Source organism: Peromyscus maniculatus, chromosome 4 (assembly GCF_049852395.1).
Source record: "Peromyscus maniculatus bairdii isolate BWxNUB_F1_BW_parent chromosome 4, HU_Pman_BW_mat_3.1, whole genome shotgun sequence".
Classification (NCBI taxonomy): Eukaryota; Metazoa; Chordata; class Mammalia; order Rodentia; family Cricetidae; genus Peromyscus; species Peromyscus maniculatus.
In genome coordinates, this window is record NC_134855.1 from 29,740,587 (window position 1) to 29,884,765 (window position 144,179).

A 144,179-nucleotide genomic window follows, 5' to 3' on the forward strand; every position below is an offset into this window, starting at 1 on the left:
CTTTCTATACTGTCTGAATTGCTTCCGAGGCCAGGAAGCAAGTCCTCTCTATGTCCCTGTTGGACTGTTCATGTTTTGAGCTTTATTTCATGGCTGTCTCAGACAAAAGAAACTTGTAGGTACATTCATGTGATGCTTTTACATTTTAATGACTGAGGAGCAGGCTTAAACAGTACCTCAGGTTGCCATACTTGTGTTACACCCCTATTTGGCAAGATACATTTGCTAAATAAATGATGACTTCACATATATTCCATTCTTTGTGTCTCATGTTTATGGTTTTACTCTATTGGCAAACATCTCAATAAACCAAAAGAAAAAAATCTTTTTTTTTTCTGATAAACACCCTAGATAATTACACAATCAAGTCTTTTCTTAATGATCCAGATCTCGATCTGTTTTTTTCCACCAGTAAGCTCCTTTCTAAAAATCCTGAAAAAATAGTATGTTAAATATAAATAAAATATTGTGCTAAATAAAATGCATGCTAGTACTCAGGGGGATGCTGGGCTCAGTCAAAAGAATGTGCATCCCAAAGGATGCCCACAGCACAACAGGTTGCCAGGAAACAGCTGCCATTTCAACACACAGATTTTTTATAGAGCTTTGAAAGCAAACTCTTTAAAAAAAGAGAGAGAGAAGGTTACTGCATGGTTTTTGTACAGCTTCCAAGGATGAGCAGATGATCATTGGCCAAATAGAGTATGCCATCAAAACTCATTTGATGAGCTAATCAGGAAACACTGGGTTAGCATAGTTTAATATATAAGCAACAATTCCCTTCTTTGAATGGTAAAGGTTCAACATTATTGTGACAATATTCAATATTGCCTCAGCCACCTCTGTAAAACTTCTCTTTTTATTATTAAATTCATTAGGTTTTGCACAGGGGAGACAATTGTCTTTATTAATAATCAAAATCAAAGTGTGACATTGGTTCCAGAAAATGAGAGCCAAAGGTCACTTTTTTCCCCTCCAAGTATTTGCCTTGCAGACTGATTGTTCTGTGGCATCCATCCTTTAAAATATTTAGGTAAGTAAAAGAGTAGGACACTATCAAAACAATCAGAAGACTCAGAATGAGTTTACTGCTGAAAGACCCACTATTTCACCATTAGCTCTAAACTGTAATCCTGCTAGGAGCTGCCACCCCACTATAATCATCAATTAGAAGTTTAGGGTCATCTTTTGTAATTGACCCAGCATTTTAAAACAAGCCTAATCATATAGTTTACAAAAGTCTCCACTATTATGACAGTAGCAAAGGAGACAAGGAACACATATAATGTGACCCAGCAGGTTGAGTTTATAAATGTCCTCCCAGATCACTGCAGTTGTTATACACTGAACAGTGAGTAAAGCTCATTCCTCACCATGTTCTGATACCCTACAACACTGGATCAGGTCTTTTCTTTAAAGAAAACTACTGTGTGTGTGTGTGTGTGTGTGTGTGTGTGTGTGTGTGTGTGTGTGTGTGTTTCAAGTTCGTGGCTCAATTCATCAAAAAAAAATGATGGCTTCTAAAACGGGGTCAACACTGAACTAAGAGCAGAGAGAGGCAGTGAGGAAGGATGTTGCTCTCATTGAGAGGAGCATTGGGGGCCTCGTGGCTCAGTTATTGACTCTGTGCATAAGGGTTAAGGAGCAAAAGTGCATCCCCTTTTATGCAGAAAATCTTATCTAGCTTCCTTATTACCGATAGTTGACCTACTTTCATTATAAACCTTTGACTTAGAATACATGCATTATAGACACTTAATATCTGACAACTTATAATTTATGTATTTTAAAATGTCTCTTTACAAATTGATATTATAATTATTTTAACATTTGAAGATGTTCACAATGATATGCAATAATTCTTAAAGTTTCTATTATTCATTATCCTTTTGTAAGTTTTTACCAAGACTATGAAAACATCAATAAATCCATACCTAACAATTCTAAGGCTTGCATGTTTTATAAATTAAGTACATTAAATACTAGTGCAATGTAGTAATTATAACATACTGTTTTAAGTTTTTTCCTTTGAGTATAGTAAATTCAACAATTCTTGAACAGATAATCCATTGATCATATTTCTTAAGTGAAAGAGATTCTACACCGCAGGGGACCGATAGGAGCCCTGAGGTCAGGACCAGGAAGTAGACAGAACTCTAAAACAGAGCTTTAACTGTGGTTTGCTTAGTCAGTTCTGGGAGGAGTCTGTTCAGGGTCAGCAAGACCCAGGTATCATAGCATCAGAATGTAGGAAATAAGAATGGCTAATACAGGTGTTCACTCATCTTGGCTTTGCAGAGTTGAGTCCCTTCCTTTTGACAATGAAGGAAGGCTTCATTGTCAAATGTGTGGTCATATTGTGTTCCCCAAAATATTGTGCACCCTAATAAACTTATCTGGGGTCAGAGAACAGAACAGCCACTAGATACAGAGGCCAGAAAACAGTGGCACACACACCTTTAATCCTAGCATTCTGAAGGCAGAGATCCATCCAGATCTCAGATGATCTCTGAAAATGTCTCTCAGAAGTCCCCCACTGCTTACACATGATTGGGAAATGGAGGATCCTAATGAATCAGTTCAGTTTCAGGGACTTTATGAAGCCTATGACTTGTATACTTTCTGAGCTCCAGGAGCTTCCCTGTAGGATGGAATGTGCTCTTCCTACACCTGTAAAACATCCCGGTGTTTTACCTCCCTTTCAACATCCTGTGTTCCAGTTTTCCTTCAAGATGGATAGTTCTGTTCTGGAGGAAATTGCTACTCAACACTAAGCCCCCACTGTTGGCAGGATTTGAGGCTCTTGGCCACTCTCATAAACTGTCCATTCTTTCTCAATACAAAATATCTAATTATCTATAAATCATAAGGTTGCATCTAGTTTCTTTTCAAGGCTTCTCTAAGGCTCTCCACTCACTTTAACATCTTTTTCAGTCCATTATCACACCATCAGCCATCTGCTAAACATTTCTCCATGGATTCCTATTCAATTTGACCTATGTCACTTCAATATCGTCTCATCCTAATGTGATTTTTCTCTTCTGTCTTCACTTTCTATTCATGTTAGTAGCATCTTCTGGCTTAAGGTGCTATCATATTCTCTGCACCTTGGAGTCTTCATTTACAGTAGTCTGTAATGGGCAAACCTTGCCTGTTCTGTCTCAGTAAGCACTTTTCATGTCCATTTCTCCTTTCTAGTACTCACACTCATCACTCTTATTTAAACTGTTGCTTGCTCTTATAGGTCTCTAATTTGTTTCCATATCTTCAATGTCTCTCTTCTCAGTAGCAGCCTTGATAGACCATTCCAAGTGCCTGGCAGGCACACATCTTCACCATTTGCAATTTGCCTCGTCTAGGTGCCTTCAATGACACACTTTCTTTGAGCTTCTCTTGCCCCAGCAAACAAACAAACAAACAAAAACAATAGATCAACTCTCACTGTGAGACAATCAACCTCAACTTTCAGATGAGTGGTATTGGGAATATTAGCAGGGGAAATGATAAATCTGGCAATTGTACTCCACTATGATGTCTTGTTGAGTAATTCATATACTTTTTGCTTCCTGTTTCCTCCTAGGCCTGTTTGGAATGACTGATGTAAACAGTGTCAACAGCCAGCTCTTGGGTTCTCATTCTGAAGTCAGAGAGGGACAGAATTAGCCTCCACACCCTATTCACTAGTATTTCAATAGTCCATGTTATTGCTAAATGGATAAAGAGACAATTCATTTTAGTGACAGTCTATCAAGTCTGAAAAGGAACCATGAACTAAAGAAATAAATTCATCCACCTTCAGGATTTGGGGTCTTGCCAACAGAACCCATATGAATAGCATCCCTCTCTTAGTTGCACCTAGAAAACAGAGAAGCAATGATCTGAGGCGGCAGCAGGAAAAATGACAAGTTCTGAGCAGCCTGGAGGTCCTCTCTGACACTTCTAGAGCCTTCTCTCCCTTTCACTTCAGTCATTTCCTGTTGTAACTACAGCTCTTTTGTTAAAAGAAAAAATCATTTGCTTGATGGGCAGATAGTTGGGAAGAAGAAGTATTAGTCTCCATGGCTCAGAGGGTGGGAGACGAAGAAACTCTGTCATGGGTACCCATCTTTTAGTTTCTGAGGTAGCAGAAGAAAGACCACTGAACAGGGACCCCTTAAGTGCCAAATTCATATTTCTTGTTTTTTATTAATTAATTTATTAATGTGTATGAGTTTTTAAACTATAAGTATATATTTATCCCAAGCTCACAGAGTCCATAAACATTAAAAGAGGCCATCAGATCTCCTGGACATGGACTTATGATGGTTGTGGCCACCCAAGTAAATTTTGGGAATTAACCTCATGTCCTCTAGAAGAGCAACCAATTCCCTTAACCACTGAGCCATCTCTCACCCCCATAGTCTTTGTTGATCCAGCCTCTACAATGCCCTCAGTCAAGCACGTGTTACTCTTGGTGACAAGTGTCTCCTCTACTTATCTATTTCCCCCCAAGAATTTCAACCCCAGTTATGGCCCCCTCTAAACCGACTCCTCCTCTGGTATCCTCCTTCTATCTACTCTTTTGAAAGAGGGATTAAATCTCTTGCCCCTCTGACTCACACTGCATTTACAGAGAATCTGATCAGAGCTAGAGGTGCTGTTACAGTGGAGATTCAAACATGAGTCCCACATGTACAGAAACACAGTTGTTCATCCCCTCACTTATGGAAATCTGGAATTCCAACAAGCACCAAAATAAAAGGCACTTGGTACTGTAAGCTCATTTAAGAAGGGAGTGTGACTGAGCTCAAAAAGAAAAGCCCAGAACGTGGCAGGGAACCTTCCTCAGTGCTCACACTCCTGACTGTTGCTAAAGCCCTTCAGACATCCCAGAGCCATCCAGAAGCTGGGTTTTGTTTGTTTGTTTGTTTGTTTGTTTGTTTTTGTTTTTAAATTATTATTTTCTTTTATTGACAATAGAATTTTTTTTTTTTTTTGGTTTTTTCAAGACAGGGTTTCTCTGTGTAGCTTTGTGCCTTTCCTGGAACTCGCTTTGGAGACCAGGCTGGCCTCGAACTCACAGAGATCCACCTGCCTCTGCCTCCCGAGTGCTGGGATTAAAGGCGTGTGCCACCACCGGCCGGCGACAATAGATATTTTTAATACAGTATATGTTGATTACGGTTTCCCCTCCCCTAACTCCTCCCAGATCTTCCTGACTTTGCCACCCACTCAAACCCACACCCTTTCTTTCTCTCTCTCACTAGAATGCAAACAGGCATCTAAACATTACTATTACTATTACTAACAACAACAAGTAGATAAAATCAAAACAAACAAACCAGAATAAGACAAAACAAACACAGAAAAAAGAGCCAAAGTAAAAGCTCAAGAAATATATATAGATGCAGAGACACGTGCATTTTGACACACAGAAATCCCACAAAAACAGAAACCATAATATATAAGCAAAGGACCTATGGGGTGGAGGGAGCCTTGACAAAGTGTTGGGAGATAAAGAACCTCCCAAAAGGCCAGTGAGTTTGTTTTGTTTTGTGTTGGTCATCTACTATGTGTATTGGTCCTGCTGTGTTTAGAAGGCCGTGTTTCCTTGGGGTATTCCATCCCCTCTGGCTCTTACAATCGTTCTACCCCTCTTCCTCTTTGGCAGGGTTTCTTGAGCCTCAAGGGAAGGGATTTGACAGAGATATCCCATTTAGGACTGAGTGTTCCATGGTCTGTCACTCTCTGCATATTATCCCACTGTGGGTCTCTGTATTCGGTCCTATCTACTAAAGGAGGGAGTGAAGCCCTGTCCTTAATCTCTGCATAATGTGCTCACTGATGGGTGTGAACTTTTCCCATTCCTCTAATTCTCTGATCCCCTTTTAGACACTTTGCAGTTCAGTGCAGAGACTCTAGTATCCACATCTTTGATCTTTTTTTGGGGGGAGCTGGGGTATATCTTTTCCTAGGACCCATTTTTATCAGGATTTTCATCAAATATTTCCTCAAATAATAGTCTAAATTTTATGTTATGATGAAATTTCATGAGAATACCTTTCGAAATAAAGAAAAGCAAGATAATACAACATCCCATAAAGCAGTCAAGTGATCTCCAAGCTATTGACAATTGGTTAGACATTTGTAGATGAAGGAGACAGAAACACATCACCTATATATAAGTCTGCAGATATGCCTATGGAGGTATATGCATTCATGCTTTATGTGATGGTGAAAACACATGCTTTGGAGTCATGTGACTGATTTCAGACACAACTCTGCCAATTGCTAGTTTGGGATCCTTGGGAAAATTAGTTTTAAAACAGGCTATGCATGATAACTAGATATTTTTAAGAGATGAGACAATTTGAATTGACATGACACTAATAACACCTGCCTCCTATGATAACCGTGAAGATGAAATGAAGGGCTTATGGTGGAAGGTGCCTCGAGAACATGTGAGGGCCCTCATTCACCTACCAGAATCAGGGTTGAACAATCATCCTATCTCAGCAGAGAAGGCATTTGTCAAGGCCTTGTCTAAGGACAAGGAGTGACAATAGAGTTATCACTGAGAACCCCAACATGGGACAGAGAAATCCCATGCCTGTCACATTGTCACAGTTCTCAGAACCTCGGCGTCCCCACAGGTAGAAGCTGGCAGGAACTAGAGAATGAGTAATTTCCTTCATGGTAGAACTTCCAGGGCCCAAAGAAAGCCCTTTCCTCCAAATTAGTCTCTCTGAGTTCTTGACGAAGCACACATCCCTTTATCATAAATTAAGGTTAATCTCACAGTTATCTGGTCAAAATTTCTACCAAGGAAGAGAGACATTTAAAGCAGGGTGTTCTTGCCAAGAGGTTCATCACCCGTTTCTCTGAACAAGAAAGCTGCTCCTCACTCTCTATTACAACAGTTCTTTTACACCTACTGAAACTCCTAATTGTATCTACTTTCTATACACACAGCCAAGTCCTCACATTAATTAAAACTACTTCACATTTGTTATTACAAAGAGCCTTCTAGCAACTCTGCTGAGGCCAACCAAGAAATGCAATATTTTCCTAAGCATTTAAGTGTCACTTATGAAAGGTAGACGTTGGGGTCCTGTGTGAATGAAGTCACAAAGTACCCTAGCAATGTATTTCTGTGAAGACTTTCTCAGTCATCTGTCCATATAGTCAGTGGCTGCATTTCTAAAACAAATCTCCCGTGGCCTCAATGTGACCATTCATCTTTACTAGGCAGATTCAATCAAAAGAACCCAACATAAGGAAAATATAGAGAGGTATTTGGCCCCGTAAAATGGCAGCGCTGATTGAAAAGTTAGGCAAACTCGGCGTTGTGAGAACATGCTCTGACCTTCACGACAGTTACTGGCAGTTCCTGAGCCAATGCAGCATGCTTTCGAAACTCATCACTTGACAGAATTTAAAGGGCCTGCAGCCAGAACCTGACACCCTCTGTGGTACATGCTGAGTTCAGCTCTTCATTACACCTGTGTGTATTGATTTTGATCTTTCCATATTTTGAACGTCATCTTGATTTGGATGCATGGGCCTGGCTGGAATTGATCAGGACTGATGAGAAGCAAACTTATTAAGAAGGGAGAATTTATTTCCATTGCCTCCCTCTGCCTTTCTTCACCAGGGTGCCTCTCACTGAGGCTCTCCAATGCCTATGTGATGTTCAGGCTTCTGGGAACACAACATCCTCGCTGGAATATCTTTCTGTTTCAGACCCACGAAGCTCACCTGTGAGGTGTGGCCAGCCCTTGCTCATTGACAACTTACTACTTTGTCCTTCAGCATCAGCTCTGATGGGTGAGAGGGTCCTTACTACTTAATCTCTCTCTCTCTCTCTCTCTCTCTCTCTCTCTCTCTCTCTCTCTCTCTCTCTCCTCCCTCCCTCCCTCCCTCCCTCCCTCCTCTCTCTCTCTCTCTCTCTCTCTCTCTCTCTCTCTCTCTCTCTCTCTCTCTCTCTCTCTCTCTCACACACACACACACACACATACACACACATACACACACGTTCTCTCTTCACCTTTCTGTTCTTTCTGTTATTGGATCGATTCAATATAATTTCTGTGGACTTATATTTCCTCGACTCTGTTCCCACAATAGCATGTTTAGATCATCTACGCTACCTCTAGGAAGAGTTCTTTATTTTATCTTATTGTTTATTTATTGCTAGGTTTACATCTACCTCTTCCCATTACATTCTGAGATTTCCAAAGGCTGGAAATTTATTGTATTTGTCTCATGTTTCTACCATGTAACATAGAATCTGGCACTTAATAATCTCACATGAATATTTGTTGAGCAAACAAATAGTTGTAATGATATAAATTAAAATCCTCTCTGTTTTCTCAAAATATTTAGTCTTTGGGAGGTTCAAGACAGCATCAATCCACACCAAAGGATGATTTTGCATGGTTCTCTTCCTGATTACAATCTGAGGACAACAGCTTGCTCAGAGTCAGAGCAATTTTAGCCCACATACTTTGTCAGCATCCACTGGCAATAAAACCCACAGCCCTGGACCAAGTTTGTTGCAAGGCTGTTTCAGCATCTTAAGCGATTCCTTATCACAGCCCTTCTTCCTGCCAGAGGGACTTGTTTCACAATGTTCCCATCCATAGATGTGGTAAGTTCCTGTAAATAAACAAGGCATCCTTACACAAGAAAAATTGGATGTATTTTATGATAAGATGTATTTATTTGCTGAGTGGCTTGTGTTTTGAGAGAATGATGGCAACTGATGATTCCAAAATCTCATAATCCAAGGGAAAATATTTGAGGTTTATTAGGCTTTTCTTCCTGTCAAACCTCAAGACATGAGAAGCTGTCTACACTACTCTATAGTCCAGGTCATGAACAAAGACATTCCACCGACTGAAGGTACACTTCAGAAACAAATTGGAATGATCCACAAGAAATGAGATGTTCTCATCACCCATCCATATTTGATTACCTCCAGAAGAAGAAAGAAACAAGAAACAAAATGAGAAACCCCCATCCCTTGTTTTCAAACTTGTTTTGCGTTATTTTCAAATTTGACAGGAAAAGAATGATGCAAAGTACCTATGGTGGGACTTCACTACATACTATTTCCTCTTTCTCCAGGAAATCCTGCTAAGTAGCTAGTTTTGCTTGTATTTGTGATCCCAAGCATGAGGGCTAAGCTTTCATGGGAAGCTGTAAAGATGCTGTTATGCCAAAAGAAATGGGTCATGTAGATCATCTTTGAATCCTTTGCTTTGGCAAACATATCTATAATTCCCTGATGATTCCAGAAACAAATACATGCTGAAATATTCAATATTTGGAATTGTGGTAAGAAAGACACAATATACTTCCAGCAAGGTGTCAGGGAGAAACAAAATTGTCTGGACCTACCAGTATACCCCAGTTTATCTCAAGCATACTTGTATCTCCTGTTTCTCTTATTTTTCTCATTCCAGATGTTTTTCTGTAACTAATTACTTTATGTGCTGATTCAGTTAGCTTTCTCATCAAATTGCATATGTTTAAAATCTTTGGCCTGAGATATTTTGCTTGACTTCCCCCATCTTATTTTCCATTTTTTTTAAAATTCATTCCTCCAGCAATACCCTCATTCTTCAGTCTTCAAATTTATCCAGAAACATGGCCTTGATTATCTTAGATAACTCCAATCATTTCTCAAGCATGGCATCTTCTCTATTGCCTTCAATAAGAATGATGGCAGCATGGGTGGTCTCATGAAATTTCAACTCCTGGATTATGTGTAGAATTCTATGCATGTTCAATGGAACTCCCTGAGTCCCAGTTTTCTAATTGGGCTAATCTATTCATTTTGCTGCTCCCAGAAAAAGCAAAAATGCACAACTGGTACAATGTAGCAAAGATACAGTTTTGTCTGCTTTGTGGAAGCCTCCTCCCAAACTTCTCCAGTCACAGTGCTCACACATCCCACACACCTCTCTTTCCTCATCTATCATGCCAGAATACTTTGTTTTTTCTCAGAGGATTCTGAAAGTGGCATCTATGCTACTTGGGACTGCTGTTGCCTTCTAAAGGCTACACAGATGCCCAAAGCTGGAGAAAACCCTTGTCTACAGCAAGGCTGCCAATTGCCAAAGCCCAAACCATAAGAGCAACAAAAAGATGCTTTCCTCTACAAGGGCATCACTACCAGTGTCACCACGCATACTGCTATGGGAGTACAGCTGGCCTTCCCGCTCCTGCTCTTGCAAGGATCACCAATTTCCACTGCAAATTTGACAGTTTGCTCTCAGCGCCCTGTGAAGATTATAGAGAAGCATGCATCTGTGTCATGTTCTGGATAGTTTGGTCTGAAAACCTGACAAGGGAGTGATGGACAGATACACAGACATCCACACAGAAAGGCTGGGATCTGGTGGTCTGTGCCCACTCTGATGGAGGGCACCTACTGCAGCAGCCACCCGAAAGCTCAGCACATAGATTAGGTGGATGGTATACAGCTAAACTGGGGTGCAGGTTTACTGTACACAGATGAACAGGGAAGCAGGGTTAGCTAATCTTGATAGGAGGGCTCTGCAGGGCAGCAGTCTCAAGGTGTAGTCATCCTGGAGAAAGAGGGTGCTTAGACTTTCAACAATCACATTTGGACAATAAGAAGGCTTTGCCACTGCCGTGGGTTCAAGGCTTTGGAGTCCTTGGCATGGCTGTGTTCATATCAACAATACACGTTCACCCAGTGCTTCATCCACCCCTTACACATTCCCTCAGGGCTTCCTCTGCTCCCCACATACCCTAGACTTAGCAACACTGCATGGAAACTGGCCCAGGGACCACCAAATATATTTCTGTACATACAACACAGCAGTATTTTTACTTTTCCCTTAAAATCTTTTAATTACACTTGCATGTACTCAGATAAAGAAACTCCCATCACCTACTGTTTGCTCATTCTATGAATGAATGAAACACGTATCGTGGTCAGTCCTACCTTGCCACGGACTGGCCCAATCGGGGGGTACCAGGACCATAGGAGAACCAGGGCTTGGGTAGTCAGGAAGGCAAGGATTTGGTGAATGACAGACAGACAACACACTCAGAAGTGGTTTGAATCTGTTGTAATTTTACTTTTGCAAATCAGTAGTTTATATACAGAAAAGAAAACTATCAAGTCATACAAGGAGCAACAAGAGCTTGGCAATAATTCAATTATATCATCTTTAAAAAAAAAATTGGCACTAGACATATCCCTTCACCCACAAGAACTTTATGACCCAGAGAGAAGTCTGTGTTTTTTAAACTTAGTACAGTCCCTAGACTTGTGAAGGCTTCTTTGTGGTTGAAGCTGTGTCCTTCATCTTACCTAGTTTATTATGCACTTTTACTTTTCTGGTTCTCATGACCCACTTAGCCAATTTGGATGCTGCAGACCCTCTCTAAGTCTTTCTTTAGTTTTTTTTTTTTTTTATCACATATCCCTTTTAATATAAAACCTTTTTACCTGTTGAAATATGGACTATTGTACTTTTACGCTAGTAAGGGGAAGGGGTTCTGCTGTAGACCTTAAGTGTCCCATGCCGAACTTCCTCAACAGAGGGGCCCACCATCTGCCTCCTATGAGATAACGTTTTCTGCCATAAATCACTTTAGTTGGGATTTCTAAAGGATTCCTAATGGATATGAGTGTTCATTCCCTAGAAGTGCCTGAACCTTTATACTTTTTTTTTTATCCAGCAGCTTGTGGTCTTAAAAAATAGCTCATTCTGCTATATTTAATTAAGATCCATGTCCAGCTTCCCCTTTCCTCCATAGTTCACAACCCAAGCATTTATTAATTTTGGCTGTACTTCATAGATTAATTAAAACATTATAAAAAAAAACAGTTATACAAAACCCATAGCCCAGGGAGCTCATGATCTGTGAAGTACATCTTCTCTGAGAAGGAAACATAACGCAGACACTCTGCCAGGGACCTCCAGGGAGCTTAGTCCCATGGGACACGTATCTCCTGTCCACTATTATAGACATAATTGTTCATGTCACATGGACAACACTGGAGTTGGTGTGGCACTACCTCAGGCTCCTACTATGACTCCAGCTATATATAAATTAGCAGTAGTAATAACTATCTTGTAGCATTGTTTTGAAGAGTGTATTGGTTAGTTTTTTGTTCCTTTGAGAAAATGCTATGATCAAGGTAACTTATTTTAAAAAAATATTTTACTTATAGTTCTAGAGGGTTGGGATCTATAATGACAGGGACAGCATGATAGCAAGTGGTAAGCATGCTAGCTGGAGCAGGAAGCTGAGAGCTCACATCTTGAACAGCAAGTCTGGAGCAGAAAGAGCAAACCAGAAGTAGGTGAGAATTTTTAAATTCAAAGTTCACCCTTAGTGACATACTTCCTCCAGCAAGGGCTGTACCACCCAAACTTTCCCAAACAGTGACATTAACTTAAGGACCAAGTATTCAAATGTTCAAGACTATGGATGAACACTCCTCATTCAAACAGCCACAAGGACTAAGTGTGTAATGTGTGCAAGTCATTTGAAAAGGCATCCAGGGAAGAAGGTCAGTATCTTAGGAGCAGATGCAGGAGCTGTATGGCTGGTGTATGAGAGCTTTCCCATCACATTTCCAGTGAACAAAGAACTCCAGGATTCATGAGTGATGCCTAAGAGCAAGCCTGGAAAGGAGGGTTAACAGAGAGAGGAAGCAGCAGGGCTGAGCAACTATGCTTGGAAGCCATGTCTAGAACAACGGGCTTCCTTACCTGAATCAGACTCAGCCATGAAAATGAGGCCAAAGCTATCTCCCTAACAGTTCTCCTCGACACAGCAAAGCATGGAGTGGGCTGGTACACATTTCAGGAGAAAGACAGGGATAAATGGTCAGCTAAGGTTATATTTTCTATCCCTTAGAAAGGTAGCCATTTTAAATAGGAATTATAAATAATATTTACTGATCTCCATAAAAATCACACCAGCCCTTAATTTCTACTAAGATTGATTCTAGCCCCACCTCCTACCTCCCATAGAATCCAAACTGCAGCTGTTGAAGCCCCTTACATAAAGCTGTGTTGTGGGACATTTGTACACTGTGTGAAGATGTGCCGTGGTGATTGGTTTCATAAAAAGCTGAACAACCAATAGCTTGGTAGGAGAGGTTAGGCGGGACTTCCAGGCAGAAAAAGGAACTTGGGGATGAATCTAGGTGCATGGAACATGCCAGCAAGACATTGAGGAAGTCGGACATACATACAGAATGAAGGAGAGATAACAAGCCACATGGCAGAATGTAGGTTAATATAAATGGGTCCGCTTAAGTTATAAGAGCTAGCTGGGAACAAGCCTAAGCTAAAGGCTGAGCTTCATAATTAATAAGAAGTCTCCATGTCATTATTTAGGGACTGGCAGTCTAAAGAAAGTCCAACAAGAAAGGCAGACTACAAATCTGCATAGTCTTTTCATATAATCTAGATGCATCCCCCTGCATAATCTTCCATAGATGAATTATGGTACTTACTACATGTAAATGCTGTGTAAATAGTCGCTGTACTTTACTATTTAAGAAATAACCACATGCCAGCTAGGGAGTCAGCATGGGACTGATCTAGGCCCTCTGCATCTGGGTGACAGTTATGTAGCGTGGTCCTTTGCGGCGCCCTAGCAGTGGGACCAGGACCTTTCCCTGATGCATGAGCTGGCTCTTTGGAACTTATTCCCTATGGTGGGATGCCTTGTTCAGCCATGATGCAGGGGGAGGACGTTGGTCTTATCTCAACTTGATATGTCATGCTTTGTGGATTCCCAAGGGAGATCTTACACCATCTGAATGGAGAGGGAGGAGGAGTGGATGGGGGGAGGGGGTAAAAGGGAGGTGGGAGTAGAGAAGAGGAGGAGAGGAGGGAGAGGAAAGTGTGGTTGGTATATAAAATAAAGGGGAAAAAACAAATAAAAAGAAATAACCACAAAGAAAAGCTTACACATTAAGACTAGCTACATATTTTTCTAATATTTATAATCTGTTGTTGCTTGAACTTGACCATACTCAAGTTGCAGAGTCAGCCATTCAGTGGCTGTTCTGTTCTCTGACCCCAGATAAGTTTATTCGGGTACACAATATTTTGGGGGACACAATATCACCACAATTATGAGGTCAGGAATTCGAGAGAGAGATGGTGTATAGGGAGTGGAGGCATGGTCAGAGTTCCCACGGCATCTGTTTTCAGGAGGTATTTTATTTTCATTTCTTATAAAATGTCATTTGTTGTGTGAGGTGAAGTGTTTAGGGGAAATGGCCTCATGTATGTAATATTTGACTTGGAACATGTCAAGAATAAAGTGGAATGTGGTAGGGATACAAAGAGATGCAAAGATATGTGATAAAGCAGCTGTGAAATGCACAAGGGAAAAATCTAAGTGAAATACATGTGTCAACACAGTAAAAACCATTCCTGTTTTGCTAGATGCCTTTAATTACTATGCATAATAAAATCTGTGGTAAATATTGTTTACCAAAAGTATACTATTTCATATATGATGTCTTTACCAACAGGTCAGCAGCATTTTGAGAAAAAGTGATGATTTTTTCTTTAATTTGATTTACCTACTGTGAATTTGGGATATATTGATCAATACTGTCCCTTGCCTATTACAAGCATAACACACACACACACACACACACACACACACACACACACACACACACACTTAACATCAAATGGATAATGAGTGCTTTGCAAATTACATAGATATTTTTCCATATTAATTCACATAGGTCTACACAATTCTCCAAAGGTACAAGCCATTATGAATTACCTAATTTATCTTACTATATTATATTGACACCAATCCAAGCTATCTCCAGTTCATGGTTGCCAAAATCATTTATCATTTTATGATAAATTTCTTATATAAGTGTTCTCAAATCTGGTAAGTAAGTTAGCTAGAAATAGACTTGCTGGTCAGAGGGCCATATAGATTTACATTTTGATTAGTTCTACCAGTTAATTTTCTCAAAAGGCTGTTGGGTTCCTGATATCTAGGTCGATTCAGCCACAGGGGTGGTCAGGATCTGTTTTAGATGAAACAAGAGAGAGGAACTGAGAGAACCCAGTATAAATGATGTAATGAGGCCACACAGTGTGTTAATGCCAGAGTAGGGAAAGGAATTCAGACTGTTAATTTTCCATATTTACTGCTTCCTTTTTTAAATATAGTATGGCAACACTGTGTAACTAACAGTAACCATTTTCTTTTTCTTCTTACTGAAAAATAGATTCTTCTCTCATACAATACATCCCCAAAACAATTTCCTCTCCCTCCACTCTTCCTTGTCACCTCCAATTTTCCCTCTCTCCCAGATCCTTCTCCCCCTCCTTTTTCCCTTCAGAAAAGAGCAAGTCTCCAAGAGATGACAGCCAAACAGGAAAAAACAAGATACAACAAATCAAGGCAAAAGTCCTCCTACTGAGGCTGGATGAGGCAAACCAATAGGAGGAAATGAGTCCCAAGAACAGGAAAAAGAGTCAGAGATGCATCCACCCCCACTGTTAGGCATCCCACAAAAACGCCAAGCTAACAGCCAAAGTGTTTATTAAGAGGACTTGGTGCAGACCTGTGCAGGCCATGTGCTTGCTGTTCCGGTCTCTGTGAGCCTGTGTGAGCCCTGCTTAGTTGATTCAGAGGGCCTTGTTCTCCTGGTGTCTTCCAACCTCTCTGACTCCTACAGTCTTTACTCCTCTTCCATAAGGTTCCTCTATCTCCAAGGGGAAGGGCCCAATGGGGACCTCCAATTTAGACTCTTTCTCTCCATGTATAATGTCTAACCTGGGTCTCTGCATCTGTTTCCATCTGCTGCCAGAGGAAGCTTCTCTGATAACAACTGGACAAGGTACCATCTATGAGTATAGCAAAATATCATTAGGAATCATTTCATTGATTTTTTTTTAGACCAGTCATGTTTGGTTCTACCCTATGTCTCTGAGCTATCCACTCTCCAGTTCCTAGCTATTCATTCTCCAGTGTCAGGTATGGGCTCCCTCTTGTGCAGTGTGCCTCAAGTTAAATAAGACATTGGTTGGTCTCCCGAAAGTTCTGCACCACCATTGCAACAGCACATCTTACAGGCAGGACAGATTGTAGATGGAGTGTTCTGTGGCTGACTTGGTGTCCAGGTTTCTCTTTCCAAAGCCTGCTGAGTACCTTCTCTTGCCAACAAGACTACAACACAGGGGTGAAGCTCTAAGACCACACCAGCTCAACCTCTCTACATTCAGTGAGATGGGTAGATTTATCCTTGGTTATGGGGCCCCACTATCAGTTTTCAGAGAGGGACCCTCTGTTTTAGCATCAGCCTGGGTTGTTTAGGGATTTTCATGGGACCTCCTCAGCCAACAATTCAACAGAATGTAACCCAGTCCACCACTGGAAGCCTTTCCTGGCTACAAAAGATGGCCAGTTCAGACTCTGTAGCCATTACTAATAGTAAACATTTTCACCTCGTCAAAATGGAAATTAACTCTTTGAATCAAGTTTTTGTTGTTGTTGTTGTTTGGTTGGTTGGTTGTTTTTTTATTTGTTTGTTTTTTTGCTTGCCTCAACTTCATTTCTCTTTCGACAAAAACACCTCGACAAAAGCGACTTAAAAAAAGATGAGTTTCTTTTAACCCAAAGTTCAAGGTGCAGTCTACAATAGAGGAGGGGCAGTCCAGATCGCAGGATATGGAAGCACCTGTATCTCATTTACATTTAATCTAGGATCCCGTCCATGAAATGCTGCACCCACATTCAGGATGGATCTACCTACCTCAATTAACTCAATTAAGAAAATCTCTCACAGATATGCCCACAGTCTAACCTAATCCAGACAAGCCCTCATTGAGAATCCCTTCCCAGAGAATTGTAACTAACACTTGTGTGCAGATTCGGCTCCCTGACCTGTTTCAGATTTATGGGTCCAATATTGGATGATATGATCAAGGGTGAGGTATAAACTGTGAGGAGCACCTTAATGTTCCACCAAGTGGAAAATGGTAGAGCTTTGGCATACCCTTCCCTCAAATTGTTTCCAGAAAACATGGGGTCATGATACCTGTTGAAATTTGGGCATCAATTTGCACCATCCTTCTAGCATAGAGTTCCTAGGTCCACATTGCAAACATTGTTTCTCCTTTTCCTAACATATACTTTTCCTATTCCAAGAACACGAGTCTATGTTTTGAAACACACGCTTTAGTCAAGGATCTAGATAAACAATAAAACACTAAGAATAATTTTCACTGCCAGGGAGGCCAGGCTCTAGCAGCACAGGGTTCAAAGGGAAATCCACAGAGTTGGCATGTACTAGACTTTTTTTATCTGAAGGAGTTAAGGAAAAAGACACTCACACACTCTCTTGATTGTTTCCTTCAGACCTTTTCTTTATTCTTCTTTTGCATTCTCTATTCTTTATTTTCCTGGTGATTTTCTCCTCTCATTCTTGATGCTTTCCTTCTATCTCTATCTTTATTATTGATGTTTCCCTTCTAGTTCCTTCTAACTCTCCCATCCTTGGTGTTTCCCTTCTAACTCTCTCGTTCCTGATGTTTTCCTTCTAACTCATTTTAACTCTCTCATTCTTGATGTTTTCCTTCTAACTCTCATTCTTGATGTTTCCCTTCTAGCCCATTTTTACTGTCTATTTATTCTTTTTCTTATAGCTTATATACCCCAGCAAAATCTTTCAGGCTATACAAAAATTGCAATGTGGTTACACTCTGTTTTTCAAGTAAATGATTGCAATGAATACAAAACAAATAATAGAAAACAGCATGCTTTCCATATCCCTTATGTGATTAAACATTTTACATATTACAGGTGAAAAATAAATTATCCCAAGAACTCATATATCATACCCAAGCAACTTGTTATAGATTAACTGTGTAGGCAAGCAAGATATTTTTCTCAGTCAAGTCTTCTACTGGCAGGCTGTTGCTGGAGAATTTCTCTCCAGCTCCCACCACCAAGTCCCGCCAGTCTCAGAGCCCACTTATAAAATAAACACATGGACTCTTACATTATTTAAACTACTTGGCCATTAGCTCAGGCCTATCATTGTCTAGCTCTTACTCTTATATTTAGCCCATTATTATTAATCTTTACTTTGCGACATGGCTCGTGGCTTACCAGTACTTTACATCTTCCTTGTCCTGGTGGCAGCTCCAGGCGGTCCCTCTTTCCTTCCTTCTTCCTCAATTTTCCTCTTTCCTTGTCCCATTTATACTTCCTGCCTGGTCACTGGCCAATCAGTGCTTTATGTATATAGAGCGATATCCATAGCAGCAGGCTGTAGTTTTGCATTTACAAAGAAAGGACCAATTACTTTATTACTTATCTTGGAAGGTACTCATAAGGAATCTTAAAGGGATCACAAACTTAAACTTTTATATATGAAAAAGAATCAGTTAGCTCTACTTTAAATCTTTGGGGTGCATACCCATTCATCAATAGTTTCTTATGTCAGGAAGTTGAGGGTAAAAATGGGCACAAGGAATTAATCATCACCTTTGATCACCAACCAAACCTAGCAAGGAAAGTACGTCAGCTAGCAGCAATTGGGCTACTGTGTATTTTTTACCTTAACCTAATGAATCTGTAACTCAGCTATGTGTCCTTTTGAACTTGAGGTTGTTTTCTGGTGTTTTTCATCTCAAAGCTATTATCAAAACATCTGATCTAACCTGAAGTTATTTTAAGGCTTTGCTTCAGCTAATGATGTACACCAAAACCTGTGACTGCACATTCTGCATTAAGAGAATTAGAGGCAGCCTGAATCCTGGGGATTCAATTGTTTTCCTTAATCATTAACATAAACTGTGATCTGTGCAGCTCCTTACGTGATACTCATAGGCCCTAGCTATGTGACATTTCCTCATGTTTATTTATTTTTATTCATCAAAACTCTGTATAAACTAACATTATCATTATCTCTGTTGGGTCCTGAACCCTGTTCCTTGGGTAGCTGTTGCCTTGCTTGCTGACCTTGATCAGATGTCCTCCCTATGATAATTCCCTGCCAATCTCATTCCTCCTAAACAGCTTACCAGAGGTTCCTTGTTTGCGTATCCTGCATAGTGGTGTAATGCTAGAATGTAAAACATCTGTAGATTACTTTTGCCCTCCCAGGTTCTTCCACTGTGCTATAAGCCTGTATTTAAGGCCTCTTCCCTCCTTCAATAAAGGGCATTCTACTGAGACAAATGACCTGCTGTCTTGTCTCTGTTTTAATCTTCAGCCCCTCGCTCAGACATGGTGAACAGGTAGTAGCACTGGCGCTACAATTATCAATTAGACAGTACATCTTAGGAAGGAATTAACTTCATAATAATCCACAAGTAAAAATGCCAAGTAGAATGGGATGTTTACTTGAGATAAACACACTTCATTACCGGCAGTGGGGATCTCTCCACACCCATTCACACCATGCCAGATACCAGAGGAAGATGGCAGGGGCAAACATGTAATGGCACAGCAAAAGCAAAAGACTCTCTGGGGTCTGGGGTCTCAGGGCCTTGCCTATCTGAGATTCACCCATCAGGGATTTTCCTCCTGGTGGGCTGGCACCCTAAAGTCAATGGCCACCTGCTGCTCCTCTGACAGGGCCACTGTCAAATAATCAATCTCTTAAAGATAAGTGAAGAGAAAAGAATGGAAATCTGGAAACATTGTCCAGTATGTCTTTGCTGGCTTCTGAGACATGAGGAATTAATGTCACACTACCTTACATTATTTACTTCAAAGGTACATTTGCTCAGAGGATGGAAGCAGCTATCTCCAAGCTCTTGGTTGTCAGTGTAGAGTTGCAGGAGCAGTCACAGCTTTCCGTGGGTCCCAAGTCAAGCTCTCTGCACAGAAGCAGTGGTGTCATAGCCATGGGAAACAACTCATCAATGATCTCCTTTTCTCTTCTACTTTGTTAGTTGAGCCTGTTCTTTGACATTTTCACACGCAGATGAAACACATTCTACTTACACTTGTCTCCTACCCGTATCAAGCACCCAACAGCAGACAAATCCCTTTCCGGAATTCATGCCTTTCTGTTTGGTTTTGTGACCCACTGACTCCTTTTGTTGAATCATGAAACAAAGATGACGACTGTACTGTGTTAACTCAGTGTGTTTGCACGTCTGTCTTTATTATATTTATTATCATTTATTCAGCTACATCTCCCGTGTAAAATGACATAGGAACAGATGACCCGAAGCTGTCTCTAGCTTAGGAAAGTTTCTGGGAAGATTCTGGAATAGACCGTGCAGATCAGCTGTTCTAAGTCTTAGGAGATGTTCGTTTTTGAAGAGGGGGATGTTCCTCATGCACTTTTAAGTATAATAACAATGTATCAGCCTATCAAAGGAATCAAGAGGAACATTTCTGATGTTCATAGACATTAGCTGTGGAGAAGTGCCCTCTCAGTGTGTGCTTCGTTTACTGTAGCCTAGTGGGTCCCAGCTGAATGAACTTGTGCCCCCCCCCACGAAGACACCTGGGAATGGCTACAGGCATTGGGAGTCATCATAACTGAGAAACCAGTACTCAGAGGACAGAAATGCTGCTAAATGTCCTACAAAGGACACTCACACACCATCAATGTCAGTGTCAACAGTACAAAGATTGAGAATCCTTGACCTGGTCCAGGAATACTGGTACATAACCAAAATATTTAGTGATTATGCTTTATCTTATCAGCTTGGGTAGAACATGGTGGTTCACACCTAGAAGCCCAGCATTCAGGAAGCAAGCAGGAGGGTGAAAACAAGTTGAAGGCCATCCATTGCATATCTAAAGATTATCTCAAGAAAAATCTTATCACCATCTCCACTCCATCTCATTTCTCTCCTATCTCAATCCCCCTGAGATTAAAATGTAGAGGACAGATTATTTGGTTACCAAATGAATTGATGATGATGTAATGATAAATATGACCAATATTGTTCATTTATTAAATATAGCAGCTTGAATGTTGAAGTACAGTGACTAACACTCACATAAAATTCACATTAGATCACAAACTATTTGAGTAGGCTATGTGACTATTTTACTTTGCAACTTGATATAGTTTGACTTTAGATTATTTCAGTATATCTCCCTGACCTCCACCCCCACCACAAATGTATCAAGGAAAACACTGAAGCTGATGGTAAAGTGAGGATCTGTTTCTTTGTATGCTCATATAAAACTCAACCATTTCTATTAATATGAAGAAGGACTCTATCAAAAAGAAGTTTTCTTTGGCTTTCAGTGGTTTAAGTCAGCCAGCTTAGGTAAAGTGGAGGCAAACTTGGGGTGTTCTTTGGCTTAAGTAGCCATTTACATTGAAAAAATCAGACTCACTTAAGCAGTTACATATATGACAATAGACAGTTTCTCGTGCATGCCAAAAAGCATTCCTCTCTATCAGTGCTTGTCAGTCCCTGGGTTGTGACCCCCATGGAGGTCACATATCAGATATCTTGCATATCAGGTATTTACATTATGATTTATGACAGTAGCAAAATTACAGTCATGAAGTTGCAATGAAATAATTTTATGGTTGGGAGTCACAACATGAGGAACTGTATTAAAGGGTTGTAGCATTAGGAAAGTTGAGAACCACTGCTCTGTATAAATATAATAAATCTATATAATCAAAGTCCTGAAGGCTTTATCTTTGACATACTAAAGGGAAGCAGAAAATTGCCTGGGTTTGAGCTCAGTGGCTGTACTATAAACATTCTGACTTGGATGGCACTGGTTGAGAACACATCTCTTCTTCCTCCTTACATTCCAGCCACTCCCACCTCTGTCCAGAACCAGATACATACTTTTTGATACGCCATCCTAAGCAAATAAATGGAGTTCCTTGTTCAAAATTGTGAAGGATTTGGAGATGCATGTTCAATACATAGAGTGTTGAACAGAGTGCAGCTGGCATGTTACCCAGCATTGGTGCCAGCTTACCCCAGTCTGTTTCCATGGCATCACGTGCCCAACAGTACAGTAGAGTCATGCTGGTTAACTCCATATGACTGTAGGTTACCTACCTATGGCTCTGACATCGTAGCTCTATGGGCATTTGTGTCAGAGACACTCAGGAATTGTGTGATATATTACTTCACACGTCTTCGTATCCTCACAACAATTGCACAATGACATTCTTCTCTAGTTTAGTCATCCACCAAAAAAAGGGGGAAGATTATTCTTGTGATTTCCAAATTCAGTGACTCAAATTTTGTCCTTTCTTATCCGTCACTGATGAAGGCGGCTTTCACTTATTAAATTCTAGTTAGATGGCCACAAGGAACTCTCTCACATTTTTTCTTAAAAACAGGATTCTTTTTATGTTTTTCTTAAATATTTGAAGCAGTCATTTATCTGACCCGGCTGACAACACAGCCATCTCTAAGTCAGGACTATATCCTCAATGTTTGTACCTGGAACACAAGAGTCATGAGTCCCCACAACAATCACTGACCACAAGAACTGGGGCATGCCCACAGAGGAGGAACTGAACATTGTGCTTGCCACAGGTCCCATAGAGACACAGAGGCATCCCTCCCTGATCTGGCAAATCCACAGTGGTCAGAGTATTACACACAGCTGTTCTCTATAACTGTGAATTTTATAGCAGTGGATTCAACAATCCATTAATTTTTAAAAGCAATTTCTAAAAATTACTTCTAAATCTTTTAAAAACATTTTAAAGATTTGTGTGTGTGTGTGTGTGTGTGTGTGTGTGTGTGTGTGTGTGTGTGTGTGCAGGAGCCTACAGAAGCCAGCAAAGGTCTGGAATCTCTTGGAACTGGAGTTATAAGCAGTGTAAAGCCACCATGTGTGTAGATGCTGGGAACAGAATGCTAGTTCTCTGCAAGAACAGGAAGAGTTCTTAACAGCTGAGCCATCTCTCCAGCCCCTACTTCTACTTCTTGTGCATGAGAGTGCTGTGTATACCCACATGTGTACACAGATGTATGCAGATGTATCGAAGCCAGAAGAGGGTGTGCCCTCCTTTAGACTTTCATACTCATTTGAAGCAAAGTCTTTTCTAAATTAAGAGCCCCCATTTTCTGGCTAAACTGGCAGTTAGTAAGCCTCAGTAATGTTCCTATCTCTGCCCCAAATCTCTGTGGTTATAAGTGCTTGCAGAAACTCCTGTGGCTCATTAGATGGGTTCTAGGATCTGAACTGGGATCCCCACAGCTACGCAGCAAGTGCTCAAGATAGCTCTGAGCCAAGTAGCCAACCCGAATTATTTTTGTACTGAATATGTGCACGCCTTTGTTCTTGTCATAATTTCTTGAACAAGAATTTCAACAGCTATTTACATGGAATTTATATTGAATTCTATGTTATAAGTAATCTAGAGAAGATAGAGTGTATGGTTAACATGTTTTGGCCATATGTAAATGTCACACCCTTTCATGTAAGAAATTGGAACATCAGGGGACTTCAGCAACGCCCGAGGGATCCTGGAAATCAGTCTCCAAGGATATCCAGGGACAATCGCATGTGCTAAAGTCAGACTCATCTGGGGGGAAGGTGATAAACGCTACTGTCAGCCTGGAGGGAATCTTGAGAATAATTAGGGCTGTGACGTGGATTTGACAGATTGCACATTAGCAGTTTCAGTCAGATCCTGGAAGCCACAATGTCAGAGGTACAGCTGCTTGAGATGGATGCCACTCATCCCCGCAGTGCGCAACACCACAAGCTTCCTTGTGTGCTATCGCGGAGAACTCTCTTCAGGTGTCTACAAGTTCATAAGCAGTCTGCTCATGTTCACACATCTGGTGTGAAAACAATGGAGCAGTATTTTCAGAAAGTCTGAAACATCTCTGGCATTGGAAACATGTTTTCAAATGGGAAGAATAATGTTTATAATCCAAACTTTTGTTTCACAGTATTAGAAAGTGTGAAAATCACGGCTAAATTGTGAAAGAAATGAATTTTCTCCACCTATAACAAATCATCACGGCAGTTGATCTCTGAAGTGATTCCCTTTGCCCTCACCTTGTTTGGGCAAACTTGTGTCTCTCTCCCTCTGTAACAATGGGCAATTATTATTACTAGAACAGAGAGTAGGGAGGCAGAGGCTCCTTGGTAGCCTTGCTTCCTGCCTCTTCTACACAGATGTGTACCCCCTGTCCATGCATTGCTTACTGGTTTTCTTCACCCCAAATGGATTGCAACACTCTTCTGAAAAGTATAAAATTGAGTTGCCCACAAAATTTGGTCACCGGATTAGTATCATGCATACTAGTGTTTTGTGTCTGTAATAAATACAAGAGAATAATTCAAAAAGAGGAAAGACTTACTTTGACTCACAATTCTAGAGGCTTTAGTCCATGGCTGCCTAGCTCCATTGTTTCTGGGCCTGTGGTGAGGCAGGGCTTCCCTTCAGGGAGCATTCAGAAAAGCAAAATGACTCATTTCACGGAGCCAGGAATCAGAGAAAGAGAGAAAAGGAACGAGAGACAGACAAAGAGAAAGAGAGAAGGGAAGAAAGAGAAAGGGAGAGGGGGAAGAGAGAGAGAAATGGAGAGAGGAAGAGAGGAGGGTGAGAGGGAGGGAGAGAGTGAACACATGGCAAGGAAAGAGAATAAGACATCTTCAAAGGCACACTCCCACTGACTCACGTCCCCTGTCATCGCCTTCTAACATTTCCATTGCTTTGGAACAAATTATGAATCCATCTGTGGGTCCTCTGATTAAACCAGAATCCTCAGGATCCAATCCCTTCCCCGAAGCCCTTCAGCAGATAGCAAGATCCTAATACTTGAACTTGAAGAGGATAGTTCATATTCAAGAAATAAATATGGCAAATGCCTGGCTTCCCTGCTACTTTAAAAATGAACAATTTTATCAAAGCCAGTCTTCCTCTTAATAAAACACACACAGTATCTTCAGGAACCAGCATTATCTCCATCTTCATAAAGCCCTGGAGTTAGGGCTTAGGAGCCATCCCTGTGGGTCAGAGCATTTGATGTGTGTGCATGAGGACCTGATTTCAGCACCTACATAAAATTCTAGGCACGTCTCACATATGCTTGTAACCCTGGCAATATTGGGATTGTTGCCAGGAGGATCCTCAGAGTTCGATGGCCAGTCTAGTGAAACCAACAATGCCAGGTTCAGTGAGAGACTCTGTCTCAGGGGAATAAGGCAGAAAGTGATAGCTCAGGACACTTGGCCTCCTCCTCTGACCTCCCCATGCGTGCACATGGGCATGCACATGTTCACACACACACACACACACACACACACACACACACACACACACACACACACACACACACAAATACTGTGTACACAGAACACACACAAAGCAATGACATTAAGAAATATATGAACAGGAGTGGTTCCTGAAACATGTGTCAATTACTTCCTCATGTTAATATATGGACCCCAAGCTCCCAGTACCCTTACTCTGTCATGTGATTCATCAGTTCTGACCTTCAACTTATTTGGGCCTTTTGGCCAGTGCATGTTTGCCCTTGCCCATGAACAAAAGCTGCCTTGGCTCCCCCAGACTAGGAAGACTGGCAGGGGACAGGTAGGAGGAAAAACATTGCCCTAACTGACTCCTAAAGAAACAATGACCCCAAGGCCCTGTGGTCTGAACTAGGGTGTAATCTAGACCAGCCAGACTCTAGAGCTTTCTTGACATTAGGATGACAAAAACTGACTCTTGCTTAAAGCTAATGGATTTTGCATTCTTTGTCAAAACCAGGGGTGAGGCGATGCAGAAACTAACACTGTTTCTGCAGGTCCAAATGAGGTCAAAGGGCACTGTGTAAAGCCTCCATGCTTATCCCCAGACCAGGATGAAGCTCCTTCTATTTGGAGATGAGAACAGAGAACTATGGGCAACATCACCTGAGTTCACAAGGATAAAGGTGACTCCCCACCTCCTAGGATGACAAAGTCATCTCTTCAACAGGACCGCATATCTCTCACTCCTTTGAAAGATTTTGGAATCAGTAGTCAGCTACTGTTCTCCCAGTTTACTCAGTAACAGATATTCTTCACTTAGTTTAGTTTAAGGCTGAGATCACAGTCTAAACGTACTCAAGGTGGATTAGCAAGATTTTGGATTCAGAATACATCCATCACACTTGTATGCCTTTGACCCAAATGTCAGAGTAATTTTAACTGTACTCTTATTTACAGAAATGAAACAATAAAAACGAACATTAGGCCGGCATGTTTTTACATCACATTTAGGGAGTGTGCAAAGACGCTCACCCCAAAGCATGCTTTCTCTGATGAGTGAGTGAAGTTGGAGCTCCAGCCAACAGCTTAGGATTTACAAACAAAGGGTAATGTTGCAAACTAAACAAAAAGCTAATGAAGGTAGAAGTAGTATAGATAATTTTAAATATTAAATTAAGTATCTAAAAATGGATTGTGCCTTAGAAACAAATAACCATTTTTCATTTACTTCCTGTACAGTAAGCAAAACGGATTTAAAAATAAAAATCAATGTTTCATTACCTGAGAGCCTTGCTGAGGGTTGAGAATATTTTTCTGCTGTTGACATTTCATTAAGATTATTTAACAACTAAGCAATTCATTTGCCTCCATGGTGCTAAAATTGATATATTTTTCAAAACAGAGTCCAGAGTTTTCAGAGAAAACCCATAGATTTTTGAGCCAGTGTCAATATCGATCACTGAAAGGTGGGGAATAACATGGGCCAATAAGTATGTTGAGTCAAGAGGTTAAGAAATATATTAAGCCATAAATAATACCTTGCTTTAATAAAGTAAAAATGGCAAAGACACAACACAAATATCTTTTTATAACGAGTATTTAAAATTTGCAATTTTCAACTAATTGCACATTGATAGTGAGTGTATTTTTATCATTTTATGTCTTCAAAAGCATGGATATTTTATTGTTATCTATTTTTATATGGAGAGAATATGGGTTTCTTCTCCTCCTCCTCCTCTTCCTGCTCCTCCTCCTTCTTCACCATCATCGTTATCATCTATTTTTATATGAGTTCAAACTTTCAGAAAAGCCTGCAAAAAGAGTCCTTTACTTTAGAATTTTCTTGCATCTCATATCCAGATTTTCTGCTCTTCTTCCTCCTTTATGTGTATGTGCCTCTGTCTCTTCCTGCCCCTCCCTTCTTCGCTTTCTGCTCCTTCCTTTTTCTCCTTGCCTTTCAGAAGCATGTTTCTCCTGCATCAAACCCAGCATTGCTTCTTGTCTGAAAGCACTTCAGCGGGTGAGCAGAGCCTGTGGTTAAAGGACGGGTAGCTGCAGAAGTTGGGTGGCAAAATGTGCCTCTTCATTGGTTCATTTCCTCAGTATGCCTTCTGCTCGCTGAGATCCTAAATCCAGCTACCTCTTCTGTTTGTTTCCTGTTCCCTTCTCTACACCATTTCCCCCAAAACAAATTCAGCTCCTGTAAGTCCTCGCTCCTCTCTTAGGATCTTTCTCTGAGATGGCTCCATGTCGTCTGAGAATACATTTAGTCTCCAACATTCTCAGTGCTATATTGATCTATTGTGCAATTTTCAAATATGGAGTTTAGTTTCTTTCAATGGTGATGAATTCAAAACCATCACTGCACTAATCAAGCTTCCCTCTGATCTCTCCGGGGTAGTCTTTTCAAACGGTATTTGTGTTTTGTGGTATTTCGTGACAAGAACATGTAAGTGCAGGAAACGGCTGCTGGATGTGTACTTTGTATTTTCTCCCCAGAATTAATTTGAATTTTAAAACTTTGCTGTCTTGTGACTACAGGGCATGTTGACTGCGAGAGTGATGTTTGATTTTGTTTCTGTCTGCTCTTGATTCCATGTTGCTTTTGAAGGAAATATTTCAACACTCTGTGTTCACAGTGTGGCTGTTGCCTGCCCTATTGGTAATGAAGGATCAATGACTCCTAACTTTCCAGCATACTTATGCTTTACTATGTGCTGGGAATGTTTTTCCAAATACAAGCAGAAGAAGCTGAGTTCTGGGTAGAGAGCTGTTGAGCCCTAAGCACACTGACAGGCAAAAGGATGTTGCAGCTATACTAATGAGAAATGACAATAGCATCAGTTGCTTTCAGTAATTAGGTAAAAACCAATTCATTGTACTTAATAATCAAATATTTCATTGTATCAAATTAATCTATAGAGTCAAAATAATACCAGTCAAAATCTCAAGAGTATCTTCCTTTCTTTCCTTTTTTCTTTTAAAGAAAATGTTAAGCTTACTCTAAAATTCTCCTGGAAATACACAGAACATAGAATAACCAGAACTATTTAGAAAATAAAGAATAAAGCCAAGGGAATTCATTCTGTCTGACTCTAGTCCTTAATAAAGAGTTCAGCAATGGATTATCAAATAACAGTTAACACAAAGCTAATTGGAAATGGATAAAGCATCCAGACACAGACTTACACAAAAACAAAAAGCTACCATAGTAACTCAGAAGGAAAAGATATATTTTTAGGAGTACATGGTAATTGTATAGTCACATGCAAAAAAAGAAAGTTCAAATAATCTCAATCTTTCCAACTTTGAATCATTAAAAACAAGCCCCAAATATTTCACACACAGAAATGTAAGGCCACGGGCTAGCAAGATGGAGCTGCTGGTAACCACTTTTGCCACCATGTCCGATAATCTGCGATGGACCTCGGAGACCCACATGAGGGGAGGAGAGGATCCACCCTGCACTATATCCTCTGACTTCTAAAGGTATGATGAATACAGAAGAAAGTCATTAGAGTGTGATTCAAAATATAAGACCTAAAATGACCCAAAAAAGAAAATCTTTGTGTCCTTGGATTAGGCTATGGCTTTGTAGCTACAACACTAAGCATAAATCACAAAAGAAAATACTGCTAAATTGTAGTTCCTAAAATTAGCCACTTCTGCTGCTTAATAGACACGACTACACTTTCAAAAACAAGCTATAGATTAGGAATAAAAATTTCCAAAACACAGGCTATATTAAAGGCTTTTACCTACATTGTATATGTATTCAGAAAGCTCCTAAAACTCATCAGTGAGAGGTGAGGTGGGGTGTCACATCTGTATTCCTAGCACTTGATTGGAAGGAGCAGATGAGTTGAGTTCCAGGTTAACAAGGGCTGCAACATGAAATGAGACCCTGTCACAAAAACCAATGAATGTAACAGAAAATGACCAGGAATTTAAATGTACATTTCACCGAGGAAAATATACTAATTATAAGTGACTGCACAAGAGGACGTGGGAAAAAACACCAACAACGTTTGTTACTAGGGAAACACAAATTCCCACCTGAGAGATAATGTCTCACAGCTACTAGAATGGCTAGGGTGAAAACAAGAGTATCACTGTTGTTGAGGATGCAGAGTTACTGGAACTATCATGTGCCATGGAGAGAAATTTAAGATGTACAGTCATTGTAAAATTGGGCAGCACTTCTTGTGTATAGTCAAACTTGTACTCACTATCTTGCTTATGGTAGTCCTTTGGAGGTGGGATCAATCACCCTTTCAAGATTGGTTCAGATGCCAAAGTGAATGATGTCCTATAGGCACCCAGAGGAGCCAAAGAGTTGATGACTCATAATAATGGGACAGCAGGAAGGAGAGCAATCATCCAGCCAATCTACAATGTCTTGAGCGAAGGCTCACTGTCTTGTCTGTTACTTTGGGTGGCTATAGTGTTAGAGCACAGTTAATATTATGGCATGATTTGAAGTGCAGTGGCATAAAGGAAAGAAGCACATGAGCCTTCTTATCGCTCACTCACACGTAGAAAAAAGATAGCAGGAGATAGGGTGGAGCTCATAAGATGGCTGAATATATACTTCATTCTATATACCTTATGCCTCAGAAGTCCCACTTCAGCATATTTACTTACCCAAAAGAAATGAACATATCCACAAAACCCCACACCAAATGTTTATAATAAAAAAATTGAAATAACCCAATGCTTACCATCAATGTGGTACCTGTTCTCAGTGGAAATGCTACTTAGTAAGAAAAAAGAACTATTCATATTTACTCACATGGTCAAGGCCCTAATGACTTTCAAAAGCACTCTGCAAGCTGGTACAAGACACAAATATATATAATTAGAAATCAAATAGTGTCTTCCCTGGGCTTGAGGAGCTGGGAGGAAGAATGGTTTCAATGGTACACATGAGAACTTCTAAACTTGAGATATTGGTGGAGAAAGTAATTACATGGCTCTATATATTTCTCAAAATTCAACAAATAATTCTTTTGAAAAATGCAATTTTCAATATAAGAACAACCCAGTCTTAAACTGGTAAATAATATACTTATGTAGAGACAGCAATGATGGTGCCATTTTTAATTTGGAAGTGAATAAATTGAAGCTAAAAACACCCAAGAGATCATCTCAAAGCTGTTCAGGCTATGGTGGAAGAATCAGGACTTCTATCCAGGTCACCAAGACTTCACCAAACTCTTCCACAACACTACACCATCGCCTAACACAAGCGCTTTTAAAAGTGTCATTCACCAACAACGTGATACAAGAGAATTCAACCTTGTACTGCATTCCAAGAGGTCATAAGTAGTCTGCTAAGATTAATACAGTAAATCAGATGTTCAGCTTAACATTAAAAATAAAGTATGCCTGAACAATGAAGAACTCCCAAGAACAGACTACATGCTGATAATGCCATAATGTTCAGGTAAAAGCAGTAAGACAGAGAATATGGGAGCAAAGTGGTGATTAAGAGGATTAAAGATGGGTGTGCGGTTGCAATAGCTGGTCTCTAAGTGCCCAGCATGGCTTCTGCTCTACAGAGAAGTGAAAGACACGTTTGGATCTGATCACATGAGGTGCATACCAACAGTTTTCTGAGCATCATGAAAAAAAAAGATGCAAAGAAGAAAAGAAAAGAAGCTGAAGTTACACATAAAAATGTGAACGGTCTATAGCTAAAGAGTGATTCCACGTGTGTTATTCACAAATCCTTAGCATAGTGCAGTTCTGCATAAATCTTCATAAATCTAAAAAAATGAAAACCAACTTTCTCAACCAACAACAGGAAATAATTTGTAAAAATTATGATAGACATTAAGAAAAATCTACAGATAGTGTCAACCGATTAAAATTAAGCTATTTTAATTAATTGGAGACAAAATATAATTCCTTTTCTTTCTATCTATGAATTTTAATTTAACACTGTCGTGTTAGCATGGTAGGATTAAGTGACTTAAACCTGCGTTTTTGTATGATTGTAAAGTATTTTAATTTTAAAGCCTGGAGGATAAGGAAATGCAGCTAATTACTATGTGTACTCAAATACAGTAAACATCTATTGGGCTGAGACTCAATTAGAGCCCCTGAACTTAAGGGCAGAATTAGGCTAGATCATTTGAAAATAACAGCACTCTCCTTTGTAATTATAAGATCAATGACTGACAAGATAATTAGTATATCTTGTAATCAAGGTACCAGCTTTTACAGACCTAATTAGAGGATATTCTATTGCTTGGAATACATGCCAAAGGTATGTAAACTAATTTTGCATACTTAGAGATGCTAGCAGAATCTTAAGAAACTTATATGTAAGAGCAATCTTTCTTAACAAATGGGAAGAGACAAAGAATAAATCAATACTACTCAGAACTGTATTCTGATTCTGACTTCAGAGCACAGTTAGGCAGAGTGGCTTTCCTTTCAGAAAATTATCACTTTGAATAGCTACAAACCAACAATATGTCTTCTCCTCCTTCAGTCTAAGTAGAAGGTGCATATTGGCGATAAAATCAAGCATTTCTACCAAGCAAAAAGTTAATCTGTCACCAACCAAAACTTCTGTGCAGCTTGGTCTGAGAATCATGTAGACTTGGATTAAAGTTGTCAATGGGACTTGTAGACCTTTAAGAGCTTTTGTAGGGGTATGTGTTACATTTCTGTTTTTTGTGTTCTTTTTCTTTCTTGGTGTCACTGGGCCTTCCATTGAACTCAGTGGGCCTTTCATAGCACTCAGGAAAGTTCTATCATCTTAAAACCATGCCATCTTGATGGAGCTTGGGTTGCCTTACTTACTTAGGAACTGGGACAAGTATATAAAATAGGTGTTAATTTGTTCTCTATTTGACAATTAAGGAAAATGAACTGAGGATTACACATATTAAGGCATCTATCCAATGTAAAGATGGTGTGCAAAAATTAAGAGTAAAATAACCTAAAAAGTGTCAGCATCTTCATTACAAAATATCATTTTTCCCCACATAAAGCTCACTGGTAATACAGAATTTAAGTGTCCCCCTGAATACACCGTTTCCTGGATCGAGAGTCTCATTCCAGATCGTGGACCCACGGCTCTGTACCTTCTTTATCATCAGCCAGCAGTTAGAGATGAAGTAAGTCATGGGGTACGAGTCTTCCATTATTAACACCATTTAAGATACACAGGCCCAGGCTTTTAACTCCATCAAAGACTGCTGAGTCTGGCCCTTAGGCACTAGGATGCTATCCCGAGCTGTCATTAAATTATATGGCCATGCTAAGCTGTGTTAGAAGTCTAATAAATGTGAAGCTCCCTGTAAAGAAGAGGAGAAGGGTGAGGAAGATGGAGGAAAATGGAGTCAAGAAGGAAGGACAAAGGGAGGAAACGAGGCAGGGGAAAAAAGCAAAACCAATGACAGTTAAGTTTAATCAACTTCTTGTGTTTGTGTTTGTTTCCTCTAGTAACAACTTTGACTGGGTAATTGAGGAAGCACAGTAATTCTTTATGATTCTAACTAGGATACCTCAGGAGGAAACAGAAAATACTAGGGAAGAAATGCCTCCGTGAACAGTGACCTATGCCCTGTTCCAGCCCACTGAAGCTACAACTCGGTGAGTAGGCAGAAGACGGCATGCATGCATGCCAGCGCTATTATAGATTCTCTTTTAGTTTCTTCATTTGTACAAATAATGCAAATTACATCCCACAAGTCATCTCTATACCGATGCCTACAATTAGCACCTTCTGAAGATTTTCCAAGTATTGAGGAGAATGTTCACAGGTCTTCCCATCATGCATCCATCATATGTTTCCATTCATCTCCTTTACTTCTCATTGCTTTGCCGCAGGTAGTCCTCATGGAGTCTGTGCTGGGTCCATGATATTTAGTGAGCATGAAAGCATGCAGTACTGAAAACAGATAAAAGAAGAGGAAGAGAGGCATACTGGTCCATATTTCTCCACATACATGCCAGTCCCACTTTAAACACTGCTTGGATAGAACTCAGCACAGAGCGTGGAGTTTGGGAGGTAGCTTTCCAGATCTTATGAAGCAGGCAGAGATGACACTCAGGCTCACATCCCCTGCAATACTTCTAGCAGCCAGCTCTTTGTTTCTGACGGAGAGCTGACTCTTTCAACACCTCTACCTCACCCACCCTCAAGCATCAGATTTGGACAAATCTGCCTCTAAGCCTCCAAGACAAAAGAAATAATTGTTCTCTCTTCAGTAAAAAGCTGAGACAGGGGTTATTTTTTAATCCAAGACTGATCGCTTCAAATTCCCTTAAAAAAAAAAACAACTCTCCTCTCCTCTACCAGTATGTGCATAGTTTTGACCTATGACAGAAATGAGACAATTGCACTGTAGTTTAATATCAGAACATGTCAATTTTGGATTTAATTCTTTAAAAAAAATAAGACTAGTAAGATGCAACAATTGGATACAGGTAAGGCTGTGTTGAGAGAGCCTGAAGTGAGAGTGAATGAGAATGCAAATGAGAGTGAAGTGGTCATAAAACAAAAGCAAAAATCATGAAACTGGGAAAGGAACTGATAGAGTTGGCAGATTGATAGACCCAGAGGTGGGAGGGGACAAAGAACGACTATGGGGGATAGAATAGCCAGAATATGTTATACACATGCAGGAAATGCTCAAAGGGCACAATCAACTAAAGTATTATGTGGACTGTACTTCCTGTGTGTGTTTTGTTTTTGTTTGTTTTGTTGTTGTTGTTGTCAACTTGGCACAAACTAGAGACACCAGGGAAGAGGGAACCTCAATTAAGGAATTGTTTTCATAAACTTGGTCTGCGGGCACATCTGTGGAGCATTTTCTTGATTAATGCCTGATGTGGAAGGGGCTAGCTCACTGTGGGAAGTGTTGTGCTAGAGCTGGTAGTCCTGGGTTGTATGAGAAATCAAGCTGAGAAAGCCATGGAGAGCAAGCCAGTAAGCAGCATTCCTCTGTGGTACCTGCCTCTGCTCCTGCTTGAGTTCCTGCCCCAACTTCCCTCAATGATGGACACTCTAATCATGATGTGAATGTCAAATAAACCCTCTCTTCCCCATTTTACTCTTGGTGATGGTGATCATGACAGCAACAGACAGCAAACTAAAACAGGCTTTAAAAACAATGGAACAATTGATTTCTAGAATAAATAACTTGTACCTAGGAAATTATACTAAATCTCTTGAGCCAACTTCAGAGCCCAGAGTTCCAGAACAGGGTTTACAATTCAAAAATTACTTAGCTGAAGACTGTTTCATGCATGAGGATAGGCAAGTAAACATACATAGTAGTAGAGTAAATATCTATAGCTATTCTGAATAAACTATGATCAACAACCACAGTCTATGAAAATTCTCCTTGTTATTCTTTCTGAATAGGAATATTGTCTCACTGACACCAGTTCTCCAATGATCTAATTTAGTATTATCAACAATTAATCATCATGGTCACTGTAACACACATATAGTCACTCCCAAAAGAGGGACAAGCTACTGCAGACAACCCTCTGCCTAGAAATTTGAAAACCTAGATGCAATGGAACAGTTCCTTGAAAGACACAATCTGCTAAAACTCACTAAAGAAAAAATAACTATATCAAAGGCCTATTATCTTTTAAAGAAATAAAATTGTAATTACTAACAATGCAAAATAAAGGCACCAGACCAAGATAGGCTTTCAGATAAATTCTACCCAGTATCCAAGACAGAAAGTGTATGAGTTCTCATCACTGCCTTTCAAAAGAAGCAGAAGGAAGATGTGCTGACTTAGCATGTGAATACAGCATTTTCTTAGTTAGCAGCCAAACCAGATAAAGACATTAGAAAAAAAGGAAACATTCATCAATACCTCTCAGCAACATAGCAGAGTAAACTGAGCTCCACAACACATAAAAAGAATTACATACCACATTGGCTGCTGTGTCTTAGTATAGGTGTCCTAATCTGCTGTGATAAAGACCATTGCCAAAGGTAATTCAGAGAGGAAAGGGTTTTATTTCAGCTTACAGTTTACAGTCTATCATGAAAGGAAGTCAGGATAGGAATTCGAGGCAGGAACTGTAGCAGAGACCAAACAAACAAAACACTGCTTACTGGTTTGCTCCCCATTGCTTATTCAGCCTGCTTTCCTATACAACTCAGCCCCCTGAGGCACCACCTGCAGCAGGGCTGGAACCTACATGAAACATCAATCAAGAAAAGTCCACACAGACTTGTCTATCGGCAATCTTATGGAGACATTTTCTCAATTGGAGTTACTTTACTCACACAACTCTACTTTGTGTCAAGCTCACAAAAATCTAACCAGGACAACACATCTGTGATTTTGATTTAGCATTAAAAGACAATTAATGGAATTCATCATGTTAATAAGCTAAAGAAGAAAACCACATGATAATAACTGTAAATAATGGAACACCACTAATGAAATCCAATAGCCATTCATATTCAAAGCTCCTTGTGAACTAGGAACAATAGGAATTTCCTCGACTAGATCAAGACTGTATCCAAAAGCCCTACAGCTGATGTTCCAACTACTGGTGAGAAATAGCAAGCCTTCCCACAGACTTTCTCTTACCATTTCTTCTTAACACATATTGGAAGTTCTTGTTTATGAAATATGATTAAAAAAATGCAAGTGTATATGTTTGAAAGAAGTAAATAAATCTATTTCCAAATATGACACATTTAGAAAATATATAAAAAACTATTTAAAAAAATCATTTGGGGGCAATAACTATAATTCTTTTTATTAAACTAAATCATAATATTCTATAAACACATTTGTATATCAGCTTTTCAGTGTCTACTAAACGTTTTCACCATTCTTTATTTATCCTTGTAGGTTCAAGTTTTAGGGTTTTAGGATCCTTTACCCTGAAGATCTTCTTCAGCATGCCTTTTGTGCCAGTCTGTTGACTAAAAGTCTCTCAACATTTGCTTCTCTGAAAACATGCCTGAGTGTTTGAATGACTATTTCAGCTATTCACAGAATCACCAGAACTGTATTTTATCCTTTCTAATAAGAGACCAAATACATGGGAATCATTTGTTTCCCTATGGGTAATGTGCTATAACTTCCTAGTTGCTGCCAATATTTTTCCTTGTGTGTTGAATTTCACAAACTGATAGCCATGGTGTGTGGGTATGTGTGGAAGGCCAGCTCCCACTTTTTCCCAGGGTACTCTTGAGGAGAGAGGGATAAGAAATATTTAGATAGAAAGATATATTTAGATAGAAAGATCGTGTAGAGAAGACAGACAGAAACACAGGATAGCTTCAGGAGGACCTGGGAACTGGCACATTCTGTCTCTTCAAAAGGGCATTTTATAGGAATGGCAAGGCGCAGGGCAAAAGACCTCCCCCTAGCACAACCAAGTGTAGACCCTTCCAATACCATGAATACCTGGTAATCATGCATGTGGTCAAGCTATCTGCTAATGTAGCCCTGCTGGGTAAAGCAAGCTCAGATATCACTAGGAAACCTCTGTGGGCCCCCATAGGTGTGTGTGTATGTGTATGTATGTGTGTAAATGTGTGAGGAGTATGTGTGTGTGTGTGTGTAATTTATGTGTGTGTATTGTGAATATATATAAGTATATGTGTGAGTGTAGAGTATGTGTGTACAGAGTGTGTGTGTGTTGTGTGTATGCATAGTATTTGTTATTTGTGTATGTGAGTTTGAGTATATGAGGATTATGTGTATGTATGGAGTATGTGTATGTGAATGTGTGAGGATTATGTTTGTGTGTGTCTGTAGTGTATGTCTGTATTGTGAATATATATGAGAGCGTGTGTGTGTGTGTGTGTGTGTGTGTGTGTGTGTAGAATGTGTATATGTGAAACATGTATGTATGTATGTAGTATGTGTGTGTAGTGTGTGGGGTGTGTGTGTGTGTGTGTGGAATGTGTTTCAGGGGAAGTGTGTGTATGTGTGTATGTGAATGTGAGCGTGTGAGGACTATATTTGTGTGTGTGTGTGTGTGTGTGTGTGTGTGTGTGTGTGTAGTATGTATGTGTGTGTGTTTGGAGTATGTATATTCCTACTGTTTATCCCACTTATCTTTCAATGAATTTCTGAGATTGGGGTTAAGATTTTTATTCAGTTTACACCACTATTTATTGAAATGTCTTTATATGATTTTCTTTTCCACTTTTCCAAACTCCAATTGCTTGATATTGTCACACCAATCCCTAATGTATATGGATTTTTTTCTTACTGTAACTCAGTTTGAATCACCCTGTCTTCTTTCTTCAAGTGACTGGTATGCTCCTAGCCAAGCTATTCTGTTGTTTAATCAACTTAACTGAATTTACTGAATTTGGATTTCAAATGCTTTTCAGATTCTGAATAATCATTTGGTTCTTAGAGTTTTTACTAGTTTTGAAGTTTTCATCCCCAGGTCTTTTTTTTTTTTTTTTTTTACCTATTCTTCTATGAATGTTTAATATAACAATAATAGTTTCTTTGAAGTTTTTATTTGCTAGGTTTTCCTTGTAATTGTGAATGAATGTCTCAAATTAACATAGATTCCTTATAATTCTGGACCCCAGCTGTCCAAAATGAGTTTTCTTACATTAAAATCAGTGAAACAAAACTAATGACTTGACTAATCACAACTACATTTCTTCTAGAAGAAGGATGTATATCAATAGGAAAAGGTTCTAGAAGAGAACCCATGTCTTTTATTTTTCTGGCGCCTGGTTCCTTGGTTTAAGGGGCTATCCCAGCTTCCTAAGATCCATAGCATCGCCTCATCCATCTCCCATTCTGACACTCACTCATCCACATGCCTCTTCAAAGTCTTTTCAAAGTCAATTTGGGGATGAGTCATCATGTTACTCACATTAAGTTACCCATCAGTAGTTTGACACCCTCCTTTGTGATTGCCACCAATGGGCACATTACTTGCTCATCATTTGAGCTAGACTGAGCATCAGATTGAGTGATGTTTCAACTAGCTTCTGTTCATACTTGGGTTCAATTCTCCCAGGTTCCTGATATTGCATCATTATAAGAAAGCAAGAGCTGGAAAGATGGTTCAGTGATTAACATGGGTTTTTCTTCCAGAAGACCTGGGTAGTAGTTCTGACACAAACATGATGTTACAGACAGCTCACAACCATCTACAACCCCGATTGTAGGGAATGTACCCTCTCTTCTGGCCTCTGAGGACACCATGCATGCATGTGGTACATAAACATATATGCAGGAAAAACACTCACACATATAAATAAAAATAGATAAATCTTAAAGTATAGTTACATGAATTCTCTTTTTTTCATCTTCTCCTCTACTGCCACCTTCTCAATGGAAATTTCCAAGGAGAGTAACAGTGGAATTGCTAACCAAGAGAATTTTCTTCCTACTTACAGTTCATGCATGTTACAACCACCCATATCACTCATACTTTGAAGACATGGCTGATTGCTACTTTTTCCTAGAGCATCCCTACTTATTTTATAATTGCCTATTTGCTCACATAATGACAATAAGACACCTGCCCTCTAGGACTAACACTACAGAGGTTATAATTGGTAAAGAATTTAAGTCAACAAGATTTTACTGTGTTTTTATGATATCTAATTGGTATATAATAAAATATAACTTCCCCCCTTTTATTAGACAAAGACTACTCTCATACAATAGAAACTGAATATAGTTCCTTTCAGCACATCCCTTCCCATTCAGATCCACTCCCTGTTTGTCTCTCCTTAGAAAAGAACAGGCTTCTAAGAGATAACAACAAAACATAACAAAACGAAATAAGATAAAGCAAAAACCATCATATTAAAGTTGTAGAAGGCAAACCATTAGAAAAATAAAAGAGTCCCAAGAGAAGTCATAAGAATCAGAGACCCACTGGTTCACACATTCAGGAGTCCCATAAAGTACTAAGCTGAAAGCTGTAGTATATATGCAGAGGACCTGGTGCAGACCCATGTAGGTGCCATGATTGCTGGTTTAGTCTCTGTGAGTTCATATGAGCCTTGCTCACTTGTTTTAGAGGGCCTTGTTCTGGTATCCACCATCCCCTCTGTCTCCCCCCAACTCCTTCTGCTTCCTCTTCTGAGGATTTCCCTGAGCTTTGAGGGGAAGAAATTGATGGAGATGTCTCATTTAGATCTGTGTGTTCCAAGGTCTCTCTCTCTCTCTCTCTCTCTCTCTCTCTCTCTCTCTCTCTCTCTCTCTCTCTCTCTCTCTCTGTGTGTGTGTGTGTGTGTGTGTGTGTGTGTGTGTGTGTGTGTGTGTGTAATGTCTGGCTGTGGATCTCTGTATTTATTCCCATCTGCTGCAGAAAGAAGCTTCTCCGATGATGGCTGGATAAGTCAACAATCTATGAGTATAAGTATAGCAGAATATCATTAAGAGTCATTTTGTTGTGCCCTTTTTTATTTAGAGCAGTAGTATTTGGTTTTATTGTAGGTCTTTGGGCTATTTAGTTTTTGGTTCTTAGTCAACCAAGCAGTGTCTGGTATTGGTTCCGTTTCATGGAGTGGGTCTTAAGTCAAATCAAACATTGATTGGTTTCTCCCACAAGATTTATGCCACCATTATTCTAGCATATTTTGCAAGCTACATATTTTGATCTACAAGGACAGACTGTAGATTAATTGTTTTGTGGTTGGGTTGATGTTCATGTTTCTCTTTTGGTAGCCTGCAGAGTACCTTTCTGTGTCAAAGACACTAGAACCATAGTTCTCAACCTGTGGGTCATGACCCCTTAGGGGAGTCATACAACCCTTTCACAGGGGTCATCTAAGACTATTGGAAAACACAGGTAGTATATTATGTATTATATTATGATTCATAACAGTAGCAAAATTACAGTTATGAAATAGCAATGAAAAAAATTTTATGCTTGGTGGTCACCACAACATAAGGAACTATATTAAAGGGTCCCAACATTAGGAAGGTTGAGAACCACTGCTCTAGAAAATGGGGGTGACAACTCTAGTTAGTCAACAGCTCAGACTCTCCAAGTTCAATGAGTTGTGTTTGTATCAGCAATGGGGCCATGATGTCAGTTTGTGGAGTGCAACCTGTTGTCTTGGCAATAACCTGGGTTGTTTGGGAATTTCCCTGGGACCCTTTCTGCCAACAATTCAATTGGATGAAACCCCACCCCAGTACTGAAAGCTTCATTTGGTGACAAGAGATGGTCAATTGAGGTTCTACCTCCCTCATTATTTGCAGACTTCATTAGAATCACCTTCATATATTATAGGCAGTGTACTACGTTTCCATTCCATGTCTCAAATGTCCTTCAATCCTAGGTGTCTCTCTTCTCCCACAATTCCCTCCATCATTTCCCCTCCCCATTCTCCCTGATCATTTTGTCCTCATCTCTACCCACCTTCCCTCTCTAGTCCACCCATAACATCTATTCCATGCCCCACTCCCATGTGTTTCCCTTAGTCCCTTCCTTTATGCCTAACCTCCTTGAGTCTACATAGGATATCATTTATTTCATGGCTGATAGCCACATATAAGTGAATACATACCATGTTTATCTTTCTGGGTCTGGGTTACCTCATTCAGGATGACTTTTTTTCTAGTTCTATCTATTTACCTGCAAATTTCATGATATAATTTTTTAAGAGCTCAGTAATACTCAATTGTGTGAATTTACAACATTTTATTATCCATTCTTCTGTTGAGGAGCATCTGGGCTGTTTCAAATATCTGGTTATTATGAATAGAGCAGCAATGGACATGGTTGAGCAAATGTCCCTATGGTAGGATGAAATGTCTTTTGAGTATATGCCTAAGAATGGTACAGCTCCATCTTGAGGCAGATTGATTCTCATCTTTTTTAAGAACCGCCATACTTATTTCCATAGTGGCTATACAAGTTTGCACTCCCACCAACAGTGAAGGAGTGTTTCCCTTGTTCCACATCCTCAACAGCATGAGCTGTCCCTTCTGTTTTTGATCTTAACCTTTTTGACAGGTATAAGATGAACTCTCAAAGTAGTTTTGATTTGCATTTTCTTGATGGCTATGGTTGTTAAACATTCCTTTAAGTGTTTCTCAGCTATTTGAGATTCTTCTAGTGAAAATTCTCTATTTAGATCTGTACCTCACTTTTTTGGGTTATTTGGTTTTTCAATATCAAATTTCTTGAGTTCTTCACATACTTTGGATATTAGTCTTCTGTTGGATGTTTTTCCCCTGTTGGATGTTTTTTATGTTTTCATATGAAGTTTGTGAAAATATTTTCCCATTCTGTAAGCTGCTGCTTTGTCTGACTGATGGTGCCCTTTGTATTACAGAAGCATTTCAGTTTCATGAGGTCCCATTTATTAATTATTCATCGTAATGCTTGAGCTAACAGCTAAATGCCTGTTCTGATCAGGAATTCTTCTCCTGTACCAATGAGTTCAAGACTACTCCATCTTTCTCTTCTATTAGGTTGAGTGTCTCTAAACCTAATGTAGAGGGCCTTGATATATGTGAACATGAGTTGTGAGTGGGTTGATAGGTAAGGATCTAGATCTGTTTGCATTCTTCTGCATGAAGCCATCAAATTTGACCAGCACCATTTGTTGAAAATGATGTCTTTTTTCCCAGTGTCTTTCTAGCTTCTTTATTAAATATCAGGTGTCCATAGTTGTGTGAGTTTGTTTCTGGATCTTCAATTCAATTCCATTGGTCAATGTGTCTATTTTTATGCCAATATCATGTTGTTTTCATTACTATAGCTTTGTAATATTGCTTGAGATCAGGAATGGTCAGACCTCCTAAGGTTCTTTTATTGTTCAGTATTGTTTTAACTATCTTGGATTTTTTTTATGTGTGTGTTTTCATATGAAGTTGAAAAATGTCCTTTCAAGATCTGTGAAGAACTATGTTGGAATTGTGATGGGGATTACATTGAATCTGTAGATTGCTTTTGGTAGTATGGCCATTTTTACTATGTTATTCCTACTGATCCATTAGCATGGGAGATATTTCCATCTTCCAATATATTATTCCATTTTTTCCACAGTCTTGAAGTTTTTATCATACAAGCCTTTCACTTGCTTGGTTAGAGTTACCCCAAGATATTTTATATTATTTGAGACTATTGTGAAAGGTGTTGTTTCCCTGATTTCTTTCTCAGTCTATTTGTCATTTGTATATAAGAGGGCTACTGGTTTATGTCTTTGTTAGGTCTTTGTGTGGTTTTTGGTACCAGGGTAACTGTGGCCTCTTAGAAGGAACTGGGCAATGTTCCTTCCATTTCTATTTTGTGGAGTAATTTGAAGAGTATTGGTATTAACTATTCTTTGAAAGTCTGCTAGAATTCCTCACTAAAACCATCTGGCCCTGTGCTTTTTTGTTTGTTTGTTTAGAGACTTTTAATGACTACTTCTATTTCACTAGGGGTTCTAGATCTGTTTCAATTCATTATCTGATCTTGATTTAACTTTGGTAAGTGATACTTAACAAAAAATAACCCATTTCTGTTAGATTTTCCAATTTGATGAATACAGGTTTTTTTTTTTTTTTTTTTTTTTTGGTTTTTCGAGACAAGGTTTCTCTGTGTAGCTTTGCGCCTTTCCTGGAACTCGCTTTGGAGACCAGGCTGGCCTCGAACTCACTAGGTTTTTAAAGAATGTCATTATGATTCTGTGGAGTTCCCTAGTGTGTTTTGTTATGTCCTCCTTTTCATTTCTGATTTTGTTAATTTTAATCTTCTCTCTCTGCCTTTTAGTTAATTTGGTAAGTGTTCATCAGTCATATTTATTTCCTCCCTGAGTTTGATTATTTCTTGCCATCTACTTCTTTGGGGATGTTATTCCTTCTTTCTCTTCTAGAAATTTCAGATATGGTGTTGGGTTGCTAGTATGAGATCTCTCCATTTATGTTTAATGCAGGCACTTAGTGCTCTGAACATGCCTTTTAACACCACTTTCATTGTGTCCCATAAGTTTGAGTATGCTGTGTCTTCAGTTCTAGGAATTCTTTAATTTCTCCTTTATTTCTGTCTTAATTCATTTTTTTCTGTAGAGATTTGTTGAGTTTCCGCGAGTTTGTAAGCTTTCTGTTGTTGTTGATATTCAGCTTTAATCTGTGGTGGTCAGATAGAATGTAGGGCATTATTTCAATTAGCTTGTATCTGTTGAGATTTGCTTTGTGTCCAAGTATGTGGTCAACTTTGGAGAAAGTTCCATCAGGTGCAGAGAAGAAGGTATAGTCTTTTTTTGTTTGGGTGAAATGTTCTGTAAATACCTCTTAGCTACATTTGTTTTATAACATATGTAAGCTCTAGTATTTCTCTGTTTAGTTTTTGTCTGGATGACCTGTCTGTCCACTGGTGAGAGTAGAACACTGAAGTCTCCCACTATCAAAGTGTGAGGGTCAGTGGGATTTAAGCTGAAGTAATGTTTCTTTTAGAAACATGGGTGCCCTTATGTTTAGGACATTGTTGTTAAGAATTGATATGCCACCTTGGTGAATTTTTCCTTTGATAGAGTATGTAGTGACTTTCCCTATCTCTTCTGATTGGTTTTGGTTTGAAGTCTATTTTGTTAGATATTAAAATGGTTACACAAGCTTATTTCTTAGACAGAAGTTTGTACCAGGGTATTGCTGGGATAGGCCTGGCTATCGGGCCCTGCCTGACTATCAAACAGTCCTGGAAGGGAGCAGTGAGGACTAAGAAATAACAGATAGGAAAAATAGAGATGTAGAAAAAGACAGAGGCAAAGAATAACATCAGGAGGGCTCTGGATCAATGCCATAGTCGCCCTGAGTTTATTCTTCATGGGCTTTTTATACACTAGCAAAAGGAGAGGCAAAAGACCTCCCTGCTGTGGGGTATCTTTCTGTATGCTGTGAATATATGCTGTTCCTATTGGTTAGTAAATAAAGCTGTTTTGGCCTATAGCAAGAAAGCTTACAGCCAGGTGGGAAATCCAAGTAGAGATACAGGAAGAAGGGCAGAATAAGGAGACACCAGCCACTGCCCAAGGAGCAGCATGATGCCAGTAGACTGATAAAGCTATGACCACATGGCAACCTATAGATTAATAGAAATGGGTTACGTTATAAGAGCTAGCTAGCTCTAAGCCTTCCATAGGCCAAACAGTTGATAATTAATTAAGCCTCTGAGTAATGATTTTATAAGAAGCTACAGGACCGAGCCGGGCGGTGGTGGCACACGCCTTTAATCCCAGCACTCGGGAGGCAGAGCCAGGCGGATCTCTGTGAGTTCGAGGCCAGCCTGGGCTACCAAGTGAGTTCCAGGAAAGGCGCAAAGCTACACAGAGAAACCCTGTCTCGAAAAACCAAAAAAAAAAAAAAAAAAAAAAAAAAAAAAGAAGCTACAGGACCTTGGGGCCTGGTGGGACCAGAGAAACATGGGACAGTGGGGCCAAATAGGATCAGAGAAACTTGTGGCTACACTTCCCCCTCTCAAAGACACAATGGTTCAATGTAAAAAAACAGTGAAAACACCTCCTTAATTCTCAAAACATCTAGTAGCCACACCTTACAGCAAAACATCCTGTAATTAGGCCTTAAAGCATAAGACACCTGCTTTTGGCCAAACATCTTATTATACAGCCTTACAGAGCAAAACAAGCTTGGACTCCTTGACCTTGAGTCAAGATGGAATAAGGCCATACTATGGAGTCTCTCTGGGCCCCCACATCTGACCATGTGTTTGTTTGGAGGAATTTGGACTTTGGTACTTCGGGTTAGGAAAGCAGTGGAATGCTTTAAGAACTGCTTAATGGACCATCCTAGTAGGAACATGGAAGACAGTGGTGCAGAGTATGATTTGAGGAACTGTCTGGGGCTGGATCAAAAGGTTTCAGAGGAGAAGAATTTTAGTGTGTTGTCTAGAGATTGTTCTTGTGATGTTTTGTTGAGTAAAGTGGCTGCCTTTTGTCCTTGTCCAAAGAGTCTGCCTGAGGCTAACGTGACAAGTTTTGGATTAATTCCATTGGCAGAAGAAATCTCAAAACAGCCTCGTATGGACTCTGTGGTGTGGTTATTAGTGGTAACGCTAATGAAAATTTATAAGGAAAGGAGAAAGCTGAGCAGGGTAAACTGCAAAATGTAAATTTTGAGGAGAAAAAGAGCAACAGGAAGTAGAACTGAGCTAAATCCTATGTTCAAGGAGATAAACAGATTAAAAAATGGAACATAGTGGGTGGTACCTCAGGGCAAGATCCCACAAGCTAAGTTTCCATCTTGTGAAAAGGAAGTAAAGAAAAGCTTAGAGCTGGGTATGGTGGGGCACACATTTAATCCCAGCACTCAGAAGGCAGAGGCTGGCAGCTATCTCAGTTTGAGACCAGCCTGGTCCACAGAGGAAGTTTCAGGACAGCCAAGCTTAGGCAGTAAAGGAAAGAAGCTAGCAAAGATGTAACTGAATGAAGGACCTGTGTTCCAGCTTCAGTCATGTGGTTCTGGCTTTAAAGATAAAGATAGAAGAAACAGGTTATGGAATTTTCCCTGTGCCTAAAGAATGCCACCAAGGCCAGGCATGTGTCAGGGGTGTCCCTAAATGGAGGCCTAGAGAGGCAATTTTGTGAAGATATGCCTTGGAGAACTCAAGATGTTAGAGATAGGGTTGTGGGATACCTGCCGAGGAGAGCTGCTAATAGGTAGTGGAACCAGTCCAAGAAAAAGAAGTGTGTTGGAGTCAACAAAGCTGAACAGAACTAGAGATCTGAAGAATGCTTTGACATCAGACATGGAGATGAAGAGTTGTAGTTTGCCCAGCTTGTTTTCAATCTTACTTTTGTTAAGTATTTTCTCATTATGCTCCCTTTTCTGTGTTTTAGAATGGTGATATATCTCCTATGTCATTATATGTTGGAAGAATGTGATCTGCTTTTTGATTTCATGAATGAGGCCACAAAGAAAGCACAAGAGAGCCCTTCAAAGTGAACATCCAGAAAAAAAAATAGGAACCTCAGTCCTTTAGTGACAATGAATTAAATTCCACCAATGTAAATTTAGAAGCATTTTCCCCCTTCATCCTCCAAAAAACAATGCAGCTCCATACTAACTCCTTGACTTTGTGGAACCTCCAAGCAGAATCTTGGCTTTGTCAAAACTGACTTATGACATGAAAAGGTTTGAGCTAATAAATTCATGTTGCTTTAATTTGTTAGCTACACTGTGACTTGTTAAAAAGAAAGGACAAATTAATAAATCCAACAAATAAAGATGAACATCACATCCAAGAATAACAGTGCTTTGGTAATAATTGTCTGCCTTAGTGTCTGAATGCATACTGTCCTAGTCAGCATTAACCATCAATTTGACCCAGCCTAGAGTTACTCAGATAAAAGATACTCATTTGAATAATTGTATTTGTCAGGTTGGTTTGTGAGCATGTCTGTGAGGGATTGTCTTATTTGTTAATTGATGTAGGAGACTAGTCTATCTGGGTGGTACTATTCCTTAGACAGGTAGTCCTGGCCTATGTAAGAAAGCTATCACAGCATGAGCTGAATGAGCCAGAGAGTAAGTCAGCAAGCAGCATTCCTCCATGGTTTCTGGTTCAAGTTCTTGATTGAGTTCCTGCCCAGGCTTCCCTCAGTAATGGACTGTGACCTAGAGGTACAAGCTAAATAAACTCTATTCCCTCCTAACTTGCTCTTGGTCAGAGTGTTTTATCACAGCAACAGAAAGGAAATTAGAATATATGTGGCAATAAAAACTTCACATTAAAAAATACTAATATCACGCCGGGCGTGGTGGCGCACGCCTTTAATCCCAGCACTCGGGAGGCAGAGGCAGGCGGATCTCTGTGAGTTCGAGGCCAGCCTGGGCTACCAAGTGAGCTCCAGGAAAGGCGCAAAGCTACACAGAGAAACCCTGTCTCGGAAAAACCAAAAAAAAAAAAAAAAAAAAAAAATACTAATATCTCTCTTTTATTACTCAAGAGTTACCAGATAGAATAATCCAAAAGTGTGAAGATTGTGTGCTGCCATAAATCTCCACTGTCTTCCTTAGTTCTGTGTGTACATTTAAATTTACAATCAAATGTAAACATATCAATAAACTAGAAAGGCCCTGGTTATTTAAAGGATATTCAGTCAGAGTAGTAAGTATTGCCTTTTATTAGCTGAAGATGCAAAGAGAAGGCATTTATTGCTACATGGTGAGTTATTAGACATTTATGCACTGTTAGCTGTGTGGTTTTTTCCTAAGAGATTAAAACTCTGGTTCTATGGAACAAAGTTGGCCATCATATAGCACACAAATATTTCTACAAATGTGGCAATATCATAAAGTCAGCATCTGCCATTATTTGTGTAAAACAACTGCTGGGTTGGGCTGAGTTGTGTTAGAAGAGGATACTTATTGAAAACTCCAATCATTTTCTGATAGGTTGAACAACATTTTTTTCCCTAATGTTACGCTGCAGCACATTAGCAGTGGTCTGTAATAATTATGCTTTGCAATTATTTAATTGTATTAAAAATAATATCTGTTTTCTAAACTGTAAATATCTCTTTCTAAGTGTTTACCTAGCACTAGTCTTAACCCCAGAACAGATAACCTGGTGGTACAGGTCTAAGAACAGACATTTTAGAATCTGGCAGATATAGCTACTAATCCCAATTCTGCCATTCATTAGCTCAGTACATTACATCTGGGTTTTGGTTTCCTTGTCTGTCTAGGAGGCATATTTCCTTGCTTTGGTACTGTGAGGATGAATTTTTTTTTTTTTTTGCAGGGCATGGTAAAGGTTACTTAACAGCTAATGTCAGCCTCAATGCATAGAGCCTATTTTTCCTAATACTTATTCTGAAATGCAGATCTCTCCAACTAAGTACACATTTCACTAAACATTTTAATATAATTACTGAAATTATGACATCAATTCATAAATTATTCTGAGCATTATTCTGTTAAAGTCAGCATTAACTCTTTATGTTATGTATGACTTAAGAACATCCTCTAAGGAATCTTTAAGAATAACCTAATGTGGACCTGGAAAAGGTGTCTTCAACTCAACCCTCTACCTGTCAATGGGATACTTTTCACTTTTATGAAGGGTTTTATTAGCTGAGGCCACAAGGACACATTATATTAAATAGCTATTCTATGTTACAGTTGCCATACACTCTTTCTGCCAAATTTTATTGAGAATGATGGCTGTGACAACAATCTGGTGGTATTCTGGATCCAGGCTCTCTGGCCAACATCCATTTTACACGAAAACCAACTTATCACACTCCAATTTATGAGTCTCCACCAGAGTCTGTTATATTTCATAAATTCAGAGAAAACTCTATTATTTATTCTAAATGTGACAGCCTAGGTTTAGAGGTGGGCAGGCACCACACAAGTAATCCACTGATTAGTGCAAGCACGCATATCAGAAGCCAGCAAACTCCAATTTGCATCACATGCCAGCTGCATAACAACTTATCAGAGAAACCCAGATAGGAGGGCAAAGAATATCCCTTCCTTAATTATGAGTATGTGTATGCAGGTGCAAACCTGTATTAGTATGACTAAGCATTGGAGGATAATAAATTAATGCTATTAAGATTTGTTACATATTCCTAATATGCATACCAATGCCTCTTAGTGGTAATATGTGAGATTTGAGCTTCAGGTCTGCTTATGAAGTCCAGTGAAAAATGGGAATGAGGTCTGGTCAGGGATATCAGTAGATGGACCTTTCCTAAAATGCTTTGTAGTATGACATGCATATTCTGTGGTAATGTAAGATAATCTTGATTTGGGGTTTTGAAAAAAATATCTATTTTGAATATATACATCAAAGATTTTTTAATAACCCAAGAAAGGAAAAATTAATACAAAGGGAAGAGGAAATTGATTATGGAAACTTTCTTTTTAAATTTGAATGGCATCCTGTAGTCCATGGACTATCCACAACAAAACATATTTGATTTGTTTACTTATATTATCATATTATTATCCACTTCTAGGTAGAGTTCTGTTTGAGAGGACAGATATTTTCTTAAGAGAGATGCACTAGGCAACTAATGTGATGGGATATTTTGCCTACTTTCTAAGACTTTGACAAAGCATAAGTGCACAATCCCTTTGACTTAGACTGAAACCTAATGAAGCATGTCTTGACTTGGGTGTAGGATACAGTGTTTCACTCATCCATTCAAGCACCCATTCACTCAGATGACAAGCATGCATTGATTGTTCATCTGGCATGATGGTTTTGATATAACATGATAAATAACAGCTACCATAGTGAATCCTTGTAATAATAAGACTATTACAAGGATTCACTATGGTAGCTCATAGATGATATGCACTTGCTTCTGTTCCTTTCAGATTTTGTTGGCAGAGTCCTTTCCAATGCCTGTTGGTTAGCAGCCTTGTAGTGCATGCTCAAGAGTAAAGGATCTAGCTCTCTGAATGAGCCCTGAGAAACCCAGTGATACCACCTAGCAGTGTGAGGGCCTGAGCTCCTTATATATAAGTCCCCAACTGGGAATCAGAAGTCAAGTAGGACCAGGTAGTCTTCTTTCTTTCTTCATGGAATAATAGAGGCACTGTTTTTCTTTCCAGATATTCCAGAAAACTTTTTATATGACAAGAAAATCTGCCTGCCAGATGGCCTCCTAATGCAGGGCCAACCATTTAAAGGACTATATTTCATCACTTGGTATCCTCCCTTACACTACTTCTCCCTTCTTCAACCTTTCCTGGGGTCTCATCTCCCAAATAAGTGCTGATGGGATCTTCACCAATATGTCAAAGCACAGAAATAGAATAGAAAATTCCAAGGACTCTCTTCTCTCTAGATGTTATGATTCTGTAATTATTGCAAATAATACCAAGAATGATTTACTTTGTTTCTTCCAAAATTTTGTAAAGACTAAAAATATTTTAATGTTATGAAATAAGGAATAACTTTCTCTTTCAAGAAAAAAGAAATGGGTCTTGAATGGGGGCAATGGCTCACTGAGTAAGAATGTATGCTACCAAACCTGACAAGCTTGATTTTCAGGACACATATTATGAGGAGAGAACCAATCCTTGCTAGCTGTCCTCTGACCTCCAAATGTGCACACATACATAAATAAATATATGATGTTTTTAAATTGGTACCTCTTTTGTACTCTCAAATTGAAAGAAGTTTTATTAGGGAATTTCTAAGTCAACCAACAACAAAGAAAATGCTTCTATTGTTCCATTTGCACAGCTCATATTTGTACACTGAATTTAAAGGGGGGCAAAATTATCCTTTATTTTTCCAGAAGTATAATGCCAGGCTAAGGATATAAGTTAAGTAAGTAGCTTATATCCATATTTTATCTAGTTTGCATAAAATCCCCAGAAGGCAGAATTATTTTAAAGTTTACGAAACTAAGAAATGCAACAGTAATAAGCTACCAGTTAATAAGAGTTATTACTAATACCACACACAGTTAGTAAGAGCCAGCAAAAGGAAAATGCTATCATTAAGAAGCAAAGCCATGCTCCACTTTTTAATTTTAATCTTTCCTTCTCTTCTTTCATGTACAAAAATGTACAACTTACAAACCATTTCTTGAGGCCAAGATTCACAAATTTAATAGCTTTTGTTGTTTTGTTTACTGAGTGGATGAAATGCCTACTAGCACAGAGTCACTCATTTAAAGATTATACATCATTGTCAAGGGTAAAAATTCTTTAACTAATAACATTACAATATGCACAATAAATTACCTCCTAAACACATTTCAATAAGTTCAATGGTTCTCCATAGAGTTATCATACAGAAGTGTCAGTAAGACTTATCAGCTGTTAGCTAAATTAACTAAAAGATGGAGAGAGAATATCAAAACTAATAAAATTAGAGATGAAAAGAGGGATATCACAACAGCCAGAGAGGAAATGTAAAGAATTATAAGGTCATACTTTAAAAATTTATACCCCAGGAAACTGGAAAGTTTAAAATAAATAGATAAATATCTTGATATACACAACCTACCAAAGTTAAATCAAGATCAGATAAGTAATTTATTTTTTTTCAAAATTTTAAAGTTTTTAATTAATTAATTAATTATTTGCAGTCAGGTCACAGTTTCCTCTCCCTCCTCCTTTCCTCCAAGTCCTTCTAACTCCCCACCACACACCGCCCATTCTCATAATTTCTATGTCACCTTTATCCCAGCATATCTTGCAGGCAAGGCAAATTGTAGGCAAAAGATTATGTGGCTGGGTTTGGGGTCCCAATCCCTCATCTGGAAGTCTTGCCTGGTTACAGGAGATCATTGGTTCAGACTCCATATCCCAGATTTCTAGGAGTCTTAGCTAGGATCACCCTCATAGATTCCTTGGCATTTCCATTGCTCTAGGTTTCTAGTTCATCCCAGCGATTCCCTGATTCCAGTTGTCTTCCCAGTACTTTCTCCCTCTATCCTCCGCCAACCTGATCTCTCCTGCTCCCATGTTCATCCAGACCCCTTTTCATATCCACCTGTGATGACTATTCCATTTCCCCTTCATAGTGAGATTCATGTATCCTCCCTTGAGCCTTCTTTTTACTTAGCTTCTGTGGGTCTGTGTATTGTAGTATGGTTATCCTTTACTTTATGGCTAATATTCAGTTATAAGTGAGTATACACCACATTTGTCTTTCTGGGTCTGGGTTACCTAACTCAGGATGATATTTTCTAATTTTATTCATTTGCTGGCAAATTTCATTATGTCATTGCTTTTAACAACTGAGTAATACTCCATTGTGTAAATGGACCTCATTTTCTTTATTCATTCTTTGGTTGATGGGCATCTAGGTTGTTTCTAGTTTCTGGCTATTATAAATAATGTTGCCATGAACACAGCTGAGCAGATGTCCTTGTGGTACGGTATGGTGTTCTTCGGGTATATGCCCAGGATTGATTGAGGTAAGTTGATTCCATATTCTCTGAGAAACCATCATATTGACTTCCAAAGTGGCTGTACAAGTTTGCACTCCCACCAGCAATGGAGGAGTGTTCCCCTTGCTCCACATCCTCACCAGCATGAGCTGTCACTGTGTTTTTGATGATCAGATAAATAATTTAAACACAATAATAATAACGATAATAATAATAATGATAAATAATAATAATCCCTAGTGAAATAGAAATAATTATTAAGTCTCCATACTAAAAAATGTTCAGGGCCAGGTGAATTCAGCACAGAATTCTACCAGATTTTCAAGAAAAATTAACACTAATACTCCTCAAAATTATTCAAAAACTTGAAACTGAAGGAACATGGGCTAATTCTTTTTATAGGGCCAAAATTACTCTGATACCTAAGCAACACAAAGGCCAAACAAAGAAAGAAAATGACAGACCAATTTCCCTTATAAACATAGATGCAAAAATTCTCAGTTAAATACTTGCAAACTGAACCTGTAGATGCATCAAAAAAGATTATCTGCCATGGTCAAGTAAGCTTCATCCCAAAAATGCAGGGATGGTTCAACATATATAAATTGGTAAATGTAATTCACCATATAAACAGACTGAAGGACAAAAACCACATGATAATCTCATTCAATGTAGAAAAGGAATTTGACAAAAATCCAACAACACTTTATGATAGTCCTGGGGAGACTGGAGATACAAGAGATATACCTCCACATAAGAAAATAAGTTTACAGGAAGCCCACAGCCAACATCAACCTAAGTGATGAGAAATTCAAAGCATTTCCAAAAAAGTCAGGAACAAGACAAGGATGTCCACTCTTTCCATATCTATTCAATATAGTACTTGAAGTCTTAGCTAGAGCAATAAGACAATTGAAGGAGATCAAGGGGATACAAATTGGAAAGGAAGAAGTCAAAGTATCTTCATTTGCAGAAGATATCATAGTATACATAAAAGACCCTTAAAACTTCTACAGTGATAAACACTTTTGGAAAAGTAGCTGGATACAAAATTAACTCACAAAATCAGTATTCTTCTTATAGGCAAATAACAAACAGACTGAGAAAGAAAACAGGGAAACAGCACCATTAATAATAGTCTCAAAATTTATCTTGGGGTAACTCTAGTCAAGCAAGAGGAAGACTAGAATGATAAAAATAAATTTAATTGAAGAAAGAAACTGAAGAAGATATCAAGATCTCCAAAGCTGATGGATCTGTAGGATTAATGTGGTTAAAATGGCCAACTACCAAAAGCAATCTGTATATTCAATACAGTCCCCACCAAATTCCAATACAATTCTTCATAGAAATGGGAAGGACAGCCTTCAACTTCATATGGAAGCACAAAACCCCCAGGATGGCTCAAACAATCCTGAATAGTAGAAAACTTGCTAGAGGTATCACTGCCCCTGATTTCAAGTTGTGCTACAAAGCTATAGTAATAAAAGGCTCATGGTATTGGCACAAAAACAGACACAGGAACAATGGGATGAAATTGAAGTCCCAGACATAAGCCCACATGTCTATTGAGACCTGAGTTTTGACAAAGAAGCCAAAGTTACACACTCGAAAAAAATACATCATCTTTAATAAGTAGTGTTTATCAAACTGGATAGCTGCATGGAGAAGCATGATAATAGATCCAAACTTATCACCCTGCACAAAACTCAAATCCAAATGGATCAAGGACCTCAGTGTAAGGCCTGAGACCCTGAATTTGATAGAAGAGAAAATGGGGAATAGGCTTGAACTCACTGGCACAAGAAAGGACTTTCTGGAGAGAACATGCTTAGCATAGGCACTAAGTTAAACAATTAATAAATGGGACCTCATGAAGACACCATAATTTGTGTGAAGCAGCAGCCTACAGAAGGGGAAAGATCTTTACAAATTGCATATCTGATTTAGGGTTCATATCTCTATACAAAAAACTAAAAACAAAAAACAAAAACAAAAAACCCAACACCAGTAAAACAAATAACCCAATTAAAAATTGGGTACAGAACTAAAGAGAGTGTTTTTGAAAAATTAAACACAAATGACTGATTAACACTTAAAAATAAGTTCAACCTCCTTTTCTACCATGGAAATGCAAATCAAAACTACTTTGATATTTCATCAGAATGGCCAAGATTAATAAAACAAATAACAGCTCATGTTGGTGAGGAAGTTGGGAAAGGAGAACTCTTCTCTGTTCCTGGTGGGAGTGTAAACTTATAAAGCCACCGTGGAAGTCAGTGTGGCAGTTCCTCTGGAAGCTGAGAATTGATCCACCTCATGGTCCAGCTATACCACTCTTGGGTATATACCCAAAGGTCTCTACATCTCTACATCTTACTATAGATACACTTGTTCATTCATGTTTATTGCTACTCTACTCATAACCACCAGAAATTGGAAACAACCTAGTTATCCATATATGGATGAATGGATAATGAAATGTGGTACATTTACATAATGGAATATTATTCAGCTATTAAAAAAATGAAATTCACATGTAAATGTATGGAGGTAGAAAAGAAATCATCCTGATTGAGGTAATCCAGACCCTAAAAGACAATGGTATGTATTTGTTTATATGATGATATCAGCTTTTAAGTCTTTGATAGGTATCTTTTAATACATGTAACCACAGAGGTTAGGTATAGAGTAAAAGACTAGTGGGGAGGAAAGGATCACCTGAGGGAGAAAATTGTATCTACAGTTATGGAGAAACAGAGGGCAGACTGGAACAGCAGGATTGTATGGGAAGGAGAGGGAAAAGAATGGTAAGGGAAGGGATATGGGGAGGGATGAGTAACACTAAGGGCCATTTGTGGGGTCATATGGAAACTTACTACACTGGAAGCTTCTTAAAATACATATATATATATGAAAGACATCTAGATGGAGTCACCAAACTTAGGGGAGACAATTCCCCAACTAGACATCTCCTATCCCCAAGTAAAACTTCCATTGCCAGGAATGGCTTGTATCTCAGTGAGTTGTTGGCCAAAGTGACCTTACAGAAACTCCCCAAAAAACTCAGGTTACTGCTAACACTACTGGTTTCTCCCTATAAACTGCTGGGAACTAGCTTTGGGTTTTCAAAAATCTCTTGCCATCCCCAGTGAGCTCTATGCCTCCTGCTTGGAGAGTAGTCTAGATGTGAGTCCCAAGCTCTTCTCTGCCCTCATGTTTTTAGCTCCTCCATTGTGAATTCTAACCCTGTGAAACCCAATTAAAATACTTTCTTTTATAAGTTGTCTTGGTCATGGTGCTTTATCACAGCATTAGAAAAGTGAATAATATACACACAGTGAATATTAGACAAGATTGACACTTGCTCAATTACCTACAACAATTCTACCCCATTGTAAGGGTACTGTCACCATGCTGGGTGTGAACCTAGAGGAATAATTTTAATAACAATAAAAATATGTGCACGAAATAGCAGTGACTCTTCCAAAGCTCTCAAATCTCAGGACGTACACCTTCTCGGGTCATTCATATAAGTCTTGAGTACAGTGTGCAAGGTGTTCAACAGTGTTTCAGCTGACATGTCATATTATCTTTGAATTTGAAAGTTAATCCTAAACAGAACAAGAAGCAATAAATAGGCTCATGTTCTAAAGAGAAGCCACTAGGTACACCCTGAGAAATAGTAAAGGTTCTTGCTTCTAAACACAGAAGAGTCCATTATGTAAAAAGCAGACGAGAAAGTGGAGAAAAGTCTGAGACTTAGAAGCACCGGGTCTTAGGCACTCTGGGACCTTTCCTCTATCTATGTAGTAGGGTTGAGAAGGCTCAATCTTTTCAAATAAAGAAAGGAAGATTCTGGAAACAACTTATAATCACTAAAAGTGGAGTAGAGTACACTTCTCTTTTGTCTGAGTAATGCAAGTGGCACCCATAGAAATCTCTGGGATGGGTACCTGAAGAATGGTTCCTGCTTATGCCTTTTGAGTTCTGAAGAAGAGAGATTGGTGGAAGCAGTTGTAAAAGGGTGGAGAGGTGACCTGAAAGCAACCTCCAATTATTTGGTAGATCCAGGCCAAAAGACTGCCATGTAGATCCTAAGCCAGCTACTTTCGTAATGAACTACATACCCTGTGGTCTAAATAAAGTAAATTTGGCTTCTTCCGGTTCTAGATGACAGAACTGTAGGGCTGCTTTCCTTCAGGAGTTCCTAGTGAGAAATCTGTCTTTACTTGAAACATATGGAGGAGCTTGCTTATGTCCCTTGGGCTTGCAGCCCTTCCTCCATCTTCAGTGTTGTTATCTACCTCCCAACCCCTTACCCCTCCACCCTTCACACACACACACACACACACACACACACACACACACACACACACACACACACGCACGCGCGCGCACGCACCCACACTCTCTGCTTCCATCCCAAAATCTCTCTCACTCTTTCTGGCTACCTGCCTTTTATAGGAACTCTTTATAGGAACTCTTTTGATTACAGTAAGTCCATTTGAATTACCCACGATTACTTTCCCATATCAAGATTCTTAATGTGACCACTTCCAAAGAGCCCCATTTGCCAGGTAAAAACTAATGCACAGGTTTTGAGTGTTGGGATATGGATGATATTGTAAGTGAAAGGAAGCTTGTTAGTCATGAGGAATCACATGGCAAGAATCCTAGATGTTCTTCTAATAAGAGAGGGACACTGGGAGTGTTAGGAAGAGCATGCCCAAGTCGTGACTCTAAGACAGCTCATCAATGTGTTTCATGAAGGAGCCCCTGAGGACCACTACCCTATAGAAAACCAGATGTTGCAGTCCAACAGCCCAAGCTACTTGATCTACCTCTATTAGCCTTTCTCCTCCCTGAGCCCCTGGAGAGTGAAGGATTGAAAGAAAAAGGAGAGACACAGCAAAACAAATGCTGACCTCTCAGGTAGCACAGATCTACGCCAGTACAGAAAGAGGAGCATTGAGTTCAATGTGAGAGCGAAATCTTGAGTTAGACAGCACCTACCCTCCAATACCAGTCTTCATGAATAACACATGAGCGTTCTCATATGATTCTGCCTGCAGGGCAGTCATGCTGGGGGAGAAGGAGATTCAATGCAGCATGGTGCAAGGGTGAGGCTACAGAGCAAGGCATCCTCTCCCATGTGCACATCACAGGTTTGAGTGTATTCAACAAAGTGCAATGATTTGATGTGTGTTTATGGCAGATCCCCAGTCATCACCTTTGATACAGTATTTTTCCATCTCTGATATCTGATGAGCTCGGAGCAACTCCACCATTCCTGTGCTCAGCAGCAGCACAGCTCATACCCAATTCTTAGGCACTCCTAATTATTCAGACCTGCCTAATTCTCTAAACGTATTAACTGGCATGGGCTGGCATCTTCTATGTTGTTCAGGGGTTGCTACACTCCCTTCTAAATTATTTCAGCTTGGCGTTACAGAGATAATCTGTCACTAATGCAAAGTTGTGTATTTACAATATTAGAATCTCTGTCTTGTTATTTTTTTCATTACTACTGTATTTTCTGAGTCTCCTTCATTACCATGTGTATTGTTTCATTATTTACATTTTGAATGCTATTATCTCTCAGGCTGTCAGCAGAAGCATTCTGCGATAATGACTCTGTGGGAAGAGAATTATCTAAATATGGATCTTCCTGCTCATGCTCAAATAAATTACTGTCTAACTCTTCAGATGCTGCTCTGGATCCTCATTAAGGCCCTCATAGCTTAGCGGAATAGCAGATATCAACCGCCTTTGTCTAAGGGTCGGAAGGTGCAGAAACAAGACTGGAGATAGAGAAATCTGAACAAGACAGGAAGGAAAGAACATATCCATGTTTGTGACAGGAAACATAAAAACAATTTGCGAAATGCATATTTAATAGCAATAGCCTTGAAAACAAGTACCTGCTAGAGAGTCGGAATGAATATGAAGTATTTTGGGGTCTTGGTGTTATTTTATTTGCTGTTTTTGGTTGTGTTTACAGATTGCCTGTCCAAAAGCAGGCACCAGGCAGGAGATTTTGCACCATGTCCTGGCTTTAAATATCAGTTAGTTACTCCTATATCCATGCCCTTCTTCATATTTCTACCCTTACATCTGTCTTCTACATTAAGCTTCACATTCAAATTCTTAATTGCAATTTTTATATTTGCCCTTAGCATCTCAAACTTAACATGGCTAGTACAGAACTCTTTCTTCTCAAATAGCTTTGTTTCCTCTGTTGGCATCCATGCTGTTTCAGGGTACGCTTGCTCATGCTCAATATACTCCGTAGCTCAAGCAAAACACAGCCAATTCTGAAACACTTCTCTAACCCTTGTTCACCACATCTAATCATCATTCAACCTAGGGTTTTGTCCCCAAACTCCATCTGAAATCTGACACCTTCCCATCTTCTTGTGACCACACTGACACAGGAAGTTCTTATGCCTCGGTTGAGAACCAGCTTCCTCACCAAGAAACCAGCTCCTGCCCTTGCCCATTCTCCTCCAGCAACCAAAGAGAACACTGTCAGATGTTTCCTGCTGTGACATTCCTCCCTAAAGCCTCAATGGCTTCTCTGCTACTGGAACTGAATCCACATTCCTCACCGTGATTTGGCCTTAACTGCTGTTGGGTTGCACCTTTCACTCTCTCCAGCCACAATGACATTCTAGATCATTCCTGCCATCTATTTCTTACACATGTTCACCCTTCCATCTAGATTTTTCTAATTCTAGACTAACTTGTGAATGGATGGCTGTGTTTTCTTATTCAGGCTTAATTCATCCTCTTAATAGAGGTTTTCTCAGATTCCTACCTATTTTTTCTCTCATCCCCAGTCCATCCACTTCTTTACTGATAGCTTAACTCATCTTATTAGACATTAAACAACAGAAGGCCAGGAATCATGTCTTCCTCATTCCTCACTGTATCTATAGGATACAAAGCAGCCACTCAATAAATATTCACAAATGAATAAATAATTGAAATCCAAATCACTCATGACCTGATGTCAGGGACCCACATTGCCTGTCTCTTTGTTATGCTAAATAGCCTCATTTCTAGATGTCTGCCTACTTGTTTTGAAGGAATCACCTCCCTCAAGACTTTATGCCTATAATATATGCTCAGTGCTTTTGCAAACCCAGGTCTGCCTAGCATCTTTATCCCTGTGAGCCCTTCGACATTCTTCTAGAAGGTCAACAGCTGAGTGTGGGGAGCACACACCTCCTTCTCTCTCCCACTGTGCTTTTACAGCACTTTCCAGAGAGCATCTGTCTTTGACAAAAGCATCCCTTCTGAGGCTTTCTGTACACATTCTCCAGTCACAGGCAGGTTGGACTTCACTGTCCCCAGGTCCATCAGGGCAATGTGACTGAAAGAGAAAAGGTTTCCAGTCCCAGGTCCTGGGGTCAATCTGTTTTGAAATTCTGTAATTCTCCATTCTGGCGATTTAGCATAGAATTCGGTTATAGAACTTTTGTTTATTTCTTAGGAAAGTTAGGTAAAGTGAAAACAGTAGGCAGAATTTGGAAGAAACAAACAAATAAAACCCCAAGCCCCAAAGAAGTAATTTCTTAAGGTCCTGGTTAACATTCTTGGCTGTCGTAATAAAACAAAACAAGGCAAACAACAAGAAAAGGCAGGTGTTCCTTTATCTCCTAAGGTTGTGTCCATGCTGCCTACATAAATCTGTCTGCATTTCCACTGTTTAAAGAAATATGGAAACTGTAAATAATCAATGCTGCTTTCTACAGCACTGCCGAAACCCCAGAGAAAGGACATAATGAATATGTATTGAACTACACCTTTGGGAAAATATAATCCTGAATTATAAAATATGAAAGGTGAATCAGAAGATCATTCGATAATATCTAGAGAAGAGCTAGCTAATATTAGTATCGGAATTTCACAGAGCAGTCATGTAAAACCTATGACCATTCTATAGGAACAGATGAAATTAATAATTTACAAATCTATATTCTATTAAAGAATTGTATTATTTAGACAAATATATAAAATCAAGAGATATAATTAATCTTGAGCTTTTTTACCTGTATAACTTATCTTTTTTTGCAGTAAAACTATTATAGCCAAGAGTTTATAGTTTAGTCATTCCTGTGGGCCAGACACACATGTGCTACTCAGAGCCTTCCTTGAAGTGGGTAACAGTGAGTGTCTACTATTGCCTTGAAGGAACATGAGTAGAGGAATGTTCAGTCACTGTCCACTGCTCTCAGGGATTAGCACTAGGTGTGAAACTTCCTCCAATTACTAAGCCTTGCCATCCATACCCTGGTGGTAACCAGGCACCCATTACTGAGGCTTCCTACACTCTTTGTACTATGTGAATTGTGTTACAGATGTTGTATCATTTAATTTCTCCAAAGATCTTGCAGTGGAAAAACTACGATTCTAATCCTCAATAAAGTTGATGGTGGTGGTGCTATGTCATGAAATATTTCTCTCATGCTGCGCACAACTAGCTGCACTTTTTCTAACCTTCATTTTTCAGGTAGAAACAGCCCTACCCACCTGAGTCACGTTACTATTTCCCTCTGCTGTTCCACACAAGGAACCGGAACTGCTGTGTAAATGGAATTTCTACTTTTCAATGTCTAATATGACCTCTACTTGTGGATCTAGAGAAGTTTGAACTCTTTAAAATTAACTCGACAGATGTATGCTTCAAGTGTTGCCTTTCCACCCTCCCTTCAGTATAGACAAGTCTCCTCCTGTGTCTCCTCCCAGGCAGGATGGATCAGCCTAGCCCTAGCATGGTTAGCACAGTAGCAAAATCTGTGAGAGGTGCAGATCAGAAAATGAGTCATTTCTCCAGCTAAATTAACTAAACCACATCACAAAACACTAACAAAAGCCTTTTACAAGCCACTCAGTGAATCCTTTTCAATGCGTATTATGTTCTTTTATTAGTTCACAAGCAGCAAATGTAATGCAGGCATGAACCTTATTAGAATAGTAGTGAAATATCTGAAGTCAGCAGATGAAAACTTGAGGTCCTAGTAAGCTGTGGTAATGTAGTAACTTAGCAACCATCTCCATTGAAGGCAAAACGTACTGCGGAGGCAAACTACTAACACAGATTTGGGAATTATTGATTGCAGTGAGATAAGAGTTCACATAGCTTATGCTTAGACAGACTCCATTCCCAACACTTACCATAGCCACAGTAGGAGATACTATTATGATTCCCATTTAACAGATTAGGAAACAAAGGTCAAATACGTTGGTAAGAGTTATGAAGCCAGAAACATCAAAGCCATTTTTTGAGCCAAGTGGTCAGACTTAGTATCTTCTGTCTGCTGTTTTGTGTCCTCTCAGTGACGAGAGCTCTAACTCATTACCAGCTGACCACACAGAGCCATGTACAGGTTCTGAATTCAACAGGGAAGTAGTTTCTCACCTTAGCAACCTTGGCCCCACCTATCTTCTCTCCAACCTCAGCTAACTCCATAGTCACTCTGTAAGGCGTGGCTTATGCATAACTTGTGAAACCTTCTGTCATGCCAGCCATCTTTGCCCAGCCAAGTGGCATTTCTAGTGGCACAGCCAGATGACATTCCTGTGATGGATAGTGTGTGAGCCACTGTGTGTGGTTGGGAAAGAGGATCAAGTAAGAAACCCGAGACAGAAGTGAGGAGAATGCCCGGACCCAGATCTACTGGGTACTGGCAAAGCTAAAACACATCTAAATACTTCTGGGTTCTGCATTCATGACTACTAAGTGATGTTTATATTATTTACCTGGGTTGCAAGCCCATAGGGTTGAACTGCAGCGAGATAAACATTCATTCATTATTTATTAGCACTGTCAACAGTGCGTGGTTCTTCCTAGTTTCCAGACCCATTCCATCCCAGCACATGAAAAATCATATTGCCAAGATAATCTAAGACACCGCTCACCCCCACCTATTCTGGTAAGGGAGAAAAGCAGCCATATGGAAGTCTTTAGATAATAGATAACTCTCCACCTTTGGCTCTTCTTGGCGGGCTTGTGAAATATTTATTACATTTCTTTCCAAAGACTTAAAAGTATCTCTCTCCTGCAGAGAGTATTGTTCTGTGACCCAGAGCAGACCCCACCCCTGCCTCCATCAACTGCACTTCCACCTCCTGCCCCTCGCCTGACCCTGTCTTTCAATGCTGCCTTCAGGTTAACATCTTCTGACAAATTCCTGTTGCCTTTCATTTACGCTGTTACACTCCATATGGCTCTTCCGACTTTGATGTGGCCCAGAACACAGTACAAATCACAGAATCCAAGCACCGTGATGTAATAACTCACCAAAGAATCTCTGTAGTACTGTACCCAAGGCAGAGCTCAGCACACGTTTAAAGCAATGAAGGCCATGTATCTACACAGAAACAGAGACCGCCATCTGCATAGCACTGCTGCATCACCTCTGCTGACCCGGGTTGGGAGTGGGGTGGGTGTGGGGCGTAGGATGCGCAACCAGCAGATATGCCAGGGCTGGTAGCTAGTGGGTCTGCGCTGAGACTCAAATTTGAGATTCAGTGATAAATTGGTCCAAAGCATGTTTCAGACCAAACAGAAGACAATTATAGTAACAATAATCCCATAACTGAAAGCAAGCAGAAACAGAAAATGTTTTTAATATATTTTTTTTTTACCCATCCTCATCCCATGTGCCAAGTAAGGCAGCTTCAAAGGAAACTCCCCATCTTGATTGAAGCTAAGCAGTTAAAAAGAAGAGGATAGAGTAAAAGCCACTCAGCTCCCTGTGTGTTGGATGTTGGTGACTAGGAATAGAACAGATAGCTCAGTTAAATGTCAAAACTTCTCCCACTGTTTACTAACTTGATTTCACATAAAGTGAAAAAGAAAAGAGAAAATGAAGGGAAGGAGGCTGGGAACGAGAGGGAGGTGGGAGGGAGAGGAGAGGGAGAAAGGGAGAGACCAGGCTTCAGGCTGTCCAGAAAATTTGTTCAGTTCAGTGAGCAACTGAACTCTGAATATCCTCAAGCAAGAGTCTCAGCCTTTATAATGGAACTTGTTCATCAGTCAAGCAAGGCTAATTAGGACCATGCACCCTCTCTACCTGAAAAGGAATAGTTCATGTTAATTACCTTGGACGCTTGAACACCCAGTGTTCCACGTACAAAAAGGTGAAAGGGTATTCTGTGATTGTTAGCAATTATCTGTGAAATTATTTAGGTTGTCAGGAGCAACAAAGCAGATCTGTCCTTGGGAGACCTCCCACACCATCACACTGTGCACATGGCTCTTGTTTTTAAAGGTATGTGCTTTCGCATGCTCCCTCTCCATCTCTCTCTCTCTGTCTCCTTCTCCATCTCCATCTCCCTCTCCGTCTCCCTTCCCTCTCTCTTTCTCCTGTATTTTGTTCTCATTTGGGAGACTGCCTCTATCTTTCTCACTGCACTGTATCCTCATTTCTAACCAAGAGACAAGTTATAGTACATCTGATGACCCTATACCCGCATTCTCCCTAGTCAGCCCCGATGCTGATCAGGTGACTCATATCTCTTCCTTCTCTCTTTACACACTAAAACCATATTTTCTGTTCACACCATAGTGGCAAATGCTAATGCCTGGATTCTCTGATTTTCTTCATTATTCTGACCCATCAGATAAATATGGATGCATTTTCACAGCTGCAGCCAGTGATTCTGGAGAACTGAAAAGAACATTTGAGGAGTGACTTTCAAATAATGTCTTAGATCGTCTTATATCTTAATCATTGCAGACAAGAAACTGACAAGAGACTGAAAGCTGGCATTGTGAGCTGTTCATCTCACTTGTTGCCCTCTATCAGTGGTTCTCAGCTTCCTAATGCTGTGACCCTACAGTTCCTCATGTTATGGTGACCCCCAGCCATAAAATTATTTCGTTGCTACTTCATAACTGTAATTTTGCTATTGTTATGAATTGTAATGTAAATGCCTGATATGCAGGATATCTGATACGTGACCCCCCCAAAGGGGTCACAATCCACAGGCTGAGAACCACTGCCTCTGCTGACTAGTTTTATGTGAACTTGACACAAACTACAGTCTTTTGGGAAAAGGGAACCTCAACTGAGAAAATGTCCTTACCAGAAGGGTCCATGGGTAAGCCTGTGGTGCGTTTCCCTGTTTAGTTACTAGTGGAGGGGTGCCCAGCCCATTGTGGGTGGTGCTAACCCTGGGCCTAGGGTCCTAGATGTGTAAGAAAACAAGCTACAGCAGACCAGTCAGTAGCAGTCCTCTGGTATCTGCCTCAGTTCCTGCTTCCAGGTTCCTGTCTTGACTTCTCTCATTGACAATCTATGACCTGGAAATATAAGATGAAATAAACTCATTCCTCTCCGAGTTGCCTTTGGTCACAGCAATTGAAACCATAAGACCACCTTTGATAGTATCGCTTCATTTTCCTTCACCAGTTTTTAATGAGTAGTTGTACCATGACTTGAACCCATCCCTTCTTCTCCAACAATTGGCATTCCCAACATCTACTTTCTGATTAAGATGAGACTATGATTTTAAATAAATGCCCTGCAAATTTATTAGCTTAATCTTGGAACTGTAACAGGTCATCTGGGCTCTGATTCATAATGTGTCAGGAACATACAGGACAAGTCAAGAAGGAGAGGGGGAAAGAGGAAACTACAAAAAGAAAAAAACACACACACACAATTCAGAAAAACTTTTGTAGAGACTCGTAAGATATTATTAACTAAAGATGCTTAAAGATATTTGGTGCTGGGCCAACTGGACCTATTGATGTAGAAAGTGACATTAAGAAAATCTGCAAATGACTTAAGCTTTGCCTCTCAAGACAACGTCCTTTGAAAATGGCACCAATATATATCTGTTAGGTTTGTTCCATTATATAAATAAAAGTCAATTTACCTAAGAGTTTGTATCTCATTGCAGCTTTGAGGGAAGGAAATAAAGCACAGGAAGAAAATAGCATGTTGGAAGGTGCCATCAATGGAAGAATATTTAATAAACACAGAGAAAACTAAAACCGACCTGCCCATAAAGAAGTGTGTGAGTGGTATACAGACACAACACAATGCTGGTCACTACCCCAGCTTCATGTTAGTGTTTAAATTATGAAACTCACTCTAAAAGTCAAATGGAACCATGAAAGACAGAATAGCTTAGCCAACTTTTAAATAATAAATTTAAAATACAGGAATAAATTTGGAATACTTAACCCTTCCTGACCTGAAGACTTATTGCAAGGCTACAGCAAATAAGCCAGTGTTGTATTAAAGAGATAACTGATTAGTAAGATCAGAAGGCATGTTTGAACAACTAATTACCAATGCTGTGCAAGGGAAGTTCAATAACAAATAAAAGATAATACTTTCAACAATCTCTGCTGGGAACACTAATCCCATGTGTGAAAATGATAATGAACTTCAATCACCTTGCCAAAGATATAAGAATAAACTCAAGTGGACCATAGAGTTCAAGGTAAGTCTTAAAGGTAAAAATCTTCTAGAAGACATAAGATAAAGTTTTAATGACTTTATGTTAGACAAAGTCTTCTTCCACAACCCAAGCAGGTACTATCTCTGGTGATGAAAATCCTACCATTTATATCTTTACATTATTTTTGTGTTATTGTTGGTATTTTTATATTTTCATTAAAAATTATAATATGCATTTCAATTTTTATTTCTTATGTAATTCCTTTCTACGTTTTCTAATTATAAACTTTTGAAACTAAATATATTTATATTTATTATTTGACAGTTTCATGCATGTATGCAACTATGGTAGCTTGAATAGGGATGGCCCCCATAGACTCATGTGTTTGAATGCTTGGCCTGTAGAGAGTGGCATTCTTAGGAGGTGTGGCCTTGTTGGAGTAGGTATAGCCTTAATGGAGGAAGTGTGTTATGTGAAGGCAGGCTTTGAGGTCTCTTATATGCTCAGCCACACCCAGTGAGACAGTTCACTTCCTGTTAAGAGCTCTCAGCTCCTTCTCCAGCACTATGTCTGCCCGCATGCCACCCTCCATGATGATAATGGACTAGACTTCTGAACTGTAAGCTAGCCTCAGTTAAATGTTTTCCTTTATAAGAGTTGCTGTGGGGGAGACAGGCCCGGTGGCAGAGACAAGCAGACGCAGGTAGGCCTGCGGCGGCGGCCCGCAGAGGTAGACGGGCCCAGCAGCAGCCCGCTGAGGTAGACGGGCCCAGCGGCGGCAGCCGACAGGGATATTCAGACCCAGCGGCAGCCGGCAGAGACATTCAGGCCCAGCGGCGGCCCACAGAGGTAGACAGGCCCGGCGGCAGAGACAAGCAGACGCAGGTAGGCCTGCGGCGGCGGCCCACGGAGGTAGACGGGCCCAGCGGCGGCAGCCGACAGAGATATTCAGGCCCGGCGGCAGCCGGCAGAGACATTCAGGCCCAGCGGTGGTCCACAGAGGTAGACAGGCCCGGCGGCGAAGACAAGCAGACGCAGGTAGGCCTGTGGCGGAGGCCTGTGGAGGAAGACGGGCCCAGCGGCAGCCCGCTGAGGTAGATGTGCAGCGGCCGACAGGGACATACAGGCCCGGCGGCGGACCGCAGAGGTAAACAGGCCCAGGGACGGAGACAAGCAGACACAGCTTGGAACAGGGACGCCCCTAACCCCAACATCTGGGGAAGAAGCTATCTCCGTGGGTCAGAACCAGAACGAATCTGAACACTCCGTCTGAGGACAACCCAGGGCCCAGCTGCTGATCCGGTGAAACCCAACAACTTGGAGGTGTTGGTGAGACTACCCTGCTCAGCTGAAACCCATCTGGGAGAGGATTCAAATGCCTACAGTTTAAAGTCTGAAGAAACAAGATCAGCTGAGGAGTTGACAAATGAACAAAAGGTGACCTGAGAACACAGAAGAAGGCGCTACCCAGACACCAAACCAGATCACCAGAATCATAAGTATATAATTCACCGATCGAAATCAGCTGCCCCTGAAGAAATAGCCCAAAAGCACCAATTTAACCAAGAACCCCTACTAAACCAAGACTAAAAATTAGAACAAGAGAGGCACTCTCAGACACAGACACCACCTGCACCTCACAGAGAAAGAGATGAGTAGGCGCCAGTGCAAAAATACAGGCAACAACATAAAGACCTATATGGCAACATCAGAACCTAGTGATTCTACACCTGCAAGACCTAAACGTACCATGACAGAAGAAACAGAAGAAATCAACCCTAAAAATGACATTAAGAAGATGATAGAAGCCCTTAAAGAAGAAATAAAACATTCCCTCAATGAGGAAATAAAAACTTTCCTTAAAGAGGAATTGAAAAACTACCTTAAAGAGGAAATAAAAACTTTCCTTAAAGAGGAAATAAAAAACTCCCTTAAAGAGGAAATAAAAACTTCCCTTAAAGAGGAAATGAAAAACTCCATTAAAGAGGAAATAAAAAACTCCCTTAAAGAAATGGAAGAAAAAACGAACAAAAAATGGGAAGAAATCAAATCAAGCCAAGAAAAAGCAATTAAACAGATGAAAGAAACATTCCAAGATCTGAAAAATGAATTTGAGACAATAAAAAAAACACATGCTGAGGGAATGCTGGAAATAGAAATCCTGACAAAACGAACAGGAACTACAGAAACAAGCATAACCAACCGATTGCAAGAGATGGAACAGAGAATCTCTGACACTGAAGACACGATAGAGAAAATAGATTCGTCAGTCAAAGAAAACAATAAAGACAAAAATGTCCTAACACAAAACGTCCAGGAAATTTGGGACACCATGAAAAGACCAAACCTAAGAATAATAGGGATAGAAGAAGGAGAAGAATACCAACTCAAAGGCACAGAAAATATATTCAACAAAATCATAGAAGAAAACTTTCCTAACCTAAAGAAAGAAATACCTATGAAGATACAAGAAGCTTACAGAACACCGAATAGGCTGGATCCAAAAAAAAAGTCCCCTCGCCACATAATAATCAAAACACTAAACACACAGAATAAAGAAAAAATATTAAGAGCTGCAAAGGAAAAGGACCAAGTAACATATAAAGGCAAACCCATCAGAATAACACCAGACTACTCAATAGAGACTATGAAAGATAGAAGATCATGGACAAACCTCATGCAGACACTAAGAGACCATGGATGCCAACCCAGACTATTATACCCAGCAAAACTCTTAATCACCATAGGCGGAGTAAACAAAATATTCCAGGATAAAACCAGATTTAATCAATACCTGTCCACAAACCCAGCCCTACAGAAAGCACTAGAAGGGAAAATTCAACCCAAAGAAGCTAAACACATCCATGAAAAATCAAGCAATAGATAAACCTACACCAACATACACCACAGAAGGACAACACAACACAACCAAAAAAATAACAGGAATTAACAATCACTGGTCATTAATATCCATCAATATCAATGGTTTCAACTCACCTATAAAAAGACACAGGCTAACAGAATGGATTAGAAAACAGGACCCATCCATATGCTGCATACAAGAAACACACCTTAACTCCAAAGACAGACACTACCTCCGAGTAAAGGGCTGGGAAAAGGTTTTCCAAGCAAATGGACCTAAGAAACAAGCTGGTGTAGCTATCCTAATATCTAATAAAATAGACTTCAAACTAAAATCAATCAAAAGAGACCAGGATGGACATTACATATTCATCACAGGAAAAATCCACCAAGATGAAGTCTCGATTCTAAACATTTATGCTCCAAATACAAAAGCACCCACATTCATAAAAGAAACACTACTAAAGTTTAAAACGCACATCAAACCCCACACATTAGTAGTGGGAGATTTTAACACACCACTCTCACCAAAAGATAGATCTACCAGACTGAAACTTAACAAAGAAATAAAGGACCTAACAGATGTTATGACTCAAATGGACCTAATAGATATCTACAGAATATTCCATCCTAACACAAAAGAATATACCTTCTTCTCAGCACCCCATGGAACCTTCTCAAAAATTGACCACATGCTTGGACACAAAACAAATCTCAACAGATACAAAAAAATTGGAATAACCTCCTGTATTTTATCAGACCACCATGCCTTAAAGTTAGAACTCAATAACAACAAAAATTATAGAAAACCCACAAACTCATGGAAACTGAATAATACCCACCTGAAACATCAATGGGTCAAGGAAGAAATAAAGACAGAAATTAAAGAGTTCCTAGAATTCAATGAAAATGAAAGTACAACATACCCGAACTTATGGGACACTATGAAAGCAGTGCTAAGAGGAAAATTCATAGCTCTAAATGCACACATAAAGAAGATGGAGCAATCCCATACCAATGAATTAACAGCACAACTGAAAGCTCTAGAACAAAAAGAAACAAACTCACCCAGGAGAAATAGACGCCAGGAAATAATCAAATTGAGGGCTGAAATCAACGAAATAGAAAACAAGAGAACAATACAAAAAATCAATGAAACAAAGAGTTGGTTCTTTGAAAAAATCAACAAGATAGACAAACCACTAGCCAAATTAACCAAAAGGCAAAGAGAGAACACCCAAATTCACAAAATCAGAAATGAAAAGGGAGACATAACAACAGACAATGAGGAAATCCAGAGAATCATCAGATCATACTTCAAAAACCTGTACTCCACAAAAATGGAAAACCAGGAAGAAATGGACAATTTTCTGGATAAATACCAAATACCAAAATTAAATCAAGACCAGATAAACCATTTAAATAGACCAATAACCCCTAAAGAAATAGAAACAGTCATCAAAAGTCTCCCAACTAAAAAAAGCCCAGGACCAGATGGTTTCAGTGCAGAATTCTACCTGACTTTCAAAGAAGAACTAATACCAATCCTCTTCAAAGTGTTCCACACAATAGAAACAGAAGGAACACTACCAAACTCTTTTTATGAGGCTACAATTACCCTGATACCCAAACCACACAAAGATGCAACAAAGAAAGAGAACTACAGACCAATCTCCCTCATGAACATTGATGCAAAAATACTCAACAAAATATTGGCAAACCGAATCCAAGAATACATCAAAACAATCATCCATCACGACCAAGTAGGATTCATCCCAGGGATGCAAGGATGGTTCAACATACGGAAATCAGTCAATGTAATACACCATATAAACAAACTGAAAGAAAAAAACCACATGATCATCTCCCTAGATGCTGAAAAAGCCTTTGACAAAATCCAACACCCCTTCAAGAATAGGAATACAAGGAACATTTCTAAACATAATAAAAGCAATTTATAGCAAGCCAACAGCAAACATCAAATTAAATGGAGAGAAACTCAAAGCGATACCACTAAATTCAGGAACAAGACAAGGCTGTCCACTCTCCCCATATTTATTCAATATAGTACTAGAAGTTCTAGCTAGAGCAATAAGACAACAAAAGGAGATCAAAGGGATACAAATTGGCAAGGAAGAAGTCAAACTTTCACTATTTGCAGATGATATGATAGTATACATAAGTGACCCCAAAAACTCTACCAGGGAACTTCTACAGCTGATAAACTCCTTCAGTAAAGTGGCAGGATACAAGATCAACTCAAAAAAATCAGTAGCCCTCCTATACACAAATGATAAAAGGGCTGAGAAAGAAGTCAGAGAAACATCACCCTTTACAATAGCCACAAATAATATAAAATACCTTGGGATAACACTAACTAAACAAGTGAAAGACCTTTTTGATAAGAACTTTAAATCTCTAAAGAAAGAAATTGAAGAAGATATCAGAAAATGGAAGGATCTCCCATGCTCATGGATAGGTAGGATTAACATAGTAAAAATGGCAATCTTACCAAAAGCAATCTACAGATTCAATGCAATCCCCATCAAAATCCCAACACAATTCTTCACAGACTTGGAAAGAAAAATACTCAACTTCATATGGAAAAACAAAAGACCCAGGATAGCTAAAAGAATCCTATACGATAAAGCAACCCTTGGAGGCATCACCATCCCGGACCTCAAACTCTACTATAGAGCTATAGTAATAAAAACAGCTTGGTACTGGTATAAAAACCGACATACGGACCAATGGAATCGAATTGAAGACCCTGACATTAATCCATGCACATATGAACACCTGGTTTTTGACAAAGGAGCCAAAACTATACAATGGAACAAAGAAAGTATCTTCAACAAATGGTGCTGGCATAACTGGATGTCAATATGTAAAAGATTACAAATAGATCCATATCTGTCACCATGCACAAAACTCAAGTCCAAGTGGATCAAAGACCTAAACATAAATCCAGTTACACTAAACTTAATAGAAAAGAAGATAGGAAGCACTCTTGAATGCATTGGCACTGGAGACCATTTCCTAAATAAAACACCGACAGCACAGACCCTGAGCACAACCATTAATAAATGGGACCTCTCAAAACTGAGAAGCTTTTGCAGGGCAAAAGACACAGTCAATAAGACAAAAAGACAGCCAACAGAGTGGGAAAAGATCTTCACCAACCCCACATCTGACAGAGGATTGATCTCCACAATATATAAAGAACTCAAGAAACTAGACATCAAAGCACTGAACAGTCCAATTAAAAAATGGGCTAAAGAGCTAAACAGAGAATTCACAAAACAAGAACTACAAATGGCTGAAAGACATTTAAAGAAATGCTCAACATCCTTAATCATCAGAGAAATGCAAATCAAAACGACTCTGAGATACCACCTTACACCTGTTAGAATGGCTAAGATCAAAAACACCAATGACAACCAATGTTGGAGAGGATGTGGAGCAAAGGGAACACTCCTCCACTGTTGGTGGGAATGTAAACTTGTACAACCACTATGGAAATCAGTATGGCGGTTTCTCAGAAAATTAGGAATCAAACTACCTCAAGACCCAGCCATCCCACTCTTGGGCATATACCCAAAGAATGCTGATACATACCATAAAGATACATGCTCAGCTATGTTCATAGCAGCACTATTTGTAATAGCCAGAACCTGGAAACAACCTAGATGCCCATCAATGGAAGAATGGATGAAAAAAATGTGGTACATATACACAATGGAGTACTACTCAGCAGAGAAAAACAATGAAAGCATGAAATTTGCAGGCAAATGGATGGAACTAGAAAAAATCATCCTGAGTGAGGTAACCCAAACCCAGAAAGACAGTTATGGTATGTACTCACTCATTGGTGGATTCTAGATATAAAATGAACAATCAGACCACAACCCATAGAACCATAGAGGCTATATATATAGCATGGAGGTCCCTAGGACGACTGTGGCATATAATAAATTTCAGTTTTACTCAATTATTGAAAAAAAATAGCCAAATGAATGGAAACACATGAACTATTAACCAAAGACTGAGGGGCTCCCAGCTGGATCAGGCCCTCTGAATAGGTGAGACAGTTGATTGGCTTGATCAGTTTGGGAGGCATCTAGGCAGTGGGACCAAGTCCTGTGCTCATTCCATGAGTTGGCTGTTTGAAACCAGGAACTTATGCAGGGACACTTGGCTCAGTCTGGGAGGAAGGGACTGGACCTCCCTGGACTGAGTCTACCAAGTCGATCACAGTCCTCGGGGGAGGACTTGTCCTGGAGGAGGTGGGAATGGAGGGTGGGCTGGGGGTAAGGGGAGGGCGTGGGAGGGGGGAGAATAGGGAAACCCATGGCTGATATGTAGAACTGAATGGTATTGTAAAATAAAAAATATATATCACAAAAAAAAAAAGAACTAAAAAAAAAAAAAAAAGAACTAAAAAAAAAAAAAGAGTTGCTGTGGTCATGATGTCTCCACAGAAACTGAAACCCCAAGCAAGACAGCAATGCATTTTGATCATATTAGCTTCCCATTTCCCTCTTCCACTCTTTCTGGTTCTATTCTATACCCCCACCAACCTCACATCCATTTATTTATGTATTTATTTATGTATTTATGTATTTATTTATTTATTTATTTGTGTTTGTTTATTATCTTTAGAGATGAAGTCTCAACAATATAGAACGATTTAAATACTGACATATAATTTTTATTCTGAAATTTCCTGTTCTCTTTCTTTTGTATTGATACTTCTCTCATTTATTATCTTACTGTGTGGAGGCTGGAGAGATGGTTCAGTGGTTAAGAGCTCTGGTTGTTCTTCCAGAGGACCTGGGTTCAATTCCCTGCACCCACATGGCACCTTATAACTGTCTGTAACTCTAGTCCCAAGGAATCCTACAACCTCTTCTGGCCTCTACAGTCACCATACACACAAGGTGTACAGATACACATGTAGGCCGAACACCCATACACATAAAATAAACATAAAGAAAAACATCTAACTTTATGACTCACGCAGCTACACCACATCCCTCTGTCCCTGCTGCTCCTCTCCCCTAGGGTGCACTTGTTAAGCTGAGGCTAAGGGGTGTTCTCTCTTATAAGGGGCTCATATCTTATGAGATATGACTGTCTTAGGTAGCTTTATTGCATTTATTCTTCTCTCTCTTTTCTCACTCTACCTTTAGCTGACTCTGCTTCCCTCCTTTCTTCTTTATCACCCGCTCATCACCTTTACTTTTCCCTCTCCTACTTCCCCTATTTCTAATACTAATTGCTAGTCTCACACTGCTTTTATTTCTTTCCCTTGGTAATGAATATCTTACTATACACCATAATGTCCTTGTTCCTTTATCCACAAAAAGTTCCTTAGTTGAAGGAGTGATTGTGTTTAATTGGCTGTTGCTGTATCATCATGCTGGTCTTGTTCATCAGTTGTAGTCGATTCTGCAGTTAGTACTCCACACTCCCAGAGGTTCAGGAGATTTTACCTAGTGCCATAGATACAGAGGCTATTTAGGTATAATCCTGGTGCAGTGGGGAAAAACTATACACAACCCTATTACAGTCTAGCCCCATTTGAACATTGCAAATACCTCAACCAAGTAATAATGGGTATTACAAAATCCAATCAGCAACCTAATCTAATATATGCAAATTCTAATGTAGAAATGAATAAACAAACACCCCTGAAAAGTCTAGGAAATAGAAATCTTCTAAGAATGATCAATTCTGGGCAGGAAGGTGCTCAGCAAGTAAAGACACTTGCCATCATGCCTGGTGGCATGAATTTTTACCCACATGGTGGAAGGAGAGAACCAATCCTGAAAGTTCTCCTCTGACCCACACAACACACAAACCATGAGATACACACACGAAAATACTTGTTCATTTCTTTTAAGAATTTTTTATTCCACAATGATAAATTCCAGTAAGAATAAAGCCACAAAATTCCAAAGAATTCAAAAGAAAAAGAATTTCCAACAAATTCTGAGTGGATTGAAATAAAGAACTGAATAAAATCAGAATGTCAATACAGGGTATAAAAAAATTCAATAAAGAAATGAGAATATTTTAAAAACAAAACTAAAATTTTGGAGATGGAAATCTCGATAAGTTAAAGGGAAAAAATCAGTGGAAACCTTCATCAATAGAAGAAATGAAGTAGAAGACTGAGCATCAGAGATTGGAGGCACATGGATGAATTGTAACACTAATTTGACAAAACTAAAGTTAAAATGATAAATAAGAAGTTACTAACAGAACTTGTAATGTCCAGGGGACATTTTCAAAAGATGAAACTTACAAATTATGGGCATAGGAAAGGGAGAATAAGTACAATCTAAATGCATAGAAAATACATTCAGTAAAATGAGACAAACCATTCCCCAAATCTAGGAGAAGTGGCCAAAAATTTAGAATGCCCAACTTCAAGAACAGAACAGAGCCATATATCATAAAATAATTAAAATGCTGTCTATACTCAGCACACAGAACAAAGGATATCTGAAGTTGTAAGGGAGAAGCACCAAGTGAACATACTGTCAAACCCATCAAAATCACAGCACATTTCCTAAATGTGCTCGAACAGAAACCCTAAAAGCCAGGAGGACATTGCTGGTCTTTGAGTGACATGTCCCCCATAGGCTCAGGTATTTGGATACCTGATCCCCATTGGGTGGTGCTCTTTGGAGAGGTTTAGAGGTGCAGCCTTGCTGGAAGAAGAACATGATTCCAGATGGATTTGGAGTATTTAAAGCCTATGCCACTTCCTGTTTGCTCTCCCTGCTCCCTGCTTGCATTTGAAGATGTGAACACTCAGTTTCTAACTGCAGCTGTCATGTCTGAGGCTTGCTGGCATGCCTCCCCTTCATGATGGACTCTTTACCCTCTGTGACAGCAAACCCCATTTTTCTATAAATTCCCTTTATCATAGTGTTTTGTTATAGCAACAAAATAGTAACTAATACAAAAACTGGTACCAGAGAGTGGGCTATTTTTATGGAGAACTTAACAAGTTGGTTTGGGGAGGAATGTGGAAGACTTTGGAACTTTTATACTAGAAGAACAGTAATGCTATAAGCAGAGCTTAAAGAGCCAATCTCATAGGAGGCTGTAAGACAAGTAGTATTTGAAGCAATGTGGACTGTGGAAGCCAGGTTCAAGAAGTCTCAGTAGGAACAATAGGAGCAAATGGATTAGAGGCCATTCTTGTGCCATTTTTGTCAAAGAATCTGGATACCTTCTACCCTTGTTCTTCACCTCTGCCTAAATTAAAGGGTAATGGACTAATTTCTCTGGTGTAAGAAAGTTCCACAACATAATGTTGAATCTGTGGCATGGTTGTCACTGATAACACTTATGCAGGTCCACAACAAAAAGGAGCAAGTGAGGCAGACAGAAATACAAAATGTCCAGTTTGGATAGTTTCCTTTCTGTTGCTGTGATAAAACACTTTGGCCAAAGCCACTTAGGGGAAGAAAGGATTGATTTGGCTTCTACTTCCAAGTCAGAGTCCATCACTGAGAAAGAAGTAAGGGCGAAAATTCAAGCAGAAACCATGGAGAAATGTTGCTTACTGCTCTCTTTATTGCTTTTTCAAACTGGTGTTCATCAAGCTTCATTATATAACTCAAGACAAGCTTCCCAGAGAATGGTACCATTTACAGTGCCCCGTGTCCTCCAATATCAGTTAGCAATCAAGATAATATCTCAGATATGCTCACAGACCAACATGATAAGACAATTATTCAGTTAAGACTCATTTTCTCTCTCAGATTATTCTAAGCTGTATCAAGTTGAAAGTTAATGGTAACTTGAAATATACACATACTGAAAGTAAAATTCAGACTATCTGGGAAAGGAAGAAGAGAAGGAAGGAGGGAGGGGGTTAATTAGCTGGGAATAGGGGATAAATGCAGTAAAAGCACATGACATATTTGAATAGAAATATTTTTGTGAAACTCATCACCTTGTTCAATGAATATATACAAATAAAATAGTTGTATAATTTTCTAATTTAAACATTTACATTTTATTGTATGTCAATTTAGATAACAACATTTGAAACATGAAAGAAGAAGAAGAAAATTGTTTGACAAAAGTTTTATTGTGGACAGTTTCACAGAACAGGAAGCTACATCAAATACAATACAAATATAATTGTATCCTCTACTAAAGATTTAGGAGGTAGAAATGAGAAAGTATATTTAAAACATTTATTGACATTGGGTAGCTAGGACTTGGAATTTATTTGGAGGGCTGATGTTATGAAAAGATAGTAAAGAAGGACTCCATGTTACTGCTCTGGTTGCTATCACAGCAAGGCATCAAGTCGTTTCCTAAGCAGAACAGCTGTATGAATTTTACTCTCGATATATTATTCAAAATAGAAACAGATGAAATGCAAATATGTAGCTGTGTGATGAGTCTGGAATCTGAAATGTGAAATAGAACTTTGAATTCTCAGCAAGGAGATGATGATTGACATAGATAGTAATTGGTTAGATCACCAAAAAATGTTAAACTAAGACCCAAAAGCTAAGACCTATACTCCAAGAAAATAGATCAAGAGTTATTAGAAATTTATTATGAAAGTCCAACTCCCCTAAAGATCTTTTTGAGAATTGTGATCCATCAGAGTCAGAGAATCCACCATTGTCCAAAACATCATCGTCAATAAGAGCGCAGGTGAGATGACAGCCATTTTACCCCAGCAACAGTTGGGTCCATGGTGGACCCTCAGGCATGCTGACCACTCAGTAAGGCACTATCTTATCTGCATACAGAGGAGCGCTGCAGTGAAGGCCTCTCCAGATTTGATACCAATTATGGCAGCTACACTCACATTGTTAAGGAGAAATTGGCAGAATTCCACATGACATTTTTTGGGCCCCTAAATTTAAAATGAAAAGATCCTTTCAGCCATGACACTGTTAATTTTAAGCCTGTCCACACTTGGCATCATATTTTAATTTTACATTTAAGAAACACATTTGGAGTTATTAATAACAATTTTGACGTGTTCCAACATAATGACTTGAGTTTGTTGTTCATGTTTCTTGAAATAGAAAAAAAAAGTAAATCAGGCGACAGACACATAAAAATACTGTTATGTTGTATAAGAGGTATTTTCATGGGTCATTTTGTTAATATAGAGCAGGCAAGCTACAATTATAGTCAAATATAAAGCTAAATATGAAATCATAAAAACTGCAAATAAATTATTAACAATCCATTATGTGTTGACTACCAAAACATACCTCCATTATATCTCATACATTTTACCACTTGGAGAATCCTAATCAGATTCCATTAACTCTTATTTTAGATATTTCTAACAAGCTTGGTAACTGCTGTACTTCCCAAGAGCAAATTAGAAGTAATAAGTTTGATGCAGCCAGGATCTCACTTTGAGACAAGCATATTAATGCAGCAGCCTGTGGGAGAAGCTGAAGAGGAACAGGACAAAAAGAGGAAAAAAGCTCCAAACAGCAGAATATCAAACTCCACGTGGAGACTGATCTTTGGCCATTTAATATAGAATAGCTAATTTGCTATATTTCATTAGTTTTTAGTGAATAACAACCACAAAAGTTATAAAAAAAAAAGGGTGCCTACTATACAATGCAAACATTATTTTAATAAGATTTCAATAAAGGTGAAATTGTTTAATAGATTCTGAAAAGGCTGTTTGCACTGTTTGTAAATTTTGCTTATATGAGGTCATTTTAGTAATGACACTGTCTCTTGACATAAAACATTATTCATCAGAAATAAGGAATATCTTTAAAAACTATTCATTGCTTCAGATATGTAGTGTTTATTAAATAGCATTCAGCTTATTTATTTGTGTTATTTATTTAGGCCTACTTAATTTCTGCCTAATTTCACAATTATTTGCATAGAACTGTCCTAGTCTCTATTAGCTACAAAAATACAAATGAATCCATCTCTACATCATATATTCTCTTCCAAAACTGCAATATCTAAAATGCAGAATATGAACAAAGGAAAGTAATTTGTAATATACACACATACAGCCTTGATTGACAAATAATTTTAACAAAATATACAATTGAATAATTTCATAAAAATGTATATTCATATGATTTGCTCTCAAAAGCTAAAATTAACTGGGAAAAAGTTAGTTCAGATGAATACATGAAGAAAAATATAAATGACCAAATATTACTAAAGAATTAATGGTGTAAGCAAACCTCATGTTGCCTAGTCACGGCTTCTTGGAACGGGCAGGATGAAATCAATACTATAACCATCATACAGTATAATAATCTGAGGAAGGCTAAATTTTCATGTCTGCTAAGAAGAGAATTGAAATAAAAACCACATCTTTCTTTAATCCTCTTATTTAGTCATCTTCCATCCTTAATTATTGTGATTTAAATCAAGGGCTCAATAATCATGAGTCTTGATTTTTTAAAACAGTTTCTATGTATTTTGTTTCCAAGGCAATTTGTTGAGTGGGATTTATTTTTACCTCTTTTTAAAAAAATGTGTGTGTGCATACAAGTGTACTAGTGCCACCTGTGTGTGAGTGCCAGTGGAGGTGTTTCTACCACACCCTCATCAGAATGGCCCAAATCACCAACATAGGCAGCGTCACACATGGCTGGGTACATCTGACTACTGGTGGGGATTTAAAATACCTTGGAAGACAGTTGGCACTTCTTAAAATACTAGCCTCTTGCCCTGTGGTCTTCCCCACCATCACCCTGGCTATTTAACCAGATGAATTAAGACTTGATGTTACACAAGAACCTTCACATGAATGTTTATGGCAGACTTATTCATAATGGACAAAACCTGGATGCACTTAAAACACCCTTAAGTAGGTAATTCAGCTAAGGTATAGCCATTCTGTGCCATACTACTATGTGTAAAATAAATTGTCAAGCCATGGAGCAACATGGAACAGTCTGAAAATGCATATTATTAAGTAAAAGAAGTCAATCTGGAAAGCATGCATTTCATGTAATTTCAAGTATACAACACTTTGGAAAAGGAAAAGCTGTGGAGACAGGGAAAGATAAGTGGTTCCCAGAGGGGGAAAGAGTAATGGGCAGTTCAAGTACAAAGACTTTCTAGGCAGTGAGACTAAATGATAGACAAGTCATGATGCATTGTTGGAAATCCATAAAATGTAAAGTGCCAAGAACTAACCCTATTGTAAACTAGAAACTTTCATTTCTTAGTAATGGAAGCTGATTGATAGCAACAAATGTGTCCTTATTGTATAGCCTGCTGCCAACGAGGGTAGATTGTTTACGTGCTCCAGTAGGGTTGTGGAGACCTGCTGTACTTTCCATTCAATTTTGGTGTGAACCTAAAATTGCCCTACAAAACAAAAACTTTGAAAAATCTTTATTGACTACTGAAAATGCAGAAAAGTAGTCAAACGATGATGCTATAAGATCTTACACGTTATGAAGGAGCCACATCCACATGGAATATACCATAGAAATGAGAGGGGGAAGAGAATGTTGCCAACAGAGAGGGAGCAAGGACGTTGAGCAGGCAGATCTCTGCTTCCCTTCAAACTCTCCAACTGGAAAAGAACCTTAATGAATTCTCAGTCCAGGTAGAAAATGGGGAGAAAAAAATGGTCAAAGTGCTCTTAGAGAGAGGGGAAGTGTTTCTATTTAAAATGAAGTAGCTAGGAAGCTAGTGACATCAAAGGAAGTTAAGACGAAGGGGCAGGATGGTCAAGAGGGAGATGTGAGGGCAAGAACTAGCTATGAGCTAATGATACTTATCCCCAAACTGTAGCATTCTAACAGTTCTCTCCAGACAGCGCTACTGAGGATTCCATGGAAGGGAATAGTACCATGGTACAAATGAGTCTACAACATTTTACTGACTCTAGAAACCCAGATCTCAATCAGTGTTCTGTGGCCAGAGGGTCTCACATGCTGTAATTGAATTCCAGTACACAGCCTCGATAGTCCTAACCAACACACTGAGTTTGAGGAGAAGCTAAAATGGCATTTTAAAATGTTTTATTAGTGTGGAACTACTTACATTAATAAATTGGTATATTGAAGTATTTGTGGGATTTTTTTGTCAATTTAGTGATTACTTAAACTATTAAGCTGTGATTATAAATCATAGAAATACACTACCTTTTAGAAGTAAGTGAAAGAAAATTTAAAAAGAATAATAAGCCAAACATGGTAGTGCATGCCTATAATTCCAGTATTCATGAAGTTGAAGCCAATGTACTGAGGTTTCAGGGCCACAGTGGATCAGACTATTAGGACCCTATCTCAAAAGATCCCACCAATAAATAAACAGAGCTGGTGGCTTAACAGGAAGCCTAAGGTCAAGTTAACACAAGAATGTCTATCATGAGCATGGGAAATCCGTCCATCTTCTGGTGTCTTCTTCAGCCTCTTTCTAAACAGGAGGTCTTTATCACATCCCTGCCCTCAAGACTCAAGGATCTAGGAAGAAAGATTTTAAGAACTAGAAGTAGTCCGAGACTCCAAGGAAATAGCCTTTTCCAGACACAACAGAGCTGATGCACACGTGAAGTCGTTGAGATGGTGACAGCATGCCTAAGTTCAAGGCCAATAAAATCCCAGCAAGGAGGGGGGAAGAAAGGAGATGGGCACAAAGTTCCACTCCTAACCAAGAATTTGTTTGTAACTGATAACTGCTGGGAGAGGGAAACCAGTTTTCTTCAATGGAGTAACACTGGTTGTATCAACTGCAGTCCAGGGCAGACCTCACACTTGGGAATCTGTGACCAACACAAAACACACTCCATGGTGTGTGTGTTCCTGCTTTTTTTTTTAAGAGACAAAGAACGTGAAGTTGGATGGATGGAGAGGGGTAATCTGATCAAAATATATTATATGAAAATCTAACATATTAAACACATTTTAAAGAATAAATGTCTATTATGGATTTTTGCATAAGAATGGGAGGTAAACACAGTATATCTCTTCCAAAACCGCAAAGGGTGTTTGGCCATTTACAATATTAAGAAATAAATCCAAACCAATTCCCAAGGAGAACTGAAATTTAGAATGAAAATCTGCACAAATCTCAAAATTTTTTCTAACTTTGGTAAAAATCCATATATAGAAGGACTCGTACCTAAAGAACAAAAACCTTCTAAAGTTTACTGCAATGTTTGTCATAATCAAGCTGATCAATAATGATAAAGAGGATATCTCAAAAACAGCCAGAAAATACAGAGGCCTAACAAAGTAAAGATGAGATTTCATGATTCTCATAAAAATAAACTAAAGAAGACAGTGGGTCAACATTTTAAAGTGCTAAAACAAAGCTTATCAGTCAAGAATTTTATATTTTGAGACTTTTTTAAATGTCGCTTCCCACCAAAGTTTCCCCTCCCTCCCTTCCTCCCAATTCCTCCACCTACCCCTCACCTCCATCCACTTATTTTGTGTTTTATTGAAGGTATTGATAGAATCAATATTCATCTAATTTTTAAAAATATTCGGGGACTAGAAAGATGACTTAGCAGTTAAGAGTTACGCTGCTCTTGCAGAAGCCCTGGGTTCAGTTCCCAGCCCGATGTCAGCCAGCTCACAACTGCCTGCAATGCCAACTCTAGAGACCTAATGTCCTCTTATGGACTCGCTGGGTACCTGCTCCCACACATATCTACACAAAATTTAAAAAACATAAAAATAAATCATTTAAAGTCATTAAATGAAATCCTTTATGTAGTGGGTAGCCATTCCAGCTTGGATCTGGAAGCTCCAACCCCCATTGAGACTCTGGCAACTGTCACGTCTACGAGGCGGGGCGAGGGGAGGTGCTGGAAACCTGAGAGCTGGATGGGCAAGCGCTCGCTCTGGGCGCGCTCTCTGCGCCTGGACCCTGGATGGTGGAGATTGATTGTGCAGAGCTCCAGAGAACACCGCTGGATTGCTATACGCCTTCCCCAGACCCCCGCGACCTATCCATTCCTTCATTTGTAAGTCATCCACTAAATAAATCTTCCTTTTAACTACGTGGAGTAGCCTTTATAATTTTCCCCAATATCTGGCGCCCACATGGGTCAAATTCCAAAGGTCTGGGCGTCTCCTGCCCTCAGCCTGTTCCCCAGCTGGCGGGTACCTAAACCCGCCTGCAAAGTTCCATATAACCAGTCCATTCCCGAAAAGGGGAGCAGCTAGTCCGGTCTCAGCTCCCTAGCTTAGCCCCGAGACCAGTGAAAAACCGCTGCGAGTGAGGTATCTGCACCCAGCTCCCAGCCATCCCGCCATCTGCCTCCAGCTGCCACCAGCCAAGGTCGCCAGCAGGTCCTGCTTTGGAGCTGTACCAGCACCGCCTGCTGGTTGAAAAGCGCTACTACACCCCCCCATACCACAGAAAGGTAAGATAAGCAAACCAGCATTTTATTTCAAGTAAAAGTACTTGATAATTTTACATCTTAAAATTGACTAACAAATTTTGAGTAATTCTTGTAATATGGCTGACAACATTACCTCCCAAGAATTTAAAAACCTTTTTGCCTGTATGATGAATGACATTCTCCTGGAAATATATGACCTTCCTCAGGCATATTTGGCCTGTACCATTTTGGCATTCATCGTAATAATTCACACAGTGTTCAAACACTGCTTTAATAATAAGAACAAAGATGAGTCATTATTGGGACTGATACAGGCTTTAAAAGATAGCAATGAAGACTTACAGAAAAAGAATCTCTTTCTGGAATCTGCTTTCAAAGATAGCAATGAAGGCTTACAGAAAAAGATTCTCTTTCTGGAATCTGCTTTAAGAGATAGCAATGAAGACTTACAGAGAAAGAATCTCTTTCTAGAATCTGCTTTCAAAGATAGCAATGAAGGCTTACAGAAAAAGATTCTCTTTCTGGAATCTGCTTTAAAAGATAGTAATGAAGGCTTACAGGAAAAGATTCTTTCTCTAGAATCTGCTAATCAGGATTTACAAAACAGGCTTGTACCCAAAATTGATTTTATTGATAATAAATATGAATATCTAATGCATAGAACACTAACTCTCCAGAGTGAAGTTATGGCTACTCAGACATTGCATAAGGAAGAAAGATTATCATTAATTGATAAGATAAGGTCCATGGAATCATGTGCTTCTGAGGAAAATAAAAATGTCTATGATTCCATGAGAAATCTGGAGTCCCTTGCAAGAGAGGAGGTTCACTCCCTAGAACAGACCCTAGGTGCTCGTTTGCAAGCCCTAGAAGAAACTCTCAGTAAATGTGACAAGGGAACTAATAAGCAGAAGGTCAAGACCATAGAGGTTGTAACATCTCCAAACAGCTCTCATACAATGGCTTATCCTGTTATCGTCCATGAGAAGCCAGCAGATGACACACACCCCGAGCCATATATGACATATACATTACAACCAATTTCAACAAGGGACTTTAAAAATATAAAGGAAGCAGTAGTTACATATGGGATACATTCCACATACGTAAAACAGATGTTAAATTCATGGTCTACCTCACATAGAATCATCCCAGATGACTGGCATCAGTTAATTTCAGCTGTTCTAGAATATAGCCAGCAGCTACAGTGGAAGAGCTGGTTGAGAGAAGAGGCAAAAAATTTAGAACAACAAGGTAAACTCAGAGGTTTTGTGATCTCCCAAGATCAAATACTTGGTGAGGGATGTTTTGCTGACAGGAATGTACAAGCCACTTATGATGAGCATACAATATCCCTATGCCGTACAGCAGCTCTAAATGCTTGGGAAAAAATTCCAGAACCTGGAAAACCAACTGAGGTATACACAAAGATATTTCAGGGACCACATGAATCTTTCACTGATTTTTTACAAAGGCTGAACACAGCTATAACAAAAGCTATATCAGATAAAGAATTAAGAAAAGTATTAACTGAGTCCTTGGCATTCGACAATGCTAATGCAGAATGCAGAAGAATACTTACACCACTAAAGATCAGATCAGCTCCTTTGGAAGAATGGATTCAGTACACTAATGGTGTTCAGTCTCTTAACTACAGTAATGAGGCTTGGATAGGAGAGACAAATCCCAGAGGTGAAAGAAGGCCCCGTGTTACCAAATGTTTTAAGTGTGGTACACCAGGTCATATAAGTAAAAACTGTACGTGGGGTACTCCTAGAAGTAATACTCCTTCTAGGAATAGCCTAAACAGGAGACCCCAACCACCTCCTGGATTATGTACAAGGTGTGGCAAAGGCCAACATTGGACCAATGAGTGCAGATCAAAAATAGATATACGAGGCAACCCTTTACTGGCGGGAAACGCCTCAGGGGGCCTCTTGCAGGCCCCCAAATCAAATGTAGTATGAACATTCCCAGCCACTGTGGAAGAAATTCCTCTCCAGGACAACTGAATAAACCAATGCCTAATGTAAAAACCGATACTGCAATGGATGATAAAACAGCTTTGATAGATGGATCACAGTTTACAAAGAACACTGTAAAACAAATATTTTGGCAGACTTCCATAAATGAACAAAGACCAAAGCTTAGAATTCGAATTAATGGCCTGGTTCTGGAGGGCCTGGTAGACACAGGTGCAGATGTGACTATAATTACACCAAAATCATGGCATCCGAATTGGCCTCTTCAAGAGGTAGATGTCCAACTATTAGGGATTGGCACCCTATCTCAGATAAAACAGAGTTCGAGATGGGTTGAATGCATAGGGCCAGAAGGACAGAGAGGAAGGCTGAAGCCATATGTAGCAAATGTAGCAGTAAATCTTTGGGGCCGAGATCTGTTACAACAGTGGAATACCCAGATTAAAATTCCTACACTTTCAGAAAAGGAATACAGACCAATGCATGTTTCTAGGAATAATATCATAACATGCTATAAAAATCAGTCACCAACCATTCAGGCTGTTCACAAACAGAGCACGACTGTTGTTGAACTCTCAGAAGTACCAACTGCCTTACCTTTAAAATGGCTAACTAATAAACCTGTCTGGGTTGGACAATGGCCTTTGACAAAAGAGAAGCTACAAGCTTTAGAACAGCTGGTTCAAGAGCAGTTAAATGCTCAACACATTGAAGAATCTACCAGCCCTTGGAATTCTCCTGTATTTGTTATTAAAAAAAAATCTGGTAATTGGAGAATGCTGACAGATCTGAGAGCTATTAATAAAGTAATTCAGCCAATGGGCTCCCTACAGACTGGGATCCCCTTGCCCTCTATGCTACCAAAAGAATGGCCTATAATAGTTATTGACTTAAAAGACTGTTTCTTTACCATACCCTTACAGGAAAATGATAGAGAAAAATTTGCCTTCACAGTACCTAATTATAATAATTCTCAGCCAGTCAAGAGATATCAATGGAAGGTCCTCCCACAGGGAATGTTAAATAGCCCTACTTTGTGTCAATACTTTGTGCAGAAACCATTAGAGATAATTCGTGTAAAGTTTCCACAATCCATAATTTATCACTATATGGATGATATCCTATTAGCTGATCCAAAGTTAGATACATTAGAAAGCATGTTTGAAGAAGTAAAAAAAGTTTTGCCTCACTGGGGACTGCAAATTGCTCCTGAAAAAATACAAAGAGGAGATTCTATTAATTACTTAGGATATAAGATAGAGCTACAAAAAATTAGACCCCAAAAGGTACAACTAAGAAGAGATAGATTGAAGACTCTTAATGATTTTCAAAAGTTATTAGGAAGCATTTCCAACTTACTGGGTATCATGGGAATACCCAAAGATGGACTAAAAAATTTGGCTAATACTCTAGAAGGGGACAAAGAATTAAATAGTCCAAGAGAATTATCAGCCGAAGCTGAGAAGGAATTGGCTCTAGTAGAAAAGACAATTCGAGAAGCACATGTGGATCGTGTGGATCCAGAACTTAAATGCATTCTTGTCATATTCCCCTCCAGACATTCCCCAACAGGTATTTTGATGCAGAGGGAAGATATTATATTGGAATGGATATTCCTACCACGTAAACCAAATAAGAAATTAAAGACTTATATAGAAAAGATCTCTGATTTGATTCAAAAGGGTAAATTAAGACTTCGCCAGTTGACAGGAATGGATCCAGCAGAAATTGTAGTACCATTAACTAATGAGGAAATTTCACCACTATGGAAAGATAATGAATACTGGCAGAGAGCCTGCAGTAACTTTTTGGGAGAGATTAACAACCACTATCCCAAAAGCAAGAGAATAGAATTCATAAAGAAGACTGAATGGGTCCTTCCTCACATTGTGCGACAAAAGCCAATTTCTGGAGTCCTCACATTCTATACTGATGCAAATAAATCAGGGAAAGCAGGATATAAATCAGGAGACTTAAGTAAAGTGGTGCAAAGTCCATATAGCTCTGTACAAAAGGCAGAACTGTATGCCATTCTTATGGTACTGATGGACTTCACAGAACCCCTCAATATAGTCACTGACTCTCAATATGCAGAGAGAATTGTTTTACATATTGAAACTGCTGAATTTATTCCTGATAATACAGAATTAACTTCATTATTCATACAATTGCAGGAAATCATCAGAAAAAGGAAACATCCTATATATATAACACATATCAGATCCCATACAGGTCTGCCAGGACCTTTAGCACAAGGTAATGATGAGATTGATCAGTTACTAATAGGTAATGTGCTAGAAGCTTCAGAATATCATAGGAAACACCATATAAATAGCAAAGGTTTGAAGAAGGATTTCTCCATCACTTGGCAACAGGCTAAGGATATTGTGAAAAAATGTCCTACTTGTTCCATCTATAACCAAACTCCATTACCTGCAGGGAGTAATCCAAAAGGTATACAAAGAAATGAAATTTGGCAGATGGATGTGTTTCATTTTGCAGAATTTGGAAGATTCAAGTATGTACATCATACCATTGACACCTATTCAGGATTTCAATGGGCAACTCCTATGAGTTCTGAAAAGGCTGATTCTGTGATTACACACCTATTAGAAGTTATGGCCATCATGGGAATACCTGTACAAATTAAGACAGACAATGTCCCAGCATATGTCTCCAATAAAATGAGACAGTTCTTTGCTTATTATAATACAAAGCATGTTACAGGTATACCACACAATCCCACAGGCCAAGCAGTCATAGAGAGATCCAATCGAACTTTAAAGGATATGCTAAATAAACAGCAACAGGTAACAATGACTCCTAGAAATAGACTGCATAGTGCTTTATTAACCTTGAATTTTCTCAATGCTAATGAGAAAGGAACAACAGCCGCGGAGAGACATTGGACGACAGACAAAACTCCTGAGCTAAGCCAACCAGTTTATTTCAAGGATGTGCTGACCTCAGAATGGAAGCCTGGATATGTTCTACGTTGGGGAAGGGGTTTTGCCTTTGTTTCTGCAGGAGAAGAAAAGCTATGGATACCAACAAAATTAATAAAAATCCGATTCGGACAGGAAAAACCCCTTGATGAAGAGAAGTAAAAGATCATCCACCAATGTGACATCTCTACAAGTTGTAAGAAAAATTTAACAATCAAAGGGTGGGGTAGGGTTCTGTTTTTGTCTTTCCAGGATAATGGAAATACCCATCTTCCAAAACTCATAAGACCTTGGATATCCGGATGTTTACAGCAGAAAGGAAGAATCTATTGGTACCAATCTACACATGGTAAAATCTCACTGTCTAACATCTTTCTCTCTATCAATCTAGAAAAGTTGTGGTTCCAATTCAATTATAGCCAAGCTGGCTTTGGAGATGGAATTGGCTCACTCCTTCTCTAAACCCAAGCATATTGCTAAAAGAAAAGTTTAAGAGATTCTTCAGTCCCATATCAGAAGAGCCCTCTGGTGTGAGACAGAAGGAAACCAATAAAAAGGGACCATTGTCTTCTAAATTCTAATTCTCTCCATGCTTACTCTTGATTTCTCAGAATCCTTTCTTACATGCTATGTCCTCTTTAAATCCAAACCTCCCATTTTTGATAACAAATAAGTTTTTCCAATAGCAATCTCAGAAGTCACCAGAAGGAAGATGGGGCCCCAACAACAACAACTCTACCCAATCCAGAATGATGCCATGGTAATCATCATCATACTACACTTCTTGCCAGAATTTCAGACAATCTTACCCATTACTCTAAAACTTGCTGCAGAACCTACAGTTAGTCTAACTGAGATTTAACTATCTGAGCTTTCTCACAGTACCCAACAGAGATAACATCACCCCCTAAACGGCAGGAAGCAATTCTAAGAAAACGACGCCCCTTCTCCCTTAGGTTTCATAATTCTCAGGGTTATGGATGACGGTTGTAGGGTTGGGGGTGGAAGAAAATATTAACTCAGTATTGTAAAAAAAAAGGGGGGGGGCGGAAGAAATGGAACGGATAGGTATAAGATATGATGGTAAATCATTGTATATACTAGTAAACAAACTTGGTAAAATAGCAACCTTAGACAATTTGCACTGTAATTTGTACTGTTATAGATTCTTATATGTTGATACAAATGTAAACTATTTTTATACTCCTGTTTAAGATAATTTATATATTGATACAAATACAGAACTATATTTGTTATAATGTACATATATTTCTACTCTTATTTGAAACATTTTTATATTGTACAAATGTAAATTTATATCTGTCATACTTTATATATGTTCTACTTCTGTTAGGATATTTGGTATATTGATATATATTTAAGATTATTGTCATATTGCATATCGCACTATATATTCCTACCTCTGTTATAAATATCTTGTGTATTGTCACAATTTTGAAGTCATCGTTCTTCACCATACATTTGCTTATAGACTGTTTACCTTATTTATGTGAAGCCTTAGTCCTTAGGTTATTTCGGTAGATAAGATTTATAGATTTATAGTCGCCTATGCCTGTCATCTCTATAGTTACGTTAGTTAGGTTATCCAGATTTACAGATACATAGGTCAGATGGACAGGTAATCTTCAAACACTTCATAGACCTAGAGAATATGGCATTTAAATAACTTAGAATTCTGTTGACGTGAGGCACAATTGCTCCTGGCTGCACCAATTGATCCCGAGAGAATGTTGGGCTTCTAAGACATTTCCATTTGGAAGTTTGTCTTTTTGGCACAAAATGGCCTACGGGGCAAAGAACTGCCCTTGCCTTGATGGCTGACAGTACAAATGCAATGCTGTCCTTTCTGGACAAGCGGGACACAAGGAAAGTGACCACTGTACTCTGCCAAGACAGGGTAAGATGGTCTTTCAGAAATCCTGCTTCTGACAATGGTCTGTCAGATACTCTAGGCCTGTAGCCAATTTGAATGCACCAACAATGCTGAGAAACATTAGGTGACTGTCCAGGCTGCCAGCTGTCTTGGTCTACTCTTGCAAGACTCCCGAAGTTGCTTGCATCCGTCTACCATTTCTCAAGTACCATTATGTTCCTTCTCAGGTCTTTGATGGGATTGAAGACTAGCAGTTATAGTTACAACTTAGTATATATAATATCTTAGATAGAACATATTAAGTATTAGATTCAGGTTCTTTAGGATAGGACACCTTTGAATGATCTTTATAACATGCCGTTTACCTATGCTCTATACTTCTCTGGATTTTAGAATGTGTTTCTTGCTTGATATTGTTTGCATTGGTTGTAGTTATATCTTATCTAGGTCATTATCCCTCATTATTTCTGGACAATATTTGATAACCATTCCTTTGTATATAGTCTTGTATTAGTTTAGAACCTTCTTATTTAGACAAAAAGGGGGAGATGTAGTGGGTAGCCATTCCAGCTTGGATCTGGAAGCTCCAACCCCCATTGAGACTCTGGCAACTGTCACGCCTACGAGGCGGGGCGAGGGGAGGTGCTGGAAACCTGAGAGCTGGATGGGCAAGCGCTCGCTCTGGGCGCGCTCTCTGCGCCTGGACCCTGGATGGTGGAGATTGATTGTGCAGAGCTCCAGAGAACACCGCTGGATTGCTATACGCCTTCCCCAGACCCCTGCGACCTATCCATTCCTTCATTTGTAAGTCATCCACTAAATAAATCTTCCTTTTAACTACGTGGAGTGGCCTTTATAATTTTCCCCAATACCTTTAGATGAGGAAAAAATGATACTGTGTAGAAATACATATTTACTCAAAATACCAAAAAGTTCTGAAATGAATAACTACCCAGGTTAATAAATACATACAGATACACATTTATATGTGATATAATGACATCTTAGTCATCAATGAACCACAAGTATGACAGTGGCCCCATAAGATTATAATATAGCCTAGATTTGTAATAAGCTATCAATAAAACTCTTGTAAATAGCCGGGCGGTGGTGGCGCACGCCTTTAATCCCAGCACTCGGGAGGCAGAGGCAGGCGGATCTCGGTGAGTTCGAGGCCAGCCTGGGCTACCAAGTGAGTCCCAGGAAAGGCGCAAAGCTACACAGAGAAACCCTGTCTCGAAAAAAAAAAAAAAAAAAAAAAAAAAAAAAAAAAAAAAAACTCTTGTAAATATATTTATGCTGTTCACATGGTGGTAAAATAGTCTCACAATATATTTGCCAGAAAATATCCCTATTGATTGGTGAGATATACTTAGAAATTATATGTATAAGTGAATTACATGATAGTAAATGAAATAAATCACAGTGTGTCTTAGTTCTTTTTCTCATGCCAGGGCCAACTATCTGGCAAGAAGCAATTTCACGGAGGAACAGATTATCTTGGCCTATGGTCTGAGCAGGAATAGCCGACCATGGCAGGAGATGAGTGAATGAGAGCTGAAGTAGTGGGAGTGTGCACACACCGGAGTGGTGGCACTTGTGTATACATCAAAAGAGCAGAAGGCAGAGAACACTCTGGTGGAAACCATAGCCAGGCTATGCCCCGAAAGGCCTCCCTTCCAAATGACCCATTTCCTCCACCTAGGACCCATCTCTCAATACAGCATCATTAACTGAAGACCAAGAGTTCAAACACATGAGCTTCTGGGAGACATTTTATATTCCAACGATAGTGCATAGTAACAGTAACCTACAGGCCAGGAATCAATAAACCCAGCATTGTAGTCCCACACTCCACATTTCAATAACGGATATGTGAGCTGAGGAGATTGCTCAGTAGATAAAACACTTGCTGTGCAAGCATGGGGGCCTGAGTTTGAACCCCGGAGTCCCCCTAGAGCCAGATGTGGCAGTGAGCACATCTGCAATCCCAGCACTCCTAAGGGGAGATGGGTGTGATGCCTCTGCAGGTCAGGCAGCCTGGAGTCTACAGTAGGAAGAAAAGCAGACGTGGGACCATCTCAAACAAGACAGAAAGGGATGTGAGCCATCTTCTGACTTTCACATGTGCACCGTGACATATGTGTGCCTGTATTCACACACAGAGAGAGAGAGAGAGAGAGAGAGAGAGAGAGAGAGAGAGAGAGAGAGAGAGAGAATACAAGAAAAACAAACCCTAAAAGTAACTGCCATAACAAGTGTCCAGAAAGACAAGGCCTTGCACACCACTCCTCACCTTGACCCAGCTGGCATTTATAAAGCATTCTGCCGAGCCACAGCAGGAAGTCCACTTTCCCAATTATGCATGGACTGTGTGCTAAGACACAGAATTTCCTAGGCCGAAGAGAGTTGCATTTTTCTGAATATCAAAGTGAATGTTACTTATGGCATTTGGAATTCAAATGTAAAAAGTAGTTAAGTCCACAAGGAAGGAAGACAGGTGAGGTCTTGATTTGGAAAAAGCTGCAAGGCGGTTATTTTCGGGATGAGAGATCACCTCACACTCAAATTTGAAGCTATCTTTGTTTTGTTCACCCATTTTCTTTGCTACATAACATCAAGTCCCAGTGTTTGTCCTAAACACACAGCTGCCTCCTGTGAATGAAGGGCAGGAAAACTGTAGGGGCAAAATAAAGAATGGTGAGCTCAGCATTTGACTGGAAGCCAGGGCAGAGAGAAAAGAGAAGCCTTGAGGTTTGAGATAACAACAGCTCAACAACAGCGGGATACTGGAGTCAGAGGTGAAGAGCATGAACATACTTGCAGAAACCCCGGGGCATCAGCTCTGTGTAAAACACAGTGGCAGGGGTTGACCCTCTCACCTCCATGCTTGGAGGGTGAACTCAGAGAATGCTGGGTGACCTTTTTCTCTCCTCCTGTGAGTCCCCACAGAGAAAAGCAGCCACGTGAATTTATTTCTGGATTGATGTAGCCGACTCCCCCACAGGAAAAAAAGTAGCTACAGTTTAGTTATAAATAAATATTTTAGAGCCAGACGGTGGTGGTGGCACAGGCCTTTAATCCCAGCCCTCGGGAGGCAGAGCCAAGCGGGATCTTTGTGAGTTCAAGGCCAGCTTGGTCTACAGAGCGAGATCCAGGATAGGCACCAAAACTACACAGAGAAACTACACTCGAAAAAATAAATAAATAAATAAATAAATAAATAAATAAATAAATAAATAAATAAATAAATAAATAAATATTTTATTACATTCAGATCACATTTTATAATTTCATCATTGTCTCTCAAAAATGACAGGATCGGGGGCTAGAGAGACAGTTCGGCTGTTAAAATCACTGGCTTCTCTTCTAGAGGACCTGGGTTTGACTCCCAGCACAAAGGTCTGTAGCTCAAGGTTCAAGGTATTCAATATCCTCTTCGGCCTCCACAGGCACTGCGTGCCATGGTACACAGATATAATGCGGCAAAACAGTCACACACATAAAATCAAAATAATAAAGATAAACGGCATCAAGAATGAGAACAAGGTTACAAGGAGGAACCCCTAGGATATTTTCAAAATGAAAGACCTACAAACAGAAGCTCACTGTCCTCTCCAGCCTGGCTAACCTCCATCTGTCTCCCACCTAGTCTCTGGCCCTATCTCCACATTTTAACATTCTCAACTGATAGTGCATAAAAATAGGGGAAAGCCAGCCAAATCTGCCATTCCATGTACACGCACAGGCAACAGAGATGCCACAGATGAGTTCTGAGCACACTACAGTACACTGCCCCTCCACTTCAGAGCGTCGCCTTTGTAGAGAAAGGGACTCATTTGACGACAGACTCTGGGCTGTTCTCAGGGACATACCATCTCAGCGCCACTCGCCAGCTCCTACTCCTCAGTGTCCTCCTAGAAGCTGCCAAGCACTCCAGTCCCTTGTTTGGACCACATGAATTCAAAGACCATCTGTAGTACACACACACCCACATGATCAGCTAGTGCCGTGGGACGGGATGAAACACAGAGCCCAGGGCAGGGAGGGTCTCCATCAGGCTGAAGTCAGTGCGTCATGCTGCTTACCTTAGCTGTTTTTGGCTTAGTCTGTGTTCTCCAGATGCTGTTGCAATGGGTGGTAAAATGGCCTAGATTATTATCTTTGTGCCTCCAGGAGCTGGCACTTCACCTGCCTAACACAGGAAGCTGCTTCGTAAGTGGTTTTAGATTGGATTACAGTGAATTCAAGGAGTAGACACAAATCTGGAACACGGGGGAAAAGTGTGTTTATGATCACACTGTGGCAAGAACTTCACAGTGATAGTAAGTCAGGGAGTCCTCTGAGAGGTAGAGGTGGATTTTTTTTTTCCCAACTGCCCAAGCCAGATAATCCATTAAAGTCAAGTGGCTTGTGGCCAATGTGAGTAGTTAATATTATGAGACATGGGGAAACCATTTGTGGGTTTTTCATTTCAGCACAGTATGTAACAAAAATCATATTACAGGCAACCTGTGCAGTGAGCAATCATTTCCCAAACGGCCCCTCCTTCCTCCTGCGCCTTTGGATGATCCATTCCTAGCACAGAACTCAGACCTTTCCACTTAGCAATGAGCGCATCCTCGCTTGTCCTCAGCCCTTGTCTGTGCTCCAGGACCAGCACCCAAGCAGCACTAAACATCTATTTTAGAAAACAACAACTGGACCAGCCATTTGAGATGGTGCCTGACTGCTAAATGGGATTGTTTGACTTACACTTCTCTGAAATAGTGGATCGGACACTGGAAAGGACTGCATCTCAACACAACACAAAAGCACAGGGTATCTGAGGAACCAAGGAACCAGACTTTCAAAAAAGTGAAGGCTATGTAGCAGGAATTCTAATCCAGCATGGGAGGACGGTAAACTGACTCCTGATGTTCCTTAACTCACCTCGAGATATTTAACCAGGAAGCAGTGTTGAGGCAGAGTAACATGGAAGCCATGTTAAACTCTAAGGCAATCCTGTGAGAATTTCATCTTATCTTTAAGAAAATGACATGCAACCTTGCATATGTGCTTCTCCATTAGATATTAACAAAAATATAGATAGTAGTGTGCCCTACAACAGCTGGAGCAGATGGGTAGAGTCTCAGTTTCACCTTTGCCCTTGACTCTGGCCACATTTTACTCCCACCCACACACATTTTTTTCTTGCCTTTTCTTCTTGTCCTTCTGTCTTCCCTCGCTTCCCTCTGAACCGTGACTAACCGACAAACCACAGGGCTGGCAAAAACAGCTCGCTCCAGTCCTGCCCTCACAGTTATTAGATGTGATTGCACCAACAGACCTGGGCCACAGGCATGAAAACTAGAAGAGCCTTCAACCGAAAGTTTCGTAGCAATTACAGACAAATACCACTCCCCTGGCCAAACCACAAAAACGCATACCTCCCCCCCCTTCCTTACTGTGCAAAACGTGAAGCCAGCATCCACTTAGAAAGCTACTTGGACTTCAGGATTTCCCTGGAATGCAACAAGTAAATAGTCTTTAAGTCGGTGGTTCTCAACCTGTGGGTCATGACCCCTTAGAGGATCTAATGATTCTTTCACAGTGGTTGCCTAAGATCATCAGAAACACAGATATTTACATTACAATTCATAACAGTAGCAAAATTACAGTTACAAAATAACAACAAAAATAATTTTATGGTTGGGGGGTCACCACAAGGTGAGAAACTCTATTAAAGGGGTGCATTAGAAAGGTTGAGAACCACTACTTTAAAGTATATTTGAGTTATTTCATATATTGTTTTCACATTGTTAAAGCAAAAGTTACCTTTCAAATATAAGCTTCTCTTCATTGAGCAATATAAATTTTTATATGTATAGAAACATATCTACATGAACATGTCTATACACATACATGAATTATGTTTTCTGTTACCGTAACAAAATACCCAAGGCTGGGGACTTTGTAAAGAAAAATAATTTAAGTATCCAAATGTTCTGGAAGTTCAGGAGAACAACACCAACACATGCTCTGCCTCTAGTCAGAGCCTGCTGGAGTGCTTCCCGATATGAGAAATGGCCTTGTGACAGAATCCATGTAACAGCTAGAGAGATTCATTCAATAGTCTTTTGTGAGAACCTTTTCTTACAGAGACCAACTGGAGCCCTATGAGGACTGCACCAATTACTTCCAAGGGCAGGGCCCCCATGACCTGACCAACTTCTGCTAAGTGCCACCTCTTAGTAAGGTACCACCTCTCTCACTGTCACAATGGCGGAGAAAAAAAGTTAATCTTAATACACTCAAACCAACTAAAGCATGCATGTATGTGTACACACCTGTGTATATGTGTATAAAGGAAGAGCTGATGCTTATTGCAGACTTTATCAGATCATCATCTGCTACAGTCTGAACTGAAGTCAAGATTTCAGGCTGGACAGCAAGAGAAGGTTTGGCTAACATTCATGCCACTTTTGAGCTGGTAGTATACAAATTCTGGCCATTTAACTCTCCCCTGTGTATGATTTGTTTTGTTTTTTGTTTTTGTTTTTGTTTTTGTTTTTGTTTTCATTTCCTTATCCTTGCTATGAACTTCTTAAGGTTACATCTAAACACAAGTGTAGCAGAGCCAAAAACTCTCTTCTCAAAGACAGCACACAGCAATCTGCTGACTCAGGCTGATCCTGGCCAGGTGCAAGGCACCACAGGATTTGTCTCCACTTTCACTGAGGCATAATTGACAAACAAATATTGAGTAGGCTGAAGACACACAATGTGATACTTTTATATAAATACAAAAATTCTGCCACAATGCAGCAAATAAAAATGTCTGTTACCACACATAGTCACGTGTGTGTGTATTGAGAACATTTCTCCTTTCTCAGAAAATTTAAGCATATTGCCATATAATATAATCATGTTATATATAATCATGCTATATAATAGGTTCCCCAAGCTTATACCTAATATATAACAAAATTTTCATAGTTTAATCAATATTTCCTCAATATGGCATCATGTTTTTCTCACTAAAACTGCCTACTTTATTTGGGGAAGTTTATACACATCCTTAAGTTGAAAAGGAGACTGTGAAAGTCATCATTCATTTATGATGTGAGATTTCCCCACATAATACACAGTGGACATCACAGAGCCTGTATCTTCCCAGTGAGACTGTCTGGTGTGTGAGCAAATACAGTACAGAAACTTCCAGTTCCCCTTTAACACACCTTGTAACAGAGGCCACTTCAGAGCCAGTGGTTGCTTCTTTTAGTGCTGGGATCCTACAAGAAGTCATGGTGGCCCATGTTAACAAACATGGTTATTTGATATTGGTAGCCGAATCTCAATGGTTCCGATTTTCTCCATACTAGCTATATGAAGTTCTGTTTTTATAGGAAATTTCTGAGAATCTTCAGAGGCACTTGTGTTACTTGTATTCCATGGTTCTTGCTCATCATACCAACCAACCTGCCTGAGATGTTTCCATAGCAACTCCTGACATTTCTACTTGAATATAAACACTGCTCCATCACTCTTTCCACTGAAATCAAATGCCTTCCCTGGAATCTCATGCTGGAATCATGTGTCTCATGTGGAGACAACAATCCCACTGTGTTGCTCTTAGTCTCTCCCAGAGCCTGAGGCAAGATCACTTGGGCCCAGAACTGTTAACACAAGTTGGTTCTTGCAATATACACATCCAAGTTTCTTCCCCATAAAGACAAAACACAGAGGCAGAATGGCTGCATCAGTGTCAGACATGAGATTTTAGGCATAACCAGGTAACAAGAACCATCACTGCCTTCCAAAAGGCAGATTCTGTCACTGAAACTGGTTTTATGTGTATGTGTGTGTGTGTGTGTGTGTGTGTGTTTTGTGTGTGTATACATTTATATATACATATATATATATATGAATGTATGTGTGTATATAAAAATGTATATACAAATGTATGTACGTATATATGGGCTGGTGATATTGCTCAGTGAGTACTCTAGTCAGTGTTAACTGTCATTTTGACACAGCCCAGATCACCTGAGAAAGGAGTCTTGATTGGGTTTTTGTCCTTATCAAGTTCATCTGTGGCCATGCCTGTGCGAGATTATCTTGACTGATGCTGATGGAAGGCCCAGTCTACTGTAGGACCTATAATTTCCTGGGGAACTAGTCCTAGGCTATATAAGGAAGCCTAGCTGAGCATCCTTGAGCTCTAGTGAACCAGAGGGCATGCCAGCAAGAAATATTCCTCAGTGGTTTCTGCTTCAAGTTCCTGCTATCTTCCCTCAATGGTGGACTGTCACCAGCAAGTATGAGCCCTTCCCTGCGCAAGTTGTTTTGGTCAGAATGTTTTACCACAGCAACAGAGAAGGTGCTTGATATCAAGTCTGATACCAGAGTTCAATTCCTGGGACCCATATGGTAGAAGGAGAGAAGTGACACCCACCCTCCCCGCTCCCCAGATGTCCTCACGCCTCTACATACATGTTCTATCTATCTCTATCTATCCATATCTCTATCTATTTATCTCTATCTCTCTCCCTTGCACACATACAATTTATAAAACTGTAATTTAAAAAATAGATTTGAGGTAAGGCAGCAGTGGCACATGCCTTTAATCCCAGCTCTCAGGAGGCAGAGCCAGGCGAATCTCTGTGAGTTCGAGGCCAGCCTGGTCTACAGAGCAAGATCCAGGACAGACGCCAAAACTACACAGAGAAATACTGTCAAAAGAGGGGGGGATTTGAAACTATGTTTTAAGCACTATTGATTTCCTCTACCACCCACCCAAATGAGTCTCCACCCATCAGCCAAAAGGTCCCTAAGCTCATTTGAAAGTCATCACTCATGTATGCAGTGAGATTATGCAGAAATTGTAAGTCAATAGCAGGTGAACTCAGGAGAATTGTCAGTATTTGGCTTACTCATCAGAAATCTCAGCTTCTGAAAGGTAAGACCTCTTTCTCTATTTCCTTGATGGGGGTGAAAATCTGTCTTACTGCTTCTCAACTTTTAACCTCTGGACATCTCTAACTTTTCCTGAAATTTCATTCAGATACTAGGTCCCTATAGCAAGCTATCCTTTCCAGTATGAATATACCAATCCTTCCTATCTCACAGCAACTACTGGCATCTCATGCTCAAGGTTGTCCACAATGCCAGCATCACTCTGGTGTGCTGGTGTGCACCATACAACTCTATGCTTGCTCCACTGATAGTCCCATTTTGACAAGGGAAAGGTGGACATGTCCTTCTTTTATCCTGGGTACCATCCTTTCAAAAAATCCTAAGATAATTATTTACCTGTTTTGCAGTATCAGGCAGATACTGAACTTATCATTTTAATGGAGTCAAGTCTGCTGTCATCAGTAAACTTCACTTTACCTAACCTTGAACTGTTATATCACCAACAGCCTTGATGTCGCAATGCCTAGTCTTACACGTACCTATCTAACTGCTCCTTCCATTCATAGGTGTTTGAGGCTTAATGTATCCTAAACTGAAACCACATCACTCATCCCACCAGCCTGACCTAAGCACACTCTTCCTCATCAGTTCCCCAGTTTCTGTTAATGACCTCCTCCCTCCAGTTCCTCAGTCAAACAGCCTTGGGGTTATTCTTGCGTACTCTCCCCACCCCCTCTTTCCAATTCTTCAGCTGTCTAGCCAAGCCTTCCCTCAGAAGACACAAAGAAGTTCAGTAATCATATCTCCTGCCTTTCTCCGGCACTGCTCCAGTTCACACCCCTCCCCTTTCTTCCCTGGCCCCTTCCAGTAGCATCTAACTGTCCCTGCGCTTGCCAACACAGCAGCCAAGAAAACTCTGCTAAAACACACACCACTCAAGGTCCTCTCTCAGTGACGCTGGAAGACTCCTTGGCTTCTGAAAGAAAGGCCATTCTTCATAATGGTGCCAAACTCTACAAGCTCTGACTTGTCCCTTTTGCATCCCAGCCACACTGGTCTCCTGGAGTCCTTAAGTACAGCAGGCATCTTTCAGGCTCATTGCTCTGAGATTTTCATTTCTTTCCTTCCTAACTGCCTTCAACACACCTTGTTAAAAAAGAAAAAACACAAAGATTAGGTTATTACTAAATAGTATTATAATAAACAGGTAAATATCAGTTGTTTCCCTTCTAATTACTTAGTTAAAATGTTTTAGCATTTCATGGGGCTAGAGCAATGGTTCAGTGGTTAAGAGCACTAACTGTTCTTCCAGAGGTCCTGAGTTCAATTCCCAGCACCCACACAGTGGCTCACAATCATCTGTGACTTCAGTACAGGGGACACAGCACCTTCTTCTTGCCTCCACAGGCACCACATGCACATGCTATGCAGAAGAAACACATGCAAGCAAAATTAATAAAACTAAGTTTTTTGAAAAAATGGATTAGCATTTCAGGATAAAAAAAGAGTGTAGCTAGAATTTTCCTGCCTTGCCCACAGTCAGGACAAATCTCTCACACCCACCAGTCCCATAGCCATTCAGACCCAACCAAGTAAACACAGAGACTTATATTGCTTACAAACTGTATGGCAGTGGCAGGTTTCTTGCTAACTGTTCTTATAGCTTAAATTAATCCATTTCTATAAATCTATACCTTGCCATGTGGCTCGTGACTTACCAGCATCTTCACATGCTGCTTGTCATGGTGGCGACTGGCAGTGTCTCCTCCTACCTTCCTGTTCTCTCAATTCTCCTCTCTGTTAGTCCCACCTATACTTCCTGCCTGGCCACTGGCCAATCAGTGTTTTATTTATTGACCAATCAGAGCATTTGACATACAGACCATCCCACAGCAAAAGAGATTATTTTTAGAAGCCAAAAAAAAAAAACCCCCAGAAACCAGAAACATATTTAATTTCTCTTTTGTGATGGTATGGAAAGTAATTTGTTTGTCTTGGCTTTTCTAAACATTCCTAGGTGATGTAACAGCCCCATATCATCTTGTCAAATGTTCTCTCTACACACCCAGAATCTCACCCTTACATCCATGGCTGCTCAGAGGGTTGGCTCTAGCCTCTATGCACACAAACCTCTCCTCTGAGATCACCCCTACTCCACACTTATGCTGTAGTTCTTCTCATGCTGTGACCCAGATCAGTGGCTACCTCTTCCTTGATGTCCTCTCTGATTTCTCCTGCACAAAACCACCTCTCATACACAGACCCCAGAATCTTGATTTGGATTTGTACTTAGCACACTGCTCTGATGTGTGATTTTTTTTTATGTGACTCCTACCTCCTAACTAAGATCTGTGTGCTTCTTAAGATTACAAACTACATTTTGTTATCAGTGTCTCACAGAAAACGAGAATCCCATAGAATGACCATTAAGTAAAAGGTGGAAGTAGAATGAGAAATGACCAAATTAAGGCATGAGCTTTCATTGCTCCCGTTGACTTCCCATTGTTTATGTTAGTTCAACCTATTCAAGAACAGTGTCATTGTTACCTTACATCAATGTTGATGACAGTTTCGTGAGAATTGCCACCAATTATTTCTAGATCATTATTTAGAATAAAGTTTTATTATTAAAAACACCTACTCCTGAGTTTTTCCTTACCTTCTAACACTCAGATGTAGCTGCGTTACGCTGATGCACAGCATACACAGTACAGAACTATTTGTATGTATTTGATGTGTGTTCATATGCACAAATATCCAGTCGTGACCATGCTCTTAGCAAAGAAACAGACACACAAGTAGGAGTTACATCATCACTGCGGCTAGGCAATGCTGGTGCTTATGCAAGCATCACACAGCTTTCACGTAAGACTATTGACCAATGAGGAGAGTAACTGCTAGAAAGTCCCCAGGCATTTCTAGGGAGTAGAATACTTTGAAGTATTTCAGCAAGAATGTATTGATCTCCTTGGGGGAAAAGGATTATGTGCAGCAATCAGACATGATTATCTAATGGTGAAGACCAAAGGGTATTGACTGAAATCTGCAGTTGCCATAGCTACTGAGCCCCGAGACTTTACTATAGTTCTCTTATTACAAGCACAAGATTTACAGTTAAGACCGGCCTTTTTGACAAGAGAGGTTATCTGCTCACTAAATCTGGGAGTTTACTAGGATAATTTCCAGCCCACATTGTTTTGCCAAATTGAATCTGATTCAGTGAAATTAAAATACGGCGTTCTCAGGGCGCACTTCGTGACTTACTCTAACTCCCTCAATCTTTTTAAGATGTGAAAACTATGTTAAGAGCAAGATGACTCTTAGATGGAGACTATCATACCGAAGCTTCTCAGTTGATTGCAGCTCTGAAGCAGACATTCAGGGAGGAAGTTGACAAGGGAGGACCCAGGCAGCAGGTCATAAATTGTCTCCCATAAAATAGCATGGCACTTTCCCCCTGGTGACACCATGTGGATTGCAGAAGGCAGGTTCTGAATCCCCCAAACCTCAATCATCGGAGCATGCCTGGTTATCTAAAGCTGCTTTCTGAAGCCTTCCTTCAAATATGGATTTTAAAACATAATCCTACCTTTGGCCAACTTCCCTGAAATTGATCCTGCTTCCCAATCTCTTATTATGAAACAAGTTCATCATGCACTAGTTACCCACTTATCTGGCTTGTGTGAGAGGGACTGCGGTCCCAGGCAGCAAGTCACAAGAAGCCAGCACGCTACTCATACATAGACATCAAGGGACAAAAGTAGCATGGGGGCCATTGTAAGCTGGTCCCCAAGGGTGAGGAAGGCTACCAGGGCAGATGGAATCCTGATTAGCCATGCTTCACTTGTATCACAGCTGAGAGACCTGGAAAATCAGCCCACCCTGGTTTATATACCTTGAGGACAATGGAAAAAGCGAGGATAAAACAGAAAGGGACAGTAGGGGGACCATGAGGAGCCCCCACCTTCAGGAGTGTTTGCCACATAATGGTTGCCGGTAAAGGGGAAGTCATTTTCTTTAGTATTGTAGCTGCTGGTGATGATCCAGACCAAATCAGGGCCCCCTCTTGGGGGTCTTAATCTCATTGATAAAAGAATTTAAAAATAGACTCAAGCAGAAGCTGAAAGACAATCTTATTAGAATTTAACAGAAAACTTTCCAGGGAAGCAAGCTATAAAACCTCCTCAGCTGCTTGGAGGGTGCAGATGGAGGAGATAAAGAAAAAGGCATGTAAGTTACCATGGAGGTCAGGCACCTGCTGGGCAAGCAGCTGCATGGTGGGAAGGAGGAGTTTAGTTAAATAATAAGGAAGCCCCAAATGTTGGGGGTAAAGTCCCAAAGGTTAAGAAAAGCATGCATAGAAAAGAACTAGAAAAAAAAAGTTTCAGTTTTCTGAATTATTCAGAAAATTGTTCAGACTCATGATGCAGTATGGCTCTGGTCAGTAAGGAACTTCACTGGCTGCCAGAGGTTCAGTGTCTCCTTGAAGGAGTAATTACCATCATGGGTGTGGTGTCTACCCAGGCCAGAGTCTATTCTCCTAACTAGGAGGTGTTTTTCTACTCTGTACTAAGTTTCCCATGCTTCAGTATGTTCATGTAAGCAACCTTAGCAAAAGTCATTGAAAAACAAGAAAGAGAAAGAACAGAAAAGAAAAGAAAAAAGACATGAAAGTAAAATAGGACTCTTTGGGGCAGAGGAAGGAATCAGTTGAAGTGGGACGAGGATAAGAAAGAACAACCTAGTAAAAATAAATGACTAAGACACATTATACACATGTGTCAGCTTCTTGAAAACCAAAAAAGGAAGGGGAGTCAAAGTTAAATCAATCTTTCAAGAAAATATTGCTTGCAAGTGAGACAAGAAGAAAAGCCTGGGTGGTCCCAGGCAGTTCGTCCCTAACTTAAAGGATGACATACTCCACAGGGACAAGAAGGTGGCCCAGCCTGCACCAACTGTTCCTGCTAATTTTACATGTTGCAATCCCAGCATTCTACAGTCATTCTTGAGATCTGCAAGCCACAGTGGGAAGCCCAAGGAGAGAGCAAGTTGCCCAGAGAACTAGTTCTTCAGTCATTAGCTTGACTGTTTTATTCATTCATCCAAGTCCTGAATAGGCATTTGCCTGTGGGCTGCTGCTACCAAGGAGATGCCTTTTTAACTAAGTCTGAGGAGAAATGGAGAGAAAGCTAGCTGGTGTCTGGTGACCTTCTTCAAGTCCAAAGGGTGTCATATGAGTAACTGGACTCTTCCTGTAGCTGTGTGTGTTAATGGTCATGAATTTGTCTCTCTGTTGCTTACTGGATCCTGAAGGGAAAATGTTTCCCCAAACTGGTCATATGTATCATTCTAGAAATAAAAGGCTATATTCTATTAGGAGTAGCATATGCTACCAAACAGAGCCCAATTTCCCCCACAGTACAGTGCAGTCTGAAATACTCAGTGTTGCAAAAGAGAAAGAATAGTCATGAAGTGGCTGGATATTTGGAGATGGAAGAGCATGGCTCAAATGCACCTCCTCAATATAAGGGCAGGGAGTTTATAGATCAAAGAAATAGGTCTTATGACACAGGGAAAGCTGATTGAATGGAAGCAATGATGCAATCAGATGGTACGTGTTTAGAAAATGGTGGCTTAGTATTATCTGTATGTAGCATGAATCTTAAAAGATCTTATTAATAAAAACAAACCTGGAGCCAGGTACTGGAATCAACGCTGGCAGATCAGAGAAGCAGAACAAGCCACAGCCACCTCACCTTGCCAGTTCCTCAGCTGATCCTGTTTCTTCAGACTGGAAGCCTGAGTCCTTATCTAAATGGATCTCAGCAGTTGCTTCTCGAAAGCCTAAAAGCTTAAGCAGCTCTAGTTCCTCGTCCTCACGCCTTAAATACCTTGCTGTTTTCTGCCATCACTTCCTGGGATTAAAGGTTCTTGTTATCACACTTGGTATTTCCAGTGTGACCTTGAACTCACTGAGATCCAGGTGGATCTCTGCCTCTGGAATGCTAAGATTAAAGGCGTGTGTGCCACCATTTTCTAGCCTCTATATCTAGTGGCTGTTCTGTTCTCTGACCCCAGATAAGTTTATTAGGGTGCACAATATTTTGGGGAACATAATATCACCACATGTAAGCAGTGTTTCAGTCATCTGATGTGATGTGTATACAAGCCCAATTACAAGACTCAATAGTTTCAATTGCTTCTGCCCCCAAGTTCCCAAGAAACAACTTGTAAAACCTTTACCATCCATACCCTAGAAGTGTTATCTAGAGTATAATAAATATGGATCATAGACTGGCATAGGACACCCATTTCAATCCCAGTATTCAGGAGACAGAGGCAAGAGGATTGAGGATTTAAGTTCAATGTGATCTACAAAGCAAATTCCTTTCTTCAACAAATAAATGTTAGTGGGACCTGACACTTTAGTGTTTAATTAAATGACTTCTGGAATCACTGAGGAAAGCAAGTGACCAGAGCAGTGAAAAATAGTCTCTCCCATTTCACCTGGGCTTCTCCTGAACCTGGATGGGGGTTCTGAAGTGGATCTCAGCCTCCAGCCCACCTACATATGGACTATTGAGAAGATTGCTAAGTTTTAGTTTCTTCTGCTGTAAAGAAGACATGAAGAGTGTTTCTGCAGAAATTTTTAAATAGTACATGCTCAGCTGAGCACTTGCCACAAGTGCTTAGTGAAGAAAGATGATCATTTCAAGACACTCCATTTTGCTAAGAAGCCTCCTCTTAAAAAGTCAGGAAGATGAGAGAAGAAATTCCGCAGGCCACAGAAAGAGAAAGCTGGACACCAGCTCAGCCACAGACCTCTCCATCTACAATCTGTCCACCTGCAAGGTGTACTGGGCCAGTGGTGGTGCAGAACTTGTAGGAGTGGACAACCAATGTCTGGTTGAACTTGAAGCCTTCACTCTGAGAGGTAGTTCATGCCCTACACTGCCTGGATGCCAGGAACTGGAGACAGGATAGCCCAGAGACCTCGGGTAGAACCAAAGAGGACTGGCAAAAAAAATCAATGAGATTATTTCTAATGATATTCTGCTCTACTTATACATCAGTACCCTTTCCAGTCGTCATCAGAGAGGCTTCCTCTGGCAGCAGATGGGAGTGGGTGCAAAGACCCACAGTCAGACATTATGCAGGGAGAGAGAGTCGAAACTGGAGGTCTCCATTGGGTCTTACCCCTTAGAGATTGAGGAACCCTGTGGAAGAAGGGGAGGAAAGATTGTTGTAAGACTCAGAGGGTTGGAGGACACCAGGAGAACACGGCCCACTGAATCAACTAAGCAGAGCTCACGTGGGCTCACACAGGCTCACAGAGACTGGAACGGCAAGCACCGAGCCTCATGGGTCTGCACCAGGTCCTCTGCATATAAGTTACAGCTGTTAACTTGGTGTTTTTGTGAGACTCCTAACAGTGGGAATGGGTGTGTCTCTGACTCTTGCCTGCTCTTGAGACTCATTTCCTCCTATTGGGTTGCCTTGTCCAGCCTCACTAGGATGGCTTTTGCCTTGATTTGTTGTATATTGTCCTGTTTGGCTGTCATCTCTTGGAGGCCTGCTCTTTCCCGAAGAGGAAATGGAAGGGGAGTGAATCTGGGGAAGAGGTGAGTGGGTGGAGATGGGGATGGGGAAGGGGAGAGGGGGTTAGGAAGAGCGAAGAGAAACTGTGATTGGGATGTATTGTATGAGAGAAGACTCTATTTTCAATAAAAAAGAAAGTCAGAAAGGAAAAGGAGAAAATTTCTAATAAAAATTTCAAATCTGTTTTTAATATTTTATTTTTAATTATGTGTATGTATGTATTTTATTTTTAATTATGTGTATGTCTGTATAAGCATGTGGGTATGTACACATGAGCTCAATGCCTACAGAGCCAGCAGTGGGTGGTGGATCACCTGGAACTGGAGTTACAGGCAGTTGTGAGCTGCCCTAGGTGAGTGCTAGGAAATGAACTGGGGTCCTCTGCAAAAGCAGGATATGCTCTGAAACACGGAGCCATGCCTCTACCCACTCCATCTATTTATGCAAACAATACAAAAAGATAATCTCAAAATTTATTAGTCTTCTGCTCCTCTTGATGCTTCAAATGCATTCATTTAAAAATGATGGTTACTCTTCAGATCTTAATAGAACTATTTCACAGTGGTTAGGAAGAGTGACTAATTACCCAAGGTCAGAGTATTTAAAGCACAATTGAGTACCAGGCCATAGTATTTTTACAGGTATTTATATTCACAATCTATTCAGTTTGGGGGACTCTGTGCATTATTTTTAAGGTTATTTCTAGGGTTCTATGTGAAGCCTTGAAACAGTCGTTCCCAGCCTTCCTGTGTGGAAGTGCTGTGTGGCCCTTTAATACAGTTCTTCATGTTGTGGTGACTCCCAATCATAAAATTACGTTGTCACTATTTCATAACTGTAATTTTGCTACTCTTATGAATCATGATATAAGTATCTGTGTTTTCTGATGGTTTGAGGCAACACCTGTGAAAGGATCTTTTGTCCTCCAAATGGGTCAGGACCCACAGGTTGAGAACCACACTACCCTAAAAATGATAAACTGTACTGGGACACCAAGGCTAAGGACAGTAGCTATGGCTTCTTTAGTCATCACAGCCCAAGTCCACATGTCCTTAACCAGTTACAGATATAAATGCATCAATTACATAGGATGCCTTTGCTTAGCATCTGAAAGCATTGTGTTTTTCTCTTCTCAAGTGTGTGGAGTAGTGCAGTGGATAATAACCAAGCAGAAATCAAACTGGAGATGTAAAACATAGTCTGCTCAGGATGTATACACTTATTCACCCATTTGCTCACTCATCCTTATTTTAGGTCTTCCTTCTTAACCTTGGTGATCTTCATCTTGGCCTTAAGGTGTGGAACTCGGCAGGGGCGGGTAGGGGAAGGTCAAACCCTTGTGTCTCTTTCCCAGGTTTTCTGTTTACATCTTCATCTTCACTTAGCTCTGCATCAAACCTATGGGGAACACCAAGCTACAGCCTTTGTTCAAAGTGTACTTACAGAAATCAAGAAAACACACAGAAAAATAAAGCTGCTAACATTATACCTGGAGGTGGAGCAAACCCTCTCCTCTGAGAATTAACCTTTCTTCAGCTGCTCTTATCCTGAGATGGTTTTGTCATGACTTGGCAAGGTTTAGAAATATAGGAGGCTTTTTTCCTGTTAGACCATGAATGATTTTAACTCAGAGTGGGACAACAATTGCCAACAGAGAAAGCCCAGAGGATAATTAAATAATGAAAAAGGCACCGAGTGGAATTTGCAAACTGCGTTGCTAGTTCTCATCTGTGGCTCTACAGAGAATTCAGATGCTAGTCAATGGTTTGATTATACAGTCTTGCTGAAAACAACACATATCTTATACTTTAGCTGAAGTTTTCATCTAAAAAAAAAATAAAGATTTTTAGAGATGTGAACTATGATGTAGTTTTCAACTCTTCCAAATTAGCGGTACTGGGGAGAAGATGTGCACACTCTTTTAATTGCTGTGACTCGTGTGAGTGTGAGTGAATGTTGTGCAGAGTGTAAGGATGGCTTGTGTGTTCACTGTTAGACAAGAAGGATTCTGTTTGGGATCCTGAGATCGCATCTGTAAACAGGAACTTATTAGCAGTGTCATCTAAGTAACTACTTCAAATACTATTCGACTTCCCTGAAGTTTGTACTTCAGTCCTACTTTTACAGATTTTAGCTGTTCTTGAATTCCAGAGCCAAGTTTAAATTCTATTTGTCTAGAATTCATTATGTGAATTCACTATGTATCCCAGGCTAGCCTTGAACTCTCTGTCTTCCTATCTTAGGCCCCCAAGTTCTGGGACTAAAGGTATGTGTCATTATGCCTAATAAAGTCTGAGTCATCTGATTCCTTGAGAACAAATGGAAACTGTGGCATGGATAGGCCAATGATCAATAACGCCACTGTATAAATCACAACCTGAGGAAGAATTTTGGAAGTGAACACTGTCACAAAATTCTTTAAAATAAAACATTTTAAAATATTTCTAGAGATGAGAAAGTAGTCCTAGAATTGATTACAGCAAAGCAGAAAAAAATTCTAGAAGTGTTTTTCTGGATTATTTAGGTAATCAAACATGGTTTACAAAGAAAACGAAAATGAAATGACAAGAACATTTTCCTCAGTGAAAAATAAAGACCTAGAAACAACCAAAGGAGAGTTCTAAAGTAAAAGCTGTAACATCTTTAGTAGTTGTTAAGTGACTGGGGTTGGGAGTGTTAAATCACTACATTCAGTAATGTTGGGTCTGGGGTCACATAATAATGGGGGACAGACCACCAAGTCAAACCAAAAGCAGACTTTATTCTAGAAAAAAAAGAAAGAAAAATAAATAATTAAAAAATCACCACAGGGTACAGAGGCTTATCAGCTATCTGAAACCAGAGTTGAATTTTGAGGCTGTGGCAATGGAGGCAGATTCTGGCCTCCTTTTTATAGTAAAAGGAAAGCATCAAGCATGGGGTGCATGCTAGGTGTCACATAAAAACATCAGGCATGGGGTGCATGCTAGAAGTCACACAGAAACATCTATTAAAAGTCAACTTTTGTCCAGGCAATTGTTGGCTATAAGGGCCAAGGGGGGTTAAAAGTTAACCCCTGACTGTTGACAGAGGAGCTGGCTGTAAGCAGACAGCCATTGTTAGAAGCTAACCTTTAGAGTTGATGAATGTCAGCTTTTATTTATTTATTTTTAGGTTTACAATTTTGTATTTCTATATTGCTGGACCCTTCAGTAAAGGAATCAGAGAACCCATTGACAGATCATTACAGGCAATCTGCAGTCTTACAAGAGGATGACAAGAGAGCAGAGCAACAGGAAATGTCTAATGTGTATGGACTACAGTCAGGAGCACAGAGAAGGAACAATGTGAGGAATATTGGTGAAATTATTAAGGGAGTTAAAAGGGAGGTTTATTTATTTACTTATTTATTACAAGTGAATGGATAGTTTACAGAGTCTGGGAAAGGTGTAGCACAGTCCGGTGGTGTTGTCTGGAGAACTCTGCTTGGTCTACCTCCAGCGTCCAGGGTCCAGGCACTAAGAGAGCCGGCGCATCTGGAACCTGGGTCTTCAGCATCCTCTCTCAGCTCCACCTTGTAGGCGTGACCTCGTGCCCCACATTGGGTGCCGTTTGTAGCTGGAGAGCTTCTCTCCAGGTCCCACCAAGCACCCGCAGTCCCACAACCCACATATAAAATAATCACTCAGATGCTTATATTACTTATAAACTGTATGGCCATGGCAGGCTTCCTGTTATCTATTTCTTTTATCTTAAATTAACCCATTTTTATTAATGTATAAGTTGCCACATGGCTCATGGCTTACTGGTACCTTACATCTTGCTTGTCATGGTGGTAGCTGACAGATCTCTGCCTTCCTGTTCCCTCAATTCTCCTCTCTGTTAGTCCCACCTATACTTCCTGTTTGGCTACTGGCCAATCAGTGTTTTATTTATACAGAGCGATATCCACAGCACTGCCGAAGCCTCAATGGGGGTTGGAGCTTCCAGATCAAAGCTGGAATGGCTACCCACTGCAGGGGAACGGAGACTTCTGAAGAGACAAAAGCAGGACTTTTCTTGTTGTTACTTGTTTTCAAAATCAATGAAACACATGAAGCCACAAATCAAAGATACTCAGAGAACTCCATATAGATTAAATACAAAGAAAATCCTACACTAGCTACAAGTCATACAATTCTTCCCTGAAAAGAAAAGATGATAGAAAACCTTAGGTCAGATGAAAAAGTCACAGTAAAGCCAGAGGACCAACATTAAAGCCAATTTCTCATTGTATACAGCAGAAGTAGTGAAAATGTCTTAAAGTTCTATTACCAAAAAGTCAACCTAAAATTTCATATTTGGCAAAATATTGTTCAGATTTTAAATGAAAAAAATTTAAATGAAATGAAGACCTTTTCAGCTGGACTCCAAGACAACTCATGACCACCAGATCTTTGCTATGAGAAGGAAATTAGGGGTGATGGAAAATTGTTTCCCTGCTACTTTGGGAATGAAGGAAAACTTAAATAAATAAATAAATAAATAAATAAATAAATAAATAAATAAATAAATAACCAATGCAATTTTAAAACTTAAAATAGTAGTTCTTCTTTTTAAATCAGTAAAATTAGTAATATATTGTGAAGTAAATAATACAAACAGACATATTAAAAATTAAACCATTTAGAAAGGGGTAAATTGAATTATATGACTCTTGTATTGTTATAAAATAAATACAATCCTAACTCAAGACAGTTATCATAAATTAAGAATGTCTATTTTAGCCTCTAAAGAGAAATACAATAAGTAAGCAAATAAGAAGCCTAAGAAGGTGACTAAGTCAAACTATAATTTGTCCAAGATCATAAAAAGATATGATTTTACTTCTCATACTTGTTTTAGGGAAATTTTTCCTTTCAGTTTTTATAATAATCTGTTTGTTTAAATAATTGCAGTTGGTGAGGAGATTGTGAAGTATCTCATCCCAAACATTTCAGAGTTTTCAAAGATAAATAAAAACTATTCTCAAACGTTTGTGTCTATACGTGTCCACATCTTAAGTGACATTAATGAGATCGTAAATGTGTGTCGGAACCCACCACTGAGTGACCATTTGCTAAGCCCTCTGCTAGTCAAGAACTCAAAACTGAGCTGGGTGACTAAATGTGCTCCACTTTGCTTTAACTTCTTAGAAGCTCTACCTTTAGAAGGTTTTATAAGCAGTCTAAAACCAAAAGCTTCACCCTGGGCTGCAGAGATGGCTCAGCCATTAAGAGAAATTCCAAGCCTGGTGGATTAGCTCAGAACAAACACACCTTCCAACTTACAGAAGTGTGTATGAAGAAGATGACTGCAATCTTGTTGGCTTCTTAGAACCAGAAGAGACGGTCTCCTGCAAGCTGTATATTTGTACATTTCTCAAATAAATCTCCATTGTCTGTGATGCTAAAGTTAACATCAAATCCTTTGTTCCTTGGTGATGCTGAAGCTCACATCCAATCCTTTGTTTCCTGCTGTCTTAAGTACATTTTAAAACAGTCTTAGCCAGGGAAGGTCAAGATCACGATGGGGAAACCCACAGAGACACCTGACCTGAGCTAGTGGGAGCTCATGGACTCTGGACTGATAGTTAGGGAGCCAGCATGGGGCCGACCTAGGCCCTCTGCATGTGGGTGACAGTTGTGTAGCTTGGTCTGTTTGTGGGGCCCCTAGCAGTGGTATAAGGACTGGGCCCTGGTGCATGAGCTGGCTTTTGGGGACCTATTTCCCATACTGGGATGCCTAGCTCAGCCTTGATGCAGGGGGAGGAGCTTGGTCCTGACTCAACTTGATATGACATACTTGTTTGACTCCCATGGGAGGCCTGCCCCTTTCTGCACAGAGGAGGAGTGGATGGGAGGAAGGTAGCAGGAGGAGGTGGGGGAAAGAACAGGAGGAGAGGAGAGAGGGAAACTGTGGTTGGTATGTAAAATAAATGAAAAAATTTAATTAAAAACTGTCTTAGATTCATACCAATTCATGTAATAATGAGTCCCATCACCATGGAGCCCATGAGTTCAAAGGTCCACTAAGACCTTAGCAGAATGCACCATCTGTAGGACCTAGGAAAATGGAAGTCCAGTCTTGGGCATTTGAAGACTTCTAGAATGTCTCTCCAAATAGTAATACACTCCCCTGGCACAGCAGAATGCCTTTATTACCATACCACTTCAGCTTTGGCCCAGCTTGCCACAGGGGAGTCTGAATTTAACTATTCCCATTTTACCAAATTCACCATCTGAAAAGGTAATGCAGAAATTCCTTGGAGTCCTGAAGATCCTTTTACAGCAATCATGAAAATGAAAGTCTGCATCAGAAGCACGAATTCCTTTGCAAATGGCATCAGGACTCCCCTTATGCTGCAGGAGCATTTTTGAAATAAAACATTTGGAAGTTTGGTTTTTTTTTTTTTTTTAATTGCACATTTTAAATGCTGAGACTAAGGAGTAATACATTTGGAAAACATAAAAGTCACCTGAAAGAAAGATTTGATGGCCTGGAGCAGTTCCCAAACCTTAATAAGCCCACAGACACTGGTGGACCCCAAGGAATGCACGTTGGTGGGCCTTGCCAGCAAGTTTCTGAAGCCAGTCTAAAGTGGAATTGAGAATTTGCTGTGCTGAGCTCCCAGGTCACACTGGAGTCTCTGCTCTGAAATCCACACTAGAAATCACCAAGCCCCAGCTCTCAGTCTCAACTCCAGTGGGCAATAGGCTCTTAGGGAGCTTATATAGTTTTATTTAGATAGCATTTTAAATTATTCTACTTTTATGTATATGGGATTTTTATCTGCATGTATATTTGTATATCACCATGTATGTCTGTTACCTTCAGAGGTCAGAAGAGGGAGCTGAATCTCTGGTACTGAAGCTGTAGATGATTGTGAGAGGCCATGTGGGTGCTGGGAATTCAATCGGGGCCTCTGGAAGAGCAGCGAGGGCTCTTAACCACCAGGCTGTCTTTCAAGCTCTGGGAATCTTACTTTAATTTGTTTATAGGCTAGCTAGGTCTAAGGTGTTCTGGAATACTACAAATGTCAAAGTTCCTAAGTGATTTTGACAAAAGAGATGAAGGACTTGCTTTACAAAACTGATTTTAAAAAAAAAAAAAAAAACACTCTTTGGAAATAAATATTCAGCCTTTGCCAAGTACCAGTGGCTGGACCCTTTTATGTCTTTTGAATGATTTGGCAGTACTTTTAACCACTCTACCTTTTTGTTACCATTTCTTCCCTTGGCATCTTAAACTTAGAGTACAGCCCTATAGGGTTAATTGCCCAGGAGGCACCCAGCCCATCTCCCAGGCCTTTCTCTTACCTCCACTGCCTCCACTGCCTCCTGACTATTGGTGTGGAGCCCTCTGAGCCATGCTAAGCCTTTAACTTCTCTGCTGCAAACCAGGTGAAGTCACTGTGTTCCTTTGAATTATTTCTTTTTGTAAGAAATAGATACTATGAGTTACTAGCAGCTCTCTCTCTCTCTCTCTCTCTCTCTCTCTCTCTCTCTCTCTCTCTCTCTCTGTGTGTGTGTGTGTGTGTGTGTGTGTGTGTGTGTGTGTGTGTGTGTGTGTGTGTCTTTAACTTTGTGAACAAGCCAGGCCCAAAGTAAGAGACAAGAAAAAAATATGCAAGTGTTAGAATTCTGGATACACATGTTGCTAAAGCACTGTGTGATCTAATCTATTTCTCTGAGAAGCCTCAAATTTTTCAAAAAAAGAGAGAAATAAAAAAGAAGAACATGAGGTAGAAATTGGTTGTCCAGTGCCAAACTGTCTGCCGAAAACATACATCCAAGTAACACTATATGGACTGGACAGGTTCGACTCAGTAATATACATGTATATACATACATACACTTACATGCATATAATAACAACTAGTAAGAAAAGAGACCACCAGTGTGTAGGAGAGGAGGAAGCAGAATGTGGGGGTGGAGCTTGGAGGGAGAAAAGGGACAGGGGAAATGTTATAATTAAATTACTATTTCAACATTTTTTTAAAATGTGGAAAAAAATCAGAGTATGATATATATGTATACAAAAATATTGTAAGACCCATTCTTTTATATAACTAGTATATGTTAATAAAAATTACATATTCCAGAAGCTGGAAGAAAGCACAGAATCTATGTATTTTGTTTTTAACCTAGACTCACTTGGCTCTGGTATTCTAACTCAAAGTTTAAAGGATTAAAACTTGTGTGAGATCACACAGAAAAATGGGGGCAAAGGCAGCCCTGGTGTGCTTGTGGGCATCATCCTTTGCTCTCCTTAGCCTGTCTGAGTTCAGGTTTGACTTATCTAATACACACAGGGGTAAAACAGTCACTTCTCTTGCCAATATTCTAAGATGGCTGCTCACGGAGTGCTTAAGCCTGTTCCACTAAGAACAAATCAGAATTTCCCATGATGAGCCACTGCTAGCCTGCTGAATTAAATATGTCTGGACTTGGCAGACATACATCTTCAGGATCTGTCCTTTGCATTTTCCAGCCCTCTTTGGGAAAGGTCAAGTGCACTAATAGCTTTCCTGCACTCTTTATCAGCTAAGCATAAAAATCTTACTGGAGGAAGAGGCCCTGGCCCGTTTAAAAGTATTGCAACCGAGCCATTAATGTCTGCAGAATCCCCAGGTTGGCCACAGTCCTAGCTGAATCACAGCCTAGGCATGTGACCGGACTTTTACGGCACTTTAAAAATGATACTGCACTTTAAAGAATAAGGGGGAGGTTTAAAAAATTCTGGTGTTATACCAATTTTCTTCCATTTTATATAGAAGGAATGTATTCCACCTGTCTACAAGGACGGGTTCAGGAAACATGGAGAAAGATAAGGGTAATTCTCTCTGTCGGTTCTGCATTCCTCTCCTGAAACATGACCTACTTTTTGAGAAGTAAGTCATACTCAAATGCTCCATTGCCAGAGCTGTAGGTCTTTTGAACGTTTGACTTTGGTTGTCAAGGAGATGTCTAGAAAAATGGATGACTCGGTGAAGATATTGGTACCTTCATTAATTTAAGTCTGCAGACAGAATTCGACAACACATAAGTAATGTGGCTATCACCAAAACCCACCCAGGGAGGCTTAGAAATGAATAAGAAGAATGGATTTCCACAATTATGTCTCTAACACAGAAAGCCTGACAGATAGCTAGCTTCTCTGGGAGTCACTGAAAATACTGGGCAGTGTATGTGGGTTGGGCTTTGTGGGTTATCTAGACAACTACGGTTGTCTCTGAACTCAGACTTCTCTAGACTATCTCACGAGGTTGACATGGTGCAATTAACCTTTGCAGGTTTTCTCCTCTTATAGAGTGAATGATTTCAGAAAATTCTAGCAGTAAAAGTTACAACTTGGAAAGAGGAAGAATTAGATGTGAAAAGCAAAGTTACTCACGTTTAAAGATTTTGCTTCAATTCCTTCTGTCTCACAATATTAAAAATAAGATCTTTTTGCTCCTCTCAATGGAGAGAAGACTAGCCATTGTCACCAGTGACTGGGCTGTGGACTTGCTCTGCTCAGGCTCGGTTTGTCAAACAACAGCCCAACAAAGTTCTTCTTATTACTCTAGTTTGTATTGGTACCCTACGGCTTTGTAAGAAAGTACCTCCGAGGTGGCCATTCCGAGCTATCAACACTCGGAATCGCATAGTCACTGTTGGTTAGGAAGACAGTTTAGCTGGGTGCCTTAGGCACATGTTTACTGTTATCAGGATTTAGAAAATCTGCTTTCTGGCTGAGTGTCACTCGGTGGTATGGGTCTAACATTTGCAAGGTCCTGCTTCATGCTTACGCATTTGGCTGTGGTCACATCCCAGGCTTTCACTGGCTGTTGCCTGGAGACATGAGTCGCTTCCCACTCGTGAATTTTAATAGGCCTGCTGCCAGCATGGCACATTGCTCCTTGGAAGGCAAAGGATCTGAAACAAACAAGAGAATGGATTCCGAAGAAGGAAGCGTCCCTCTTTCTATAACTTAGCCCCAGTCTCCCCCTCTGTTTCATCTGTGATCTATTGTTCAGAAGGAAGTCACGGTGGCAGCCTGCACTCAACAAGCCAGAACTGTCCAAGTATGCCCCGTCCAGGAGGGAAGGATGATGGGAGATTATAGAGGCTACTGCAGAGTTTGAATATTTTCAATGCTGACAAAAATCAATCTTAGAAAGAATTAGTAATTTGCCCCAGGTCATTTGATTGCCCTATGGTGAAGGAGGGCTTAATTTCTAGGCTACTGGGGTCCAGAGACCAAGTTCTTACTCAATCTGCAATAGAAAAAGTATGTTTTACGAAGGAAATTACCTCTTCTACACTGAATTCTTTTGATGACTAATTTCCTTTTCCATTGGGGAAAACACTGGTATTAAATTTGTCAAGTTGATTGTACACAGGCACACAGTTCTAATTTTAATTATTTTTATGTATTTCATCTTCTAACAATCTCCTCAGGCCTGTCTTTGTCTTCCCTTGTGTCTATATGTAACTCAACAAGGTAAGAAATGCTGGAAACACATTTCTGTATGCCCCTCAGTTAGAGTTCTCAGGGATGTTTATTTGGTTTAGGGTTAAGGTGAAAGAAAAACTTTATAGTTTGGTCCAATTGGTTTTACTGGGAAGCGATTAGACTTCTGGGCCTTTATTACTGCGTACAGTGGGAGAGCCAAAGACTCTTCAGAAGCAAGAAGGCAGATCAGGGTTACCAAGGCTACAGAACCACATCAGTTCCCCCCTGCAGAGGTCTGAATGTTTGGAAGAATTGAGTGGTGAGGGAGTCCTGGGGACCAGTAAAGGGAGTACTGAGTATTGTAGGTGAGGGTTCTGCCACACTGCAGCCATGAGAATTACACACAGGCTGCAGGAAGACAACTGTCCTCAGTCCCATCAAGCCCTCTGTGCAACCCAGATGGCCTGTGTCCCAGTCAACCCAGAGGGATTAACCACCTGTCATCCACTCCTCGCTAAACATCATGTCATAGTTTAACTACTATATTAGAATTTTCATTGTTATATACTATGCAGGTGAAGAAAACGCTGGTGTAACCTATAGTCTGGAGACATCACCATTTCTTTAAAGGCTAACACATAGGCAGTGGTCAATAGATGCTTGTGACATGCCCAGTGTCTTTATAATCACTCCAATGGGGCTTAGAGTTTTCATCTCTACATTGATTGGTACCAGCTGCTAATATAAACACATGTGACAAAATTCCAACAGATGGGCTGCATGCTCACAATGTACTTCATTCAGCAGAAGCAGAAAGGGCCCTCTAAACCTTTCCAGATAGTCATTCCTTATGGGATTTCCAGGTTTCTCACACCTAAACTTTAAGGATTGTTTTATAAATGACACTTTTGCTTTTCCTTTATCCAAGGGTCTGTTTGAAAATTAACTTATGCTGTATCTCTATTGGATTTAAAAAGAATGAAAGATTCTGTGAATCTCAACACCTGTGTAATCACCCTCATGAACAACTAAAATAGTGGCAAAAAATAGTATTTTTTTTTCTTGAAAATGTGCTACTGCTGTTGGTTGAAGTGATTTTTTCCTCTTACTGTGACGCCCATTTCTGCATTGCAGTAAGTTACTGTACTTAATATATAGTGAGTATCGCTGCTAGAGTGTTTCATATGCTTGGGAACTTCTGAGTCATCATATGTCATTATTCCATATGAAAATAAAAAGGACCCTCCGCGCGCGTTACACACCAAGTGGCGACCCTGAAAAAGTAAACATGAGAGCCTGACCACTCCCACTGCCGTGAACATTTTAATATAAATCAGTGTGTCTTCACATAGTGATTTAATTTTAAATCAGTGGTGGGAAAGTGCCTTTGAATCTGCCCAGTGTAATTAGGTTGGCCCCTGGCATCAGGTCTTAGGGCTAAAGTTCGTCTCTTCTCGGAACAGTATTGTTCTGCTTTTGTTTTGTTTAATTTGAGCTATTTTGAAGGGCAGGAAATTGGAACCACTGAGAACTGAACTTGTTGGAGAGAAACGGGCAGAGACATGGTGATGTGCTACAGACAAGAGGCAGCAAGCTGCCTTATCCACCCTAACCATGGTGCATCGGCTTGGCCCACTGCCCACCAAATGTGGAGACATTTCCTGTGATTTCCCTTCAGGGATGCATGCCCTTCAGTTACTTTGCTTATAATCATCCGGTCTTCCCATGCTCACCAAAAAAGGGAATAACTAATATTTGCTGAGTGCCTAGTGTGCAGCATGGTTTCCAATGCCATCTTTACAGCTGCAATTCCAGAAGGTAGGGATAGTACCATTCCCACAGTCAGAGAAAGGATTGATGTTCCAGGGCTACACAACTTGCTCCAAGTTCAAGGAAGTATTTTGTCTCCAGTGGGAACTGGTACTTGATTCTTACTGAGCTCATGCTGGTCTTCCATGTCACTGATACTCATTGAATGCTGAGATGATCAGAGGGGATGAGGGATTCTGTTCACAGATCAGAGTAAATGTAATTGTGTCCCCCTCCCATCCCCCGCCAGAAACACGGCAGTGACTCTAGGTTTATTGGCAGTATGTCTCAACATATAACGGGACAAAAATGAGTAGCATTGAGCAAAATTAGTCAGCAACATCCTATGTATAGAATAATCTGTTTCACTCATGATGATTATTCCCTTTCCCAAACTATAACTTTATTCCCGGACTTGTACAACCGGATCCTTTCAGATTCTACCATATACAATAAAAATCGTATTGTGGGGCTAGCAAGATGGTCCAGCAGATAAACACTCTTGCTGTGTGACCCTAACAACCTGAGTCTGCCCCTGGGGACCCGTGGCGGAAGGAGAGCATCCGCTCCTCAAAGCAGCCTTCTGACCCTCCCATGTGCACCCTGGCATGCCGACGCACAAGTGGAGTAAGTAAGTAAGAATATTTTTATTGATTATAATATTGCCTAATCAAATATCCTAACAGGACAGCATGCCTGCCATGAATGCATCATCATCTCGTCTGTCAACTTTGAAGTAGATAAGCAATATTCTATTGAATAAATTTTAGTATTTTTTACTTTTGGATTAATTAGCATAGGTGGTTTCCCAAGACTATGAATATTTTTATCTCTTTGGTATTATTTTAAGCATTTGCTCCACAGTCTAATCATCTTGATGATAAATGAAACCAGAAATCTTGCCTTGTGGCTTTCATTACTGTTGGAAGTGCAAGAATATTTCTGCGTTATAAAATCTGCCACAGGCAGCCATACAAGCCACTCCCCTCTCATTCATTAAACCAATTTCCCATTGTTGGAAGGAATGAGCCTAGACATTAAAGACAAGCGTTACATTTCTGTATGTGGACTTTTTACACCCTCTCTCGTTTCCGGCCAGCGTTCAGATTCTTGGCTCCAGAGTGCATGCTGCTCTCACATGAACGTGTTTGAGAACATGTGCTCTGCATTTGCTCCTAGCATGCAAATGGCTTAGGCATGTGCTCACTAAAACTCTTAGCACCGAGGGGATTTGCTTAGAGTCATATTGTTTGGCACGCATTCCACTGCAGAATTTGGGGAAAATACATAAAACAATGCCTTTTTTATGCTTCTTCTCACCTTTGGACAGCTTTGCGGGTTGCTTCTAACTCAAATTTAATAAGAGAGTGAATCAGCCATTATAAAAAAGAACATATATCATTTGAGTTAAGAAAACATCTTGATTAAGACGAGAGTCAGTTCTCTCATCCACATCGACACATTAATAGATGAGGATAAGACATCTGTCCGGAAACGAGTTCTGAAGCCAGCAAACACAGCTGAATCCACAGTCAAGCAATGGGGTGGATACACGGCATTCCGGGGGTTAAGCTGGGCGGAGGAGTCTTAACATTTCTCTTTACTTACACCCCAATCTCTATTTTCTGAAACATCTCACCCTGTGTTGGTGAGCTTGTTTGGGAAATTCAAAAAGAAATGAAAAGTGCAGGTTACTTTATTTCCCTTACAGATGAGTTAAGAAAAAACAAAAACAAAACAAAGCAGAAAAAAACATTCTAATGTTTTCCACAGGGGGCAGAGTAAGGTGGTGTTTACAGTGCCCAGACATTAGGATTTGAAGCTATTCCCCAGAATCATTATTTGCAAGCCTGTGTGCCACAGTGCATGTGTGGAAGTCAGGAAAACTCGCAAGAATTGGTTCTTTACTTCTACCATATGAGTCTTTATCTGTGGAGCCATTTTGACAACTCTTTGTCATGCTCTGAGTGGCATTTCATCATGCATAGCCATTAGAATTTGAGTTACCTCTTCATTGTTGTTAGTATTTTATAAATAGCTACATCTATGCACTTTTTTCTTATTTACATATGATATACATGCACACACATAAGACAGTTAAAACTGTTTTAATGCCTTTGTAATGGGTGAGCACATTCATATAGAAAAGTACTGATGCATAAATGTCTTCAACAAATTTTAATACCATATGTCAACATTAATGAAAACTAGAGAAATGGCATTAGCATTTACCCTGTGGACTGGATGAATGGTGAGTTTGCTAATGACAATGAGAATTGTCATTCTAATTTAAGCTTTTATGTGTAAATGTCAATAAGACCATCAGACACAGACCCATTAATTTTTCTCCAAAGAATTATACAAAAGGAATAAAAAAATTTCTTTATGATAGACTGACTGTCCTGTGCACCTAAATAAAATTACAAGATCGAAACCATCAAGATCCCTTCTCGTCTCCCCTGCTGCACTCTGTGAACTCTAGCGCACTCACCTGTGATGTGAATGGTAACACCAGCAAAGGAAAGGGCTGAGAGCCAGTGAGGGATTGGGCCATGCAGAGGTCCAAAGTCAGGGTGGCTGGAAGGGAAAGCAAGGAATAAAACAGGTTCAAGAAGAGCCAGGAGCTGATGGTGACCCTGGATTCTTACCATAGATACCTGCTCTGCTTTAGCATCAGCTACAGCAGCTTCTTTGTTCTTGCTCCTGCAGAGAAGTCACCATCCAGAGCAGGCAGGCACACTGAACACACACAGGGACACACTTCCGGAATTCAAAGTACTTGGAAGTGGGTGTGGCAACACACATCTGTAATCTGAGCACTTTGAAGATGAGGACCAAGGCCATCCTCAACTATAGAGCAAGTTCAAGGCCAGCTGGAACTATGTGAACCCTATTTAAAACAAAAAAAAAATTACTAATGAAGAACTTTTTGATCAATTAGGAAGTTACTTAATATTTACAAATAGATTTTAAGATAAATTTGGCACTCAAAATCTTAAGAGGTTAAGGCAAAACTATAAATTTAATAATCTCTTTGAATATTAATTTAGATTATTTAAGTATACAGTAAGTGTTCTACAAGTTAAAAATAGCAAGTTGACTATATCCAGAAATTCATGAACTATATATAGTAAATACCAAAGTAAGATCACGTATACACTAGGAGCTTTTGTAGTCTGAATGTCAGCCCTGTAAAATGGTCCCTTACACTGGAGAATCTCCATTCCTTTTACAAAAGCAGACATCAAACAGAAGTCTGTCTGAAATAAGGCTCTCTGCAAGTTTCATTGCTATTATTGTTTAATCTTGGGATTTTGTGGGATATTTATGATCAAGCTTAGTAAAATATTTTTAAAAACAAGGGCAGAGTCTGGTCAGCTCTCTGCATCTTCTTATTTCTCCTTCACATCATGGAGTAGATCCACTGTCAAATGGTATGGATATTTCTCTCATAGCCTTAAATATGTGCATAATCATCTTACTATTTTCCCTTTCAGATATATGATGAAAATCTTGCCAGCTTTTTAATACATAGCTCCAAGCTAGTGCCTAATTAGTATTATATAAGCTGTAACACAGCCAGACCTAAGCATGAAGAGTTTTCAAACTAGAATGTATTTTGCCAAAGTTGTACCTTCTGGGAAAATAGACATGCATATTTGGTAAATATGCATATTCTTTATACTAGATACATATGTACTTCAAAGTCGGTATACCTTAAGTCAACCTCTGTTACGTTCTAACCAAGGCACATTATTTAAATTATACTTTATCACTGCTTTTGTGGATGAGAAAGGACTCCAGCAGAAAAGAGTCTCCTGAAAACGGAAGGTATTCTGAATCAACCAGCATCAGCAGTTTGTGAAAACAGAAATATGTACATGGAACATCCTCACAAGGAAATAATTCCACCACAATGAAATATATAAGTTCCTTATGTCATTTTTTTCACATCTATAAAAAGAACAGTTTGCTGACAACTAAATAAAGAGGAAACAATATAGAATGGGTCTTTGCACGTTCCAGGGTCATCATATTGCTCTCATCTTGGCTCTCTCACCTTTTCTTGTTTGTCTGTTTTCATTTGTTTATATAGTTCTAGGTGTGAAAATAGAGTTTGTGGGTGCTGGGGAAGCATCCTTCCCCTGAGCTACATCCCAGACTCATCTCTTCTTCAATAGCCAGTTACTATCATCTGAATAGTTCTCAAAATACCAGAAAAGGGGAAAGAATAGAACATTCTTATAGTTTATTGGTTCTATTATTATTATTATTAGTAGTAGTAGTAGTAGTAGTAGTAGTAGTAGTAGTAGTAGTAGTAGTAGTAGTATTTCTTGGGATACTGTTATAATGTCTGTTGTAAAACAATTAAGGTGAAACCAAGGGAAGTAAAATTCTCAGTTATTTATTTATTATATTCTGTGTATTGTCTTAGATTCTTTGCCTCTATTTCTTCCTAATTTCCCCATAACTGTAAAAGGCAAAAAGTAGCCTTTCTTCTTATGGAAGAGCAAATTGAATACTATAGTTTAGATATTTTTTAAAGTACACTTATTTATTTTACCTATCTATGTATTAATGTGAGCAAGTGTGTGCCACAACACAAGTGTAAAGGTCAAAGGGAGATTTTCTGTTTTCTTTCCTTCTACTATATGGGTGAGTTCCAGGAAATGAAATCAGGTCATCAGACATGATAGCGAGCACCTTTACCAGCTGAGACAGCTGGTCACCCTAAGTTTGGATCTTGACTGGACCCCAGAGGCCATGCTTTAAGGGCAGCAGACAGAAGGAAGCACTGTATCCTTTAGGAGTCAGAGCCTAGGGGAAGAGAATTAGCACTTGGAGGTGTGCACTGGAAGGCAATAGTGAGTCTCCAGTCACTTCCTCTCTTTTCTTTGTTTCCTGGCTGACCCACGTGGCACACATGGCTGACACAGGCCTTTTCTACCATGCCTTACGCCTCCAAAGCAACAGAGCCAAGTAACAGACTGAGGCATGAAATGATCTCCAAAGTGAACGTTTCCACCTTCAATCCCATCCATCGCAGTTTGTTACAGTAACAATGCTAAGAATGGCATTGAGTATCTGGAGTCCCCCGGTGGGGATGGGGGGATGCTGGAGGTGGACATTAATGATTCCAGGCTGCTGGAAGACAGAATAGTAGGAATTGTGTCTATGTATTACAGTAGGTTGCTACAATTTGAGTCAAGCAAGATGTCTTCATATCTCCATGAGAAACTCAAATAAGTGGACAAACATGGATGTCAAAAGAATTTCAGTGTCTTGTCCCTCTGTTCAAGGTTGCTGCTCTGTAGACTGTCCAGTTTTCCTCTGTACTAGCACTGTCAAAGTCCTGAGACATTGGAGTTTCCTTCTTTGTGGGACACTAACTCCTGAGAATGCTTTTCTTGGCCCTTCATTGCTGGGATAGGTGTCTGACAGTTGTGCTAGGGTTCTTATACTATCTTTTCAGTGAAGAGTCTCATCGCTTGAATTTCATCACAGTTAGCAAATTTAGAGTCTTCCTAAAGAAGTTAGGGAGATGAATAGCACCCATAGGAACCAGTTTGCTTAGTATTTTCTCAGTTCCTATAGGAGGAATGCATCAGTAAAGCCATTCTACATGCAAGAGAGGTGAGATCATCTCATGTAAATTCAATAGCTGTTTGGAAAGCAGAACCTGATTCCCTATATGAAGCCAGAGACTGTTACTTCTATTTACTCTGTGTCCATTTCACACAACCTCCAACAAACCACAGCTTTTTTGGGAATGTCAGTAAAACCCTGCTCAGATGTGACTGGGTTTTGTTTTTATCTCTTCATTTCTGTTTCCTTCCACTCTGCTCAGCCAGACACTCACCCAGGGTGAGTCCTGGAACAACGTATTCAAGACAAGCAACTAGGGATCCCTGACCCATCTGGGACATGCTGTGTATGCAGGAAGAGTTCTCCAGTTCATCAGAGCCGAACTGGAGAGGACTCCATGATGCAGTCAGTCGGCCTAAAGGACAGGTGGAAGAGGACCGAGGCTGTGCCTCCTTTCTTGCTCTTGTTCCAAAGACAAAGGTGAGTCTCCTGGGCTCAGAGCTGGAGGAAGGCAGTCATTGTTTCTGCAAAAAGAGGTTCCCAGCCCAGATTCCTGACAGTGCACCTTTGAGTGAGAACAGAAAGCATGGGGTCTAAACTACAGGAATCCTCAGGCTCTGAAGAGGCCAAGAAAGCTAGTAGAAAGGATGTTTTCCCTTCTCAAACTTCATGGCCAAATAATTGGTTCATTTACATTAAATGCATTAATGCTGGGAAATACGGGCCTAGAGACATGGCTCAGTGGAGACAGAACATGATAGAGCCAGGACCTGGCCTTCGCAAGCATATTCATGCATGCACATACTCATAAGTGCACATATTCATATACACACACATGCAAACATTAAAAATTTAGGAAAATGCTTCTGAAGGAAATGAATTGACAGTTACATTTTTAAAATAACTTTATTTATTTATATATTTATTTTACATCCCAGTCACAGTTTTCCCTCCCTCCTCTCCTCCCAGTTACTCCACCCACCCACCCCCTCTGTTCCTACCCTTTAATCCACTGCTTCTCCATTTCTTTTCAGGAAAGGGCAGCTCTCTCAAGAGTATCAACAAAATATACCATATTAAGTTGCAGTAAGGCTAAGTACCTCCTCATGTGTTAAGTGGACAAGGCAACCCAGTATGAGGAGTAGCGTCCCAAAAGCCAGTAAAAGAGTCAGAGACAGCACAGCCCTTGTTCCCACAAGAGAATTGAGCTACACAACTTAATGTATATGCAGAGGGCCTAGGTGAGTCCCATGCAGGCTTCCCGATTGTTGGTTCTGTCTCTGTGAGCCCCTATGAGCCCAGGCTAGTTGATTCTGTGAGTTTTCTTGTGGTGTCCTTGACCCCTCTGGCTCCTATAGTCCTTTTTCCCCTCTTCTGCAGGATTCCCCTAGCTCCACCTGTTTGGCTGTGCATCTGTATCTGTTCCCATCAGTGGCCAGATGAAGCCTCTCTGATGACAACTGGGCTCGGCAGCTATCTATGTGTATAGCAGAGTATCGTTAGGCATCATTACGTTGACAATTACATTTTTGAAGTAACAGAAGCAAAGAAAAAAATATGCGCAGATTGATTGAGTTGAAGGGGTATAATTTATGACTCGCTTAGTGAATAAACTACTTTTCAGAAATGTATCCATTCATCCTTTTGTTCAACACATCTCCATGCCACGCAGTGTGTATTAGGATCAGTTTTCAGTGTGGAGCATGTAAAGCCCAGGAACACAGCATTTTTGTTTTCATGCTTATACTTCTATGAAGGAGATAAGAAACGAAACACAATGACAACATAGAAAAGTAAATCCAATTCTCTTCCCTGGATCTATAGTACACCAGCAAAAAAACGTAGACCTGACATTAGCAAATAGGATTTGAAGCGTGCAGTATTATCCTTGTAATCACAAATATTACCCTTTCCTTCCCTTCTTCATTAAGCTTCTCCAAGCCAGAGATCTGCTTTGCTGCCTCCATATCACACACAAGTTAATTCCTGCCATTTGGTTTCCATGACAACACTTCTGTTTCTCTGCACACCAGAACCTTCATGACTCCTTAGTCACCCAATCTTCAGGTCTTTCCGTGGGTGTTAATCACTGAGTGACCCCTCCTCACACTCTACCTTCTGCCCAGAGTTCTTTCTCTCCATGTTCTTGTCGCCTCTGGGACTTGAACCTCACCTGAGTCATTTCCTACTCTATTTCCACCTCTATCTTCACCATCTCCATCTTCTTCTCCCCCATCTCCACCTCCACCTCTCAGACCAGAGTTTTAGGCTCAGCCACTTTCCCATCTCTCCTGATTTTCCTCAAAATCTATTTTAGAATTCTGGCTTTTCTTGAGATCTTCTAGTGACTGACTTCTGCTAAGTAAGTACTACCTTGGTAGATTGTCCAGGTAACTTGTACTGAATCCTGTCATGAATGTGAAATCTCTTCTGTGGGCTCATATGTTTGGATGCTTGGTTGCCAGTTGGTTGGTGGCACCATCTTGGATGGCTATTTAATCTTTAAAACAAACAAAAACCCCACCTTTTAAAGAATATTTTTCTTTTATTTAACCTATATATAAGTGTTTTGCTTACATGTTTGTATGTGCCATGTACCCTGGAGCCAATGGTTATGAGCCTCTGTGTGGATTCTGGGAACCCATAATCCACATAGAAACCACCTACAACCTAGGTCCTCTGGAAGAACAAGTACTCTTAACCACTGAGCCACCTATCTAGCCTCTCAGCTGTGGAATCTTCAGGAGGTAGGAGCTACTGAAGGAAGGAAGTCCCTGGGGACAAATTGTTGGTGTGCTGTGGGGCATTTACCCACCACCCCCACAGCTTCCCAGAGTTTTCTTGAGTGCGAGCAGCAGGAAATATTAGATAGAAGGATTTATAGTGGAGAATCTTGTGGAGATAAACAGATAGAAAATAAAGGATAGCCTCGAGAGGGCCTGGAACCTATTCCAACGGGCCCCGACTGTCTCTGGTCCAGGGTTTTTATAGAGACGCCAAGGGGTGGAGCAAAAGACCTCCTCCCCCAGCACAGCCAAGTGCAGACCATCTCAGACACCTGCACTCAGGCCCGTGGTCCTGATCATCCTCTATTCGGACCTGCTGGGTAAAGCCACGAGGAACCCCAGAACGGGCTCCCACAGTGTGCATTGTACCTGGTCGGTCTCAACCTGTCATATCCACACCACTGTCTACCCCTTGTATATATGAGCAAGCAGCTGACACGCTCTTGATGTTGTGGTGCCACCTGACCTGCGACCATTCCTTCTCTGCCATGAATGACTGTATCCTCATACATTATATGCCAAGAAAAACTTCTGTTTCTTGTCATCAATTTATAATATGAGTGAGAATGCAACTAATAGGTAAAATTGGTACTGGGTGGAGTCATTATCAATGAGCTCCACTTTGTAATTCAGATGCTTTTGAAACTGCCTTGTGAGAAGAATTTGGAAGTGCATTAGTATGCTGCAAGCAGAACTTAATGGGTGCTCCTGGTGGGTGCTCCCAAGACTAGAATGCTAAGGGACAGGCCAGCAGTAAAGGCTGGCATCACGAGATTTCCAAGTGGAAATGGAGTTGGAAAACATTAACAATGTGCTCTGGCAAAGAATGTGACTGTATTCCTCACAGGTCTGAAAATCTGTGTGAGGTTGAGTTCAGAGGGGAGGGTCCGATTCATTCGGGAAATCTCAAGACAGCATGGCACCCAGGCTATGGTGTGGCTGTTGTCACCTCTGCATTTTACTTGGACTAAAGCAAGAAGAAGCGAACCATGGGGCAGAAAGAAGAGAAAGGAGCAGCTAGTCAAGGAAGTATATATACTTAAAGCTAGGGCAAGGCGTGTGCAGACAAAGCATCTGTAATTGTGGGTGAGTAGGGCCATTAAAGGGAACACACAGACTTTGTCCTGATACAATAGGAGCATCACCTAGAGAGCAAGGCTCCCACCTATGGCAATAGAGTCTATTGTACAACTGACTGGAAAAGAGAATTCCCGAAAAGAGAACACTTTCTGATACCCTGATGGGAAACAGCCTTCTAAGCGGGTGTTTTCCCACAAAAATACAGACAGCCAACTGCAGTGATGGAGCAAGAGGGACAGACTACATCTTTACCATGCCGCAGACTAACATCATCCACATGGTGCTGATTTTCCAAGTAGAGCAGAAACAAGAATAAGGGAGTCTTGAAGCCTTGTGCCAATGATCCAGAAAGCTGCTGAGGCCAGGCCATGTAGGGCAAGATCTGATTCCTTGCAGGGGGGGGGGGGTGCGAAAAGCCATTGTTTGAAGCTATGGATGTAAAATGAAAGTTGCAATGAGACCTGAGGGTATTGGGGGTGCCAGAAATGTGGAATGCTTGCCAAGGAAATATGAAGGCTTCTCAAGCTTGCCCACAAGAGAGGCTATACATGCCATAGGTAAAAGAGGTAGAAGGGTGGGACTATCCAAGCCTCCTGGTAATGCTATCAAGAGCAGCAGATGTTGGACACAGAGCTTTAGCATTTTATGTTCATCCTGTCAAGTTTCAGTCTTGTTTTGGTCCAATTTCTCCTTGTTATGTCCCTAGTCCTCTCTCTTGGAATGGAAATATTCACTCTGTGCCATTGCATATTAGAGAAAAAGAGATAAATAGTAGATAGACAGATAGATGAATGGATAGAGAGACAGACAGAGAGACAGAGAGATGGATGAATGATGGGTGAATAGATAGCTTTTATTTTACAGAGGATCATAGTCAAGACATTGACTTGAATTGGTAAGGACTTTGGAGTTTTGAACAGTGTTGGGAATATAAAGACTGCAAGGACTTTTGAGTGTATTTTGTAATATAAGGCAGATAGTCACAAGCCTATGGGAGTCAGGGACAGAAGATCATGGTTTTAATGCAAAATATCTCCCTTAGGTTCACATGTATCTAATCCCCATCTGGGGTCACTGTTTAGGGTACTGTACAACCTTCAGAAAGTGGAGCATTACTAGCAGAAGTATATTACCAGGATCATGACTTTGGTATAAATTGCATCTCTTATTGCATGCATTCTCTCAGCTTCCTGTTCCACTAAGATTGAGTAAGTAGCTACCACACTCTCTGCCACTGCAGAGCCATTAACTGCCATGCATTCTTCACCATGACTTATTTACTGAATTCCCCCAAATCATGAGCCAAAGCAAACCTTAAGCTGCTTCTTGTCAAGTATTTGGTCACAACAGCAAAACAGATAATGAATGCATGTCTGTATTTTAAGATGACTTTTCTTGTTGGTTTTGTAGATGAGTTACTGTTTATCTCTTGTAGGCCTCAAACTAGGAACTCTCCAATTTCAGCCTTTTGAGTAGATGGGGTTACCAGCATGTGTCACCATACTTTGTTGAATAGGAAGAAGCTGTGCATCTCAAGGTGACTAATTCTTAGTGATAGCAAGCAACTTGCCTGCAAGCATGCCTTTGAAAAGCAAATAAGTCTTGGCCAGGTGGTGGCACATGCCTTTAATCCCAGCACTCAGGAGGCAGAGCCAAGCAGATCTCTGTGAGTTCGAGGCCAGCTTGATCTACAGAGTGAGATCCAGGACAGGCACCAAAACTACTCAGAGAAACCCTGTCTCAAAAAAAAAAAAAAAAAAAAATAGAAAGAGAAGCAAATCAGTCTCAAACCCACACTCCATCTTTCTTCTTTCATCAGGCTCTTGCAATCCAAGACAGCTTTAACCTGAGCCACTCCAGAGCCAAAAAGACTGAGGAGAGACTGAACCTCTTTCCCAGATCTTACCAGAACCTCAAATTTTATCTTACCCCAGAGAGAATGGCAAAGACCAACAAAACAGCTGATAACAAATGTTAAAAGAAGGTGGGGAAAGGGAGCCTTTATTCACTGTTAGTGGGATTGCAAATTGGTCCCACCACTCTGGAAATCAGTGCAGATAATTCTAAAAAATAAGCTAAAAATAATGACCCACCTATATCACCCCTTGGCATATGCCCGAAGGACTCGAACTCTACTTCACAGAAACATGCTTAGATGTATCACTGCTCTATTCACAACAGCTAAGAAATTGAAACAACTTAAATGTTCTTCAACCAACATATGGATAATAAAAATGTGATACTTATGACACTATGAAATATTCTTCAGCTGTAAAGAAAAATAAAATCATGAAGTTTTCTGATAAATGGAATGAACTGGGAGATAAAATCACATTGAGTGCAGTAACTCAGACCCAGAAAGGCAAACATCAAATGTACTTTCTCATTGGCACCTCCTAGCTCCAATCCTCAGATGTGAGAACAAATCCTGAAGTAATTGCAGAAATCAGGAAAGGAAAAAGAGATCAAGCTGGCATGGATGTTTAAGTTGGAAGCTCCACTCCAGCCTCCTCCTCCCCCATTACAAAACACACCCCCTCTCAGAAAGTCCCCCAAGGGGACTATTCCCGGGGAGCTATTCAAGACTGCATCTATGGGCTATTTAAACTGCCTCCTAGAGAATGACCACATGTTTTTTGTTGGTTTTTTTTTCCAGTCTCCTCTCCTATTGTCATCTGTCAGGGCCAGGAAAATCACCTGGGAATGTTTTGCCCAATAAACTTGGACTTTTATTCTTATAGCTTGATTCCGCTTACTGTGTTGGTGGAGAGACTTAATATCAGGGTATGAAATTTTTTCAGTGGGATCATGGGGGAGCATTAAGGAGGAGAATAATGAGGTAAAGTGATCTGATTGAGGAAATGAGAAAATGGGGGGGCTCTAATTAGGGAGGGGAAAGGAAACAAATACAGAAGAAGTAGTGAGGAGAGTAAAACAATAGTAAGGATGTTGTCTTAGGGTTACTACTGCTGTGAAGAGAAGCCATGATTATGGCAACTCTTATAAAGGAAGCATTTAATTGGATGGAGGTTCAGTCCATTATCATCATGACAGGGAGCATGGCAGTGCGCAGACAGACATGGTATTGGAGTTGAGAGTGCTACATCTTGCCCAGGAGGCAGCAGGAAGTCAACTGAGACAATGGATAGTATCCTGAGCATAGGAAACCTCAAAGCCCTCCTCCACAGTGACACACTTCCTCCAATAAGCTCCTACCCACTCCAACAAAGCCACACCTCCTAATAGTGCCACTCCCTATGAGATTATGGGGGCCAATTACATACAAACTACCACAGATGGCTAAAAACGTCACAAGTAATCACACAGTTTATTAAAAACCTATAATACATGAAAGTCTGAGTATAAATATATACCTTAAGTATAATTTTCTCATCTGGGCTGACAATACTCCCTCCAAGAGCCAAAGACAACAATACCAAGTGCAAGTTCTTTTGAACTGTTGGTCAGGGTTGTCTAAGAGACACCCCCAAAATACTACAGTCTATTGCTATTTCCCTTGGTTGTACCCTAAAGGAGGAAGGTAAGTCTCTATTGTTGAAGAAACCATAGACTTCTGACACAGGGCCAGAAGGCCTCTGGAGCTGAAACTGACCTGAATGACTCCTCCTTAAGGACCACTGCTCATGGTACCAGAAGGCACCATGCAAGCTTTCAAAGGAAGGAAGCAACCAACAGACCTACCCGGCGATGATGCCTGTGAACCACATCACGATCAGCAGGATACTATATAACCTTAGGGGTGCAGTAGTGGCACACACACCTATGTGAACACCAACAACTATCTAATTTCACTTAAGAGCCACTCAATAAGAAGAAAACCATGCTTGGTACGGAAACCTAGTCAAGTACCCAGGGCTAGTGAAGTCATTGATCCTAGAGTAGAACCTACAACTACCACTTTACTAAGCCAGCATCATCCATAACTACATTCCAAATATTTGTCCTTATACCCACTGATAAATGTAGTCCTCGCTCCTCAACAAGGAGAATTCTTTTTGAAACAGAGACCATTACAAAACCCACAACCAATCAGAATGCAGAATTTGGAGCCTAATCCTAATGGACACATCCTCAAAATGACCCCATATCTAAGGCTCAGTGACCACTGGAGAAGAGAGGGTGGAATTGTGTCTCCCCAAAAGTGTCAGAAACCACACCCATAATGTCTCAGCAGCATGACTGCCTAAACATGAGCTGAACAAAGAGAAGAATAGACATATAAATACACAGGGGAAAGCCCATGAGGACTCCACCCCATACAAAGAATTAAAGGTAACCAGGGGATACTGAGAGCAAGAGGATAGTCTTCTCCAGGGAAGAGCACACCAACTGGTTGTTCAGTACCTAGTGGTCAGCTCTGAAAACATGCATACAACTAACTATATAGGAGGAGCAGGTTATATTTAGGACTATATGTGAATATACAAATTCATATGTGTGTGTGTGACAACCATTAATGAAAAAAGAAGCCATGGATTTGAAAGAGTTCAAAGAGAGGTATATGGAACAGTTTAGAGGGGGGAAAGGGAAGGGGGAAATGATGTCATAATATTATAATCCCCCAAAAGTTAAAAAAAAGCAACTAAGAAGAAAGAAAGAAAACAAGTAGATAACCTCAAAAAACAAATTGATCCACTATATACTATACTTAGAGAGCCTCACTATAGAAAACTAAATTGTACACTTCTTACTGAATTTTTCCTATTGGAATCCACAAAATAACACAAAAGAATCAAACGTAGTACATGCTGGAAGCCTAGAGAGACATGGAGATGCTGCAGGTCTAAGCAGCCTGGGTTGAGGGCTATTGAAGGTGATGTGCATAAAGACAGCGTCAAAGTGCATCCTTGTCTTCCTGGTACAGATACTTCAAAGTCTTTCAGTGTGATCTTCAGGTTTTACCCATGAACACTCACTCTGTGTTTCCTTCTTCCTAAACCAAAGCCTACTTATCTCAAAAGTCTAGAGACAATTTTTCATTCAAGTGGGAACATTGACTATTTAGCTTGAAATTTTTAACATAATTCCTAAACAGATGAACATCTATTTACAGGCAAATTAAATAATGGCTCTTGATACAGTCTTCTAGGGGAGTGTATATTGACAATAGTAGTTCAACAACTGTGTGTTGCCATGACAACAAAACTATAAAATTTTGCCTTGCTGGGGATTACAAAATGCTCCGGAAAAGATACAAAGAGGAGATTCTATTAATTATTTAGGATATAAAATAGAGCTACAAAAAATTAGACCCCAAAAGGTGCAAATTATGACAGATAGACTATAGACTCTTAATGACTTTCAAAGATTATTTGGAGGTATTTCTCATCTACAAACTATTGTTGGGGTAAAAAATGATGAACTGACTAATTTGTTCAAAACCTTAGAAGGTGACAAGGACTTAAGTAGTCCAAGAGAATTATCACCTGAAGCTGAGAAAGAATTGGCCTTGGTAGAAAAGAAAGTACATGAAGGGCACATGGATCGTATTGATCCAAAGCTGGATTGCATTTTGGTTATTTTACTTTCTAGGCGTTCTCCTACTGGAATATTAATGCAGAGGGAAGATATTATATTGGAATGCATATTTTTACCAAATAAACAAAATAAAAAATTCAAAACTTATGTGGAAAAAATCTCTGACTTGATTTGGAAAGGAAAATTGAGACTTCGTCAATTAGCAGGAATAGACCTAGCAGAAATTGTCGTACCTTTAACTAAGGAGGACATTGAAAAATTATGGGCAGAAAGTGAACCTTGGCAAAGAGTTTGCAGTAATTTTTTGGGAGAAATTAACAGCAGATATCCCAAAAGCGATAGAATTGATCTTATAAAGAGAGCTAATTGGATCTTGCCTGGAATTGTGTGGAAAAAAACCCATATCTGGAGTTCGTACATTTTAAACAGATGCCAACAAAGAAGGAAAGGCAGGTTACAAATCAGAAAATTTAAGTAAAGTGGTTCAAAGTCTGTATAATTCAGTTCAAAAATCAGAATTGTATGCTATTCTGTTGGTATTAATGGATTTTTCAGAACCTCTCAACATAGTAACTGACTCTCAGTATGCTGAAAGAGTAGTATTACATATTGAGACTGCAGAATTTATCCCTGATGCTTCAGAATTAACTTCACTATTTATTCAATTACAAGATAGAATCAGGAAAAGGAGTCATCCTTTATATATAACTCATATTCAATCCCATACTGGTCTGCAGGCCCTCTAGCACAAGGCAATGATGAGATTGATAAATTATTGATAGGAAATGTGCTGGAGGTCTCAGAATTTCATAAAAAACATCATGTCAATAGTAAAGGTTTAAAAAAGGATGTTTCCATAACCTGGCAACAAGCCAAAGAAATAGTAAAGAAATGCCCTACTTGTTCCTTCTATAATTAAACACCATTATCAGCAGGATGTAACCAAAAGGGTACTCAGAGGAATGAAATCTAGCAGATGGACATGTTTCACTTTGCAGAATTTGGAAAATTGAAATATGTACACAACACCATCGATACTTATTCAGGATTTCAATGGGCAAATGCTCTGAGTTCTGAAAAAGCTGATTCTGTAATCACTCATTTGCTAGAAGTTATGGCCATCATGGGTATACCTGCACAAATCAAAACTGACAATGCTCCATCATATGTCTCTGTTAAAATGAAACAGTTTTTTGATTATTACAAAATAAAGCATATTACAGGTATACCACATAATCCTACAGGTCAAGTAGTTATAGAAAGATCAAACAGAACTCTAAAGGATATGCTAAATAAACAGAAAAGGGTAACAAACCCCCCCCCTAAAATAGACTGCATAATGCTTTATTAACTTTGAATTTTCTTAATGCCAATGAGAAAGGAACAACAGCTTCAGAGAGACATTGGATAATAGAAAAAACTACAGAATTAAATCAGCCTATATACTTTAAGGATGTGCTGACCTTAGAATGGAAACCAGGGTTTGTATTACATTGGGGACAAGGTTTTGCTTTTGTTTCTACAGGAGAAGATAAGCTGTGGGTACCATCAAAATTGATAAAGGTTCGATTTGAACAAGAGAGACTTCTTAATTAGAGGAGGTGATAGTTCATCAACCAGCATGAACATCCAATTTAATCTAACATACCAGTAACACATGCCTTTTCATTTAATCAGATAATAACTTGCCAAAAGGGAACATCCCCAAAATTAGTCTTGGGGAAAGGTTTTTGTTTTTGTCTTTTAGAAGAATGAAGGTTAAGGAATCTGAAGAACACAAGACAAATGAGACAACTGAAGAAAAGGGACAAATCATCTATCCCAGGAAACAGAGTGAAATGGCATATGGGTATATATTATCTAAAAAATTTTATGTCTTCCTAAATGTTTGTTTCTGCTTTTCTCTAAAGATTTAACACTATTGGTCTTTTAATAGTCCCAGTTCAATTAAAATTTAAAGCTGACTTTGGAGTTGGAGAATGGCTCTCTCCTTCTTTAAACTCAAGCATGTTGTTAAAAGGAAAATGCAAACTCCCTGTATCATGCCAGAATAAAAGAGCCATCTTCTGCTATGGGACAGGACAAAAGCCAAATTAATTAAGGGACTATTCTATTACTAATCTCAACTCTTTGGTTCTATTCTGATTCTTTAAACTTTTCTTAAAGTATGAATTTTATATCAAAATTTACAAGATTAATATATATAGAGAGATATAGAGATATATACATTTTAAACTTTGTTAAGATATGAATGGTCACATAGAGTACTAACTAATTCTAGAAAAAAGGCTTCAATTAGATGCATATAGATGTCTTTGTGTTCGAGTCTCTTATCAGTTTTCTGCAGAAAATCATGGCCAGGCCTAACATCAACTGAAGTCTCCAGAAAGGAGATGGGGCCCCACAACAACAACAATTCCACGTGGACAATAATAATATCATTAAGCTGACAAACATCACCTACAGATCAGCTTTGAACTACAAGGTGCTCAGAGCAATTTTGAGATGACTAGCTGAGATGATCCAGTCTCAAAGACTACTTGAATAAGGACTTGAGATAAACCCTGAACTTTGGCATTATACACAGACTGGATAATGAAGGATATAGCTACCTTTCCTAGAATTTGACAATTAACCTAAAATTTTTCTTTCAGGATAAAGATAACTTCACCCATACCCAGAAGGAAGCAATTTTAAGAATACGATGCCCACATTCCCAAAGAGGTAGTGTCGGGTGGGTGGTTTTTTTTGGTCCTTTTAATGGGTTTTGGGTCTGGGATAATTTTCATTGTTTAGGGAGGTTGGTTACAAATTATTGTCAAGGGTTAGGAAAAAGGCTAAGCAAAGGAGATTAGATTTAAGGTTCTTGTTTTTAAAAAAAAAGAAAAGAAAAGAAAAGAAAAAGACAATTACTAGTTTTAAATACTTTACATTGGATTGGATTGTTTTATATTGTATTCAAAATTGATATTGTTAGAAAATGCTATATTTATATTTCTAATTGTATTTATACCATTCATTTAACAATGTAATTCAATTTTCTGATCTTTGAACATTATTATTACCAACTATTAGGATATAAAGAAATGAAAGTTAGTAGCTAGACATTACAATAGAACTTGTAGTCATAGTAGATATGTTTTAAAAATTGAGCAGATATATTTTAGACAGGTCATCTTCAAACCCTTCAGAGATCTACAGAATATGGCATTTAAAATGTTTTAATAACTTAGAAATTTTCCTTTTTGAGACATGTTGGCTCCTGGAAGTACCAATCTACTTCAGAGAAAATATGGGCATTGAAGAAACTGCATATGGAGTTAACTTTCTTTGTGGCAAAAGTTAGCCACTGGACAACAAAGTATCCTCGAATCAACAGGACAAAATGGACAGACAGAACACGAAACAAAGGACTACTGATTCTTCCCAAAACAAGTGTGGATATGGTTTTATCAAAAGACATCTTCTAAGGCCAGGACAATATGGCACCATCCCTGAAGTGGCCTTCGCAATCCAGAGAAGGTACAGTGCCCTTTTCTTCAAAGGCAGCTGAACAGGCAGTGGGCCAATGGCTTCTGATGTGCAATGGAACAGCAGCTGAAACAGTTATTCTTGAAGAGTAACTAAGCTCACGCCTCTCAATAGTAGACTGGCATTTAATAGAGGGATGTAGAGAAGAAGGGGATGCTGAGATGAAGCTATATATAGACAGCCAAGAAGAATGGAGAGCTGAATTCAAAAACTGTCAACAATTTCCAGAATTTAAAATCCTGAATCATGACATGACACTAGTGGAATTCAGGTGTTTCTGGTACATGGACTGCTCTCACCCAATGTGAGGTTGAACTGTTGACCTTGTGTATATCCTACTTCACAAATGAGTCTATCAGATACTCTAAGCCTATAGGCTGAAGATGATGTCCCAACACTGTGCAGAAACCTCAGGTGACTGTCCAAGCAGTTGGCTGTTTCTGTCAACTCACAAATATTTTGGAAGTTGCTTGCATGCACTTCCTGTTTTTATTTTTGTTAGCTAATATTATTTCCTTCTTGGGTCTCTGAGGGAGTTGAAGATTAGTTAGTTATAGTTGAAGATTAATTAGGATAGAAATTGATTTAGATACATTTTGTACTTACCAAAATAGGATTGATAATGGAATTATTTTCTCTGATTTGTTAAATACAAATGGACTAGACATTGTTTAGGTATTTATTACTTGTATATATTGTATATAGTTATTGTACTTTTGTATATAGTTTTTCTTATGTTAGTTATAACCTTTTGCTTTTTTTCTTTTTATTAAAATAGAAAAGGGGAAATATGGTGGTATTTTATTTGTAATAAAATGTGATTTTAATTGTATGTTAATAAATAAAGTTGCCCAGGGGTTAGAGCTATTAGAGCCATAGAAAGAGGTGGCGGCGGTGGCGGCGGCACACGCCTTTAATCCCAGCGCTTGGTAGAAGAGCTAGGTAGATTTCTGTGTGTTCAGGGATACAGCAAGCATTGGAGACACATGCCTTTAAGACCTGGAGGGCTGTACATACAAGCAGTGACGAGGCAGTCACTTGTTTGGGTTTACAACCAATGAGAAGGCAGAACAGAAAGACTATGTAAAGACATACATACAGGAAGTAGATCTCTTTCAGAGAGGTAGGAGCACTGCATGAGCAAGGGTAAGATTTTAGCTCTGAGCTCTGACCTCTTGGCTTTCTCTCTTACATTGGTTCTGTGTTTCTTATTTAATAAGATGGTTGGTTACATCTACAGATTTATCTTGTTCAATTTCAATATGATAATTTTTTTGTTTTATCTTATATTTTATTTTGTTATTATTATTATTATTTCTTAGAAGCATGTTCTTTTCTAATGAGAGACAGTAAGGGAATAGATAAGGATGGGAGGTGAGGTGAGAGACCTGGGAGGAACAGAAGAAGGGAAAACTATAATCAGGATATATTATGTGAGGAAAAGCATCATTTTCAATGGAAGGAAAAGCTGGTTTTCACTTCCCTACTTATAGAACTTAGTATCAAGCTGTTCTGTTTCATTACACACCACGTGTTGTGCTGGTGCTGAGGAAGGACTTCTCTGAGGATCTCAGTCCTTACTGCTGAACTGGGCAGCATCCTTGGGTCTCGGGTCTTCCTGGTGGTACCCAGATCTCTTCTCCAAAGCACAGAGAGGGGCTATATCCCTCTGTGACAAAGAGAAACTGCACCCAGAGGAAAACCATTCCCTCCACCTTTCACTAGCCATAGAAGATAACAGTCTGTCCTACAAAAAAAGACACCAGCCTTAGCTGTCTTCTCTTTTGAACCTCATGCTTAGTATGTATCCACTGTGTATATACATGTAAAAAAAAATACCTTCCCTTGTTAATCAGTTCATTGTCCACTTATTTCAGGATCTGGTTTTTTATTTTTATTTTTCTGTCTATTTGTTTTGAAGATTTTATTTCTTTGTTTGTTTGTTTGTTTGTTTGTGTATTTATTGGCTATCCAAGACAAGGTTTCTTTGTATAGCCTTGGCTGTCCTGGAACTCATTCTGTAGACCAGGCTATCCTAGAATTCAGAGATCCGCCTGCCTCTGCCTCTGCCTCCCAAGTGCTGGGATTATCTTCAATGATGAAAGTTTTGATGTGGGAGGACCCACTCCCATTTTCCCCCCAGAATACTCTTGAGTAGGGACAAGTGTGAAATATTTAGATAGAAATATAGAGGGGAGAGAGACAGATAGAAACACAGAATAGTGTCAGAAGAGCCTGGATCAAAACCTACCCACCCCATCTGTCTCTTCTAAAGGGCTATTAATAGAAATGCCAAGGGTTGGAGCAAAAGACCTTCCCCTAGCACAGCCAAGTGTAAACCCTTCCAAACACCTGGTAACCACACACATGGTCAATCCATCCTCTTATGCAGCCCTGCTGTATAAAGCAAACTCAGATCTCACTAGGAAACCTTTGTGGGCTTCCACAGTTTGAAAAACAGAAAGTTCTATTAACCATTGTGAGACAGGCTGGTAAGGATAGCTAAGCTGAAAATGGAAATGATCTTCCCTTTCCTCTAAGTTTAGTGTGTCCTTGGAAATCTTCCCTTTCTTCTGAGTTTAGTGTGACCACAGAGAGACCGATCAAAAGGTAGAATGACCTTTACTCTATATCACAGTCAGTGCTATGGTACAGGAAAGCAGGGGCTCTCATGGTAGGATAGAAGAGTCATCTAAAAATGTCTAGGCTTGTGGATCCTGGACTTCAGTCTCCAGGGACACAAATGATCAAGCCCACTGAGAAGATCAACTTTACAGAAACATAAGCAAAATCCAAACCAGAAATGAGGAAGCAGTGTTCCCTGGAAAGGGTGGTGGAGGGGGGGGAGCATGACATGTTTTGTGGGCAAAGCACCATTTCCAAAATTGCATGAGGAGAGCCTGGCCTAGTTCCTCTTAATATATGTCCCATGGTCCCAACATGCTTTGTAATCCCATCCACACTGCTGTGGTCCTCATGGTTATTAAGATCTGTGAAAGGGTTTTAGAAGAGAATTTCTCCTCAGTTCCACTCTCAAGAGATTCTTACTGTCAGTCCATGATGAAGCAGGGCATCGTATCTGCCCAGATGACTCTAGTGTTCAAGCAGAGTCAGGAGTGGGAAGAGGTCCCAGGTGACACTCACTGCTGTGCTAGAATTGCTGCCGGAGGCTCAGCACAACATACCTCAGTCTTAAACAAAGCATGGATCCGAGACCATGATCATCTGCCTGGGCTGCTATAACAAGAGAACTATCTAGAAAACAACAGAGATTTACTTTTTACTGCCTTAGAGGCTTGGGGGTTTAACACCAAGTCACCATCAAATCTAGTGTTTAGTTCAGGGCTGGTTCATGATTCATGGGTGGCAATGTGCTCTCAAGGCAGGAGGAGCAAACGCACTCCCTTGGGCCTTTTGTACAAGCCTTCGCTCACTCAGGAAGGCTCAGTCATCCTGAATGATCATCTGCTAAGAGGCCCCACCTCTCGGTATGATGATATTGTATGTTAGGTTTCAGCATGTGAATTTTGAAAGCCTGCCAAAGTGGAGACCATTGCAGGAGTGAATTTGTTAACAAGTCCAGTTCTTATGCCTACTCCAGAACTGATTACAGGGTCAGAAATGAGGGGGGAGCTTAGCAACCTTCTCTACAGCAAGATTTCTGGGTGAGTATTGTATAGTTATGCTGGAGAAATTTTATAAAAAGAAAGTGCTGCTGCTGCTGCTGCTGGTGGTGTGTGCCTGTGCTGTATCTCCATGCATTACTTACTAAGGAGGAACCATCTTATAACTTCTGTTCTTGGCATGAGGCACACTTTTTTTTTTTTTTGGTTTTTTTTTTGGTTTTTTGTTTTGTTTTGTTTTGTTTCGAGACAGGGTTTCTCTGTGTAGCTTTGCACCTTTCCTGGAACTCAATTTGTGGAGCAGGCTGGCCTCGAACTCACAGAGATCTGCCTGCCTCTGCCTCCAGAGTGCTGGGATTAAAGGCGTGTGCCACCACTGCCAGCTGAGGCACACTTCTACATGAATTGCAAAGTATGAAAAAACAAACTAAATCATCCTTTAAACTTGCCTTTTTCTGGCATTTTATTCTCTAAAGAGGCAGCTGTAAATTGATTATTATTTAACAAGGGCCAGAAAATAGTAGCCAAAATAGCACCCATTTATAATACAAACTCCAAGGAGACCCCCAGCTGCATTGTTTTCTGAATTCTCACTGTCTCAAAACGCATTCAGCTGAGCACAGTACATTCTCCCGCCCCAAGTTTTTGCTTGAAAGTCAACCTTGCTTCACAGAGACAAAGAGCAAATGGCTGGACAGTCTTGATAAACAGACTGCCTCTCATGACACTTAGGTTGATCCCAAGAGATCTTTATTTCTTAGATGGAAAAGAGAATACAAAGAATGGAAGAGCTGGAAGATAGGGGAAAGGGCCATAGGATGTCATCTGGGAAGCACACAATCATTTCCCTCATGAACTCACCTGTACCCTATATACCTATATACTATATAACCATATACCTGTATACCTCTGTACTATATACTATACACCTATATAACTATATACTATATAACTATACACCTGTTTATCTATGTACTCTATTTTATACACCTATATACACTATATACCTATATATACTATATAACTATATACCTGTATACCTATGTACTATATACTATACACCTATATACCTATGTACTATATACTATGTACCTATATACTATATAACTCTATATCTATATACCTATGTACTATACAACTCTTTACATGTATTCCTATGTACTATATACTATATAACTATATACTATATAACTATATACCTGTATAACCTATGTACTACATACTATACACCTCTATACCTATATACTATTTAGCTATATACCTGTAGTATATACCTATAAAAGTCTAACCCTGTCTCATAGGGTCTCACGTCTCCCTTTTGAAGTATTGGCTACTGATAGATTCTGGAAGATTCTGTTTTCAGTTGTGAACCACTGAGGAACCCACTGCTACCCCATGGGTAGTTACAGACCCATGATCACACAGATGACCCTAGTTAAACTCAGTGGGTCACAAAACAAAACAAGATACATGAATGCAGAAGAGAGGTTTGAGGGTATTGACAGGGCTGAGAGGGAGACAAGAGAAAGCAGGGAGTATGAGTGATCAGAATGCTTTAGATATATCTTTGAAATTATAAAAGAACACATTTAATTAATTTTTTAAAAAATATGGGGCCTAGGATAGATCCTAAGTTATTGGAAGGACACCCTCAAAAGGGATTTTGGACTGCCAGTCTCTTCCTCTCTTTTAGCTTCCTGATCACCATGACGTGAGCATCTTACCCTATCATGTACTCCAAGTGTGATGTGTGTGTTATCTGTGTGTGCCACAGGCTCAAAAGCAAAAAGAGAGCCAACCACAGACTAAAAACTCACAAATCCTATGTGTTAAAACAAACCTTTCTTTTTTTCAAGTTGATTGATCTCAGGCATTTTGTTTTAGTAAAAAAAAACTGATTAACACATATATTAGTGGAATAAGTGAAGACCAACTAACCTCAAAGTTAATTCATATTCAAATGAGAAGGAAGAAAGGCAGTTTTCTGAATTTGTGACTTTCACAGTTGTAGAAAAAGTGTTGGGAATTTAAATTCTTTCAGAAAACTATATCCTAAACCTCATATAGTTCACAGACAAAGCCAACATTGCATTTAAGGTTAATTGTCGAATTATGGAAGTGCATAAATTACTTCAAATTATGCTATTCTACTTTAGATTTGTAAAAGATGTTTTCCAAGTTAGATGACAGTTAAGTTATAGAAAGGAAAACCTGCCAAGTGAGAGCAAAATTTCTTTTTCCAACTTTTGAGTTTTCCCAGGGAGTCGTGAGTCAACATTCATACACCCACAAGGGCACTGAAGACAGACTACATAAGCAATCCACCAACCCTGAGACACTGAGTTTAGTCTTCTTACTCACAGTAGAGCAGGTGACTGAAGGCAACTGTGTCTCTGAAAGCCCACCCCAACAGGGGCGCCAGAAGTGAAAGCTGCCTCCCTGGAGCTGCCTGCAAGTGCTCTCCAAAGGAAAGTCTCCTCCTACCCAGGGACAGGGAGAGACCCCACAAGTCTTGCAACTCTCTGAGTTTTCTGTGTCTTATGAGGCGTCATCCTCACTCCAGGCAGTAATACATTAATCGGGAGAAATAGTTACATAATGCCAATTTACATAATAAATATTTTCAGGGCTTCGTAGGTAGGAAACTTGAGGGAAATTCTCTGTAGTGGTTAAGATGGTTGCCAATTCCACAGGCTCTAGAATCACCCACATCAAATCATCTGGACATCCTTATGAGGAATTACCTAGAAGAGGTTAGTTAGATGCCATGACCCGCATTAACTGGTAGTGGTACCATTTCATAGCCAGGGTCCTGGACTGAATTAAAAGAAGAAAATAAGCCCGATACAAGCACTTCTCACTCTGCTTCCTGACTGTGGATGCGATGTGACCTGACTCCCAGGCTCCTGCTCTTTCATCTGCTCCACCAAGATGGACTGTACTCTGACAGTAACTCCAAGCAAACCCTTCCATCTCTAAGTTGCCTTGGCTAGGAATTTTATTACAACAATGATATAATTAACTAATATACTATTTGTTTATAAGTTGGAAAAGAAAATTTAAATTACCATCATTTTAGCTCTTAAAACTATGAGGGAATAAACATTATGCTTACCTCTTCTAAGGCTGTCCCTATTTCTGATGAAGTTAAAAGCCAGAAAAGGATTTTCTGACTTACGGTACCATAATACTTTACAGGGAGTTGAATAAGGTCAGGGGATGAAAAGCCTTCTTGGGATCAAAATAAAAAGAAACTGTCTTTAGATTTCCTAGGTACTATGAAGAAAAGCTGTTACCTGTTTGTATTTGTGACTTTCCCAAATATGTGTATGCTCCAAGTATCTTTGTATATGATATTGTGTAGAGGTCTCAAGGCTTTGACGTACTTGCTCAGCCATTATTTGTTGAGCTGCACATTATGCATGAGAAGAGTCCAAGGCACTTGAGATACAATGGGGAAGAAGAAGCCTTTGTTCCATTTACAATACAGTAGAGAGATATAAATGGTCTCTGAGGAAGGGGAGTTGCCCTATACACACGAAAAAATAGAGGGTTCTGATCACAATCATCAGATTCTCTTAGCTTACACTGCATGCCTTGGGATAATTTGAGCTTTCTGCCTTTGGATAAGGTGAAAACAGAATGTGGCTAATAAAAATAACTAGCATTTATTGAGCTTTCTATAGCAGGCCTCCTCTAAGCACAGCCATGTAATTATCTCATTTTATCCCCAAACGACTCGACTAGGGTGTACAATTATTGTTCCTATTTTACAAGTAAGAAAATCAAGCGTTAAAGAAAAGAAAGAACCTTTTCAGGATAACGCAACTGACTACGGGTCCAAAAGCCTTT